Source organism: Ornithodoros turicata, chromosome 2 (genome assembly GCF_037126465.1).
Source record: "Ornithodoros turicata isolate Travis chromosome 2, ASM3712646v1, whole genome shotgun sequence".
NCBI lineage: Eukaryota > Metazoa > Arthropoda > Arachnida > Ixodida > Argasidae > Ornithodoros > Ornithodoros turicata.
This window is the reverse complement of record NC_088202.1, coordinates 123961123-124105301: the sequence shown is the minus strand read 5'-3', so window position 1 is coordinate 124105301 and position 144179 is coordinate 123961123. Positions and strand designations below refer to the sequence as shown.

General features: G+C 47.6%; 3 protein-coding genes, 3 long non-coding RNA genes and 1 pseudogene across 8 annotated transcripts; 2 read left to right on the top strand and 5 right to left on the bottom strand.

The window, feature by feature from the left end:
- The first annotated feature begins 16739 nt into the window (after window positions 1–16739).
- LOC135386047 (uncharacterized) lies at window positions 16740–18426 on the top strand. Its single transcript, XR_010420570.1, has 2 exons — window positions 16740–17010; window positions 17216–18426. It is a non-coding gene; the product is annotated as an uncharacterized LOC135386047 (long non-coding RNA).
- A 2716-nt stretch (window positions 18427–21142) lies between these two features.
- On the bottom strand, window positions 21143–21797 carry LOC135386051 (uncharacterized). The gene is made up of 2 exons (XR_010420573.1): window positions 21554–21797; window positions 21143–21495 (listed from the first exon to the last, which is right to left on the bottom strand). It is a non-coding gene; the product is annotated as an uncharacterized LOC135386051 (long non-coding RNA).
- Window positions 21798–23119: 1322 nt separating this feature from the next.
- On the bottom strand, window positions 23120–35894 carry LOC135386042 (cytochrome P450 3A24-like). The gene is made up of 14 exons (XM_064615758.1): window positions 35602–35894; window positions 28291–28387; window positions 28118–28170; window positions 27936–28032; window positions 27354–27470; window positions 27177–27265; window positions 26958–27103; window positions 26717–26832; window positions 26410–26551; window positions 26130–26290; window positions 25771–25862; window positions 23858–24001; window positions 23585–23747; window positions 23120–23433 (listed from the first exon to the last, which is right to left on the bottom strand). The coding sequence occupies exons 1-14, from the start codon at window positions 35673–35675 to the stop codon at window positions 23344–23346; spliced, it is 1581 nt and encodes a 526-aa protein (XP_064471828.1). The 5' UTR covers window positions 35676–35894; the 3' UTR covers window positions 23120–23343.
- Window positions 35895–47388: 11494 nt separating this feature from the next.
- LOC135385012 (uncharacterized) lies at window positions 47389–78009 on the bottom strand (annotated as a pseudogene).
- An 8813-nt stretch (window positions 78010–86822) lies between these two features.
- LOC135386038 (cytochrome P450 3A24-like) lies at window positions 86823–98321 on the bottom strand. The gene is made up of 14 exons (XM_064615755.1): window positions 98030–98321; window positions 92042–92138; window positions 91862–91914; window positions 91677–91773; window positions 91090–91206; window positions 90906–90994; window positions 90687–90832; window positions 90457–90572; window positions 90148–90289; window positions 89868–90028; window positions 89503–89594; window positions 87562–87705; window positions 87289–87451; window positions 86823–87134 (listed from the first exon to the last, which is right to left on the bottom strand). Exons 1-14 carry the CDS (start codon window positions 98101–98103, stop codon window positions 87045–87047), a joined length of 1581 nt encoding a protein of 526 aa, XP_064471825.1. The 5' UTR covers window positions 98104–98321; the 3' UTR covers window positions 86823–87044.
- Window positions 98197–130901, top strand: LOC135386050 (uncharacterized). The gene is made up of 4 exons (XR_010420572.1): window positions 98197–98355; window positions 128821–128871; window positions 129956–130010; window positions 130595–130901. It is a non-coding gene; the product is annotated as an uncharacterized LOC135386050 (long non-coding RNA).
- LOC135386045 (transmembrane protein 192-like) lies at window positions 113199–141461 on the bottom strand. 3 transcript variants are annotated; one of them, XM_064615766.1, is made up of 6 exons: window positions 141217–141437; window positions 137656–137793; window positions 130031–130262; window positions 117983–118138; window positions 113589–113697; window positions 113199–113479 (listed from the first exon to the last, which is right to left on the bottom strand). In XM_064615766.1, exons 1-6 carry the CDS (start codon window positions 141247–141249, stop codon window positions 113332–113334), a joined length of 816 nt encoding a protein of 271 aa, XP_064471836.1. In that variant the 5' UTR covers window positions 141250–141437; the 3' UTR covers window positions 113199–113331. The 3 variants fall into 3 exon arrangements, with proteins under 3 accessions (XP_064471836.1, XP_064471838.1, XP_064471837.1); XM_064615768.1 differs by lacking the exon at window positions 117983–118138 and having other exon boundaries at window positions 141217–141461; XM_064615767.1 differs by lacking the exons at window positions 137656–137793; window positions 141217–141437 and adding an exon at window positions 137555–137649.
- Between the last annotated feature and the right edge of the window lie 2718 nt (window positions 141462–144179).

Here is a 144179-nt window from a genome sequence, read left to right as displayed (position 1 = left end):
CCTGCTCCATTGCCAGCTTTGCGTAACCGCAGCACACTCCGAGATGACAACGAAAAATAGAAGAACACAGAAAAAAAAAAAAGAAAAGAAGGAGAAAAAAAAGACCGTCACCGTCATATGTCTTATAGTTTGTGTGCGGAATTCATTGCTCACATTTCATTATTGAGTCGAGTCTGGTTCAGGAGAACAAAGAGAGGCTTTGATTGCGGGGGCTGTCCCAGTGACCCAAGAGCTGGGCGAGAGAACCTGTCATGCGCGAAACACCAGTCAGAAGCGATTCTCTTTCCGGCGTAAATCGTCTACACTCAAGCAATACGTGGTTGGCGTCATCCACTACACCATTCACGAGACACATTGGAGAGTCCACGAGCCCCATTCTGTACAGCGCACGCCAGCAAAACGGGACACCTGGGGGTGGAGCGAAGACGACGGATGAGCGTCTCTGCCGAACGAGAGGTGCGGTTGGGGATGCAGAATCGTAAGTTGGGATCCAGCTGCTGCAGCTGAGTCAGGTCAGTCCAATTGTCAGAGAACCATAGTCGACAGGAAACGTCTTGTGCAACGCTGCGCAGTAACGGACGAGCATCTGATGCTGGGAAAGGAATGGGATGTGATCTTCGCATACAATGCCCCTCTGCAGCGAAGGAGTCCGCCTTTTCGTTTCCCGAGATGCCACAGTGACCAGGTAACCACTGGAACACAATCTCGTAATAACCCTGGACAACAGCGTCAAGGATAGGGCATACACCAGTGAAGCGCACGACGAGTAGGGGACATGTGCACGAAGCGCAGTCAGAGCGACTTTCCTGTCGCAGTAGAGGACCCAACTATTGGGCTTTGCTGTCTGTATTTACCTAAGAACCTAGATAATTGCATAGAGTTCTGCTGCAGCGGATGACGATACATGGGATAACCGGAAACGCCTTTCAATGCTGATGTCATGAATCGCAAAGGCGGAAGAGGAAGTGTCATGTGTGCAGGATCAATCCGTGTAGACATGGATATGACAGCAATGGAACTCTGCCATCATGCTCAGGACACACTGGTTAATCACAGAAGGATGGATTCGTAGCTCGCTTACTTGTAACGCCAGGCACATAAAGAAAGAAACACAGGTGAACGTAATGTCTATGACGCAAACCGCAGGGGGTGCAGATGGCATGAAATGTACAGGGAGCTTGTTCTTCAAATTCAGTGATGTCACGGAAACCTGGTGCGTTCCCGGGATGCTATACCACTGGGACCTACTCGCGATCGCACCAGGTGAAATAGTCTCCGTCCTTAACCTCTGGATAAAAGTGAGACGAATTCACCGGCGAAAGTTTTCCGGCCGCACAGCGGATACTTAGCAACACCGTTCCGAACAAATAAATGAAGAAGAGTGGTCGGGCTGCCCTATGTCAATCGACACACGTCCCCATGCGCCACACAATTAGACAAAGGAGAAATGCTAGTAACGTTAACAACAACTAATTTAATTAACGCAACAATTTCTAACTAAAATTACGAGAACACTATCAACAGCATGATAACGTTTGTTCAAAGGGAAAAACAGACAACGGTAATATCGAAATCACAGGTCGGTTAGAGTCCTGGTACGTATAAGGAAGGAAATGGAATCAAAGTTTTAGCGGATTGGTGATTGATGATGGCAGTTTTCAGATGGTCCTCCTGGTGTGGCTGGCAGACAAAGTCCCAATCGATGATCACAACACACACTTCACTTCACCAAACGATATTGACGAACCATCGCAGAGGGAATAAATGTTTAGAAACTGAATTTTGGGGGGCTGGTGCTGAGACGTCCGACTTCTGGTCACATGTTTCCCGACTGCCCCGAAACAGGGGTCCTCAAGAGTTTTATTCGGTGTCGCATGGCTTTGACGTCTTTGTCAGTCGCCGACGTCGCATACCTCTGGCGCTTAACACACACTCGCTACAATGCACTTTAATTGATCACAGAAGTGGAGGGACACAACTGGTAAACAACGGAGGAGGAGGAAACCCCTAAGGTCCACGCAAGACACCGCGATTGGGTCTTTACTAGTTGCGGGTGTCCAAAGGGACGCCGCTACATGTGTTTCTCATACAGCTATGAGACTTCCGCAATCTCTTGTCACACAGGTAGAGGCCCATCAAAACCCTGTAATAGGTGGCGACGGCATAAGTCGTCAGTAACGGCTGGTACCAATTTACCCCGTCTACGTGCCTGCCTAAGTGCTTGTCCCATCAAGACTGAGAATAATACTTCTATTGTACACAACCCTTCTCCGAGCAAACGGACCCATGTGTAGGCGACAATTTTAGCCACTTTGGCTCTGGCCACGCGGGTCCGGCTCCCCGGGTGTCGTTAGAACATGAGAGAAATGCCGCCGAAAAAGGACAAAATTGCCCGATTCCGCAACAAGTGACGAGCTTATAAAATTAGCAATGACGCCGGCTGCTAATCCTCCGAACCAGTGGATGTTTCCTATGACGGGTCCCCATATCATCGTCATCATGTATTTCTCTCTCTCTCCCTCTCTATGACGGGTCACAAGGCGCGGGTAGTGGCGCAGTGTTTCTTGCATCCGCAATGCTTGTACGAGAAGTTCCTTTCCTTCCACAAACACACAACTGTCGGAAGCTGCTCGAGGTAAACCCAGCACAACACGTAAGCTTCGGGCAAGTGCTCTTTGAAACACGAGTTCTGATGCCTTCGAGAGCCCATGAAGGACAGGCAGAGAGTATAGCACCGTCTGCCGCACCAAGGACCTATGTAGTCGTAAGGGAGACTAACAGGAACTTCCCCATCTCATGCCGCGCAAGGAACGCACGATGATGCAGTAAACCTCTGCCTTCAAAGTGATTTTCTTGATGTGTGGCGTCCAAGTCGAGCCAGCGTCCAGAATTACGCCCAGAAAGCGGTGCTCCTTTACTATGTCCGGAGTACAGGTCCCCAAGCCTACGGGAACCGCTTTAGACTTTTACATGTAGAGGGCAGGACGACTGTCTTCTCCGGCGAGACATCCATACCTCGTTCCGCCAGGTATAGTCGACTACAGTGTCAAGTTTTTTTCTGAAGTCGCTGTTGTATTCGCGGTCGAGCTTTGCCTGACGTCCATATGCAAACATCATCTGCATACCAGGGAGGTGCTTCGAGAGGTCACCTAGTACAATATTAAATGGCACAGGGCTGAGGAAACTTCCCTGTGGAACACCTAGTGTCATAGTGTGCTTCTGGCTCGAAAAACCAAAAGGGCTGCCAGGCGCACGTACACAGAGAGAATCGTCCCCTAGCGGGCTGGGCGATATATACAACATGTTTCCCGATGTCCTCCACATCCGTCCATCTAGTCTGAAGAAGGGCCTTCGCTCGAAACGTCACCCCCATTTCTTTGCTCCCCTCTTCGGTACACCAGTTCCCCCCTGTTTTCTGCTTCTGGCTCGAACCGTTCTCTGTCCGCATGAAGATCCTCCTGTTCTCCAGGAAGTCTCCTATCCATGATACCATGCGCCCATCAACACCTCTGCTTTGCAATGCTGTGATAAGATGGCCCTGGATTAAGGTATCGAACACACGTTTAACGTCCAGGAATACAGGTACTGGGCCGGGTACGGGCTTGACAACGCCGACCATGGTCGGTGTACGCGGACATATTTGGCGAGACTGGACAGCTGAATTTTAACGTAACTTTTTTTTTTTTTTCATTGGGTACACTCTAAGAAAAAAAGTTTTTTTTTTTTTTACCTTTTGGGGTAGAAGTGCGTTCTAGAAGTGCCACTTCTACCCCATAGTGGGGTGGCAGCTCCACCCTCTTCGTCGAAGAGGTCTACTTGTCCACGATTGAGTATTATGCCCCTTAAGGCATATGTGTTATACCTCATGGGAGAGCTACCTCTACCTCGAGGAGGCGAAATTCGCCTTCGCGTTGGAGATAAATGCTATACCTTTTGCGGTGGGACGTTCTGCCCTTGGTAAAAGTGATCTGCCCTACAGGGCTATAAATTTCCACTCCTGAATCAAGCAGTTCTACCCAAGTGGTTCGAATCTTAACACTGTAACGGAGGGATGTTTTCTACCAGAGCAGTGATATACGTCTGCCGGTGGGGAGGTGTATTTCACACATTTCGAGAGAAGCATTTGCCACCGTATGCATAGAACTCTTCTGCTCTTGTAATTAGAACTGTTCCCTCTTGTTGGGGTGCATGTGAAGTTAACAGTAACGACATGCAGTTAATGAACACTGTTCCGAAGGAATGGAAGCACACAGAAAAGGCTGTTACAAATTACAAATCTTTATTTTGCACAATCTATTCCAATAAAGACACAGCAGCTTTATCACGTGGGCTCACCAATGCGAGGGGTACATTCATTAATTTGTAGAGCACTTGCAGTGTAGAAGGGGACTTCGGCATGAATTCGATGTCCATTCGAACCGGGCCTGTTGAGATCACCTCACGAATACTTGACTAGCACCAGCGTCGTTGGGAGGAGAGGGGTGAGGAGAACGAGGAATTCTTGAGCAAGTGTACGGCAAAGGCATCTCGAGCATGTCGTATACAGCCGGCCGCAACCACAAACGAACAAATGGGGGTGGGGATTTATTGGCAGAAAAATAAAAAAAAAGGAACGATAAAAGCGGAAAGGTCAGCCTCGCAGCGTTGGGGCATGTGGATACCGAGTAGAACTAACTACAGGAGACAGTCACTACAGTACGCATGTCGGCGTCTTTGTCTAATCAGTTTATAGGTGCTGCAGTAGATCATTTTGTGTTCTCTAAACAGGAATTGTGCCATTTCTTCATACCCATGGATTAAGTGAATTTCTATTGTTGGTTGGTTGGGTTATGCGCTGCTTTTGTATAATTATCTGTAACGCTGCTGTGCGATGTATTCTTGGGAGCAGAATCTTCGTCAAACCTTCTGGCTTTTTACTTTCTCCCATCCGAAATGAATATGGGTGATTACAGGTGGTTACAGGGGGAGGTGCTCACCCTTCCCATTGAAATGCGCGCGCACTGACGAATGTACACAACAACAACTATATGAATAACGATGGGATGAGGTGATTCACCGTAACAATGACAAACAGAAACTGCCTTTTATGATACATACACCTACAATGTTTTTTGTCGTAGTAGCTAACTTATAAGTATTTAACGCGAAATTATGGCACATATTGCATAAATTTGCACCTGAATCACAATTAGTCGACAGCTGTGGTAGAACGCAATTACGACACAGCTAAATGCATTCTAACATCGCGTATGTGATCTCACATGTACAGGAGGACAAGGGTTGTCGCGAATAAAATCACCCATTCCGACAGAGCGAAGAATCCGAGCCAGCGGCATCCTCCCTCCACGCACAGACGGTCAATGTCAAACTAATGGATCCCCCAAGGCTACTGCGGAGAGATAAGCACGTGGAGTTGTTGTACAGTTACCATTGTGGTGTAATACGCTCTTTTGAGCTAAGCATTATCCGCAGACAGTTCCCTTCTTTTTTTTTTTTTTTTTTTTTTTTTATTCTACGGCTCTTTTTGCGGTAGCAGGGGCGTCAAACTCAAATCGAGTCGCGGGCCGCGTTGACCATAGACAATATTATGGAGGGCAGCACTCAACAGAAATTACCGCAACTATCACGAAATACCACAAGGAAAAAATACACACAAAGAACGGGTCCCTTCGGTCCCCATATGGTCTTTGCAAGTGATGACGTAGGGCAACGTGTAGCCTCCGCACAATAGTTTGTTTGTGTCTTTCAGGTGAAAATGGGCTCACTCCCGCATAATCAGTTTGACATTACTCAGTGCAGCGTTTATTATCAGAATGTACTGGGTCTTAGGACAAAAGATGTAGTGCGTTTTAATGAAGTGATTGAATGCTGTTTTGATGTCATATGCTTCAATGAAACATGGTTGTGGTCAGGTATACCCAGTTCCTCTTTTTTTCCTTCGTCTTATACTGTTCATAGGTCCGATCGCTGTCAAACTCAAAATGAGGGTGGTGGTGGTTCACTTATTGCTGTTGGGTCTCATTTCAATGTATCTCGTCACTCTGATCTGGAACTTGTACCGGAATGTGTTTGGCTTGAATGTTGCATTCATGATAACGACAGAATATTAATAGGTGTGCATTATTTTTCTCTATGTTCTAGTGTCACTGTTATTGAAAACTATTCACTCACAATAGGGCAGAAGCTTATGAATGTGAATTCCAAAGTTGTAATTCTTGGTGACTTTAATGCTCCAGGTGTTGACTTCATTAATGACACAGTGTCATGTAATTGTTCTGCGTTTCATCTGGGTAATGATGTTCTTTATTTGCGCGCTTTCATCAACTAGCTCAGTTGAACAACATACCTGGCAAGGATGGTAATTTTCTAGACTTGTGTTTTTCAAACTTTGATGTTTCTTCGGAGTGTTCAGTTTTGCCCATTCTTCTGGTTGGCACTTACCATACTCCCCTCTCTCTTCGGTTCTTGTGCGCGCGCGTACATTCATTGTCATCTACCCCTCGACTGGATCGATTCCGTGCCACTGCATCCAACGCGCCGTTTCGTCCATCGTGCACTTACATCCAAAAACGAGTCGTTACATCCACCCTGCTGTTACATAAAAACGACCGTTTACATCCAACGAGACTTTACGGCCCTTTCTGGCCGATACATCCATACCATAAGTCCGTACATACAACGAGCCGTCACATCCAACGGAAAACCACACACAACGAGCTGTTACGTCGATTGCGCCGTTACATCCACAGAAATGGGAAAGTGTGGAACAGTGGTTCCAATGGTAGCGCAAAGAACACAGGTGCCGCTCAATATAGACGCCTGTGTAAACCTAGATGCTAACGCGGTATCTCACAGGCATTTCTTTGAATAGGAGAAAACTAAATAAAAAGAAGTGACCTGTAATACGGATTGGCATCGATTGGTTCATGACAGCTGCAGAGTCTTATGCAACGTACATTTGTGGTGCAACGCGCGTATTAATAAAATGTTAGGTGTACAGCAGATGGCTTTTTGTATTGTTAACGGGAGGCAATTTGAAAATAGAGAAAATTGCAACGCTGCGTCTGCATTCCGGGAAGTTATCTGTGTCGCTGCTTTGTTTTACCTTTATCGTTCGCTGTATTCGCGCCATTCTTTGTCGTAAAGCTGTGTTGGTGCTTGCTTATGCTTACTTACGCACAGTCCGTCCGTGCTGCCAGGATGTTTTGCCTGGGTTTCCCCCACGATAGCACACGCCGGTACGGCTTCCTTGGAAGTCGACCTATAGGACGCGCGCTGCCCACTCCCATTAAATGACGCGTTACGTTGGTCGTGACGAGCGGCCCGCCTTCAGCGAGGCCAACTTTCGGCGAGCAGAATATGACACAGACCGCCAGCAGGTTTTTTACCTAATGGGTGTATTACTTCGTGAATATTTTGAGATTTGGGGATTTCAACTTCTGCACCAACCTCGTAATTTAGAACCTGGCCTAATTTATTATCTCACGACAGCAATTCTGTCCGTTACTTGTGAACATATCAAATCATAAAACAACGCAATTTGACGGACTCTCACGAAAATGAACATACGAACAAAAACATTCCGAGGATACGCCGCGATTATGTGTTACGGTGTGGCTGATTCCAAAACTGCATCGATGTCATATTAGTTAGGACACGACATATCATGAAGCCGCTTGTCCAACGAGCAGTTACATCCAAATGGTAACCAAGTCCCCCGTGCGGTTACGTCTAACGTGTCGGTACATTGATATCGTGACGTCATAGCCAACCATCCGTTGCATTCAATGTGCCGTTACGTCCACCGATGGATGTGACGGCACGTTGGATGTAGCGTCTCGTTGGACGTAGCGACCCCAGACGGACTGGATCTGCGTAAGGGAGATTATGTTGGTATGTATCACCATTTTGCGGCGTGCGATTTCTCCTCTGTGTATACACGGTATTGATCCTGATGATGCAGTGTTGAATTTCACCAACATTATCAGAAATGCTATTTCTGAGTTTGTCCCATATACCATACCACGTCGGCGCAAATACCCAATCTGGTTTTCTGCTCTCACACGCAGTTATCTTAGCAAAAAGAGACATTTTCATAGAAGATTTAAGAAATTTGGAATTGCGTTTGACTACGAACAATTCGTTGTTTCTCGGAGGCTCTTCAAGAAGTCTTTTGACTCAGACCGTAATGCGTGTTTGGAAGGGATTCAAGATGGACGTAAAAAGCAATCCTCGTAATTTTTGGACATGGCATAAACAATGTAAGCGTGAGAATGTTAGCACTATGCCTCTGTTTGACGGCAATGTGATGCAATGCAATCCGCCTGTCGCGGCAAATATCTTTGCGTCACACTTTTCATCTGTGCTTGATGACTCGGCCAGCACAGATTCTGCCTTTTCTTTTACGCAAATGCACGGTGATCATCTGTCCTCGTTTGTTATTACTGGGAATGATGTCCACAATTCAATTCGTAAACTAAGGCCCACAACGACACCGGGACCCGACGGTATCCTCGTTATTTTCCTTAAAGTTTATCGTGACATCCTTTCGTCTGTGCTCGTATTCATATTTAATCTTTCTCTAAAACGAAATGCTCTTCCACAACCGTGGAAGTCTTCCCTGGTCATTCCTGTCCATAAATCGGGCAGCCATAACATTGTTACTAATTATAGACCTATAAGTATTTTATGCGCCTGCTCCAAAGTCTTCGAACACATTATTTATATCAATCCGTCCTCGTTCTTTATGCGCAAAATTGCAGACAGTCAGCATGGCTTTATGCCTGGGGGATCAACAGTCACAAATCTTGTATCATTCATGTCAGTCTGTTCCCCTGCGGTTCTTTCTCGTGGTCAAATGGATGTAATCTATTTTGACGTCTCGAAAGCATTTGACTTAATGAACCATGATCTGCCCCTTCGTAAGCTTGGTTTATATGGTTGGTTGGTTGGTTGGTTGGTTGGTTGGTTGGTGGTTTATATGGTGTTTCTGACTCTCTTGTATGTTTCGTTTGCCTCGTACTTACGGCATCGCTTATACTCTGTGTGTGTGTCCGAATCCTACTCTGATACCAATGTTTCTACGTCTGGTGTACCCCAAGGGTCAACACTCGGACCTCTACTGTTTAATAGTTTTATTAATGATCTTGTATCTTGTGTTAAACATTCCACCATGCTACAGTATGCTAATGACTTCAAAATAATGAAAAGCATAACCTCGCCTTCTGATTGCTTACTGCTTCAGGAGAATGTTTACAGTGTTATTTCTTGGTGTACTTCTAATTTCCTCGAAATCAACACGTCAAAAACTAAAGTTATGTCATTCACGCGCAAGTCTCAAGTAACCCGATTTCAGTACTTTTCTGATGGCGAAATAGCCCGAGTCGACGGCATTTGTGATCTTGGTGTTGTCTTTGATGCGAAGCTTCAATTTCATGAGCATGTGAGAGCAATTCGTTCTGCTGCTCTGCGTATGCTTGGTTTCCTCACCTATAGCTGTAAAATGTTTTCTTCTCACACGGTATTTCTAACTCTCTACAAAGCTTGCACCCTTCCCCGACTTAAATATGCGCCAGTAGTATGGAATGCTTTATGTGCCACCGATATCAAACGTCTTGAAGCTGTGCAAAAGAGGGCACTTCATATTATTCATTCGCGTTTCTTGCGGAATGTCCCCGCATTTTTACCGTATGACTATGACAAGTTTTGAAATTACTTGCACTTGCTTCCTCTTGTTAACCGCCGCCACATTCATGACATGATGTTTCTTTAGAAATGTGTGCACTCAATATTTGATTCCCCCTTTCTGTTAGGCCAACTAAATTTTTGTCTCCCATCATGCGTCCGATACTTGTGTGCAACATCACCGCCCCCATGTGTCTGAGGGCCCCGCTACGTCACCGCGGCCTTCTCGAATTGGACAGAAGCCCCCTCGTCAGCTTGATGGCGACGCAGCTCGCGTCTCCCACAGTAGTAATGGGAAAAAGACGCTAATGCCACCTACACCTGACGCCGATACACCCCAGCTTTCACGGGCAACTTATGCTGAGGCTATACGAAGGCCTTGGAAATGCGCTACGCCGAAGCCAGTGGTTTCCCGACGATCGAAGCACGCACACACCGCAGTACCGAGTGACAGTACCACAATTTCTGTCTTCCTCCCTCTAGTTCTGGCCGCACTCAAAGCGATTTTGTCCTCTTTCCCTGCTGCTGCGTCCTTACCCGAAGTTCAGCACCTTCTTGCTGCGGAAGGAGTGCTAACATCCCTGCATGGACAGTCTTTATAGGAGAGCCGCAGTGCTGCAGTGGAACGCGATGGGCATTCGCAATAAGCTCCCCGACCTCAAGTTGTTTCTTCTAAAATATCCCATTCCCATACTTGCCATAAGCGAAGCGTACATTAAGGACGACTTTAGACTCAGCGGGTACAACGTATTTACATCTGGCAGTCAAGGCGTATCAAGGACTGTGCTTTGTGTTCGGAAGGACCTAACGGCTGCCCAATTACAGGAGCCGCATATTTCTTCCGCTGAGTGAGATGCAAGTGATGATGATGAAGATGAAGTGAGATGCAAGGTTCGACTGGGCAACATTGTACTTACTGTTGTAAGTTTGTATCTCCCGCCCTCTATTACCTTGCCGCAGCAGATCATACGGGACATATTTCTTGGGCTACCAACGCCGTTCCCGGTTGTGGGGGACATCAATGCCCACCATCCACGGTGGGGAAGTGCACGTACAGGCAGGAGGGGAATAAGATGGGTTGACGTCATCGACGAAATGGACCTGTGTCTGCTCAATGATGGTTCGCCAACGTTCCTGCGTAGAGATTTCTCAACTAACGTCCTGGATGTGTCCATCTGCTCAAAAGATGTTTCCAGGAGTCTCTCGTGGTCGACTGATGTCGATGGGAAAGGAAGTGACCATTTGCCCATCTACATTTCATGCGACAGGTATACTGGCCAACCCAGGACCAAATTTGTTAGGTTAATTAACTGGAAGGACTTTCGAACGTCTTGTACAGAATTGGCGCAGCCGAACATGTCAGCAGAGCAGCTAACCGAAACGCTGACTACTTCTCTTCGATACTGTTCGCGAACCGTAAAGGTCGCGACAGGACACATGGGAACAAATCCTCGCGTGGAACAACTACAAGCGCAAAGGCGGAGAGCTGAACGAAAGGCTAGACGACCGGGGCTGTTTCAAGACATTATAGAAGCCCGGCATGCTGCCAGGGTAGTACAGAAGGAACTAAAGAATGTTGACAGAGAGCGCTGGCGTCAATTCTGCACAACGCTGTCGCCTTTTACTCGCGCTGCTAGAGTGTGGAGCGTGGCCCAGAGTCTGAGAGGGACCCTCCCGCCCAAAAATCCTTTGGGTGTGCTAGCGCTGTCTCTGATGCGGTCCGAGAACTCTGTTGCGCTGGACTTCTGCAAGATTGTATCCGCAAATTCGCAAGCTTCAAACACTGACGTATTCCGCGCCTCCACTTCCGAGATACAGGAGGCGATCTCACGAAGAGAGCCAGTGGTGAACGAACAGATGGATATGGACTTCACATTTGGTGAATTCAGAGCCGCGGTGTGCCTGTCACGAGTACAATCGACGCCAGGTGGATATGGAATCTCCTATCGAGCCATCCGAAACCTTAGCGACGGCTGTGTTTGCTGTGTGATCCATGTCTTCAATACATCATGGAGAAGCGATGAAGTGCCGCAGTCTTGGAAAGATGCCGTAGTAGTCCCGTTGTTAAAGCCTGGAAAGCGTCCATCTGACCTGTCATCCTTTCGTCCAGTTAGCCTGACGAGTTGTCTTGGTAAAGTCTTGGAGCGAATGGTCTTGCATAGACTGGAGTGGTGGCTTGAGGGTCATCGTACCTTCCCCGAAGAGATGGCAGGCTTCCGTCGGAATCGTAGCTCCATAGACTCTGTTCTCGATCTCGTCACCACCGTCGAGCAAGCGAGGAGCCAGAAGAAAATAGTCATGGCAGTGTTCCTGGACGTCAAGAGAGCCTACGACACCGTCAGTCATGCCAACGTTCTGCACCTATTGTTGCAAGCTGCGTTCCCGACAGAATGTTCTTGTGGCTGGCTGATCTTTTGCGCCACAGAACACCCTCTGTTCGCACAAAAGAAGGAGTCACTTCGAAAGTTGTCTTGACTCAGGGCGTACCACAAGGCAGCGTTTTAAGTCCTATCCTTTTCAACCTTGTAATGGCAGGCCTAAAGTCCTGTATCGCCCCTAAAGTCAATATATCTATCTATGCTGATGACGTCTACATTTGGACTGTTGGGAAATCGAGGCCTGCAATCCTACGCGGTCTTCAGCATTCCCTGGATAACATCTTGCGGTACCTAACGGAGGCAGGCATGGATATATCAACTGAGAAAACAGCAGTCATGGCTTTTACTCGGAAGCATATGCATCGATATCAGCTGTTCCTTGGCGATACGCCTCTTAGGCAGGTAGCACACCATAGATTCCTGGGTGTCATCCTAGACTCCAACTTGTCCTGGAAGAAACACATCGATCACCTGGACACAAAGGCACACCGGTGGATTTCCGTCATTCTCCACTTTGCTGGGCCGAAGTGGGGAATGAATGAGAAGTCTCTTCTGGCCATCCACAAAGCCCGAGTCCGAGGGACTCTGCTATATAGCCCACCAGTCTTGCACGGAATTTCACAGACGCAAGAAGAACGACTGCGGTGTATTCTAGCACGGAGCTTAAGGGTATGTCTTGGCGTCCCGAGAGCTGCGGAAACGCGGATGGTGATAGCAGAAGCCCGCGAAATACCCATTGAAGTCTTACGGCAGAGGGAGACCATTCGCCATTACTTGCGCCTCACAGCACACCACCGCCGCCATCCACTAATAGCAAAAGTTTGTTGCCGGAAGCAATGTAACGCATACAACTGTTTCATTGAAGTGAAACCCAAGGTTCCCCCGTTTTCTGCAAGATCAGTGGTGTCCACGACGCCTCCGTGGTCGCTTCCAGTACCATCGATCGCATTGTCAATTCCTGGTCTTAATGTCAAACGAAACCAAGTGCCTACATCAGTTCTGAAACAGCTTGCAGCGGATATGATGCACAGTCGATATTCTGACCACACTGCAGTTTTCACTGACGGATCCTCCAGTCATGAATGTTCATCGTCTGCATTTGTTATTCCAACTGACGGTGTGTCACGTGGATACCGTCTCTCACACCGCACATCATCAACGTCGGCTGAGTTATATGCTATCCTGTTGTTTCTACGTAAGACGTCCTGTGACGATCCGCGGGCCTGGGTCATCTACTCAGATTCAAAGGCTGCTCTTCAATGTATAGCCAACATGGGAATACGTTGGTCGCTCGCCCCAGTTGTCACTGATATCCTCCATCAGGTTCAGCGTCTAAGCGATCACGGTCATCATATATCCTTGCAGTGGGTCCCGGGTCACTGTGGTTTGAGCGGAAACGAAGAAGCCGACAAAGCGGCGACGGCTGCCCAACAGTCTCGGACTGTTGTACCAACGGTGTTATCAAGAGGAGACAGGAGATCACTTCTGAATGAGCTCATTCAGCCACTAGCTCGCCATAAGTGGAGTCGGGACATCACTGACAGGTCTCTCATGTATTCGGTGGATCCCACTATGTCCTTCTCAGTTCCTGACCGTTTACCACGTGATTTTACGTCCCTCCTGCACAGGCTTCGTCTCAACGTAGCCTTCACTCCCCAATTCAAGTGCCGAATCGGATACTGTGACAGCTGCCTATGCTCCAAATGTGGCGTCGTAGCGAACATTGAGCACGTCCTAATAGAATGTAAGCTCTACGAAACGGAGAGGCGGCAACTCTGTGCTCAGCTGAGTGGTGCTAGCCGACAGACGTTCAACCTGGCTGCAATTCTTGGCTATGTCAGAGCCATGTCCAACACCGTCGAGGACTTCTGATGTTCTTGGAGTTCCTCTTGGCTACCGGCTTGCCCCAGATGCTGTAGGGTCCTCCCCTGCATCTCAAGGACCATTGGCGCTTCTTTCATGTGCTTCTTCCTTTTGCGTGACGCAGCGTTGCGCAACCAGAGGACGGGAGTTCAAGAGTTGTTAAATGCATCCGCAGAGTCGCCTTCTGGCACTGGGTGTCCCTCAGAGTCAACAAATTGGAGTTGTGAATTAGAACGTGGGTTTATGATATTCCAGAACTTGCTAGGGTTATTTGACACAATCTTGGGGAGTTCAGTGTTGTAGTACTTTTCCCTTGCATTACGTAAGGAACGTCTGTATTTCTGAGCGATCAGCCTGTAGCTGTTCGACAGGACGGGATTACCCAGAGTGCGAGCCTGACGGAAAAGGCGTTGTTTTTTCTTTCGCAGCAAGTGTAGTGTGCGAGTGAACCAAGGAGCATCGGCTCGGTTACGTATAGTTACGTACGTTACGGTTACGTTTAAGAGATGTTTCATTTCATTTCATTTCATTTATTTCTGTTTGTGTCAAACACAAAACAAGGTGGTACGCCAAAAAGCAGCAGAAGCCGCTTGACTAGGGCGGTACCACCCTACATTTGGTGCAAACAACAGCGGAGTCAAACAAAAGAAAATACAGGAAAATATTTGAAAGCCATGATACAACATGCGCAGTAGAGATAACCGATACAAGGCTATCAATGAAATTCACTTAGAAAAAGGAAAAGGAATAATATTACACACATGCAGAACGACAAAATGCAAGTTTATCAATTCAGTTGACTTGAAAACATATTTCTCAGATTTCTTGAGGACATCTGTGAAACATCAATACTAGAATTCAAGAAGAACAATGGTAAGTCTGTAAGTTAAGGATTGTTTGGCGTAATTTGTTCTTATTGGCGGTACCTCCCACAGATGTGCTTGGCGTGTCTGCCGACTGGTAGTTCTGTCAAGGTTGCACAGCGACAACCATCTGCTATTGTTTAAGCGAAGGGCCCTTAGGTACGACCTAACGAGAGTGTAATTACAGAGGATGTCAATTTTCATAATCCTTAGCTTCTCAAATAGGGGCTCAGCGTGTGTGTAAACGGAGACACCTTCTATGATCCTAACGGCTCTCTTTTGTAATATGAGAATCTTTTTTAAGTTAACCAAACCAGTAGAACACCACACCAGGTTACAGTAACAGAGACCGGAGTGAATAAGCGACTGATATATCAAAAGTTTCACCTGTACAGGGAAAAGAAGTCGATTCCTAGACAAGATACCGCAAACTTTTGAAATTTTGCTACAAACTAAGTCAACCTGTTTAGTCCAGGATAGGTCAGCAGAGAAAACAACACCCAAGACTTTTACGGAATCCACAACATCTATTTGCTGATTTCCCAGTACTACATCTACCGTGCAGTGCATGGGTTTGTTTTTTGCTTTATATAATACCGCTTTTGATTTATCAGTATTTATTAGAAGACGGTTGTTTAGTGCCCACTCATTTATAGCACAGAGAGCAACATTTGCACTATCCACTACCGTAGCTAAATTCGTCCCTGAAAAATATATCGTTGACCTATTGGTTCTCGGTATCGTCATCCTAGCGGTGATGATGCAGTGATCGCTAAGGCCATCGTCTATCGACAGGTTATTAATAATTTCGGGTTGTGACGTCAGCAGAAGGTCTAGAGTGTGAGGCGCAAAAGGTGGATTCCTTGTAGTGGAAAGGATCATCTGTGTTAAGTTCAGGGTAAGGCACAGTTCGACGAAATTCTTGTCATCGATGCTAGTACCGTGTGGTTCACTTGACGTCCAGTTAATGTTAGGATAGTTGAAATCCCCGAGTATGAGAAGATGATGACGTGGGAAACGACTGATGAGCGAAGCGGTTTCGTTGTGGAAGATGGTGGCAAATTAACGGTTAGCTTGGGGGGGTAACACACACCAAGAAGAACAGGTGGATGAGTGCATTCTAGTGATACCCAGCACGTCTCTAAGTTACTGTCGACATGAATCATATGCGAAAGTAGATTAGACTTCACGGCCAGAAGTACGCCGCCTCCCCTCCCTGACACACGATCAGTACGATAAATAGTATATGCGGAAGATTGACGGAATATTTCGTGATCTCTAATATTCTGTGACAGCCACGTTTTTGTGATGGCAATGAGGTCAGGCGGTCGTCGATAGCAGAGGATAGAGCATCTACTTTTGACATCACACTACGTATGTTTGTGTAGAAACGCGAGAAACCAACGTCTTGTGGCCGTGAAGTCAGGACTGGACAGCTCGAAACTAGTTATGGAGCACGTTTCCCAGCATTTATTGCTTTGACGGAATTCGTGGAACAATCGTACTCGTACTGCTTGTTGTCGACATGCAGTGTGTTGAGACGCAATTTATATGGTGATGACAAAGTCTTTGCAAAAGCGAGGAGGCGTACGTATGGCTGCTGGATAGTCGATGCTGACCGCCATTCCTGTACCTTTGAGATTAGGTGCAGCAGATATGTCATATGATACGTTCTTTTTTTTTTTTCTTTTAATGAAGAAATTTGACAATGATTGGTCGTGTTTTTGTTCGGCTGATAACGACCCAATCTGTGTGCACGTTCAATTTCATTGTCTGTGACCGGGATGTTGAGCCTATCAAGGCATACTTTAACAATGTTCTGCTCTGACTCGGCCCATGACTCCGTTTCGTTATCAGGGATTCCGAAAAAGAGAAGGTTGGAGCGTCGCTGTCTTGATTCGAGGTCGTCTATGCGACAGCGTAGTCGAGTGTTTTCGCTCACTAGGTTTGTTATCGTGCTTCTCATTTCGCTAATTTCTTTCAATGCCGCTGTTACGGAGGCTACATCAGTCTCGATTTTGTCTATGCGGCTAGTTATGTCAAGCAAAGCAGTCTCAGTTGTTTCTTGTTTTGTTTTAATGGCTGCAGTGTCATTAAAGAGTTTGGCTTGACCTGCGCTTAGGGCGGGCAAAATGGATACCACTTCAAGTAATTGCTGAAGTTTGGCGTCAGTCGAGGGGCCTCGGTTAAGCTCAACATCACCGGCACTCACAAGCAGAATTGTAAGTACATTGTAACATTCGGATACAATCGTGACTAACGCCTGTGGGCTCGGCAGCACGAAAAGACAAAGGTTGTTGTTTTTCCTAGAAAACATACAAGATGTGCTACTAACCTGTATAACGAAAACAAGAGGACTGTAAGATGTCATTGTCCTCGTGCCGTGGAGCCCACTGACGATTCCGTGTTCACAGCCGGCTTTTGTAGGTGTCGAGGCTATCCATGACGTTCCCGAGCGATGGTGCAGTTCGTTTTCACCGAGGGCGTTCATGTGGACGAGCAGTATCCAAGGGCAGCAGGCAGTCGTCGTTTCCGTTCCAGAGAAAGTCAATGCCTGCGTCTCCTGCCGCTGATGCACACGCGAACAGCTGTATAACGAAAACAAGAGGTCTGTAAGATGTCATTGTCCTCGTGCCCACTGCCGGAGGCCACAAACTGGCCGCTCAGTTTCTCATTTGCATGCGCTCTTTAATTAAATAAACATCCTGACTATTTTGTTTTACTTCGCCGGGCTTTGGTACCTGTGTCGTAGCAATGGTCACTCTGAGACAGTGCGAAACCAGTAAAAATATAGCTTCGACTTTTAGTGATTTTTTCGAGTAATTAACTGGTTTCGGTTTAGAAATTTCTTGCACGGAACAGTGCAGGAATGCGCTCAAATTCGTGTTCATCCGCTTGCATTGGTGGCGGGGAGCCGCAACGCAAGGAACAGCCGCGAGCGAGGGTTTGATATGCCTTCTCGTTTTCCACTAAACTCGTAAACAGGATTGCGGTCGTGTTACTGGATGAGGCAGACAGTGCGCCATTACCGCTATAATGACAAGCATGTCACAAAGCGAAATGGGCCGGCGAGTCGTCGAATAACCAGCAAACGGTTTATTAAACTACTTGGTAGCAAAAACACAAGAGTGATAGCTCTCTGAACACAACTGAGTCCAAAGAATGAATGGTGCGCGCCCGGATATGCATTTAAGCATATGCATAAGCATTTAAGCATATTTAGCGCATATGCATTTAAGCGTCACGCCGAAAACCCCAGAAACAGCACGCGCGTTTGCCAGAGAGCAGGCGATGTGTAGCCCGCCATACGATGTGTCTGGAATCTTCTTGCTTCTTCTTCAGCACGCGCCGGGATTAGATGTACCATTTCGTTCCTGCCCTGGAAGTTTCTCGAAGACGATTAGCGAGCGATGCTTCCCAGAAGCCTTCGCTCGCACCAATCTCATTGACGGATCGACGACCTTGGAGAAGCTTCTCTACTTCCTCTTCTTCGCCGACGCACGCTTTCTACAATGTTCGCCGCTGTGTATAAAAGCTTGTGAGCTCCCAGTCGGAGCATTCTTTACCTTTGTTCTGTCTAAGAGCTACCGCTCTTGTGTTAGACAGCTAAGCAGCTAGAATAAAGCGTTCGCCGATGATTCGTCGTCTCGCTCGTCTGTTTTCATCCGTGACATTTCTGGTGGAGGTGTAGAGGAGGTGGTGTCCCTCTACATGAGTCCTGACCGGCGATGATGGAATGTCCCAGCGGGCAGATGGTCGTGGCCTCACGCTAGGACGGTGCCGGTAGAACTGCCGTGCCAGCGCCGTAGCACGTGGCAGCACAGGCACGTCTTAGTCATCACACACGGGCCGCCACGTCACTCCCCCCCTCAGACGCGGAGCGGTGTAGAGCTGGCGGTTGAGGGCCGCGTCGATGCATGAAGAGGAGGAAGATGGGCGACACGTAGTACAGGGACTGCTGGTCTTGCGTCTTGTGTTGAGTGGGCAGAGGAGCTGGTCGGGAGGGTTCCAGGGGCGGGCTGAAGCGGAGAGCAGAGTAGGCAGGTAGGCAGAACGTAATGCAGGATGGAGCGACAGAACCGCGACCGGTTCGTGAGCGGTGAGCTCGTAGTGTCGCCAAGAAGAGTGCCGGGGAGGACCATCGCGAAGCACGGGGAGACCGGGAGTAGAACTCGGTGGCCTCCGTGCGTGTCCCCGGTGGAACGTTGGTCCCGGCGCCTCTTGAGCGCCATTGGATGGGCTGCCAGCACTCTGTATCGAAGGCTGGTGGGAAGGCAAGGCGGGCAGGGTTCTTGGGACTGGCATGACGGTGAGGATGGGGCCATGCAGCCGCCAGCGGCGTACCGCGACCGGTATGGGAGCGTGATGCTCGTGAAGGTGCCGCTGGTGAAAGCCCGAGGAGTGCCATCACGAAGCATGTGGCGACGTGACGCATAGTGAGAGACCATGGCGATGTGAGCTGAGTAGATGAGCGAGCTGGGTAGAACCATGGTGTTGCGCGGCCGGGCGTTGCGATGAGTGGAGCCGCGGTGAATTGACGCCTAGCGGTTCCTCGGTAGAACGATGCACCGTACCTTCGGAGGTGGGCTTGCAGTAATTTGGGATGGTGCTTGGCCGAATTATGCCGAACATGGTGTTCGTTGTTCGGGTCACCAAATGTAGAGGAGGTGGTGTCCCTCTACATGAGTCCTGACCGGCGATGATGGAATGTCCCAGCGGGCAGATGGTCGTGGCCTCACGCTAGGACGGTGCCGGTAGAACTGCCGTGCCAGCGCCGTAGCACGTGGCAGCAGAGGCACGTCTTAGTCATCACACACGGGCCGCCACAGAGGTACGGGGCAATCCCGGCTCAACGTCCTGGAAGAACGGCAACGACTGAGTCGAATTCGGCCCATTGGGACCCCCAACCCGCAAGATGACGACTGCGGACAGCACCACCCAAACGGTGCAGCAGGTCACCGCGCCTGTCGCCCCTGCACGATCGCCGAAAACATTTACCGGATAACTTTACGACGACGTTGACGAACAGGTGGAACGACGAACGGAACTCGCTGAACAACTACTCCAGAGTCGGGTACAGCTAACAAACGAAAGCGTCACCAGCTTCGTCGAAGATGTCCTGCAGCTTTTCAAACGAGCTGACCCGAACGCCTCCAAAGAAAAGAAGGTTCAGCGGCTCATAAGAGGTGTAGAAGAGATTTTTCGTGGAGCGCTTCCCATGTGCTAAAGCTCCCAAATGTGATGTATACTTCTTTCTTATTCCGTGTCAGCGCCACGAGGCAACTGTGGTGTAGAGACATGGACAGGAGAGAGGAATGAAGGAAGGAGAGGGGGACGGGAGGTTGGTGTGGCGTCGTTGACCGATTTCAGGGGGTCCTGCGCCAACATTCGTCTGGGATGCCTGCCGGAACAGAGAAAACTTTAGGCAGTACAGACAGCGGTAGGATTCGAACCCGCCACCTCCTAATCTTCCGCACGACCTTGGCCACCACCAACGTGCGGACTCAGCCATGCCGCTGGTCGCTCAGTGCTTGCACAGCGCGTCTCACGTTGTGCACGTCGTCTGGCAACACGGACGCTGCGGAGCTACAGCGTAGGTGCTATGCTTCAGCGTACCCGCAGCCGCACCACACCCGCGGGGCACGACCCGCATCCGCAGCAATGTCATTGGCTCAACCCGCACCCGCACATCAAGGCGCTTATCCACATATTTCCCCATGTTTCAGTTATGCCACATGATCGTCACAGCACGAAATGATTTATTGATGCACGGGACAATGTCCGTTAGCGAGCCACTTTTTCAACGCGTACGCTGTGGACACTCTGGTTGCCAGCTAAGTGATGCGAAGCGTACCAGTCGTGATGTGGAAAGGTTGCCAAAATTAACCCTATGTGGCAAACATCAACAACTTTATTTTGACATGATGAATTGGACATGGAACGTCTTGGAAAGTATTTTGGGCCAAATGCTCGCAACTAATCGGGTCATGCACCAAAATCCCACGGGTTGGTTTCGCGCCTGTGGGTATGCCCGCGTAATCCGCGGAGGCAGTGCGGGTCTGCCGCTTCTTACCCGCAACCCGCGATGACACGGAAATGTGTACCCGCGAAGACCAAACTTGCGCGGGTATCCGCGGGTATACCCGCACCACACTCATCTTTACTTCGGAGCATTCGCGCACGAATAGAGTTCGCATATGTGCAGCCATTGCTGCGGGAGATGCAGACGCAGTGGCCGAAAATGAAGAACGTAAGCAGCGTGCGGCCGATTGCCAGGAAGCGTGCCGCCATTACACTCGGCCAGATGTCCAGAAATACGCAGCAAGGAGTACAGTGACTTCAACAAGACAAACAGCAACAACAACAACATCTTTATTTTAAAGGAGTTCTGCACAGAGAGGCCGAAACTTTTCTAATGTTGGGTGTATAATGCTTGCGTAAGTTCAAATCTCATAGCCCGCTACTATTGTTTTTTGTGTAGTTGGGTTTGTTACAGTACACTGGTAATTAATTGCGACTAACCGTTCGGTTTCGGTTTCGCCGTTTCAAAAGAAGCGCCATTTTCGTGTGTAATACGACGTCACACCTTCATGCCAGCCGTCAGGTGTGCGCCGTTCCGAACTGGGGGTAGCCGCTTTCGCACCAGGCAATTTTGACAGAGTGAGAGAGTATAGTCCAGCTGATTTAGAGACGCTGTAAGCGTGATCCTGAAAGGTTGGTGGTGTGAGCAATGAAGAAGGATTTGCTCTAGATCTTCCAGCTTACCGCAGTGACGGCATCTGGGAGAGACAACTTGTCGCAAGCGGTAACGCCACTGAGCTGTGAAAGCCGCATTGAGTCGCATCCGATGAATTAAGAGTCTCGACGAGTGGCGTTTCGTAGCACCCGGAGACCGAGCGTTGGATCAACTTTTGCATGCATAGATGGAGGCATATCTCAATTGTCCATTGGCGGGAAGCCCACAAGAAGTGAACGTGTTGGTAGGCGTGCCCATGGCAACCTACGGTCAGATTTGTCGTTGCACTGCACGGAAATCACCCTCTGCTGTTATCGCACGCCTTTGGCAGTGCGCCAACGAGGATAGTGAATTTTTAGTTTTCTTTTGTCTGAGGGAGCGACAAAAATGGCGTCCAAGTTTGCTGTTTTCTCTCGATCGTTTTTCTGAAACGGCCACGACATGGAGCACCGAAGGGAACAGGTGTTGTCATAGAGACCGTTCTTCAAGTTTTCGTAGGTTCATTGGTAAAAATTCATTGGGGCAACTCTCCAGGAGGCCACTCGTGCGTAACTGTACTGAACTGAAAGAAGGCATCTCCCTATATTTAAAAAAATTCTGACCACAGTTAGTGCGGGCTCCCTGTACATAAGGTATATGCCTGGGGTTGTAATTGTGGTAGCGCCTTTCGAGGAAAGCACCCTTACTTCCTTTATACCGATATACACGGTGTTCTTTTTTTTTTTAATTTGTTACAGAATTTTAACAAAAAAGCTAGCAAAGCAAAATAGATGCCGTTTCAGCAGGTGTATTATACAACCAGGCAGACATCCTGTAGGACAGCGTATGCAACTGCTGGCTGACTAATTAGCTACAATTCCATTCATTAAGTAACTTATTAATTAGACGTTTTCTGGGAAATGCCGGATAGCAGAACTGGAACGAGCCATTATTCAAATCCACCGTCCTTACTAAACACCCTGAGAAGCGAGAGTACCTTGAGATATAAATTGCCAAATTTCGCTATGCAAATGAGCTGAAACCAGAACTATGAAGTACTCGAGCGCAGAAAGAGCGAAATGCAATCCCGGTGAGAGCGCACGTGCTTTGGAGCGATGGAGCTGATTGGAGTAGGCGCTAAGCTCAGACCGCTCTCCGACCCAGATAAGGTGGAGGCTGCGTCGTTGCTGAGGTCGAAAAGCGCCTAGTTCTATAGTTTCGACTCATTTGCATAGCGAAATTTGACATTTTATATCCAAAAGTACGTTCGCTTCACAGGGTGTTTAATAAGCGCGGGGGATTTGAATAATGACTGGCTCCAATTCTGCCATGTCGCATACTCCACATAACATTTAATTAATAAGTTAATGAATGAATTCTGGCTAATTCGTCGTCCAGCAGTTGCAAACGGAACGCTGTCCTACAGGATGTTCGGAAGTTCCTGCTAAAACGGCATCTAAACCAGTGTTCTTGTGTGATACCTACCTCAAGGTAGAGTGCCGTGAGCTCCCAAACGTCACATACTTTTGCATGAACTGTGTTGTGCTCTAGTTAGATTTGTGTGCCTTCAGAAAACGCACATGCAGGACGAAAAAATATTTATAACGAACACAAAATACGTGCTTGATATTTTTTTACTATTCAGCTGACGGTAACCCTTATATATGTACAAGACCCCAAGATCTTTAGGAGTAGTGTGAAATACAGATGCCGTCACGCGGTTCAGGTGGGTGCTCCTGTAGGAGGTCGTGTATAGAGACTCCCATATTGCGCCTTGCGGTTCAAGAATGCTGAAGCTGCAATGAACGCAAGCAAATCTGTCGCTTCAAGGACCAGAACCTCAGTTCGGTGGAGAGTCGAGTGGACGAACTCCAAGAGTTATGTCTCTGGCGTTCATAAGCCCAGATCCGTTGTAGAAGCTCAGTGGAACCTGTTCAGAACAAGAAACATAGGCTACGATTACCTTTCACAGTGCTATTGAAGTATGATTTGGATCAGCTGGTACTGACCAAAATTGACAGAACAGCATCGTTGCGTCTACAACAAACCAAGTTTGTCACATATGAGACCCGTAAGATTACCTGAGTTTTTGGCGTTCGGACAAATCTGGCGCAGTGGATGGCGTTCATAAGGCATAGTTTGACAGCGTGCAGGGCGAACCTCATACCAACGCAGTTCCTCGGGCCCGCACCGAATGGTAGATACGTGTAAGGCCGGATAGATGATAGGTTCTCGTCGCTGAATCTGAAAAGCACCTAATTTCCCTATAGGATGACACCTATGCAAGCCATGGATGGGTCATATATCCATACCATGTGAGCGCTCATGCGACTATCTGAATGCCTCACTCATACCTTTCAGGATCGAACTTCTCTGGCTCAGGGAAATACTGTGCGTCATGGTGCATGGCATAGACTGGTATGGCCACGACGCATTCCTCAGGAGCGACGATATTTGTACCATCAATTCTGTATGGCTCGGTTGTCGATCGTTCAATCCTAGAATAAAATTACTTGCTATTCTTTATGTTTTTAGTTATCCTAACTGATGTTCCAGCAACAAGTGCAGTTACTTCAGTGATAGTAGCTCGTTCACTGAGCTATATGTTTGTGTGTTTTTGAAAAAGTTCGCCAGCAATAGACTTAATAGCGGTGGCGGTGCGACAAGCTGTTTACGACAACAACATTCTGTTTACATAATTACCACCATGGTGGTAATGATGTAAGCAGCTTGTCGTCGTTGACCCCACTAATTGTCACCAGCGACAAGACTGTAGCAGTAGCGCCACATTGACTTGGTTCTGGGGTTCTTGGTCTGTCTCCAAGGTATACACAGTGCTCAATAGTTACGTCATCTCACAGTACGCTTAAGAATCCCCTTGAAAAACTGAAGGAGGTCATCTACATGCTCTTTGAACGAATGGAGGCTTCCTATTAAGTTGTAGAAAGACGTTAGCCTAATGTAGAATTATGGGAACGTATTTTCTTTTATCTAGCGCCGCCAATACTTTAGAGAAAAGTCTTGGATCACGATGCGCATCGCTCACATCATAAGGCGAACCATATACCCACGGGATTAGCTCTCAGCACACGTTCCCGGTTCGCTCTCAACTCCTCAAATCAGGTGCTCCTTCCAAAACGCCCATTTACATTTAGGACATTTACATTCTGGTTTTATACGGTATCCAATATGCAATCTGTTAGTTGTTAGTGCCATTTCCCTGGGTCTGTCCCTTGTACATATCTCCCCAGACTCAGGGAAATGTACACCAGCTTGCATGCAGTTTTGTCTTTGCTTTGCGATCGTTTAATTCGTCTGCAGCATGCCTTCTTCTTGCTGCCGAACTGTTGTAATGCGTGCCAGCAGCGCATTGTTTATGGGGAGCATTCCAATTTATTGAGGTGACCACTTAATGGTGGGGACGCCCTGTGCACCCGTGAAGCAAAGGAAGCAAACATGAGGAAGTCGTCACACGTGATGGGTTCTAGTTGACGCACGAGGAGGTGTCGTTCGATTAGCGTTGGCAGATTATGAAGAGTGCCCAATAGCCGATGGCACATTGCAGGATGTGCAGAGTATTGTGTTGCTGAGGCCCAGTTACCGAAACGAAGTCGTAAAGGAGACGTTCGACCCCTGCTATGCCTTCTCCTGCTGAAGGAGGATAGTATGGGATCCACTGCGTGGAGGAATGGGCACTGAGTGATGTCATGACGCCACTGTTCAGGAGCCAGGGCTGACATTTTGACTGGAAAATTGGGTCTTCTGTCGCCTTTTGAAAGTATGAAGAACGGTGGGTCGTTGCAGTCATCAATTCCACTTCGTCGCCTCGTATTCCGATGTAGCCAAAGATCCACTGCAAAGCAAGCTGGCCTTCTAGTGCCTTATGTGCACCTTTAGGATATCGACAACTGCAGGAGCAAAAGATCAAAAGACCCACGCTCTCCTTGCACTGCAGTGCTGCTTTGGAGTCATGCATACCAGCCACGAACGAGGTTGCTATTCCAACACCTTCCTCAGGAATAGCGGCATGGCGTATAAGCTATACATGGAGGTCGACGGGTGCGATACAATAGTCGGTACCCTCGACATATGGACTCGGCTTGTAAGGCCTTCTTTTTCATGTACTTAATGAGCAACTTGTGTTACGATGATGCCAACAAAGGCAAGCCACCACCACCTTTCTGTAAGGCACTTGATCAGTTGAGTATAGGTCGACAAACAGGAGGGACACTATGCATATAAGTAAATTTAGAAACTATATGCGCACCTGACAGAAGGGGGAAATATCCTCATCGATTCGGAAATAACTGCATTCAGGTACTTCTGCTTCGATATCACATCAAAGGGTGGTCGGTTGTCCTGGAAATACACAAGACACTCGAATTAAATCGAACGTAGCAACCGAGAGCAATGAACCCACAATGAAAGTAACGATGCTGCACCTCTAAAAGTGCGGATAGAATTGAGCTCTCATAGCTTGAAAACTGCTCTTATTGACTGATGCACGCGTTTACAGGGTATGACTTTGGTGTGTAACTACCTCAGAAGTAATGTGACCTCTGGTAGAAAATAACCAACAGACTACGCGTCCCCAAAAAGCTTTGCGAAAGTTACCAAGCGACTTACGTGTTTGGCAAAGCACTCGTTCACCTCCTCCCTCAGTTTGTCTTGTATTTCTGGGTGCAAAGCCAATAGGTAAAGAGTAAATGAAATAACAGACGAAGTTGTGTCTTGGCCAGCGAGGAAGAACAGCACGCACTGTGCCATAGCTTCATCCTCTGTGACAGCTGACATGAACGAAGACCCACAAACGAATACATTATAGGTTTCTGTCCGTCCGTATTGGCAGTACAACTTCATTTGTGCAAATGAAGAGCAAGACTCGAGATTCCGAGCGAGCACATACTTTTGTCTGAAGAAAACTGGACGGTCTTCTCATCGTCACCCAAGTTGTAAAGTTCGTCGTCACGGGTTTTTGTGTTTTCTATTGGGGCTGCAAGGTTCCCTTCTTGAGCATCCATCATTAGTTGCAGAAAATCTTCGTTGCGCTGTAAGAATTGCGAGGCAGTCATGGGCCAAGTAATGCCAAGTGCACTGTGCAATTTAGTTCCCACAGCATGCCAATCCAGATACTCAAACAAGAAGAGTAGAATACTCATGAGGCTAGCGCCTCGAAATTAAATGAAAGCCAGTTCGTGGATAGGTGTGCTTACATTGTCCTTTTCCTGCCTCTGTTTTATAATATTCACTGAAAGTGATTTGAAGTACTGGAACACATCCGAATTGGCTGGTTTAATTTTCAGAAGTTTAAATAGCCCAGGGAACATAACTGTAAGGAGAGTTAATAAAAAAAGAAAAGTGAAGCGTTTATGAGAAGAGTAAACATCACAACAACAATTGCAATTCGAAACTGGAAGGTCACTTTCATCGAGCGAAAAATTGGATGTGACTTACAGAACAATATAATTTTCAGGTTCAGATCTTGTCCAAAGGCTTCTCTTGCCTTTGACACGAACAAGTTCGTCTGATCGGAATAGGAATCCAGGGTCGTTCCAAATGCGCATCTGGCAATGGTATCTAAGGAAAAATGCCCGAAAAACCTGAAAAGTTTCGTAGTAGCTTCAGACTAAATTCGTCAGCATGACTGGTCAGCAGTTAATATAAGATGCTAACTGCTTTGCGTCAATATTATCGTTCTTCTCCGCTGCCTTTTGCAAATGCTCCCTCGTGATTTTTGCGCAGTCTTCAATGAGTGCAGTCATCTGTAAGGCAATATATATGTATTCGAAGAAAGTGAGTTTTTGGAAATACTGGGACAGTCAGCATTGCATTCGTCGTGGCAATACCTACCCTCTTCAGCTTTCCCGTAGAGAAGGCAGGGCTCACTGCAGGACGAATTTTGCGCCATCGTTCCGCTGGAGCAGTGCTCATCATGTTGTCCAATAAAGAGTCCTGGAAGGTCACGCGCTGTGGGAGATTAACAGAATGAAAGGAAAGCACAAAGGTGAGTACCGTGTATTCTGAAGGTCAGATCAAATTAAGCGCCTAAATAAACAGTGCCATTGATCACATTGTGCTGAAAAACTCCAACATACGCCTGTTTTGTCATCCTATACGGTAGCGAGACGCGATTCAACAGAGTTGTATAATCTTATCGTCAACCCTGGCTGGTAGCATTTGTCCTACACATGTAATTAATAGCCGGCTAGTTTGGTGCCTTTGGTGGATCTCCTTTCCACTGCTAAAAGTGTTTATTGCGGAATAAATGTTAAACTTTGCTGTTGTTGCGTCTGCCCTTTGGTGTCTCTGATCTTCGTGTCTTCTCATGCTCAGGGAAGCGAAACGCCACCTACATGTTAATTACACCAGCGCTGTTGCATGTTACTTTGCTAAACATATACATTTTATATGTGGGTGTGACATTATAGTTACCCTTCTATTTGGAAGCGAGGCAAAATCTTTCACCAGAACCTTCTTAATGATCTCGGGCTCGGCGACGAACAGTGTTGGCTTTCCACCTTCGTATGCTCTGTGGAGGTGTATCGAAGATTTGTGGGTAACATAAATCTAGTGTATTTGCATGTATATGCTCAGGTCACTTCCATATCACTTACCCGAACACTTTTCCATATTTCTGATATCTTTCTTGGTCAAGTGCAAAAAACGGCTGCAAAGAAGATTCGAGAGTAATACCATCAACGTGCATCACACAATCAATGTCTCTCGCGGTAACATAATCTGCATGGGCGTGTTGCAGACGCTAGTTACTGGGTAGTACGAAACCTACCATGTAAAGTAGCTTAAGAAACGGCCCGAAAATGAGAGCGAACGGCTCCTGTGTGACATTTTGGTTCTTCCAGTAGTTCCGGTGTCTCGCAGCGTACCTGCACACAAATGAACATAGCTTTCTTCATACACGTAACGGTTGGCTGTGTGAAAGAGACATTATATCAATTAAAGAAAACGAAATAGAACAGTAAAACTCGTTTATGTGCTGAACTAGCTTTGTTTTGTCAAATCAAGACCCTTTCGATTTCGTCATAAGCAAACAATTCTAGGGCAACGGTGATGTTGCAGTGCCAACAAGGATTCTCATTAGGTTCCATAGAGCATCGCCTCGTAGTTGCGTCACCCACGCGTATGGATCGTAAAACCCTTGTCGAGATGTTGCCCCATTCACCAGAAGACTCGCTGTTGGCCTCTTGGAAGTTTTAGCTTCGGATGATCCACGGCGACCCTTCTAAAATTTTGCGATCCGCGACGGACTTACGCACCATCCACTTGTCTCCACCCGTCATCCTCCATCCGTCCTTTTTGTGTGTGCATGTGTGTGTGCGCGCTATAGTCGCAACGACGCCTACTTGTGTGCGGCATACAACGGCGAGCTGATCATGCCATTACCTCCCCCCCCCCCCATCACCCTGCTCCACGGCGATAAACTTGACTACGGTCAAAGCATAGTGAATGAAACGACAGGACCGTTCAAAACCTCCTGCCCACCACTGGGAGTTTTTATATGTTTTTAATTGAAACAAGTACCATCCAACCCAAACACTCGCTCTGTTACATGCGCTGTTCAAAACCCTGCGCCGTACAGCCTAGCCTAGTCATCTCTCTTTTTTTTCTTTTGTTTTGTTTTCTCGGAGTAGCAGAACCTGTCAGGTGACAAGTTCAACCTCTCCGTATTATTTTTAGTCCGTCCAACTCCAACTCAAAACCGTGCTGAATTCATCAAACCGGCAATAGTTCAAAAAACGTATAGTGAGTCTATTATATCAAAATGACCATGGTATCTTCTCTAGAACGTGTCTTGCGGCTGTACGATTAAACTGGAGAAAACACATCGAAAAATCAGCAAAACTGAGAGGGCGTTGCCCGATCACGATGCAGTGCTGGTTGAGACAGGACGACCTCGTAACGGCCTGGGGGCGACGACGACGCGCCACTATTGCTTCGCGCAAAGACGGCAGCTGTAAGTGCTATCGACGCAGTCCTGGAGTGACACAACGAGCTGGGAAGCCCAGAACGTCAGGCCCTCAGGTGGGTTCCCCGTCATCATCATCATCAGGGCTCATGCAGAGAGACCATCACTTCTACATTTGGTGAACCGTGCGGCGAGCACCACCGTTCTGCCGGGGACCCGCAGGGAAACCACAGTCAGCCCACTTCCCGGCCACCATATGCATGCTCCGCGATGGTTCTCCCGAGGTAGTCCTCCTACACCCCAGCGTCCCATTCTCCTTGAAGCAATCGGCCTCGATTACGTTGTGTCTCGCCTGTCATTGCTCGTTACGTGAAAAAGGCTTGAAGAGCAGCGACGATTGTCACGTGCCCTAAACCAATAGTCGACCACTTGACTCTGGTCTCTTCATGATTCATCTACTTTATCACGAAGATTGCAGGATCAAGCGCTCGACTGGATGAGGGCGCGTATCATTCATTTCTGTTCTTCACCCATTCTTTACGTAACGGCCAATGACAGACTAGACACAAAGCAATCGGGGTCGAATACTTTCACGATTATAAGATCCCTGGTGACAATGCTTGGAGCTCACTGTTCTCGCACTCGGATCGCCTTGGGCCGACACTGCTTCAGCTCTTCATTGAAACCCGCCTGGATCAGAGCATACTTGTCCACGCCATCATTCTGCTGCATCCGCTGCCACAACCGCAAACCGTGTGCCATGCCTTATCCACGTGACGTCCTCAGTCTCCTATTAAAATGAATGCTGGCAGTTGGCACCAGCAATGGGGTTCGAACTCACGGCCTCTGATTGCCGGTTAGGGATGCTACCAACTACGCCATGCCTGCTACCCTCTCTTCCCATATACCGAGCCACGCCAGAATCTTACATACTTCCACGTTCACACAGACGAACACACTCATGACAGGCGGCATCCTTCTCCATTAACGAAAGAGCTTCTTCCGAACACGAAAGTGTGCAACTAGACGTTGTGAGGCTTGTGTTGTCTCTGTCCTTCCATGTTTAATTGCCTCGTTCACTACAACGTCTCATTCTCCTCGCCATGCTATCGACGCGAATCTTAACCGCAAGCACCGGTCCACGTATGAGGGGGCGGGGGATGATATAACGGCCTGTGGACGACGGCAATGCACCACTACCTTTGTGTGCCAAGGCAGCAGCTAGCCAGTTCTATCCAGGCAGTCCTGGAATGAGGCCAGGGGTTAAGGGCACATCCGGGGCTCCGGGACATTCCGTCATCATCGATCCGGCCCCACGTAGATAGGTACCATCATCTTTACAAGCTTACAGCTACAATAGAAAACTTGTTTGTGACAGATGAGGAGCGGCGCTCTGACCGCAGACGCTCGAACCGTTTAGTAGATGATTGGTCGGGGGGGGGGGGGTATGTTTAATGATAACAAAGAAGAGGAACGAGGGAAAGGTCAGCCAGACAGGGTGTCGGCTTGCTATTCAAAAAAAAAAGATCAGAGAGAGAGTACCCAGGCGGGTACAGTCCGGTTCACAGGGCGACCAGTAGGTCGTTTGCAGCGAGGTAACGGAGGAGCAGTCTGGTGACTGCGCACTGTCGGGCGTGCTGCACGGGGCCGAGTAAGGTCCGCAGCGTGAGGTGCAGGCCCAGGTGTGTGAGCTGTTGCTGAAGTGCGGCTCTGGCTGAGGAGTAAAGGCGGCAGTGCAGGAGGAGGTGGGTAGTGTCCGCCACCACACCACATTTCGTGTATAGTGGGGAACCTATGTTGCCCATGAGGAACTGGCGCGATGGGGTCTTAGCGACGTTGAGTCGTAGGCGGTGAAGGAGTGAGCTCTCCCTTCGAGAGAGGCTCAGTGGGATGGTGAGCTCAATCTTGGGATCGATGGAATGAAGGAAAGTGCGGGCTGGGACGGCGCTCTCAGTGAAGAGGCGAGTGTGCTGGGCGCACATGCGGCGTATGTGGAGTCGGCATGACAAGGGTGATGAGTGGTCGGTTGGTGGCGAGTTATTACGGAGAAGTCTGCCTGCCAGGTGGGATGGCGACATGATGTTCACCGGGATTGTGCGTCCTGGACTGGCTCTGCAGGGAGCCGTAAAAAAAGAAGGAGAAAAAGGAAAACATCCAGACGGCACAGCCGATGCCGGGATTCGACCTCTGAACCGGCCGGTTGACATCACCTCACGAAGCACTTGACTAGCACCAGCGCCATTGGGAGGAGAGGAGTGAGGAGAACGAGGAATTATTGAGCACGTGTACGGGAAAGGCATCTCGATCATGTCGTATACAATCGGCCACAACCGCAAACGAACAAATGGGGGCCGGGAATTTATTGACAGAAAATTAAAAACGGAAAAGGAAGGATAAAAGGGGAAAGGTCAGCAAGGCAGCACTGGGGCATGTAGATACCGATATGTAGAACTACAGGAAACACACTACAGTACGCATGTCGGCGTCTTTGTTTATTCAGTTTATAGGTGCTGCGGTAGACCATTTCGTGTTCTCTAAACAGGAATTGTGCCATTTCTTTATATCCATGGATTAAGTGAATTTCTATTGTTCTTGTGTATAATTCTCTGTAACGCTGCTGTACGATGTATTCTTGGGAGCAGAATCTTCGTCAAGCGTTCTGCTTTTTACTCTCACCCAACCGAAAGGAATATTTAAAAAATGATTTGAATTGAATGCACTGCACCTCTAAAGTGTCGTTCGCGACAGTCACCTTGCAGAGATTACAGGTTTCCAGAGCGTTGTTTACCCTACAATTGTTCGCACACATGCTTACACATAATTAAAATGCTACACCCACCGCAGGCTATTTTGCATATATCTAAGTGTTCGACCCTGTGCTGGTTACAGGTAGTTACAGGGGTACGGGGCCCACCCTTCCCATTGAAATGCGCGCTCATTGACGTATGTACACAACAACAACAACTACATGAATGCCGATGGGATGCGGTAATTCACCGCAACAATGACAAACAGAAACCACCTTTTATGATACATACACCTACAACGTTTTTGTCGTAGTAGCTGGCTCAAAAGTATCTAATGCGAAATTACGGCACATATTGCATAAATTTGCACCTGAATCACAATTAGGCGACAGCTGTGTCAGAATGCAATTACAACACAGCTAAATGCATTCTAACATCACGTATGTGATCTCACATGTACAGGAGGACAAGGGTTGTCGCGAATAAAATCAACCATTCCGGCAGAGCGAAGAATCCGAGCAAGCGGCATCCTGCCTCCCTCAATGTCAAATTAATGGATCCCCCAAGGCTATACTGTGGAGAGATCATAGATTGAGAAGTTACCCGTCAAAAAGAACTCGTTAGAAGTTAAGTTACCGCGTGCTAAATGTAACTAAGTTAATAACGAAGTTCTTCAGCATGAAATCTAACTCGCAGTTACTGAGTTACTTAACAAAAAGAACGAGTTACTTCCAAGTTACTCCGGACACAAAATAGCATTACGCAGGTGCAGCGCGCGAGCAGTTGAGTTAGACCTTGAGTTGCCTGCGGAGGAGTGCAACACGCTTAGATCGTTTTCCTTTATGCCCAACAATAGACCTCTCACTGTTTGTAAATAAATGACGTCATAGTGTTCGACGGCGCCAAAATTTGGTAGAATTGAACTACGCTTGAAGCTAGAGGTGAACAAGGTCGCGACCGAAAGTCACAGTCTTGAGGGGATTACGACATGACCCCTTCAATGGACGAGAACCTCTGTCCTACTTTTCTTTCAATGGGAGACAGCGAACAAGTGCCCGTTCATGGAACCCAGCCGTCCCTCCGCTTTGTTTCGGTTTCAGTCTGTCTACCAATATGTCATGATGACGTTTTTCTGGTAGAGGCCTATTCGAACGCTTTGCATCTTACCCCCTGTGGGCGCACAATGGTTCAGCTTTATTTCAATGGCAGCAGTTCTTATTTCCTGAATAAAATACTGTCACCCATTGAATATCACGTTCTATGGCAAAATATGCCATGAAGGAACCGGAGAGAAAGCAAGAAAATGTGTGGACGTGGGTGAAAAGCGAGTGAAAAGCGAGTTGAAAGTAACTTGGAACTTAACTTAAGTTACTTTGGCAAAGTTACCAAAAAAGGGAACTAGTTCCTCTGAAAGTTACCACGGCGCAAAAGTACCGAGTTACGTCACAAGTTACCAAAAAAAGGAACTTAGTTACAGTAACGAGTTACTTGTAACGAGTTACCTCGAACTCTGGGAGAGATACGCACGTGGAGTTGTTGTACATTTAGCGTTGTGGTGTAATACGCTCTTTTGAGCTAAGCATTATCCGCAGACAGTTCCCTTCTTTTTCTATTTTTTTTTATTCTACGTCTCTTTTTGCGGTACCAGGGGCGTCAAACTCAAATCGAGTCGCGGGCTGCGTTGACCATAGACAATATTATGAAGGGCAGCACTGAACAGAAATTACCGCAACTATCATGAAATACCATAAAGTAAAAATACATACAACGAACGGGAGCGATGTAGTCATTGCGTGACCGGACGGTACGTGTAGAATTCCATATTTAAATACTCCGCCTGACTTGTCAAAAGGGGTGCGAGAAGGTGTAGAGCGTGTTGGTTGGGAACATGATTAAGAACGCGGAGGGACAGGGACGACGAAGAAGAAGAAGCACACACTCGGAGGCGAACGCCTGTGTGTGTTCGTCCCTGTCCCTCCGCGTTCTTAATCATGTTTTGTCAAAAGGAACAGATAAGCTGCCTTTCCAAATCTGGTACCGAAAATATGAAAAACGCTTCGAGAAAATATGTTATCCGTCACAACCATACGGTGGGGAGTAACGCGTTACAAAGTAGTGCGTTAGAGGTAACGCGTTACATTCGAGTAGCGAAATATGCTAATGCATTACATTTGGGAGAGAAGTAATGAGTAACGTAACGACATTACATTTTTACTAACTGACGCGTAACGGCGTTATGCGTTACTGCGTGTTCGGGAACGTTGCTTCATCGTCTAAACTTGAAAGCATGAGCGAGGACCGTGCCTGCAGAAGCCGGGAAAATCCCCGATTTTTTCTATTCATCTTCAACAATGACAAGACTGTCACGTCGGCACCCACGAAGAACGCAAAAGAATGATCATTGACCTACCGTGGTTGAGATGCCACCTTTGTTTACTACCTCTGTTTTTCACTCCCTCTGGTATTTTTCGGACGAATGGGACAAAAGCGACAGAAAAATATCCTCTACCCTCTGAACAAGTAACAAAGTACCAAGTGATTGCCTGTTTGGATTTGTACTGTGTGCACTCACTGGTCATTAGGCGTCCTCTCAGCCAAACAAGCGAAGATGAAAATTACATCAACTACTTCTGCGTTGCAATAAATCGTACATGTATGTTGTGGTCATGCGTGAACCTTGTTTGTGCTCAACGTTGCTTGTATTTATTTGCGGAATGCACTTATGTGACTCAACAACAAATGGTACATATTATGAGGACAACTGGTGAAGTAATGCAAAAGTAACGGCGTTAGTACAGCGTTACCTACTACCACAATAGTAACGAATAACGTAACGCGTTACTTCTTGAAAACGTAGTGAGTAACGGTAGTGCAGTACAAAATATAAGTAACTTCCCCACCTATGGTCACAAACGATTTGAACATTGCAGTGTTCAGGACCACTGAAATTATCTCTGATTTACACACTGTACTGTCGCCCTCGCCTAGAGTTTAAACTCCCAAAAAGAAATGGAAAAATCAGAGAGAAACAACAAGCTGACTTTATTGACACTGGATAGTTTCGGAATCGTTACCTTTAACCGTGTAACTTGTGACTTACAACAGAACAGATAACAAGGCGTTCTAAAAAATCAGTGTTTCAATGTACTAGACACAGAAATCTTTGCGACTTCTAACAATTAAAACAGAATGGCCGTTGCACGTAACAGTTCTTTGCTCCATTTCTTTCTTTTCTAACTCCCTCTGTTCCATTCTAATTTCCCGGATGACAGTATACATGGAAAGTATTTTTTATTACAAAGTATGAGTACTGCAGTGCGTGGAAGGTGGAAATAGACTGTACGAAGCGAGTTCAAAAGCACTTAGTTGCGGTGATACATCGCTGCAAGCATTGACAAGAAAAAGGATCATAGCCATTCCTACTTACAGGTACAGCAGTACAGTTGCAGTAACACCCAAAACTACCCAGTCCGGCACGGTGAACAAACCCGGCAGCTGCATCTCGAAGTAAGTGCGCGCTACCTGACGCACTTCGTCAACACTGTGGAAACACAATCGCGAACCGTCCGCCTGAAAGCGCGATTGGAAGCACTCGTATTCTGCTCGCAAAAGCCACTATCCGATATAGATAAACGATGTTTTCTGCAGAACGGCAACAGGTACCGGAGTAATGCTTTAAGCGGCGCAACCGCTGACGCGAACGGAAAATCCTCGGCACGTGTCGCGTTCTCCGGAGCCCTATACCACACTGAGAGAGAGAGAATGATTGCCTGGTGGCTGCAGTAGAAATCGCATTTCATTCGACATCGTCGAGACGCACTACCGCTGCACGAATTTATTTCGTCATATTATTCGCATCGCTGTTGCTGCCTCTTTGTTCGTCGGGATTGTAATGGTTAAACATTATTTGAGGGGTCAGGCTACCGTGATGTAAAATAAGGTATCGAAAAGCCGTATCTGTGTTGCGTCGTCGACATTGTGGCATTTTTTCTAGTTCGGTTACGTGCCGTCAGAAAACGTTAGATTAGATTACATATAGATTAGAAAGAAAGAAAATGAAAAGGGGGTAAAGGTTAGAACTTTCAGCAGCCATTAAAGGCGCTACCTGCTAGAAGAACACAGAAAAAAAAAAAACAATAGAAGAACACAGAAAAAAAAAGAAGAAGAAAAAAAAGAAAAAAAAAAAAAAAAGACCGTCACCATCAGATGTCTTATACTTTGTGTGCGGAAGTCATCGCTCGCATTTCAATATTGAGTCCAGTCTGGTCCAGGAGAACAAAGGGAGGCTTTGATTGCGGGGGCTGTCCCAGTGACCCAAGAGCAGGGCGAGAAAACCGGGGTATCTGTCATGCGCGAAACACCAGTCAGAAGCGATTCTCTTTCCGGCGTAAATCGTCTACACTCGAGTCTCCAGCAATACGTGGTTGACGTCATCCACTACACCATTCACGAGACACATTGGAGAGTCCACCAGCCCCATTCTGTAAAGCACACACCGGCAAAACGGGACACCTGGGGCGAAGACGACGGATGAGCGTCTCTGCCGAACGAGAGATGCGGTTGGGGATGCAGAATCGTAAGTTGGGATCCAGCTGCTGCAGCTGAGTCAGGTCAGTCCCATTGTCAGAGAACCATAGTCGACGGGAAACGTCTTGTGCAACGCTGCGCAGTAACGGACGTGCATCTGATGCTGGGAAAGGAATGGGATGTGATCTTCGTATACAATGCGCAGCGAAGGAGTCCGCCTTTTCGTTTCCCGAGATGCCACAGTGACCAGGTAACCACTGGAACACAACCTCGTAATAACGCTGGACAACAGCGTCAAGGATAGGGCGTCATACACCAGTGAAGCGCACGACGAGTGCAGGTCATGTGCACGATGTGACTTTGCTGTCGCAGTAGAGGATCCAAATATTGGGCTTTGCTGTCTCTATGTACCTAAGGACCTAGATAATTGCATAGAGTTCTGCTGCAGCGGATGACGATACATGGGATAACCGGAAATGCCTTTCAATGCTGATGTCATGAATCGCAAAGGCGGAAGAGGAAGTGTCATGTGTGCAGGATCAATCCGTGTAGACATGGATATGACAGCTATGGAACTCTGCCATCATGCTCAGGACACACTGGTTAATCACAGAAGGATGGATTCGTAGCTCGCTTACTTGTAACGCCAGGCACATAAAGAAAAACCACAGGTGAGCGTAATGTCTATGATGCAAACCGCATGGGGTGCAGATGGCATGAAATGTACAGGGAGCTTGTTCTTCATATTCAGTGACGAGCTGATAAAACTAGCAATGACGCAGGCTGCTAATCCTCCGAACCAGTGGATGTTACCTATGACGGGTCCCATATCATCGTCATCATGTATTTCTCTCTCTCTCTATGACGGGTCACAAGCCGCGGGTAGTGGCGCAGTGTTTCTTGCATCCGCAATACTTGTACGACAAGTTCCTTTCCTTCCACAAACACACAACTTTCGGAAGCTGCTCGAGGTAAACCCAGCACAACACGCAAGCTTCGGGCAAGTGCTCTTTGAAACACGAGTTCTGATGCCTTCGAGAGCCCATGAAGGACAGGCACAGAGTATAGCACCGTCTGCCGCACCAAGGACCTATGTAGTCGTAAGAGAGACTAACAGGAACTTCCCCATCTCATGCCGCGCAAGGAACGCACGATGATGCAGTAAACCTCTGCCTTCAAAGTGATTTTCTTGATGTGTGGCGTCCAAATCGAGCCAGCGTCCAGAATTACGCCCAGAAAGCGGTGCTCCTTTACTATATCCAGAGTACAGGTTCGCAAGCCTACGGGAACCGATTTAGACTTTCACATGTAGAGGGCAGGACGACTGTCTTCTCCGGCGACACATCCATACCTCGTTCCGCCAGGTATAGTCGACTACAGTGTCAAGTTTTTTTCTGAAGTCGCTGTTGTATTCGCGGTCGAGCTTTGCCTGACGTCCATATGCAAACATCATCTGCATACCAGGGAGGAGCTTCGAGAGATCATTTAGTACAATATTAAATGGCACAGGGCTGAGGAAACTTCCCTGTGGAACACCTAGTGTCATTGTGTGCTTCTGGTTCGAACCATTCTCTGTCCGCATGAAGATCCTCCTGTTCTCCAGGAAGTCTCCTATCCATGATACCATGCGCCCATCAACACTTCTGCTTTGCAATGCTGTGATAAGATGACCCTAGTTTAAGGTATCGAACACACGTTTAACGTCCAGGAATACAGGTACTGGGCCGTGCCTGGGCTTGACAACGCCGACCATGGTCAGGCATGTCCGCGAACATATTTGGCGAGACTGGACAGCTGAATTTTAATGTCACTTTTTTTTTCATTGGGTACAATCTAAGAGAAAAAAAAAGGTTTGTTTTTTTACCTTTTGGGGTAGAAGTGCGTTGTCCCAAATTTTCAACCCTTTTGGGGTAGACAATGAGGCGTAGAAGCAGTTCTACCCAGCCACTTCTACCGGGGTAGAACAGACCTACCCCATAGTAATGTGGCAGCTCTACCCTCTTCGTTGAAGAGGTCTACCCGTCCACGGTTGAGTATTATGCCCCTTAAGGCATATGTGTTATACCTCATGGGAGAGCTATGTGGTATGGATGACTGTCTGGAACAAACTGACGGCCTAAAGTGACGCCGTTTCTCCCCTTCGTCTGCACAGTCATGCACGGATTGAACGATAAGTGAATTGATATATTTATCTGAACGTTTTTCGAACATACAAAGTAGCTCACCGTTGGTCTCTTCTTCTTAAGTTCTTTCTCTGGTATGCTCAGTAGCGCGGCAGCGGTACCAATTGTGTCTTCCACTGTGGTGATGTCAGCTCCCCCCGACGCTACTGCTTTTCGCCCACCATAACTTAGGGTACATTTATGCTGCAGCATCGCTGCTCGCTGCAGCTTCAAGCACATCGCTGCTCGCATAACCGCTAGGGTGCGTTTACCCTGCAGATTGCTCAAGATGCTGCTCGCTTTCGCTATATCAGTCGCCTAGCAGCGTTCACTGTGGAAGGATGGAAACGAGAAAAAGTGGGAAGGAGGAAACCGACTTCATCACAACCAATCGCAGGTCGGATTTCAAGACGCCAGTCATCAATGATACCAGGAAGACAAACATGTTTACATTCCTAGGTGCAGCGAGCAGAGCGGCAAGCAGCGGCGAGGATAAGCGAGCAGCCAGGCTGCAGGGTAAATGCACCAACAGAAAGCTCTGTGTTTGACCTGTCATCGCCAGAAGTCAGGTAGTCCCCGGGCATGTTCAAACATGTTTGGCAGCATTGTTGTGGCGATGATCATGGCGTGCATCTTTGGCAAGCAGCGATGCTGCAGCATGAACGCGCCCACAGAGATACATGTGTTTGTTTCGTCATCGCCAAACAGCGATGTGCCATGTGCCAGCAGCGATGCTGCAGCATAAATGTACCCTAACTAGCACCTTCATGGCAGAGTTCGCCGTCGGTCAGGAACGCGCCGTCGAGTCTGAGCACGAGATCACGTCTGTTCCCACTCTCTTCCACCCCCTTTTGCACGCAGGCGCAGGATGTTACGGTGACAATATGCCTTGACAGTTGTGAGCTGTTCACGCGCAAAGAATCACAGCCTACGTCTACTGCATTTTCACCAGGCACAGAGCTTTTTTTTTAGTAAACACATCAGAGTTTGGAAAAGGAGAAAGAAAAAGAAACGTGGCCCGCAGGCACGGTGCCAGCAGGCTCGAACGTCGACACACGTCCTTATCGGCGTCCTTGGTAACTCTGTGAGTGTGCTGAGGAAGACAGAGGCTAACTTGGTTATCGCGGTGACGTAAGGCTCTTCGCAATATGCTTCGGCCTTTCATTTCTACCCCACACATGGCAATCCACCGACATATCTTTTACCGCTGAGAAGAGATAGCCCGAGTGAGGGGTAGAAACGCCGCACTCATGCCTCCAGTAGGCTGAAAAAAAGTTGTCTGGGAAGAAGTGCGCCATTTCAACCCCATTTCAACCTTCTTTTCTCCGAGTGTATGGTGTATCATGGTATTCTCATCTGAGAATTATCACTTTTTTATATGGGATCATGCTTATTTCCTGTAATGGGTCTTGATTTCACACGTGCACTCACACACATGTGGGGATGTTTGATGTGGAGGGCGCGCTGAGCAAGTCCGGCACGAGGGTCACTTAGGTTAGGTGTTCTGACATATTTCGTTCGCGTGAGAGTTCGAGAAGGGGGAATAACACCGGTGCATGCGCAATAGAGCGGAAATGAGTCGCTCTTGATCCGAAAGGTACATACATATCGGCCACGCGCCACTGTGCGCTGCCTCCCCAAGCAAGTAGAGTCACTAAATAAGTGACTCTACAAGCAAGCAAGCACCAAGCAAACAGCGGCTTGCAGGCAGAGAAACACAGCCTGTAAAACACAGAGCGTACCTCCTCACTCTCCACCAATTTGCTGCGTCTTTTTCCTCGCTGCGCTGTGCTCTTTCAATACGCGGATTTAAAGGGAGACCAGAGCAGAGACCAGAGCATAGCGCACGTCAAAGGAACCCCAGGTGGCCCAAATTACCCGCATTCCTACCCTGCGGCATTTGCAACATGTCACCGCACTGCGCAGACAAACCTTACGTGTTACATCACAGTACCACTGCACTATTTGTGCTCTTCAGTAAATCTAAATACGCCTCCGAGCCTCGAGAACACATAGAGCAGAGGCGGGCTAGGACCGGGCCTGAGCATGGAAACAGTCGGGTACGAGCTGGGCTTGGGCCAGCGGAGTCGGACTGGCCCGGGCTGGAAATCTATAGAAGACGTCGGGCCCGGGCCGGGTCGTAGCAGCCGGGCCTGGGCCAGGCCTGGAAATTAGGCCCGTGCAGTGCTCTAAAGCGGAGTTCTTTCCAGTTAGTAAGCGGAACTTTCTCGTCCCAGATGTCCTCAGGCGGGAGTGAGATATCAGTATCAGGAGGTGGTCGCTTCCCCACGTCTCCATATCTACGGACCAAGTTAGGTAGTCGAAAATATCCAGTGGGCAAAATGTTAAGTCCAAGCATGAGCTAGAGGAATTGCGGAAAAAAATAGGCGATTCATCGTTAAGTATGCACAGCCTTAGGTCCTCCATGATGCGAGCCAGCAGTCTACCCTTGGAGTCAGTTACAGCACTGCCCCATAAAGAATTGTGTGCATTAAAGTCACCACACAGTACAAAAGGATGGACTAGCCCGACAAATATCCCACTGAAGTCCCCCTCAGTAACTGTGGTAGCTGGGGGAAATATACACCCACTATAGTCATCGGCACACCACTTCCGCAACACACTTTGCATTGCACAAACTCGCAGATGTCTGTGACTGAGTGCTGTAGTAAAATCGCTGGGAGGTCCTGCCGTCCGCAAAACATTGCGCGGCTAAAGCCTAACGGCTGTTTAGAGGTGTAGATAAAATCAGGGTGTCGAACCGAACCCCAACCTTTATTTTTGCCGGAACCGAACCCGAACAGAAATTTTCATGACACTGTTGAACCCGAACCGGAGCAGAACCATAAAACATAATAGCGGTAACCGGTTCGCAACAAAACGGTTCGGACATAGAAGAAGTCAGCATAAGAGTTCCTCTCTATCCCCGAACGAAGACACATTGGTATCATCATCACGCGCCTATATATCCATCATGGATTTCAGAAATTTTCACCTAGCAGTCAGACGACGACGTATAGTAAGTATTCTTTCAGCGTCTTTTTAACACGTTGAAGCGCAGTTGTCCTTGTAAGTGCACGGAAGACGCCTTTCACATCCAACCTCCTCCACAGCTGCGGAACTCTATGCCATCCTTTTCTTTCTACAACACGTCGCTGATTTTACACCGCGGGAATGGGCAGCCTTCACAGACTCCAAATCTGCACTTCAAGCAATTGAAAATTCCGGCATACGAGGCCCATCCGCACCCCTAGTCACAGATGTGTTAATGGCTTACCACACCATCTACGCAGCAGGCCACAGGCTAGTTCTCCAGTGGGTTCCAGCCCATTGTGGTGTCGTGGGCCACCGTTGTTGGACTCATGGACCAAAGGGGTTTATCTGGGCTAGCGGCGCGGAACAGCACCGGAATGCCATACGTCCTGTTTTTCTTGTAACACACCATTGTGAATAGAGTCTTATCCTCTTCAAGTGTCACCATGGGATCGCCGTGATTGAGATTGTAGACTATATACTGTCTGAGATGAGTCCAGTAGTGTAGGGTCTTCAATGGATAAATCGTCACCATCTCTAGGTCGCTTGTGCGGGGGCTTGGGAGGTCCTGCATCGCCTGAAATGACTCCACAGCCAGTTGATGGGGATAGCATCTTGGAACAACGCAAAAGTCTGCGTATCCCAGGCACAAAAACAGCTTGCGCAATAGATGCAGCGTGCTAGTTGAAAAACCGTACCTTTCTTATGTGTCACTGGAGGACGAGGAATGATACAGATATAATGGAAGCTGTTTATCACTGTAGTGTACGCGGATTTACAGTAAATCTACAGAGCGGAGGATCGGTGTGGCCACTCCACCGAACACTCCGTCGTCGTCGTCAAAGTGGATCCCATGATGCACTTGCAAGATACGTGAAGCCTTGAGCAACCTGACAAGTAATCTGAGGTAACCTGAAGTAACTTGAAGTAACCTGACAAGTCATCTGAAAGTAAACACCGCAGCGTCCCATAGCTGGATTGCAGTTTCTTTTTGAGCACCAGACATCATTGAGCAAAAATTCTACGTATGTGTCTGCTCTCTGGTACAAAACCATTCCTTGCTAGCTAGAGTCATCCAAGGAACGTGCGCTCAGTTATATCAAGAAGGTGATGAGAACAGAAAAAAAAAGAGAGAGAGAGAGAGAGAATCGCTGAATGTGCCAGACTATGATAGTCCTGTCTATATACAACCGTCGTAGGAATTAATTAGGGATGTGCCAATAGAATCCGCGAATCCTCGAATCCTATGCAGGGATTCGAGATTCGCGAATCCGAATCCCACTGCCCAAAACAGCGAATCGAATCTTTCGAATCCACGAACCACGTTTGTTTGTTTCTTTTTAAAATGGTCACCCTCCAAGCCTGCTTGGCCGGCGGCCGCAGGGCGCGCCAAACCACAACATGCAGCTTCGATATTTAGAACTTTAAAAGTAACATGATTTTTCCTTTATTGTTTCTTAGTTTTGTGGTGGGAATTCAGACTCTTGAGTTTATGTATTTCCTGTAGTCGATGAACAACGTGTTAAATAAGTTACAGTTAGGAAGAAGTATATGCCCAGACAGCACAACATGTTGCAAATGTGTCGCATCAATACTAATTCAACATTGAAGTGTTGCAGCGAAGTTTCATGCCCACATTCGTCGTTGTAGCAATATGCTTGTTTCAATGTTCATGCTATGTCTCAAAGATTGCGTAAAGCAAACATTGCGATGATGTTAGAGAAGCAATGTTGAATATGTTACACTCAGGTAACGTGGCGTTTATATTGTTGATGCAAAGGTTTCGCAAGCAATGACAATGCTATGTCGCAATTGCATTTCTTCCAAAACGCTTAATCAACAACGTAAATTCAACGTTTGTGCAATATGTTTATTTCAGTGTTTTTGCCGTATTTGAAAAGATGCATAGAGCTAACAGTTTATTGTGTTTCCGAAGCAATGGCGTGTACTACACTGAAGAAACGTCACAGTTACACTGCTGATGTGGTGTTTGGCAATCAATTTTAATGTAACGTCTCAATAGCATTTCTCACAAAACAGTGCATCGCAACCTATTCTTAGCGTTGCAGCACTATTATCATATCAATGCGCCTGCTGTATTTCAAAGGATGCGTAGAGAACTCGTCATTTATCAGTTTGATGACGTGTTCAAATGTTGCGGCAACGCTTCATGAACAAATGGAATGTTACCACTACGCCTCTAGTTTAATGTTGGTGCAGCATTTTGAGATGATGCATTTTAGAAACATTACGACTATGTTGCTCAGGCAATCTCGTCATTTATCAGTTTGATGACGTGTTCAAATGTTGCGGCAACGCTTCATGAACAAATGGAATGTTACCACTACGCCTCTAGTTTAATGTTGGTGCAGCATTTTGAGATGATGCATTTTAGAAACATTACGACTATGTTGCTCAGGCAATCTTTCACGTGCTGCAGTGAGGGAACATTACAGTTAGTGTGACCATTATGGGGAGAATAGACCTCTGTCCCAGAAACGTCATCATGACGTTGGTAGACAAACTGAAACCGAAACAAATCGGAAGGGGAGGGCTGGGTTCCACTAGAGTCACTAAATAGGGGTACAGAATATCGTATTCCTTTTCCGCGCCGAAGCCGCCGTTCGGTGTCCCTGATTGGGCGGATCGTGTCACGTGGTTTCTCCTTCCAAGAACTCGCCGTCCATGTTGAGTCACCTCCATCCAAAACCGGTTTCCTGGGGTGCGAGCTGTCTGGACTGCGCGTTGTTCTCCACCGGAGAAGGGGGAGTTGGCGTCTCATTGCTAGGCGACGCAGCCGCGCCTGACTCAAAATGGGGGGACTCGCTCGCCGGCGTGGCTCAGTGTCGCTACTCTGCTCCCTATTTAGTGACTCTAGGTTCCACGAATGGGCACTTGTTCGCTGCCTCCTATTGAAAGAAAAGTAAGGCAGAAGGTCGCGTCCCTTTCAGGGACCATCGCAATCCCCTCAAGACCGTGGCTTTCGGGCGAGACCTTATTTGCCCTCTAGCTTCGAGCGTAGTTCATCTCTACCAAGTTGGTGGCGCTGTCGAACACTATGACGTCATTTGTTTACAAACAGGGAGAAGTCTATGAATTAAGACTGTGAGAGACATATTCTGCGACAACACTGCGGACGCATTATGCATGGGAGATGACTATGGACAAAAGGATCGAGACAAGGACAACATAATCTCAAAGAAAATTGATCTGTATGTAAACTGATTGTACAGTGAATTTCTAGTTTCGTTTCGTCTGAGGGAGCGACAAAAATGGCGTCCAAATTTGCTGTTTTCTCTCGATCGTTTTTCTGAAACAGCCACGACATGGAGCACCGAAGGGAACAGGTGTTGTCATAGGGACCGTTCTTCAATTTTTCGTAGGTTTATTGGTGAAAATTCATCAGGGCAACCAGTGATTTTCCCAGCACCCCTCCATAGACCCCTACCACCACCACCCCAAAAAAATTTGTCGAACATCCCCCCAGGAATTGCTCATGAGACAGCCCCCCAGGGGAGTGTTATCCTGCCTGCCCTGTCGAGTATTCAAATCAAGCCTTGATATTTACGATGCCTACTGGTTTTGAACGCTGTGAGTAAAGCATAAAAAAAGTAACAGCGGTTTAACGTGGTTACACCGGATCATCGTGCGAGAGTACGGTGCATTGGTGGATCACGTGTGTTCACGTGGTTCACGCTAAATGTGTGGTAACTGTATGGGAACGAGATATACAGGAACGAGACCGAGTCTTTTGCTCTCGCACTAAAATATTGATTTCATGAATGGTTCTATGAATCAAATACTCTGCTCAGAATGTTCGCAATTGCTTCCTCCGCATGTTGACGCTCTGGTGAAGATATACATCGAAGAACCACAGATTCCGCGACAGCAGGTGACGCCTAATGGCAGCACCGACAAGTACCACGAGTTAATAGATGAAGCTTTTGAAAAATGGGTCCGGAAACCAAGGAGGCTATGAAGGGGAAACTTATCGCTTCACATGAGGAGAACTGCTCTGCGTCATGTGTGCGTTTTTTTTTTTTCGTTTTTTTTTTTTTTTTGCGTTTTTCGTGACCTGTCCGCTTTTCCTGTTTTGAACGTCACACAACGTTTTTACTAGAAAAGAAGATGCTCGCAACCCTGAACTACCTAGGTGGTATTTTGAGAGCAGTAAAACAATATTCACCGTAATAAAGCGTTACTGTTTGAAAACTGAATGTCGCTACATTTAGTCAGAAACACAGTTGTTAATGGGCAAGCCTTCTAAAGCGCATTTGTACCCCCCATTCCACTCCTTCAAATCCCGATTCCCCCAACACGGAAATCCTGGGAAAAGCCACTGGGTCACATCATACGTGACATCATGCGAGACCGTCACATATTATGTCTCACCTCCCCCCCCCCCCCCTGAAGAAAATCCTGGGAAAATCACTGAGGGCAACGCTCCAGGAGGCCACTCGTGCGTAACTGTAACCGTACTGAACTGAAAGAAGGCATTTCCCTATTTTAAAAGTCTGACCACTGTTAGCACGAGCTCTCTGTACATAAGATATATGCCTGGGGTTGTAATTGTGGTAGTGCCCTTCGAGGAAAACACCCCTATTCCCTTTATAGCGATATACACGGTGTTTTTGTTTTATTTGTTACAGAATTTTTACAAAAACGCTAGCAAAGCACAATAGGTGCCGTTTCAGCAGGTGGGTTATACGGCCATGCAGACATCCTGTAGGACAGCATATGCAACTGCTGGCTGACTAATTAGCGACAATTCCATTCATTAAGTAACTTATTAATTAGACGTTTTCAGGGAAATGCCGGATAGCAGAACTGGAGTCAGCCATTATTCAAGTCCATCGTCCTTATTAAACACCCTGAGAAGCGAATATACATCGAGATATAAACTGCCAAATTTCGCTATGCAAATGAGCCGAAACCAGAACTATGGAATGCTCGAGCGCAGAAAGAGCGAAAGGCAATCCCGGTGAAAGAGCACGTGCTTTGGAGCGATGGAGCCGATTGGAGTAGGCGCTAATCTGAGACCGCTCTCCGACCCAGGTAAGGTGGACGAGGCTGAGTCGTTGCTGAGGTCGAAAAGCGCCTAGTTCTAGTTTCGGCTCATTTGCATAGCGAAATTTGACATTTTATATCTAAAAGTACGTTCGCTTCACAGGGTGTTTAATAAGGGCGGTGGATTTGAATAATGACTGGCTCCAATTCTGCCATCTCGCATACTCCAGATAACATTTAATTAATAAGGTAACGAATGAATTCTGGCTAATTTGTCGTCCAGCAGTTGCAAACGCTGTCCTACAGGATGTTCGGATGTTCCTGCTAAAACGGCATCTAAACCCGTATTCTACCTCAAGGTAGAGTGCCGTGAGCATCCAAGCGTCACATACTTTTGCATGAACTCTGTTGTGCTCTAGTTAGATTTGTGTGCCTTCAGAAAACGTACATGCAGGATCAAAAAAATATTTATAACGAACACAAAATACGTGCTTGATATTTTTTTACTATTCAGTTGACGGTAACCCTTATATATGTACAAGTCCCCAATCTTTAGGAGTAGTGTGAAATACAGATGCCGTCACGCGGTTCAGGTGGGTGCTCCTGTAGGAGGTCGTGTATAGAGACTCCCATATTGCGCCTTGCGGTTCAGGAATGCTGAAGCTGCAATGAACGCAAGCAAATCTGTCGCCTCAAGGACCACAACCTCAGTTCGGTGGAGAGTCGAGTGGACGAACTCCAAGAGTTACGTCTTTGGCGTTCAGAAGCCCAAATCCGTTGTAGAAGCTCAGTGGAACCTGTTCAGAACAAGAAACATAGGCTACGATTATCTTTCACAGTGCTATTTGAAGTATGATTTGGATCAGATTGTATGCTGAACAAAATTGACAGAACAGCATCGTTGCGTCTACAACAAACCAAGTTTGTCACATATGAGACCCGTAAGATTACCTGAGTTTCTGGTGTTCGGACAAATCTGGCGCAGTGGATGGCGTTCATAAGGCATAGTTTGACAGCGTGCAGGGCGAACCTCATACCAACGCAGTTCCTCGGGCCCGCACCGAATGGTAGATACGTGTAAGGGCGGATAGATGATAGGTTCTCGTCGCTGAATCTGAAAAACGCATAATTTCCCTATAGGATGACACCTATGCAAGCCATGGATGGATCATATACATCCATACCATGTGAGCACTCATGTGACCATCTGAATGCCTCACTCATACCTTTCAGGATCGAACTTCTCTGGCTCAGGGAAATACTGTGCGTCATGGTGCATGGCATAGACTGGTATGGCCACGACACATTCCTCAGGAACGACGATATTTGTACCATCAATTCTGTATGGCTCGGTTGTCGATCGTTCAAGCCTATAGAATAAAATTACTTGCTATTCTTTATGTTTTCAGTTACCCTAACTGATGTTCCAGCAACAAGTGCAGTTACTTCAGTGATAGTTGCTCGTTCACTGAGCTATATGTTTGTGTGTTTTTGAAAAAGTTCGCCAGCAATAGACTTAATAGCGGTGCGACAAGCTGTTTACGACAACAACCTCCTGTTTACATCATTACCACCATGGTGGTAATGATGTAAGCAGCTTGTCGTCATTGACCTCACTAATTGTCACCAGCGACAAGACTGTAGCGGTAATGTCACACATAATTATGTTTGTCTCCAAGGTATGCACAGTGCTCAATAGTTACGTCATCTCACAGTACGCTTAGGAATCCCCTTGAAAAACTCAAGGAGGTCATCTACATGCTCTTTGAACGAATGGAGGCTTCCTATTAAGTTGTAGAAAGACGTTAGCCTAATGTAGAATTATTGGCAACGTATTTTTTATTTTTTTTATCTAGCGCCGCCAATACTTTAGAGAAAAGTCTTGGATCACGACGCGCATCGCTTACATCATGAGGCGAACCATATACCCACGGGATTAGCTCCCAGCACACGTTCCCGGTTCGCTCTCAACTCCTCGAATCAGGTGCTCCTTCCAAAACGACGATTTACATTTAGGACATTTACATTCTGGTTTTATACGGCATCCAATATGCAATCTGTTAGTTGTTAGTGCCATTTCCCTGGGTCTGTCCCTTGTACATATCTCCCCAGACTCAGGGAAATGTACACCAGCTTGCATGCAGTTTTGTCTTTGCTTTGCGATCGTTTAATTCGCCTGCAGCATGCCTTCTTGTTGCTGCCGAACTGTTGTAATGCGTGCCAGGAGCGCATTGTTTATGAGGAGCATTCCAATTTATTGAGGTGACGCCCTGTGCACCCGTGAAGCAAAGGAAGCAAACATGAGGAAGCATCACACGTGATGGGTTCTAGTTGACGCACGAGGAGGTGTCGTCGATTAGCGTTGGCAGATTATGAAGAGTGCCCAATAGTCGATGGCACATTGCAGGATGTGCAGAGTATTGTGTTGCTGATGCCCAGTTACCGAAACGAAGTCGTAAAGGAGACGTTCGACCCCTGTTATGTCTTATTATGCTGAAGAAGGATAGTGTCCACTTCGTGGAGGAATGGGCACTGAGTGATGTCATGACGCCACTGTTCAGAAGCCAGGGCTGACATTTTGACTGAAAAATTGGATCTTCTGTCGCCTTTTGAAAGTATGAAGAACGGTGGGTCGTTGCAGTCATCAATTCCACTTCGTCGCCTCGTATTCCGATGTAGCCAGAGATCCACTGCAAAGCAAACTCGCCTTCTAGTGCCTTATGTGCACCTTTAGAATATCGACAACTACAGGTATAAAAGATCAAAAGACACACCCTCTCCTTGCACTGCAGTGCTGCTTTGGAGTCATGCATACTAGCCACAAATAGGTTTGCTATTCCAACACCTTCCTCAGGAATAGCGGCATGGCGTATAAGCTATACCTGGAGGTCGACGGGTGCGATACAATAGTCGGTACCCTCGACATATGGACTCGACATATGGACGTAAGGCCTTCTGTAAGGCCTTGTATGTAAGGCCTTCTGTTTCATGTACTTAATGAGCAACTTGTGCTACGATGATGCCAACAAAGGCAAGTCACCACCATGCACCTTTCTGTAAGGCACTCCGGAAGGACTTGATCAGTTGAGTAGGTCAACATACAACAGGGATACTATGCATATAAGTAAATTTAGAAACTATATGCGCACCTGACAGCAGGGGGAAATATCCTCATCGATTCGGAAATAACTGCATTCAGGTACTTCTGTTTCGATATCACATCAAAGGGTGGTCGGTTGTCCTGGAAATACACAAGATACCCGAATTAAATCGAACGTAGCAACCGAGTGCAATGAACCCACAATGAAAGTAACGATGCTGCACCTCTAAAAGTGCGGATAGAATTGAGCTCTCATAGCTTTAACACTGCTCTTATTGACGGATGCACGCGTTTACAGGATATGACTTTGGTGTGCATAATTACCTCAGAAGTAATGTGACCTCTGGTAGAAAACAACGAACAGACTACGCGTCCCCAAAAAGCTTTACGAAAGGTACCAAGCGACTTACGTGTTTGGCAAAGCACTCGTTCACCTCCTCCCTCAGTTTGTCTTGTATTTCTGGGTGCAAAGCCAATAGGTAAACAGTGAATGAAAGAACAGACGAAGTTGTGTCTTGGCCAGCGAGGAAGAACAGCACGCACTGTGCCATAGCTTCATCCTCTGTGACAGCTGACATGAAGGAAGACCCACAAACGAATACATTATAGGTTTCTGTCCGTCCGTATTGGCAGTACAACTTCATTTGTGCGAATGAAGAGCAAGACGCGAGATTCCGAGCGAGCACATACTTTTGTCTGAAGAAAACTGGACGGTCTTCTCATCGTCACCCAAGTTGTAAAGTTCGTCTTCACGGGTTTTTGTGTTTTCTATTGGGGCTGCAAGGTTCCCTTCTTGAGCATCCATCATTAGTTGCAGAAAATCTTCCTTGCGCTGTAAGAATGGCGAGGCAGTCATGGGTAATGCCAAGTGCACTGTGCAATTTAGTTCCCACAGCAAGCCAATCCAGAAACTCGAACAAGAAAAGTAGAATACAGGGTAACTCATGAGGCTAACGCCTTGAAATTAAATGAAAGTCAGTTCGCGGATAGGTGGCTTACATTGTCCTTTTCCTGCCTCTGTTTTATAATATTCACTGAAAGTGACTTGAAGAACTGGAACACATCCGAATTGAATGGTTTAATTTTCAGAAGTTTAAATAGTCCAGGAAACAGAACTGTAAGGAGAGTGAATAAAAAAAACATTTATGGGATGAGTAAACATCACAACAACAATTACAATTCGAAACTGGAACGTCACTTACATCAAGAGAAGAATTGGAGGTGACTTACAGAACAATATAAACCTCAGGTTCAGATCTTGTCCAAAGGCTTCTCTTGCCTTTGACACGAACGCGTTCGTCTGATCGGAATAAGAATCCAGGTTCGTTCCAAATGCACATCTTGCAATGGTGTCTAACGAAAAATTTCCGAAAAACCTAGAAAGTTTCGTAGTAGCTCAAAGCTAAATTCGTCAGCATGGCTCGTCGGCAATTAATATAAGATACTAACTGCTTTGCGTCAATATTATCGTTCTTCTCCGCTGCCTTTTGCAAATGCTCCCGCGTGACTCTTGCGCAGTCTTCAATGAGTGCGGTCATCTGTAACACAATATATGTATTCGAAGAAAGTAAGTTTTTGTAAATACTGGGACAGTCAGCATTGCATTGGTCATGGCTTTGAAACAGACGCGTACCCTTTTCAGCTTTCCAGTTGAGAAGGCAGGGCTCACTGCAGGACGAATTCTGCGCCATCGTTCCACTGAAACAATGCTCATCATGCTGTCCAATAAAGAGTCCTGGAAGGTCACGAGCTGTGGGAGATTAACAGAATGGAGCCGTGTGAGAAAGGGAAGCACTAAGGTGAGTAGCGTGTATTCTGAAGGTAAGCGCAAATTACGCGCATAAATAAATAGCGCCATTGATCACATTGTGCTGAAAAACTCCAACATACGCATATTTTGTCATCCTATATGCTAGGGAGACCCACTCCATCGAGCACTCTTATCGTCACCCATGGCTGGCTGCATTTGACCAACACATATAATTACAAGCCGTTCAATTTGACGCGTTTGGTTAATCTCCTTTTCTGCGCTAAAAGTGTTTCTTGTCGAATAAATACTTAATTATGCTGGTTTTGAGTCTGCCCTTTCGTGTGTCTGGTCCTCGTGTGTTCTGATGCTCAAGGAAAGGAAATGTCGCCTAGAAGTTAATTACTAACATGTTACTAACATTACTAACACGTTATTAACATGTTACTTTACTAAACATATACATTTTATATGCGAGTGTAACGTTACCCTTACCCTCCTGTTTGGAAGCGATGCAAAATCTTTCACCAGGACCTTCTTAATGATCTCGGGGTCGGCGACGAACAGTGTTGGCTTTCCACCTTCGTAGATTCTGTGGAGGTATATCGAAGATTTGTCGCCAACAGAAATCCAATGCACTTGGACATATATAGTGCTGAGGTCACTTGCACATCACGTACCCGAACACTTTTCCATATTTCTGATATCGTTCTTGGTCAAGTGCAAAAAACGTCTGCAAAGGAGATTCAAGAGTAATAGCGTCAATGTACATCACACAACCCATTTGTCGCACGGTAATACAATCTGCATGTGCGTGTTGCAGACTCGAGTTTCTCTGGAGTTGGTACTATGAAACTTACTGTGTAAAATAGCTTAAGAAATGGCCCGAAAATGAGAGCGAACGGCTCGTGTGTGAGGTTTTGGTTTTTCCAGTAGTTTCGGTGTCTCGCAGCATACCTGCACAGGAATTAAGATAGCTGTGTTCATATACGGTTACAGGAGCGAAACAGACAGTACAAAAAAGGAAACAGAACAGTAAAACTCGCCTAAGTGCTGAACTACCTTAGTTTTGTCTCATCCTGCACTTTCGATTTCGTCATAAGGAAATAATTCTATGGGGCAAAAACGATGCTGCAGTGCCAATAGGGGTCCCACGAGTGTAGACTGTCGAGATGTTGCCCCAAAACCGGCTATTCGCCTCTTGGAAGCTGTAACACCGAATCCTTCGCGGGATAAAGGTGACTACCAAACGATAATGAATGAAATGACATTTAGGACTATTAAAAACCCTGCTGAATTCATCGAGCCGTCTAGAATGCAAACAACGTGCAACGAGCCTATGGAATCGATAAAGATATTTTCCCTGGATTTTGCCTTGTGACTGTGTAATTAAACTTGAGAAAATACATCTAAAAATCGGCAAAAACTGAGAGGGCGTTGCGCGATCCTGCTGCAACGCCGTCGAGACGCGATGAGCTCGTAGCGGCCGGGGGGCGACGAAAATGAGCCACTATTGCTTCGCGCCAAGGCAACAACTGTAAGTCTTATCGACGCAGTCCTGGAGTGAGACAGCGGACTGAGAAGCTCCTCACTACATCCGGTCCTCAAGAGGGCTCTGCATCATCGTCAATCGGGACTCATTCAAAGAGAGACTACAGCACTTCTATATTTGGTTAGCCGGACGGCGGGCACCACAGTCCGGTACAGAATTCGGCCTTACTCCTCCCCAAACTTCCAGAGACTACCCACGAACCAATTCGAATCCACTGCTGGAAGTACGGTCCCTATTCCTCGAAGGACAAGCTAGGTGACCAAGCCCTACGCTATAGGCATTCACGATACGGCGTCTCATGGGGCCCACCAACCCACCTCGTACCGGTTGCAGCTCCACGCCCCGCCTAGGCCAGGGGTTCAGAAATCCAGCCCGCTCTACCTTCCGGCTTGGTCATCTCAATCAGCAGCCAATCACCCCCTGATGAACAGGTTGCACCGGCACCACCGATCTACCGGGGAACCCGCAGGGAGACCATAGTGATCCCTCTTGCCGGCCGCTATACGCATGCTCCGAGATGGTCCTCCCTGTCCCAGGGGTCTATTCTCACCGATCACGTACTGTTCTCCAACTCGATCGCCCTTCGCCGACACTGTTTCTCCTCTTCACTGGAACCCACCTGGATCAGAGCATATGTGTCCATGCCATCATGCTGCTGCATTCACTACCACAACTGCAAGCGGTGTGCCATGCCTTATCCCCGTGACGTCCTCAGTCACCTCTTGCACTGAATGTTGGCAGTTGAAAAAAAAGGCACCAGCAGTGGGGTTCGAACTCACGGCCTCTGACTGCCGGTCAGAAATGCTACCAACTTCGCCATGCTAGCTACCCTCTCTTCCCATATACCGCGCCACGCTAGAATCTTATATACTTGCCAGTCACTTCCACATTCACACAGACGAACACACTCATGACAGACGGCATCCTTCTCCCGTAGCGAAAGAGCTTCTTCCGAAAACGAAAGTATGCAACTAGACGTTGTGAGGCTTGTGTTGTCTCTGTCCTTCCATGTTTAATTGCCTCGTTCACTACAACGTCTCATTCTCCTCTCCGTGGTGTCGACGCAGACCTCAACCGCAAGCACCGGTCCTCGTATGGGGAGGGGGGGGGGGATACAACGGCCCGTGGACGATGGTGATGCGTACCAAGGCAGCAGCGAGTTCTATGCACACAGTCCCTGGAACGAAGCCACGGGCTACGAAAGCTCCCGAGCACATCCGGTGCTCCTGGACATACCGTCATCGTCGATTGACCCACGTAGAGGAGTACCACCATCTTTACAAGCTTTCACATACAATTGAAATTGAAAATGTTTGTTACAGATGGAGAAGCGGCGCTGACCGCAGACGCACGGGCCACCTAGAAGATGATTGGTCGGTTGTTGGCGAGCAGAGGTGGGCGTTTGTCCTCACGAGCCTCGCCCTCACCTCAATTTTCTGGGAGAAAAATTTTCCTCACCTCACCTCACCTCAAAAATGTTTTGAAATTTTTTCCTTATTTCACCTCAAAACTGTTTTGCAAATTTTTCCTCACCTCACCTCACCTCAAAAATTTTTTGAAATTTTTTTTCACCTCACCTCAAAAAATGGTTTGAAATTTTCCCTCACCTCACCTCCAAGGAGTTTTTGATACTTTTCCTCACCTCACCTCAATTTTCTCAAGCTATTTGTGTATTCGATGGGACGTTCGCAGGGATTGAAGAATCTTCATCAGTAAAGTCGCGTTGGCTTTGAGTGACTGCCAATGAACTCGTGAAATTGCTTAATCAATATAACGTTTTTTTTTTTAGGTGGCAGATTTTGCCTAATCAATCACAGAGAACGCTTCCTGGAATGATTGTTATTACACGTAACAGTTGCACGTATCACCGGTGAGAGAGGAGGACAGTCCCCGCCCAGGTGAGAGACGCAAGCTGCAAAAAGAAGGAAATATATCCCGTGTACGCGCGGAAAAAGTTTTCATAAAGTGCGCGTTCATAAAGTTTTCCTCACCTCACCTCACCTCAAAAATTTTAAAAAAAGATTTTCCTCACCTCATCTCAAACATCACCAGAAAAACTGGCCCTCACCTCACCTCAAATATCGTGAGGTGAGGAAACCCTCACCCTCGCACGCCCTCGTGAGGGTGCCCACCTCTGTTGGCGAGTTATTACGGAGAAGTTTGCCTGGCGGGTGGTGTAGCGGCATGTTCTTCACGGGGATTGTTCGTCCTGCGCCGATTTAGAGCCACTAAATAGGGAGCGGGGTAGCGACACTGAGCCACGCCGGCAAGCGAGCCCGCTATCTTGAGTCATGCGCGGCTGCGTCGCCTAGCAATGGGACGCCAATCTCCCCCTTCTCCGGTGTAGAACAACGCACAGTCGAGCCATATCGGAACCAAGGAAACCGGTTTTGGATGGAGGTGACGCAATATGGACGGCAAGTTCTTGTAAGGAGAAACCACGTGACACGCTCGGCCCAATCGCGGACACCGATCGGCGGATGCGGCGCGGAAAAGGAATGCAATACTCTGTACCCCTATTTAGTGGTTCTGACGTGCGCTTTCCTGCTCCGTAATTTTTCTGTCAATTCTTTCGCTTCTCTCTTTTTCTGTTCCTGCTTGATCTCATCCAGGCCTGGCTTTCAGCAGGCCCTGCCTCGCTGCAAGGCGCGGGACGGCCTGTGCATCTCCCCCGGGAATGGAGAGTGTTCGCAGCAACTGCAGCGGCGGTAGTGACACTGACTGTTCCAGTAGCAGCACGATCATCCTCCGAAAGCGACTAAGCGACAACGCCATGGTCACGTCTTCGGACGACGATGATGACCAACCGTTCGAGGAAGTCCGCAAAAGGGCGCGGAAGACCGCCCGTCTGAACTCGGCGCGGCTTGCCCCGCCTGAGGGAAGTACGGTGATCTTTGCTCCACGGGACCCGACTGTGAGCCTTGCCAGGCTGAATCACCTGAGGCTCTCCGAGTTCCTTACGTCTGAGCAACCGGGAAAAATTAAAGAAATACGACCGAACTATGCGAAGAACATCATCGCGGTGGAAGCCGTTTCCCCGCTTGCCAAAGGCTCTCTCTTGGGACTCGAGAGGATCTGCTCGATCCCTGTCCGTGCGTATGAACCGCGCCCGGCTGATTCGTGCTATGGCGTTATCACCGGTGTCGACACCTCACTGTCCGACGACCAGATAAGGCTGGCGATCCGGTCTGACGCCCCGGTCATTGCGGCGAGGCGAATAAAGAGGGATGCCGGTGCTGTGAGGCTCACATTCCTCGGGACTCTCAAGCCGCGAGAGATCAGTCTTCATCTCCTCACGATGAGAGTTAAGCACTACCTACCGTACGCACCGCAATGCCACAACTGCCTGAGACATGGGCATGTTGCTGCGTGCTGCCTCCGGAAGAAGGTCTGCGCAAACTGTGGAACGTCTCATGACGGTTCTACATGCCCGCAAGACGACCCCCTATGCGCGAATTGCCAGGGCAATCATCTAGCAACATCCACCGACTGCCCCAAGCGGAAACAGCAGCGGCGATTTGCAAGGGAGCGTTCGCGCTCCAATAGCAGTTACCAGGAGGCAAAGGTGAAGGTCCAGAAAGAGGAACGCCGCGAGCACCGCAGACGGCGGCGGCGGCGAAGACTGCAGTCACGACACCGTGCTGCCTCTAGCAATGAGGCTGGTGGGCCCCCTCCATTGAGCGACAGTGACTTCCCCCCCCCCCTGCCCCACCCTCGCGATGCTCTGCCAACGCATGTTGAGGCCAGTGGCGACCCGCTGCCGACCCACTCTCAGAAGGCCCGCCGGCCATCACCGATCCGAGCGAACGACGACCCTGGAGACATGCAGGTCGTGGTGATCAGGCTACTCTTCGCGGCATTAAAAGCCATCGTCGCCGCTTGTCCTGAGTGGAAGGCACTTGCTGAAATTAGATCCATCCTACAGCTCGAGAACGCCATCGCTCCCACCTTATTATCCGGCCCTAAGCGTAGCAGCCGCTAAGATCAGCTGGGCGCCCTTACCGCTCCGCCACTGGCAGCATGGCAGTGCAGTACCAAACGACAACGATTTTTCAGTGGAACGCGAGAAGCCTGCAGTCGAAGCTATCTGATTTCCGTCAATTTTCCTGGAGGCACAAATTCCCTCTCATGTGCATATCGGAGTGCGGAATCCGTGATGACTTCCGCCTCTCCAACTATATCACCTTCGCCTCCAAGCCCAGAGGTGCCAAGAGTCGAGCAGCTGTTCTTGTTAGGTCGGACACACCCTCTCTGAGCAGGGACATTGGGCTAACCGATGGAGGGGAATACGCCTGCTGCTCGGTTCGGATGGGCACTACCGACCTCACCGTTGTTTCTGTGTATCTGCCCCCAGCCGTCTCCTATGATGTGAACGACTTAGGGTGCATTCTAGACCGCCTCCCGCCTCCATATGTACTGTGTGGGGACTTTAACGCGCACCATGTCACCTGGGGTAGTACACGCTCTGACTCGCGAGGGGAACGCCTTGCAGCGCTGTTTGAAGAACGAGACCTCCATCTCCTTAACGACGGTTCTCCAACGTTTGTACCGTCGTCTTCTGTCTCGTCATGCCTGGACCTCACGGTTGTATCCGCCTCGATTGCCCGGCAGTTCACATGGCAAGTTGATGCTGACACGCTGGGGAGTGATCACTTGCCGCTGTTGATCAACATCCGTGGAGCTCCTGGGACCCAACTCAGGCGTACCGCCAGGTCGACGAACTGGCACCGTTATAGGGCTGCTGTTGAATCCGCCCTCACGGACTCCGTGCTCCAGCGCGCCAACCATCAAGACTTCTGCCGTGCTGTGGTCGGCGCCACGCGCGCTTGCACAAGCGTCGTTCGCCTCCCGACGAAGTTCGCGGCCGTTGATGCGGAGTACGCGCGCCTGCGTGCGACAAGCCGGAGAGCGGAAAGGCGCGCTCGTCGAACCCGCCTCCCTGATGACAAACGTGAAGCTCAACGGGTGCAGAAAGCCGTCGATAGGCACCTTCGCAAACTACCCAGGAACCACTGGAGAAGCTTTGCATCGTCGCTGTCGCCACGCACACCTCTCTCCCGAGTATGGGCGGTGATGAAGGGTCTAACCGAGCCGGTTACTCAGCGTGATCCGTTCCGGTCGCTATCCTTAGCCACAGGTCGTTCGGAGATGGAGCTTGCGGAAGACTATTGCAGTAGGCTGACCTCATCACCCACTGTCGACCTTACGTCAGCCTGCGATATCCCAGTTGTTCCTGATCCGCCAATGGAGCCTTCCTTAAGCCACCCATTCTCTTCCATGGAGCTAGAGTCGGCCTTAAGACAGTCACCAGTGCACACCTCTCCTGGGGCAGACCTAGTGACATACAAGACCCTTCGCAACCTACCCCTCCGCGGACGCCAGCTGCTCTTGCGGCTCATTAATGAGTCGTGGCGCGCCGGTGTTGTTCCCGCAGAATGGAAGTCGGCAATGGTGGTCCCCATTTTAAAACCTGGAAAATCGCCCCATGACATCGATTCCTTTCGGCCGATTGCACTCACCAGCTGCGTGGCGAAGACAATGGAGCGCATGGTACACTCGCGGCTAACCTGGTGCTTTGAAACTGTGAGGTACTTCCTCGAGGCCATGGCAGGGTTCAGACAAGGGAGGTCGTCCATCGACAACGTGATCGACCTGGTATCCAGTGTCCAAAAAGAACAGTCGGAAGCACGTTTTACTGTTGCCGTCTTTTTGGATGTCACGAAGGCGTATGATAGCGTTCTCCATAGTGCCGTTATTGCTACCCTGCAAGAGTCGGGAGTAGGAGCTCGAATGGTTTCTTGGGTCCGTGACTTTCTGTCCGGCCGGACGCTGTTCGTCCGTACTGCATCAGGAGATACGCCAGCTTTTCCCGTCTCCCGTGGAGTGCCACAAGGTAGTGTACTGAGTCCGCTGCTGTTCAATCTGATTATGGCATCACTCCCGGCGTGCCTCTCTGAGCATATCCGCATCACAATCTATGCCGACGACATCTGCATATGGACATCCGGAGTCCGACGGGACGCCATTCAACAACGCTTACAAGGCGCTCTCAACACCACCACGTCTACCTTGCCGACCGAGGACTCCGTGTATCCTCTAGCAGGACAGCCGCCATGGCGTTTACTCGGCGGCCCTTCACCAGCTACCCTCTCCATGTTGCCGGAACCCCGCTTCAATTTGTGACGCACTGCAAGTACCTTGGCGTGATTATTGACAGACAGCTCTCGTGGTCTAAGCACATAAAGAACCTCTCCGTCAAGACGAGCAGATCAGTGAACGTCCTACGCCGCATCTCCGGAGCGTCTTGGGGCCCCACCTGTCGCGATCTTCGCCAAATTCACAGCTCCCTCGTGCTAGGCTTCCTGCGGTACAGCATCCCAGTGCTGCACGGCCTGCGGACGACTCACGAGCGGGAACTCCTGAACATTCAGTCTCGCAGCCTTCGCGCATGCCTGGGCTTACCCAAGATAACGGAAACTTATTCGGTACTTGCAGAGGTACCTACAGGACACCCAACTGAGTGTTACGTTGTGAACTGAGAACCGTGGCCCTGGGCACTCGCCCCCACTGCAAAGAAACCGGCCGGTTTTTTTCTTCTTCTTTTTTTTTTTGCTCCACCAGGGCGTAGCAAGCCGACATAGGTCTGGCTGACCTCTCCTTGCGTGGACGCCACCTCCTGTTTATTAAACTTATATATACCCCCCCCCCCCTATTTAGTGACTCTAAACCGATTCTGTCGCTTCTGCCGTAAAAGAAGAAGAGAAAGGAAAACACCAAGACGGATGCCGGGCTTCGACCTCCGAGCCGAACTTCAGTCGGAGCAGCTCTACACCCAGGCGACTCTTTACCGAATGAGAAGATCAGCATCGCCAACATGTAAGACGCGGGAAGATACACTCCACGTGATCATCCCATGCCCCGCCTTCAAATAGCACCGAGAAAGGCTGGAAGCTGTCCTGAGCAAGCTCGACTCACGCCCCTTCAGTTTTTGTAAGCTGCTAGGTAAATGGCCATGCTCAAAATTGCAAAAGAAAGCGGAGAAAGCCCTCTTCGTTTTTCTTAAAGAAGCGTCATCGCAGACCGCTTCTAAACCTGGACTCAAAAACATGAGACCCAAAGCAAAAATGTCACGTGTCATTCACTCAAGAGTGACACATGCTAAAGACTTTTTTGTGGATATCACCTATACCACATACAAAAAATGGAGCTGCAGGCGACATATGAAGTCACCACATAGCTCCAGCAAACATCTCGTTAAAAGAAGAAGTCGGACCTGTTGACATCACCTCAAGAAGCATTTGACTAGCACCAGCGCCATTGGGATGAGAGGAGTCAGGACAACGTTGGTCTGGAGAACGAGGAATTATAGAGCCCGTGCACGTCAAAGGCATTTCGCGCATGTCGTATACAATCTGCCGCAACTGAAAACGAACAAATGCGGCATGCACTGTGCCTTTAAAGTACCATTCGCGACAGTCACGTTGCAAAGATAACACGTATGCAGGTTTCCAAAGCGTTGTTTACCCTACTTTGTTATTTCACATGCCAACCACGTCATTAAAACTCCACACCCACCAGAAGCTATTTTGCAGATATCGAAGTGTTCGTCCCTGTGCTGGTTACAGGTGGTTGCTGGGTGTGGGCCCACGCCTTCCCATTGAAATGCTCGTGCAACGACGAACGTTCATGAATGACAAACAGAAAATCAACCGAAGACGAACCAGTGGGAAACCACCTTTTATGGTACGTACACCTACGATGTTTTTGCCGTACTAGCTCACTTCACGCGATATTACGGCACACATCGCATAAATTTGCACCTGAATCACAATCTGTTGACAGCTGTTGTAGAATGCAGTTACAACACAAGGTAAATATGTTCTAAACCGGGTATGTTATCTCACATGTACACGAGGACGACGGTGTTGCGAATAAAGTCACCCATTCCGGCAGAGCGAAGAATCCGAGCAGCTGCATCGTCTCTCCACACACACACACCGTCAATGTCAAACTAATGGATCCCCCAAGGCTACCGTGGACAGCTAAGCACGAGGTGTTGTTGTGCATTTACCGCTGTGATGTAATACGCTCTTTCGGAGCGAAGCATTATTCGCTTTTTTTTTTCTTTTTAACTCTACGACTCTCCGAGGGGGGAGGGGGGGTGATGTTGAGGGAAAATGCGGTCAGCCTGCTCTGAAGTGGCGGCTCGATGCACCCATTGCGGTAGCTGGGGTAGGGGAGTCAAACTGAAACGGAGTCGCGGACCGCTTTGACCATATGGGCAACATCACGGAGGGCCGCACAGAAAAAAAAAAAAAAAATTACCGCAACTATAAAAAATTACCATGACGTAAAAATACACACAAAGAACAGGAGTGATTGTGTAGCCGGACGGTGCGTGACACATACACATGGAATTCCTTGACACGCTAAAAAGAAATAAGCTGCATTTCCAAATGGGGTACCGCCGAAAATATGAAAAACGATTCGAGGAAAATGCGTTGTTCTTCACGAATGATTTTATCATGTTCAGGACCATCGCCATTGTCTCCTGTCCATCTGCACACTGTACTGTGGCTATCGCTGAGAGTTTCAGGTTGGAAAGAGAAATGGAAAAAGCAGAGAGAAACAGCAAGCTGACTTTATTGACACTACATCGTTTCGGAATCGTTACTTTTAACCGTGTAACTTGTGACTCACAACAGAAGAGATAGCGCTGTCGCGATAATGAGAAGATGGCTAGGAGCTCCCTAAAAATTAAAACAGAATGGCCGTAACAGCTAATTCCTTGCTCCATTTTTTATTTTCGATCTCCCTGCGCTCCTTTATAATTTCCCGGATGACAGTACATTGACAAGTAGTTTTTAGTGCATTTGTATCGAGTAGTGTTGTATTATAATACAAAGTCAGTATACTTCCGTGCGTGGAAGGTGAAAACAAACTGCATGAAACGAATTCAAAAGCACTTAGTTGAGGTGATACATCGCTGCAAGCATTGACAAGAAAAATGATCATAGCTATTCCTACTTACATGTACAGTAGTACACCTGCAGTCACACCCAGAATTACCCAGTCCGGCACGGTAAACAAACCTGGCAGCTGCATCTCGAAGTAAACGTGCGCTGTCTGACGCACTTCGCCAGCACTGTGGAAATGCAATCGCGAATTGTCCACCTGAAAGCGCGATCGGGAGCACGCCGTACTGTGCTCGCTCCACAATCTGACTCAGATAAACGGTGTCTTTCCAAAACCGCCGACGCGAACGAGAACGTCCTCGGCACGTGTGGCCGTTTTCCGGATGCTCTATTATACCACACGGAGAGAGAGAGTGTGTGAGTGGTTGCAGTAGAAATCACGTTTCATTCGACATCGTCGAGGCGGACTGCTACTGCCTCTTTGTTCGTCGGGATTGTAATGGTTAAAGATTATTCGAGGGTTCACGTTACCACGATGTAAAAAAAGTATCAAAAAGCCGTATCTGTGGTAGTTAGCCACTAAAATTAACTCACTTGGGTAGTCGAGATTATGGCATCACAGGTTAAGTTATGCGCCACTAGAAAACGTTGTTCCGTGGTATGGTATGCAATTTAATGTGAATGCGTGGATCCCGTGGCTCACCTGCAAGATACGTGAAGCCTTAAACAACGTCAAGTTACTTGACAGGTCATCTGAAAATAAATACCAGCAGCGTCCTATAGCTGGATTGCAGTTTCTTCTTGGGTAGGAGAGGTCACAGAGCAAGAATTGTTCGCATGTGTATGCTCTCTGGTACAAAACGATTGTTTGCTAGCAAGAGTCATCCAAGGAACGTGCGCTCAGTTATATCAAGAAGGGGATGAGCACAACAACAATAAGAGCAACAAAACAAAAAATCGCTTAATGCGTCAGCCTATGATTGTCCTGTCTACAACTGTACTATACAGGAATTAATCTTTCGAGTCAATATTAATCCGGTCACCAATTTGCGGATGTGTAAACGTATTGGCGGCACCGCTGTGACACAGCTTGCCCTCTGTTTAGTCTGATCTGGTTCACTATAGGAGACGGCTCATTTTCGGTGGGACATATCGGACAAGAATGCTGCCACAATAATGCCAGAGATTTTCCCAGCACCCGCTGTGAAAGATCGTACAACCCCCACCCCTGTAGATAGCACCAAAGCTGAGCTGACTTCGCAGATGAAAAGCGACAACCTAATTGTGTTGTCTTGGTGCCTGGGCTGCGAAACAACATATACGCAGGATTCAATGTACGACGTAGAACAACAAACAGACGTGTCTTCCCCTTTCGCACAGTCCCTTATAGCCGATTATCTCCCCTTCCCTGAGCATGTTCGCCAACATCGAACTGCACAGGGTTCCATCTAATCTATGCGACAGGCAGTTCCGTTCAGGGTCGCGGAGTTGCCACTCCTTAGTTGGAGATCCAACTTTATTACAACCTGGAATGGAATGCAAATGGCGGCAACCTTCTTATAGATGGAATGGGAATGGAATGAGCCCCTCTTTCAACTGGAATTTCGGAATGGGAACGGAATGACCGCGTTGTCGTTGTCCCTATAGTAGTTTCTGCTTCAATCCAATGGTTTTTGCCCTTGCGCCACTTGACCCTACGACCGCAAACGATGAAGAGGATAATAATATTGTGGGATGTTTCCCGTATCGTTAAGACTTCACAAACATGAAGAGAAGCCCTCCGCGGTCATTCAAAACATGTCATGCAAGAATTCATGGAACGACGAAAAATGCAAAAACGGGAAAATGGGGAACAGAAACAGACGTGCAATTTGCCGTGTGAGCAAGAGGTAATCATAGCAAAATAATGGGCGCATGGAGAAACCGCCTGTGCACGAGAAACTGGCCTCTGGAAGAGCTTACAGGACTGATAGCCAATTCTAAATCAATGATTACAAAGAAGCCTGCCTCACTGCACTCAAGCATTCAAGCACGTTCACAGCGGCGCAACGCAGATGCGAAGCGAAAGGTCTTTCAGTTCAGGTAGGCATTTCAGCAAGGGCACACCTTTCAGTTCGTATCTGCGTTCCGCCACTGCCAACGTTATCCCGCTATCTATCGCCGATATAGAATCTTTTTGCCTGCACTAGACAGTTCAAGGGCAATACGAGTGCGGACTATCTATTGTCTATATATTTGATGTCTGTGTGTGAAGCAAGGGATCTGCGCAAGATTTTCATATCAGGGTGCTGCCCGGAATTGCGTATTGACGGACGACCCAGTATGCCATCTGTTCACCTTGCCTTCTTTTCGAGTTATTTTCGTTGCTAAAGGCGAAGAAAATTAGTACTGTCTAATTAAAGAAATCGTGACATGCTTGTCCTACATGAAGTATAATCACTTCCTCCATGCGGGACTTCACCGTACTACACCACATGCGGTCGGCTGGATAATAAACTACTACTAACCCTGCCAGTTGCGACACCCCCGCATGTGTATTATGTCCAAGCTTTTCGCCATCCCGCTTTATACGTAATAGCCCACATGCATCACCACAAGATCACCAAATTGCTTGGCCCCTGGTCGCATCCAGCTCACCAACGCTCTGTCCTCAAGGCTCTCTTCGCCTTTTTGGACGCCACAGGACATCGATCCTCATTGTAACGGGACCCATTCCTTCATTTCCTGCTTCACTTCCAGCAAGGTCTGGGGTCGCTACGTCCAACGAGATGTTACATTGAACGCGCCGTTACATCCATCGGTGGACGTATCGGCGCATTGCATGCAACGGCTCGTTGGCTATAACGCCACGGTATGGACGTACCGACACGTTGGATGTAACCAGACGGTAGACTTGGTGACCTTTTGGACGTAACTGCTCGTTGGATAAGCGGCTTCAGGATATGTCGTGTCCTAACTAATATGGCACCGATGCAGTTCTGGAATCAGCCAGTCCGTAACAGATATTTCGTGGCGTATCCTCGGAATGTTTTTGTTTGTTTGTTTGTTTCCGTGAGAGTCCGTCAAATTGCGGTGTTTTATGATTTGATATGTTCACAAGTATCGGACAGAGTTGCTGTCTTAAGAGAATAAATTAGGTCAGGTTCTAAATTACGAGGTTGGTGCACAAGTTGAAATCCCCAAATCTCAAAATATTCACGAAATAATATAGTTGCGCAGGTAAAAAAAACTGCTGGTGTCATATTCCGCTTGCAGTAGTTGGCCTCGCTGAGGGCGGGCCGCTCGTCACGACCAACGCAACGCGTCATTTAATGGGAGCAGCGCGTGTCCTAGGCCGACTTCCAAGGAAACCGTACCGCCATGTACTATCGTCGGGGGAAACCCAGGCAAAACCTCCTGGAAGCACGGCCGGACTGGGCATAAGTAAGAAAGCTCCAACACGGCTTTACGACAACGAATGGCGCGAAGGCAGCGAACGATAAAAGTGACAACAAAGCGGAGACCGCTCTCCGACCCAGATAAGGTGGAGGCTGCGTCGTTGCTGAGGTCGAAAAGCGCCTAGTTCTAGTTTCGGCTCATTAGCGAAATTTGACATTTTATATCTAAACGTACGTTCGCTTCACAGGGTGTTTAATAAGCGCGGGGGATATGAATAATGACTGGCTCTAATTCTGCCATCTCGCATACTCTAGATAACATTTAATTAATAAGTTAATGAATGAATTCTGGCTAATTTGTCGTCCAGCAGTTGCAAACGGAACGCTGTCCTACAGGATGTTCGGATGTTCCTGCTAAAACGGCATCTAAACCCGTATTCTTGTGTGATACCTACCACAAGGTAGAGTGCCGTGAGCTCCCAAACGTCACATACTTTTGCATGAACTGTGTTGTGCTCTAGTTAGATTTGTGTGCCTTCAGAAAACGCACATGCAGGACGAAAAAATATTTATAACGAACACAAAATACGTGCTTGATATTTTTTTACTATTCAGCTGACGGTAACCCTTATATATGTACAAGACCCCAAGATCTTTAGGAGTAGTGTGAAATACAGATGCCGTAAACGCGGTTCAGGTGGGTGCTCCTGTAGGAGGTCGTGTATCCCATATTGCGCCTTGCGGTTCAGGAATGCTGAAGCTGAAATGAACGCAAGCAAATCTGTCGCTTCAAGGACCACAACCTCAGTTCGGTGGAGAGTCGAGTGGACGAACTCCAAGAGTTATGTCTTTGGCGTTCATAAGCCCAGATCCGTTGTAGAAGCTCAGTGGAACCTGTTCAGAACAAGAAACATAGGCTACGATTACCTTTCACAGTGCTAAAGAAGTATGATTTGGATCAGCTGGTACTGACCAAAATTGACAGAACAGCATCGTTGCGTCTACAACAAATCAAGTTTGTCACATATGAGACCCGTAAGATTACCTGAGTTTTTGGCGTTCGGACAAATCTGGCGCAGTGGATGGCGTACGTAAGGCATAGTTTGACAGCGTGCAGGGCGAACCTCATACCAACGCAGTTCCTCGGGCCCGCACCGAATGGTAGATACGTGTAAGGCCGGATAGATGATAGGTTCTCGTCGCTGAATCTGAAAAGCACCTAATTTCCCTATAGGATGACACCTATGCAAGCCATGGATGGATCATACATCCATACCATGTGAGCGCTCATGCGACTATCTGAATGCCTCACTCATACCTTTCAGGATCGAACTTCTCTGGCTCAGGGAAATACTGGGAGTCATGGTGCATGGCATAGACTGGTATAGCCACGACGCATTCCTCAGGAACGACGATATTTGTACCATCAATTCTGTATGGCTCGGTTGTCGATCGTTCAATCCTAGAATAAAATTACTTGCTATTCTTTATGTTTTTAGTTACTCTAATTGATGTTCAAGCAACAAGTGCAGTGACTTCAGTGATAGTAGCTCGTTCTCTGAGCTCTATGTTTGTGTTTTTGAAAAAGTTCGCCAGCAATAGACTTAATAGCGGTGGCGGTGCGACAAGCTGTTTACGACAACAACATTCTGTTTACATCATTACCACCATGGTGGTAATGATGTAAGCAGCTTGTCGTCGTTGACCTCACTAATTGTCACCAGCGACAAGACTGTAGCAGTAACGCCACATTGACTTAGTTCCGGGGTTCTTGGTCTGTCTCCAAGGTATACACAGTGCTCAATAGTTACGTCATCTCACAGTACGCTTAAGAATCCCCTTGAAAAACTGAAGGAGGTCATCTACACGCTTTTTGAACGAATGGAGGCTTCCTATTAAGTTGTAGAAAGAGATTAAAGAGAAAGAGGATTAAATGTAGAATTATTGGGAACGTATTTTCTTTTATCTAGCGCCGCCAATACTTTAGAGAAAAGTCTTGGATCACGATGCGCATCGCTTACATCATAAGGCGAACCATATACCCACGGAATTAGCTCTCAGCAGACGTTCCCGGTTCGCTCTCAACTCCTCAAATCAGGTGCTCCTTCCAAAACGCCCATTTACATTTAGGACATTTACATTCTGGTTTTATACGGTATCCAATATGCAATCTGTTAGTTGTTAGTGCCATTTCCCTGGGTCTGTCCCTTGTACATATCTCCCCAGACTCAGGGAAATGTACACCAGCTTGCATGCAGTTTTGTCTTTGCTTTGCGATTGTTTAATTCGCCTGCAGCATGCCTTCTTGTTGCTGCCGAATGCGTGCCAGCAGCGCATTGTTTATGGGGAGCATTCCAATTTATTGAGGTGACCACTTAATGGTGGGGACGCCCTGTGCACCCGTGAAGCAAAGGAAGCAAATATGAGGAAGTCGTCACACGTGATGGGTTCTAGTTGACGCACGAGGAGGTGTCGTTCGATTAGCGTTGGCGGATTATGAAGAGTGCCCAATAGCCGATGGCACATTGCAGGATGTGCAGAGTATTGTGTTGCTGAGGCCCAGTTACCGAAACGAAGTCGTAAAGGAGACGTTCGACCCCTGCTATGCCTTCTCCTGCTGAAGGAGGATAGTATGGGATCCACTGCGTGGAGGAATGGGCACTGAGTGATGTCATGACGCCACTGTTCAGGAGCCAGGGCTGACATTTTGACTGGAAAATTGGATCTTCTGTCGCCTTTTGAAAGTATGAAGAACGGTGGGTCGTTGCAGTCATCAATTCCACTTCGTCGCCTCGTATTCCGATGTAGCCAGAGATCCACTGCAAAGCAAGCTGGCCTTCTAGTGCCTTATGTGCACCTTTAGGATATCGACAACTACAGGAGCAAAAGATCAAAAGACCCACGCTCTCCTTGCACTGCAGTGCTGCTTTGGAGTCATGCATACCAGCCACGAACGAGGTTGCTATTCCAACACCTTCCTCAGGAATACCGGCGTGGCGTATAAGCTATACATGGAGTTGGACGGGTGCGATACAATAGTCGGTACCCTCGACATATGGACTCGGCTTGTAAGGCCTTCTTTTTCATGTACTTAATGAGCAACTTTTGTTACGATGATGCCAACAAAGGCAAGCCACCACCACCTTTCTGTAAGGCACTTGATCAGTTGAGTATAGGTCGACAAACAGCAGGGACACTATGCATATAAGTAAATTTAGAAAATATATGCGCACCTGACAGAAGGGGGAAGTATCCTCATCGATTCGGAAATAACTGCATTCAGGTACTTCTGCTTCGATATCACATCAAAGGGTGGTCGGTTGTCCTGGAAATACACAAGACACTCGAATTAAATCGAACGTAGCAACCGAGAGCAATGAACCCACAATGAAAGTAACAATGCTGCACCTCTAAAAGTGCGGATAGAATTGAGCTCTCATAGCTTGAAAACTGCTCTTATTGACTGATGCACGCGTTTACAGGGTATGACTTTGGTGTGTAACTACCTCAGAAGTAATGTGACCTCTGGTAGAAAATAACGAACAGACTACGCGTCCCCAAAAAGCTTTGCGAAAGTTACCAAGAGACTTACGTATTTGGCAAAGCACTCGTTCACCTCCTCCCTCAGTTTGTCTTGTATTTCTGGGTGCAAAGCCAATAGGTAAAGAGTAAATGAAATAACAGACGAAGTTGTGTCTTAGCCAGCGAGGAAGAACAGCACGCACTGTGCCATAGCTTCATCCTCTGTGACAGCTGACATGAAGGAAGACCCACAAACGAATACATTATAGGTTTCTGTCCGTCCGTATTGGCAGTACAACTTCATTTGTGCAAATGAAGAGCAAGACGCGAGATTCCGAGCGAGCACATACTTTCGTCTGAAGAAAACTGGACGGTCTTCTCATCGTCACCCAAGTTGTAAAGTTCGTCGTCACGGGTTTTTGTGTTTTCTATTGGGGCTGCAAGGTTCCCTTCTTGAGCATCCATCATTAGTTGCAGAAAATCTTCGTTGCGCTGTAAGAATTGCGAGGCAGTCATGGGCCAAGTAATGCCAAGTGCACTGTGCAATTTAGTTCCCACAGCATGCCAATCCAGATACTCAAACAAGAAGAGTAGAATACTCATGAGGCTAGCGCCTCGAAATTAAATGAAAGCCAGTTCGTTGATAGGCGTGCTTACATTGTCCTTTTCCTGCCTCTGTTTTATAATATTCACTGAAAGTGATTTGAAGTACTGGAACACATCCGAATTGGCTGGTTTAATTTTCAGAAGTTTAAATAGCCCAGGGAACATAACTGTAAGGAGAGTTAATAAAAAAAGAAAAGTGAAGCGTTTATGAGAAGAGTAAACATCACAACAACAATTGCAATTCGAAACTGGAAGGTCACTTTCATCGAGCGAAAAATTGGATGTGACTTACAGAACAATATAATTTTCAGGTTCAGATCTTGTCCAAAGGCTTCTCTTGCCTTTGACACGAACAAGTTCGTCTGATCGGAATAGGAATCCAGAGTCGTTCCAAATGCGCATCTGGCAATGGTGTTTAAGGAAAAATGCCCGAAAAACCTGAAAAGTTTCGTAGTAGCTTCAGACTAAATTCGTCAGCATGACTGGTCGGCAGTTAATGTAAGATGCTAACTGCTTTGCGTCAATATTATCGTTCTTCTCCGCTGCCTTTTGCAAATGCTCCCTCGTGATTCTTGCGCAGTCTTCAATGAGTGCAGTCATCTGTAAGACAATATATGTATTCGAAGAAAGTGAGTTTTTGGAAATACTGGGACAGTCAGCATTGCATTCGTCGTGGCAACACCTACCCTCTTCAGCTTTCCCGTAGAGAAGGCAGGGCTCACTGCAGGACGAATTTTGCGCCATCGTTCCACTGGAGCAGTGCTCATCATGTTGTCCAATAAAGAGTCCTGGAAGGTCACGCGCTGTGGGAGATTAACAGAATGAAAGGAAAGCACTAAGGTGAGTAGCGTGTATTCTGAAGGTCAGATCAAATTAAGCGCCTAAATAAACAGTGCCATTGATCACATTGTGCTGAAAAACTCCAACATACGCCTGTTTTGTCATCCTATACGGTAGCGAGACCCGATTCGACAGAGTATAATCTTATCGTCAACCCTGGCTGGCTGCATTTGTCCTACACATATTTAATTAATAGCCGGCTAACTTGGTGCCTTTGGTGAATCTCGTTTCCACTGCTAAAAGTGTTTATTGCGAGTAAATGTTAAATTTTGCTGTTGCTGCGTCTGCCCTTTGGTGCCTCTGATCTTCGTGTCTTCTCATGCTCAGGGAAGCGAAACGCCACCTACGTGTTAATTACACCAGCGCTGTTGCATGTTACTTTGCTAAACATATACATTTTATATGTGGGTGTGACATCATAGTTACCCTTCTATTTGGAAGCGAGGCAAAATCTTTCACCAGAACCTTCTTAATGATCTCCGGCTCGGCGACGAACAGTGTTGGCTTTCCACCTTCGTAGGCTCTGTGGAGGTGTATCGAAGATTTGTGGCTAACATAAATCTAGTGTATTTGCATGTATATGCTCAGGTCACTTCCATGTCACTTACCCGAACACTTTTCCATATTTCTGATATCTTTCTTGGTCAAGCGCAAAAAACGGCTGCAAAGAAGATTCGAGAGTAATACCATCAACGTGCATCACACAATCAATGTCTCTCACGGTAACATAATCTCCATGGGCGTGTTGCAGACGCTAGTTACTGGGTAGTACGAAACCTACCATGTAAAGTAGCTTAAGAAACGGCCCGAAAATGAGAGCGAACGGCTCCTGTGTGAAATTTTGGTTCTTCCAGTAGTTCCGGTGTCTCGCAGCATACCTGCACACAAATGAACATAGCTTTCTTCATACACGTAACGGTTGGCTGTGTGAAAGAGACATTATATCAATTAAAGAAAACGAAATAGAACAGTAAAACTCGTTTATGTGCTGAACTAGCTTTGTTTTGTCAAATAAAGACCCTTTCGATTTCGTCATTAGCAAACAATTCTAGGGCAACGGTGATGTTGCAGTGCCAACGAGGATTCTCATTAGGTTCCATAGAGCATCGCCTCGTAGTTGCGTCACCCACGCGTATGGATCGTAAAACCCTTGTCGAGATGTTGCCCCATTCACCAGAAGACTCGCTGTTGGCCTCTTGGAAGTTTTAGCTTCGGATGATCCACGGCGACCCTTCTAAAATTTTGCGATCCGCGACGGACTTACGCACCATCCACTTGTCTCCACCCGTCATCCTCCATCCGTCCTTTTTGTGTGTGCATGTGTGTGTGTGCGCTATAGTCGCAACGACGCCTACTTGTGTGCGAGCTGATCATGCCATTACCTCCCCCCCCCCCATCACCCTGCTCCACGGCGATAAACTTGACTACGGTCAAAGCATAGTGAATGAAACGACAGGACCGTTCAAAACCTCCTGCCCACCACTGGGAGTTTTTATATGTTTTTAATTGAAACAAGTACCATCCAACCCAAACACTCGCTCTGTTACATGCGCTGTTCAAAACCCTGCGCCGTACAGCCTAGCCTAGTCATCTCTCTTTTTTTCTTTTGTTTTCTTTTGTTTTGTTTTCTCGGAGTAGCAGAACCTGTCAGGTGACAAGTTCAACCTCTCCGTATTATTTTTAGTCCGTCCAACTCCAACTCAAAACCGTGCTGAATTCGTCAAACCGGCAATAGTTCAAAAAACGTATAGTGAGTCTATTATATCAAAATGACCATGGTATCTTCTCTAGAACGTGTCTTGCGGCAGTACGATTAAACTGGAGAAAACACATCGAAAAATCGGCAAAACTGAGAGGGCGTTGCCCGATCACGATGCAGTGCTGTTGAGACAGGACGACCTCGTAACGGCCTGGGGGCGACGACGACGCGCCACTATTGCTTCGCGCAAAGACGGCAGCTGTAAGTGCTATCGACGCAGTCCTGGAGTGACACAACGAGCTGAGAAGCCCAGAACGTCAGGCCCTCAGGTGGGTTCCCCGTCATCATCATCATCAGGGCTCATGCAGAGAGACCATCACTTCTACACTTGGTGAACCGTGCGGCGAGCACCACCGTTCTGCCGGGGACCCGCAGGGAAACCACAGTCAGCCCACTTCCCGGCCACCATATGCATGCTCCGCGATGGTTCTCCCGAGGTAGTCATCCTACACCCCAGCGTCCCATTCTCCTTGAAGCAATCGGCCTCGATTACGTTGTGTCTCGCCTGTCATTGCTCGTTACGTGAAAAAGGCTTGAAGAGCAGCGACGATTGTCACGTGCCCTAAACCAATAGTCGACCACTTGACTCTTGTCTCTTCATGATTCATCTACTTTATCATGAAGATTGCAGGATCAAGTGCTCGACTGGATGAGGGCGCGTGTCATTCATTTCTGTTCTTCACCCATTCTTTACGTAACGGCCAATGACAGACAAAGCAATCGGGGTCGAATACTTTGACGATAATAAGATCCCTGGTGACAATGCTTGGAGCTCACTGTTCTCGCACTCGGATTGCCTTGGGCCGACACTGCTTCAGCTCTTCATTGAAACCCGCCTGGATCAGAGCATACTTGTCCACGCCATCATTCTGCTGCATCCGCTGCCACAACCGCAAACCGTGTGCCATGCCTTATCCACGTGACGTCCTCAGTCTCCTATTAAAATGAATGCTGGCAGTTGAAGAAAAGGCACCAGCAATGGGGTTCGAACTCACGGCCTCTGATTGCCGGTTAGGGATGCTACCAACTACGCCATGCATGCTACCCTCTCTTACCATATACCGAGCCACGCCAGAATCTTACATACTTCCACATTCACACAGACGAACACACTCATTACAGGCGGCATCCTTCTCCATTAACGAAAGAGCTTCTTCCGAAAACGAAAGTGTGCAACTAGACGTTGTGAGGCTTGTGTTGTCTCTGTCCTTCCATGTTTAATTGCCTCGTTCACTAAAAAGTCTCATTCTCCTCGCCAAGGTATCGACGCGAATCGTAACCGCAAGCACCGGTCCACGTATGAGGGGGCGGGGGATAATATAACGGCCTGTGGACGACGGCAATGCACCACTACCTTTGGGTGCCAAGGCAGCAGCTAGCCAGTTCTATCCAGGCAGTCCTGGAATGAGGCCAGGGGTTAAGAGCGCATCCGGGGCTCCGGGACATTCCGTCATCATCGATCCGACCCCACGTAGATAGGTACCATCATCTTTACAAGCTTACAGCTACAGTAGAAAACTTGTTTGTGACAGATGAGGAGCGGCGCTCTGACCGCAGACGCTCGAACCGTTTAGTAGATGATTGGTCGGGGGGGGGGGGGTATGTTTAATGATAACAAAGAAGAGGAACGAGGGAAAGGTCAGCCAGACAGGGTGTCGGCTTGCTATTCAAAAAAAAAAGATCAGAGAGAGAGTACCCAGGCGGGTACAGTCCGGTTCACAGGGCGACCAGTAGGTCGTTTGCAGCGAGGTAACGGAGGAGCAGTCTGGTGACTGCGCACTGTCGGGCGTGCTGCACGGGGCCGAGTAAGGTCCGCAGCGTGAGGTGCAGGCCCAGGTGTGTGAGCTGTTGCTGAAGTGCGGCTCTGGCTGAGGAGTAAAGGCGGCAGTGCAGGAGGAGGTGGGTAGTGTCCGCCACCACACCACATTTCGTGCATAGTGGGGAACCTATGTTGCCCATGAGGAACTGGCGCGATGGGGTCTTAGCGACGTTGAGTCGTAGGCGGTGAAGGAGTGAGCTCTCCCTTCGAGAGAGGCTCAGTGGGATGGTGAGCTCAATGTTGGGATCGATGGAATGAAGGAAAGTGCGGGCTGGGACGGCGCTCTCAGTGAAGAGGCGAGTGTGCTGGGCGCACATGCGGCGTATGTGGAGTCGGCATGACAAGGGTGATGAGTGGTCGGTTGGTGGCGAGTTATTACGGAGAAGTCTGCCTGCCAGGTGGGGTGGCGACATGATGTTCACCGGGATTGTGCGTCCTGGACTGGCTCTGCAGGGAGCCGTAAAAAAAGAAGGAGAAAAAGGAAAACATCCAGACGGCACAGCCGATGCCGGGATTCGACCTCTAAACCGGGCCGGTTGACATCACCTCACGAAGCACTTGACTAGCACCAGCGCCATTGGGAGGAGAGGAGTGAGGAGAACGAGGAATTATTGAGCACGTGTACGGGAATGGCATCTCGATCATGTCGTATACAATCGGCCACAACCGCAAACGAACAAATGGGGGCCGGGAATTTATTGACAGAAAATTAAAAACGGAAAAGGAAGGATAAAAGGGGAAAGGTCAGCAAGGCAGCACTGGGGCATGTAGATACCGATATGTAGAACTACAGGAAACACGCACTACAGTACGCATGTCGGCGTCTTTGTTTATTCAGTTTATAGGTGCTGCGGTAGACCATTTCGTGTTCTCTAAACAGGAATTGTGCCATTTCTTTATATCCATGGATTAAGTGAATTTCTATTGTTCTTGTGTATCATTCTCTGTAACGCTGCTGCACGATGTATTCTTGGGAGCAGAATCTTCGTCAAGCGTTCTGCTTTTTACTCTCACCCAACCGAAAGGATTATTTAAAAAATGATTTGAATTGAATGCACTGCACCTCTAAAGTGTCGTTCGCGACAGTCACCTTGCAGAGATTACAGGTTTCCAGAGCGTTGTTTACCCTACAATTGTTCGCACACATGCTTACACATAATTAAAATGCTACACCCACCGCAGGCTATTTTGCATATATCTAAGTGTTCGACCCTGTGCTGGTTACAGGTAGTTACAGGGGTACGGGGCCCACCCTTCCCATTGAAATGCGCGCTCACTGACGTATGTACACAACAACAACAACTACATGAATGCCGATGGGATGCGGTAATTCACCGCAACAATGACAAACAGAAACCACCTTTTATGACACATACACCTACAACGTTTTTGTCGTAGTACCTGACTCAAAAGTATCTAATGCGAAATTACGGCACATATTGCATAAATTTGCACCTGAATCACAATTAGGCGACAGCTGTGTCAGAATGCAATTACAACACAGCTAAATGCATTCTAACATCACGTATGTGATCTCACATGTACAGGAGGACAAGGGTTGTCGCGAATAAAATCACCCATTCCGGCAGAGCGAAGAATCCGAGCAAGCGGCATCCTGCCTCCCTCAATGTCAAATTAATGGATCCCCCAAGGCTATACTGTGGAGAGATACGCACGTGGAGTTGTTGTACAGTTACCTTTGTGGTGTAATACGCTCTTTTGAGCTAAGCATTATCCGCAGACAGTTCCCTTCTTTTTCTATTTTTTTTTATTCTACGTCTCTTTTTGCGGTACCAGGGGCGTCAAACTCAAATCGAGTCGCGGGCTGCGTTGACCATAGACAATATTATGAAGGGCAGCACTGAACAGAAATTACCGCAACTATCATGAAATACCATAAAGTAAAAATACACACAACGAACGGGAGCGATGTAGTCATTGCGTGACCGGACGGTACGTGTAGAATTCCATATTTAAATACTCCGCCTGACTTGTCAAAAGGGGTGCGAGAAGGTGTAGAGCGTGTTGGTTGGGAACATGATTAAGAACGCGGAGGGACAGGGACGAAGAAGAAGAAGCACACACTCGGAGGCGAACGCCTGTGTGTGTTCGTCCCTGTCCCTCCGCGTTCTTAATCATGTTTTGTCAAAAGGAACAGATAAGCTGCCTTTCCAAGTCTGGTACCGAAAATATGAAAAACGCTTCGAGAAAATATGTTATCCGTCACAACCATACGGTGGGGAGTAACGCGTTACAAAGTAGTGCGTTAGAGGTAACGCGTTACATTCGAGTAGCGAAATATGCTAATGCATTACATTTGGGAGAGAAGTAATGAGTAACGTAACGACATTACATTTTTACTAACTGACGCGTAACGGCGTTATGCGTTACTGCGTGTTCGGGAACGTTGCTTCATCGTCTAAACTTGAAAGCATGAGCGAGGACCGTGCCTGCAGAAGCCGGGAAAATCCCCGATTTTTTCTATTCATCTTCAACAATGACAAGACTGTCACGTCGGCACCCACGAAGAACGCAAAAGAATGATCATTAACCTACCGTGGTTGAGATGTCACCTTTGTTTACTACCTCTGTTTTTCACTCCCTCTGGTATTTTTCGGACGAATGGGACAAAAGCGACAGAAAAATATCCTCTACCCTCTGAACAAGTAACAAAGTACCAAGTGATTGGCTGTTTGGATTTGTACTGTGTGCACTCACTGGTCATTAGGCGTCCTCTCAGCCAAACTAGCGAAGATGAAAATTACATCAACTACTTCTGCGTTGCAATAAATCGTACATATATGTTGTGGTCATGCGTGACCCTTGTTTGTGCTCAACGTTGCTTGTATTTATTTGCGGAATGCACTTATGTGACTCAACAACAAATGGTACATATTATGAGGACAACTGGTGAAGTAATGCAAAAGTAACGGCGTTAGTACAGCGTTACCTATTACCACAATAGTAACGAATAACGTAACGCGTTACTTCTTGAAAACGTAGTGAGTAACGGTAGTGCAGTACAAAATAAAAGTAACTTCCCCACCTATGGTCACAAACGATTTGAACATTGCAGTGTTCAGGACCACTGAAATTATCTCTGATTTACACACTGTACTGTCGCCCTCGCCTAGAGTTTAAACTCCCAAAAAGAAATGGAAAAATCAGAGAGAAACAACAAGCTGACTTTATTGACACTGGATAGTTTCGGAATCGTTACCTTTAACCGTGTAACTTGTGACTCACAACAGAACAGATAACAAGGCGTTCTAAAAAAACAGTGTTTCAATGTACTAGACACAGAAATCTTTGCGACTTCTAACAATTAAAACAGAATGGCCGTTGCACGTAACAGTTCTTTGCTCCATTTCTTTCTTTTCTAACTCCCTCTGTTCCATTCTAATTTCCCGGATGACAGTATACATGGAAAGTAATTTTTATTATAAAGTATGAGTACTGCAGTGCGTGGAAGGTGGAAATAGACTGTACGAAGCGAGTTCAAAAGCACTTAGTTGCGGTGATACATCGCTGCAAGCATTGACAAGAAAAAAGGATCATAGCCATTCCTACTTACAGGTACAGCAGTACAGTTGCAGTAACACTGAAAACTACCCAGTCCGGCACGGTGAACAAACCCGGCAGCTGCATCTCGAAGAAGGTGTGCGCTACCTGACGCACTTCGTCAACACTGTGGAAACACAATCGCGAACCGTCCGCCTGAAAGCGCGATTGGAAGCACCGTATTCTGCTCGCAAAAGCCACTATCCGATATAGATAAACGATGTTTTCTGCAGAACGGCAACAGGTACTGGAGTAATGCTTTAAGCGGCGCAACCGCTAACGCGAACGGAAAATCCTCGGCACGTGTCGCGTTCTCCGGAGCCCTATACCACACTGAGAGAGAGAGAATGATTGCCTGGTGGTTGCAGTAGAAATAGCATTTCATTCGACATCGTCGAGACGCACTACCGCTGCACGAATTTATTTCGTCATATTATTCGCATCGCTGTTGCTGCCGCTTTGTTCGTCGGGATTGTAATGGTTAAACATTATTTGAGGGGTCAGGCTACCGTGATGTAAAATAAGGTGTCGAAAAGCCGTATCTGTGTTGCGTCGTCGACATCGTGGCATTTTTTCTAGTTCGGTTACGTGCCATTAGAAAACGTTAGATTAGATTACATATAGATTAGAAAGAAAGAAAATGAAAAGGGGGTAAAGGTTAGAACTTTCAGCAGCCACCCAAGCAGCACAATGTACTGAAAGTCGAGTGCAATAGGGGTGGACGGTATGTGTCTTATCATTGTTCTTTAGTTTCACGAGTCTGTTCAAGGCCTTCCACCTACCCGTCCACCCTGATTGCACTCGACTTTCAGTACATTTTGCTGCTTGGGCATTAAAGGCGCTACCTGCTCCATCGCCAGCTTTGCGTAACCGCAGCACACTCCGAGATTACAACAAAAAATAGAAGAACACAGAAAAAAAAAAGAAAAGAAAAAGACCGTCACCGTCAGATGTCTTATAGTTTGTGTGCGGAATTCATCGCTCGCATTTCAATATTGAGTCCAGTCCGGTCCAGGAGAACAAAGGGAGGCTTTGATTGCGGGGGCTGTCCCAGTGACCCAAGAGCAGGGCGAGAAAACCGGGGTATCTGTCATGCGCGAAACACCAGTCAGAAGCGATTCTCTTCGGCGTAAATCGTCTACACTCGAGCAATACGTGGTTGACGTCATCCACTACACCATTCACGAGACACATTGGAGAGTCCACCAGCCCATTTTGTAAAGCACACGCCGGCAAAACGGGACACCTGTGGCGAAGACGACGGATGAGCGTCTCTGCCGAACGAGAGATGCGGTTGGGGATGCAGAATCGTAAGTTGGGATCCAGCTGCTGCAGCTGAGTCAGGTCAGTCCCATTGTCAGAGAACCATAGTCGACGGGAAACGTCTTGTGCAACGCTGCGCAGTAACGGACGTGCATCTGATGCTGGGAAAGGAATGGGATGTGATCTTCGTATACAATGCCCCTCTGCAGCGAAGGAGTCCGCCTTTTCGTTTCCCGAGATGCCACAGTGACCAGGTAACCACTGGAACACAATCTCGTAATAACCCTGGACAACAGCGTCAAGGAATACACCAGTGAAGCGCACGACGAGTGCGGGTCATGTGCACGAAGCGCAGACAGGGCGACTTTGCTGTCGCAGTAGAGGATCCAAATATTGGGATTTGCTGTCTTTATGTACCTAAGGACCCAGATAATTGCATAGAGTCCTGCCGCAGCGGATGACGATACATGGGATAACCGGAAATGCCTTTCAATGCTGATGTCATGAATCGCAAAGGCGGAAGAGGAAGTGTCATGTGTGCAGGATCAATCCGTGTAGACATGGATATGACAGCTATGGAACTCTGCCATCATGCTCAGGACACACTGGTTAATCACAGAAGGATGGATTCGTAGCTCGCTTACTTATAACGCAAGGCACATAAAGAAAAAACCACATGTGAACGTAATGTCTATGACGCAAACCGCAGGGGGTGCAGATGGCATGAAATGTACAGGGAGCTTGTTCTTCATATTCAGCGACGAGCTTATAAAACTAGCAATGACGCCGGCTCCTAATCCTCCGAACCAGTGGATGTTTCCTATGACGGGTCCCATATCATCGTCGTCATGTATCTCTCTCTCTCTCTCTATGACAGGTCACAAGGCGCGGATAGTGGCGCAGTGTTTCTTGCATCCGCAAAGCTTGTACGAGAAGTTCCTTTCCTTCCACAAACACACAACTGTCGGAAGCTGCTCGAGGTAAACCCAGCACAACACGTAAGCTTCGGGCAAGTGCTCTTTGAAACACGAGTTCTGATGCCTTCGAGAGCCCATGAAGGACAGGCAGAGAGTATAGCACCGTCTGCCGCACCAAGGACCTATGTAGTCGTAAGAGAGACTAACAGGAACTTCCCCATCTCATGCCGCGCAAGGAACGCACGATGATGCAGTAAACCTCTGCCTTCAAAGTGATTTTCTTGATGTGTGGCGTCCAAATCGAGCCGGCGTCCAGAATTACGCCCAGAAAGTGGTGCTCCTTTACTATGTCTGGAGTACAGGTTCCCAAGCCTACGGGAACCGTTTTTGACTTTCACGTGTAGAGGGCAGGACGACTGTCTTCTCCGGCGACACATCCATACCTCGTTCCGCCAGGTATAGTCGACTACAGTGTCAAGTTTTTTTCTGAAGTCGCTGTTGTATTCGCGGTCGAGCTTTGCCTGACGTCCATATGCAAACATCATCTACATACCAGGGAGGAGCTTCGAGAGATCACTTAGTGCAATATTAAATGGCACAGGGCTGAGGGAACTTCACTGTGGAACACCTAGTGTCATAGTGTGCTTCTGGCTCGAACCATTCTCTGTCCGCATGAAGATCCTCCTGTTCTCCAGGAAGTCTCCTATCCATGATACCATGCGCCCATCAACACTTCTGCTTTGCAATGCTGTGATAAGATGACCCTAGATTAAGGTATCGAACACACGTTTAACGTCCAGGAATACAGGTACTGGGCCGTGCCTGGGCTTGACAACGCCGACCATGGTCCGCGAACATATTGGCGAGACTGGACAGCTGAATTTTAATGTCACTTTTTTTTTTCATTGGGTACAATCTAAGAAAGAAAGAAAAAAGGTTTTTTTTTTACCTTTTGGGGTAGAAGTGCGTTGTCCCAAATTTTCAACCCTTTTGGGGTAGACAATGAGGGGTAGAAGCAGTTCTACCCAGCCACTTCTACCGGGGTAGAACAGACCTACCCCATAGTAGGGTGGCAGCTCTACCCTCTTCGTTGAAGAGGTCTACCCGTCCACGGTTGAGTATTATGCCCCTTAAGGCATATGTGTTATACCTCATGGGAGAGCTATGTGGTATGCATGACTGTCTGGAACGAACTGACAGCCTAAAGTGACGCAGTTTCTTCCCTTCGTCTGCACAGTCATGCACGGATTGAACGATAAGTGAATTGATATACAGGGTGTGTGCAGAAAAACATGACCCGCATTTTTACATGTAACTCGTTGTCTACTTAGCCGAGGAACTTTTGGTGGCGCACGACGGCGTATTTATGCGTGCGAAAGCTACAAAAAAATCCTGGAAGGCCGGCTCAGTGTAAAAAAATAAACAGAGCACGAAAACATGGGCTTCCATGCATTAGAATAGGGCGGTCATGACAGTGCATGCTAGTGCATTTCGGTCTCAGGAGAGTTATGTGCAGGCACCGCTAGGGGTACTGTCGATGAGCATCCATGTGGGACATCGTTTCGATTTATGCACCGATAGCTCCCCTAGCGGTACTTGAACACCTACGTCAACCTCTCCTACGTCAACCGTGTTGCCCTTTCATATACACCCTGTTGTCCACCATGTTGCCCTATTCTGATGCACGGAAGCCGACGTTTTCGTTGTTCCGTTTATTTTTTAAGCTGAGTATGGCTTCCACAATTTTTCTGCATATTTCGCACGCATAAATGCGCCATCGTGCGCCACCGGGAGTTCGTTAGTTAGGTAGGCAACAAGCTATGTGCCTAAATGCGGGTCATGTTTTTCTGCACACACCCTGTATTTATCTGAACGTTTTTCGAACTTACAAAGTAGCTCCTTTTGGTCTCTTCTTCTTTAGTTCTTTCTCTGGTATGCTCAGTAGCGCGGCAGCGGCACCAATTGTGTCTTCCACTGTGGTGATGTCAGCTCCCCCCGACACTACTGCTTTTCGCCCATCATAACTAACTAGCACCTTCATGGCAGTGTTCGCCGTCGGTCAGGAACGCGCCGTCGAGTCTGAGCACGAGATCACGTCTGTTCCCACTCTCTTCCACCCCTTTTTGCACGCAGGCGCAGGATGTTACGGTGACAGTATGCCATGACAGTTGTGAGCTGTTCACGCGCAAAGAATCACAGCCTACGCCTACTGCATTTTCACCAGGCACAGAGCTTTTTTTAGTAAACACATCATAGTTTGGAAAAGGAGAAAGAAAAAGAAACGTGTCCCGCAGGCTCGAACGTCGACACACGTCCTTATCGGCGTCCTTGGTAGCTCTGTGAGTGTGCTGAGGAAGACGGAGGCTAACTTGGTTATCGCGGTGACGTAAGGCTCTTCGCAGTATGCTTCGGCCTTTCATTTCTACCCCACACATGGCAATCCACCGACATATCTTTTACCGCTGAGAAGAGATAGCCGGAGTGAGGGGTAGAAACGCCGCACTCGTGCCTACAGTAGGCTAAAACCCAAGCAGCAAAATGTACTGAAAGTCGGGTGCAATAGGGGTGGACGGGTAGGTGGAAAGTCTTGAACAGACTCGTGAAACTAAGGAACATCGATAAGACACATTTGGGGATGTTTGATGTGGAGGGCGCGCTGAGCAAGTCCGGCACGAGGGTCAGTTAGGTTAGGTGTTCTGCCATATTTCGTTCGCGTGAGAGTTCGAGACGGGGGAATAACACCAGTGCATGCGCAATAGAGCGGAAATGAGTCGCTCTTGATCCGAAAGGTACATACATATCGCCCACGCGCCACTGCGCGCTGCCTTCCCAAGCAAGCAAGCACCAAGCAAACAGCGGCTTGCCGTCAGAGAAACACAGCCTGTAAAACACAGAGCGTACCTCCTCACTCTCCACCAATTTGCTGCGTCTTTTTCCTCGCTGCGCTGTGCTCTTTCAATACGCGGATTTAAAGGAAGACCAGAGCAGAGACCAGAGCATAGCGCACGTCAAAGGAACCCTAGGTGGCCCAAATTATCCGCATTCCTACCCTGCGGCATTTGCAACATGTCACCACACTGCGCAGACAAACCTTACGTGTAACGTCACAGTACCACAGTACCATTTGTGCTCTTCAGTAAATCTAAATACGCCTCCGAGCCTCGAGAACACATAGAGCAGAGGCGGGCCGGGTGCGGGCCGCCCAGTCCGGCCTGGGCCGGGCCTGGAAATTAGGCCCGTGCAGTGCTCTAAAGCGGAGTTCTTTCCAGTTAGTAAGCGGAACTTTCTCGTCCCAGATGTCCTCAGGCGGGAGTGAGATATCAGTATCAGGAGGTGGTCGCTTCCCCACGTCTCCACATCTACTGACCATGTTAGGTAGTCGAAAATATCCAGTGGGCAATATGTTAAGTCCAAGCATGAGCTAGAGGAATTGCGGAAAAAAGTAGGCGATTCATCGTTAAGTATGCACAGCCTTAGGTCCTCCATGATGCGAGCCAACAGTCTACCCTTGGAGTCAGTTGCAGCACTGCCCCATAAAGAATTGTGTGCATTAAAGTCACCACACACTACAAAAGGAGGGACAAGCCCGACAAATATCCCACTGAAGTCCCCTCAGTAACTGTGGTAGCTGGGGGTAAATATACACTCACTATATAGTCATCGGCACACCACTTCCGAAACACACTTTGCATTGCACAAACTCGCAGATGTCTGTGACTGAGTGCTATAGTAAAATCGCTGGGAGGTCCTGCCGTCCGCAAAGCATTGCGCGGCTAAAGCCTAACGGCCGTTTAGAGGTGTAGTTTAGAGGTGTAGAGGTGTAGATGTTGGTGCAGCATTTTGAGATGATGCATTTTAGAAATATTACGATTATGTTGCTCAGGCAATGTTTCACGTGCTGCAGTGAGGGAACATTACAGTTAGTGTGACCTATGGGGAGAATAGACCTCTGCCTGAGGAACGTCATCATGACGTTGGTAGACAAACTGAAACCGAAACAAATCCGAAAGGGAGGGCTGGGTTCCACTAGAGTCACTAAATAGGGGCACAGAGTATCGTATTCCTTTTCCGCGCCGAAGCGGCCGTTCGGTGTCCGCGATTGGGCCGATCGTGTCACGTGGTTTCTCCTTCCAAGAACATGTTGAGTCACCTCCATCGAAAACCGGTTTCCTTGGTTGCGAGCTGGCTGGGCTGCGCGTTGTTCTCCACCGGAGAAGGGGGAGTTGGCGTCTCATTGCTAGGCGACGCAGCCCCGCCTGGCTCAAAATGGAGGGCTCGCTCGCCGGCGTGGCTCAGTGTCGCTGCTCTGCTCCCTATTTAATGACTCTAGGTTCCACGAATGGACACCTGTTCGCTGCCTCGTCCTATTGAAAGAAAAGTAAGACCGAAGGTCGCGTCCCTTTCAGGGACCATCGCAATCCCCTCAAGACCGTGGCTTTCGGGCGCGACCTTGTTCGCCCTCTAGCTTCGAGCGTAGTTCATCTCTACCAAGTTGGTGGCGCTGTCGAACACTATGACGTCATTTGTTTACAAACAGGGAGAAGTCTATTAATTCAGACTGTGAGAGACATATTCTACGACAACACTGCGGACGCATTATGCATGGGAGATGACTATGGATAAAAGGATCGAGACAAGGACAACATAATCTCAAAGAAAATTGATCTGTATGTAAACTGATTGTACAGGGAATTTTTAGTTTCGTTTCGTCTGAGGGAGCGACAAAAATGGCGTCCAAATTTGCTGTTTTCTCTCGATCGTTTTTCTGAAACGGCCACGACATGAAGCACCGAAGGGAACAGGTGTTGTCATAGGGACCCGGTTCTTCAATTTTTCGTAGGTTTATTGGTGAAAATTCATCAGGGCAACCAGTGATTTTCCCAGCACCCCTCCGTAGACCCCTACCACCACCACCCCAAAAAAATTTGTCGAACATCCCCCCAGGAATTGCTCATGAGACAGCCCCCCAGGGGAGTGTTATCCTGCCTGCCCTGTCGAGTATTCAAATCAAGCCTTGATATTTACGATGCCTACTGGTTTTGAACGCTGTGAGTAAAGCATAAAAAAAGTAACAGCGGTTTAACGTGGTTACACCGGATCATCGTGCGAGAGTACGGTGCATTGGTGGATCACGTGTGTTCACGTGGTTCACGCTAAATGTGTGGTAACTGTATGGGAACGAGATATACAGGAACGAGACCGAGTCTTTTGCTCTCGCACTAAAATATTGATTTCATGAATGGTTCTATGAATCAAATACTCTGCTCAGAATGTTCGCAATTGCCTCCTCCGCATGTTGACGCTCTGGTGAAGATATACATCGAAGAACCACAGATTCCGCGACAGCAGGTGACGCCTAATGGCAGCACCGACAAGTACCACGAGTTAATAGATGAAGCTTTTGAAAAATGGGTCCGGAAACCAAGGAGGCTATGAAGGGGAAACTTACCGCTTCACATGAGGAGAACTGCTCTGCGTCATGTGTGCGTTTTTTTTTTTCGTTTTTTTTTTTGCGTTTTTCGTGACCTGTCCGCTTTTCCTGTTTTGAACGTCACACAACGTTTTTACCAGAAAAGAAGATGCTCGCAACCCTGAACTACCTAGGTGGTGTTTTGAGAGCAGTAAAACAATATTCACCGTAATAAAGCGTTACTGTTTGAAAACTGAATGTCGCTACATTTAGTCAGAAACACAGTTGTTAATGGGCAAGCCTTCTAAAGCGCATTTGTACCCCCCATTCCACTCCTTCAAATCCCGATTCCCCCAACACGGAAATCCTGGGAAAAGCCACTGGGTCACATCATACGTGACGTCATGCGAGACCGTCACATATTATGTCTCACCTCCCCCCCCCCCCTGAAGAAAATCCTGGGAAAATCACTGAGGGCAACGCTCCAGGAGGCCACTCGTGCGTAACTGTAACCGTACTGAACTGAAAGAAGGCATTTCCCTATTTTAAAAGTCTGACCACTGTTAGCACGAGCTCTCTGTAGATAAGGTATATGCCTGGGGTTGTAATTGTGGTAGTGCCCTTCGAGGAAAACATCCCTATTCCCTTTATAGCGATATACACGGTGTTTTTGTTTTATTTGTTACAGAATTTTTACAAAAACGCTAGCAAAGCACAATAGGTGCCGTTTCAGCAGGTGGGTTATACGGCCATGCAGACATCCTGTAGGACAGCATATGCAACTGCTGGCTGACTAATTAGCGACAATTCCATTCATTAAGTAACTTATTAATTAGACGTTTTCAGGGAAATGCCGGATAGCAGAACTGGAGTCAGCCATTATTCAAATCCATCGTCCTTATTAAACACCCTGAGAAGCGAATATACATCGAGATATAAACTGCCAAATTTCGCTATGCAAATGAGCCGAAACCAGAACTATGGAATGCTCGAGCGCAGAAAGAGCGAAAGGCAATCCCGGTGAAAGAGCACGTGCTTTGGAGCGATGGAGCTGATTGGAGTAGGCGCTAATCTGAGACCGCTCTCCGACCCAGGTAAGGTGGACGAGGCTGAGTCGTTGCTGAGGTCGAAAAGCGCCTAGTTCTAGTTTCGGCTCATTTGCATAGCGAAATTTGACATTTTATATCTAAAAGTACGTTCGCTTCACAGGGTGTTTAATAAGGGCGGTGAATTTGAATAATGACTGGCTCCAATTCTGCCATCTCGCATACTCCAGATAACATTTAATTAATAAGGTAATGAATGAATTCTGGCTAATTTGTCGTCCAGCAGTTGCAAACGCTGTCCTACAGGATGTTCGGATGTTCCTGCTAAAACGGCATCTAAACCCGTATTCTACCTCAAGGTAGAGTGCCGTGAGCATCCAAACGTCACATACTTTTGCATGAACTGTGTTGTGCTCTAGTTAGATTTGTGTGCCTTCAGAAAACGTACATGCAGGATCAAAAAAATATTTATAACGAACACAAAATACGTGCTTGATATTTTTTTACTATTCAGTTGACGGTAACCCTTATATATGTACAAGTCCCCAATCTTTAGGAGTAGTGTGAAATACAGATGCCGTCACGCGGTTCAGGTGGGTGCTCCTGTAGGAGGTCGTGTATAGAGACTCCCATATTGCGCCTTGCGGTTCAGGAATGCTGAAGCTGCAATGAACGCAAGCAAATCTGTCGCCTCAAGGACCACAACCTCAGTTCGGTGGAGAGTCGAGTGGACGAACTCCAAGAGTTATGTCTTTGGCGTTCAGAAGCCCAAATCCGTTGTAGAAGCTCAGTGGAACCTGTTCAGAACAAGAAACATAGGCTACGATTATCTTTCACAGTGCTATTTGAAGTATGATTTGGATCAGCTGGTATGCTGAACAAAATTGACAGAACAGCATCGTTGCGTCTACAACAAACCAAGTTCGTCACATATGAGACCCGTAAGATTACCTGAGTTTCTGGTGTTCGGACAAATCTGGCGCAGTGGATGGCGTTCATAAGGCATAGTTTGACAGCGTGCAGGGCGAACCTCATACCAACGCAGTTCCTCGGGCCCGCACCGAATGGTAGATACGTGTAAGGCCGGATAGATGATAGGTTCTCGTCGCTGAATCTGAAAAACGCATAATTTCCCTATAGGATGACACCTATGCAAGCCATGGATGGGTCATATATCCATACCATGTGAGCGCTCATGCGACTATCTGAATGCCTCACTCATACCTTTCAGGATCGAACTTCTCTGGCTCAGGGAAATACTGTGCGTCATGGTGCATGGCATAGACCGGTATGGCCACGACGCATTCCTCAGGAACGACGATATTTGTACCATCAATTCTGTATGGCTGGGTTGTCGATCGTTCAATCCTAGAATAAAATTACTTGCTATTCTTTATGTTTTTAGTTACCCTAATTGATGTTCCAGCAACAAGTGCAGTTACTTCAGTGATAGTAGCTCGTTCACTGAGCTATATGTTTGTGTGTTTTTGAAAAAGCTCGCCAGCAATAGACTTAATAGCGGTGCGACAAGCTGGGTTTACGACAACAACCTCCTGTTTACATCATTACCACCATGGTGGTAATGATGTAAGCAGCTTGTCGTCATTGACCTCACTAATTGTCACCAGCGACAAGACTGTAGCAGTAACGTCACACTTAATTATGTTTGTCTCCAAGGTATACACAGTGCTCAATAGTTACGTCATCTCACAGTACGCTTAGGAATCCCCTTGAAAAACTGAAGGAGGTCATCTACACGCTCTTTGAACGAATGGAGGCTTCCTATTAAGTTGTAGAAAGACGTTAGCCTAATGTAGAATTATTGGCAACGTATTTTTTATTTTATTTTTATCTAGCGCCGCCAATACTTTAGAGAAAAGTCTTGGATCACGACGCGCATCGCTTACATCATGTGGCGAACCATATACCCACGGGATTAGCTCCCAGCACACGTTCCCGGTTCGCTCTCAACTCCTCAAACCAGGTGCTCCTTCCAAAACGACGATTTACATTTAGGACATTTACATTCTGGTTTTATACGGTATCCAATATGCAATCTGTTAGTTGTTAGTACCATTTCCCTGGGTCTGTCCCTTGTACATATCTCCCCAGACTCAGGGAAATGTACACCAGCTTGCATGCAGTTTTGTCTTTGCTTTGCGATCGTTTAATTCGCCTGCAGCATGCCTTCTTGTTGCTGCCGAACTGTTGTAATGCGTGCCAGTAGCGCATTGTTTAGGATGAGCATTCCAATTTATTGAGGTGACCACTTAATGGTGGGGACGCCTTGTGCACCCGTGAAGCAAAGGAAGCAAACATGAGGAAGCATCACACGTGATGGGTTCTAGTTGACGCACGAGGAGGTGTCGTTCGATTAGCGTTGGCAGATTATGAAGAGTGTCCAATAATCGATGGAACATTGCAGGATGTGCAGAGTATTGTGTTGCTGAGGCAAGTTACCGAAACGAAGTCGTAAAGGAGACGTTCGACCCCTGTTATGCCTTATTATGCTGAAGAAGGATAGTGTCCACTTCGTGGAGGAATGGGCACTGAGTGATGTCATGACGGCACTGTTCAGGAGCCAGGGCTGACATTTTGAAAGAAAAATTGGATCTTCTGTCGCCTTTTGAAAGTATGAAGAACGGTGGGTCGTTGCAGTCATCAATTCCACTTCGTCGCCTCGTATTCCGATGTAGCCAGAGATCCACTGCAAAGCAAGCTCGCCTTCTAGTGCCTTATGTGCACCTTTAGAATATCGACAACTACAGGTACAAAAGATCAAAAGACACACCCTCTCCTTGCACTGCAGTGCTGCTTTGGAGTCATGCATACTAGCCACAAATAGGTTTGCTATTCCAACACCTTCCTCAGGAATAGCGGCATGGCGTATAAGCTATACCTGGAGGTCGACGGTGCGATACAATAGTCGGTACCCTCGACGTATGGACTCGACATATGGACGTAAGGCCTTCTGTAAGGCCTTGTATGTAAAGCCTTCTGTTTCATGTACTTAATGAGCAACTTGTGCTACGATGATGCCAACAAAGGCAAGTCACCACCATGCACCTTTCTGTAAGGCACTCCGGAAGGACCTGATCAGTTGAGTAGGTCAACATACAACAGGGATACTATGCATATAAGTAAATTTAGAAACTATATGCGCACCTGACAGCAGGGGGAAATATCCTCATCGATTCAGAAATAACTGCATTCAGGTACTTCTGTTTCGATATCACATCAAAGGGTGGTCGGTTGTCCTGGAAATACACAAGATACCCGAATTAAATCGAACGTAGCAACCGAGAGCAATGAACCCACAATGAAAGTAACGATGCTGCACCTATAAAAGTGCGGATAGAATTGAGCTCTCATAGCTTGAACACTGCTCTTATTGACGGATGCACGCGTTTACAGGATATGACTTTGGTGTGCATAATTACCTCAGAAGTAATGTGACCTCTGCATGGTAGAAAACAACGAACAGACTACGCGTCCCCAAAAAGCTTTGCGAAAGGTACCAAGCGACTTACGTGTTTGGCAAAGCACTCGTTCACCTCCTCCCTCAGTTTGTCTTGTATTTCTGGGTGCAAAGCCAATAGGTAAAGAGTAAAGGAAAGTACAGACGAAGTTGTGTCTTGGCCAGCGAGGAAGAACAGCACGCACTGTGCCATAGCTTCATCCTCTGTGACAGCTGACATGAAGGAAGACCCACAAACGAATACATTATAGGTTTCTGTCTGTCCGTATTGGCAGTACAACTTCATTTGTGCGAATGAAGAGCAAGACGCGAGATTCCGAGCGAGCACATACTTTTGTCTGAAGAAAACTGTACGGTCTTCTCATCGTCACCCAAGTTGTAAAGTTCGTCTTCACGGGTTTTTGTGTTTTCTATTGGGGCTGCAAGGTTCCCCTCTTGAGCATCCATCATTAGTTGCAGAAAATCTTCCTTACGCTGTAAGAATGGCGAGGCAGTCATGGGTAATGCCAAGTGCACTGTGCAATTTAGTTCCCACAGCAAGCCAATCCAGAAACTCAAACAAGAAAAGTAGAATACAGGGTAACTCATGAGGCTAACGCCTTGAAATTAAATGAAAGTCAGTTCGCGGATAGGTGGCTTACATTGTCCTTTTCCTGCCTCTGTTTTATAATATTCACTGAAAGTGACTTGAAGAACTGGAACACATCCGAATTGAATGGTTTAATTTTCAGAAGTTTAAATAGTCCAGGAAACAGAACTGTAAGGAGAGTGAATAAAAAAACATTTATGGGATGAGTAAACATCACAACAACAATTACAATTCGAAACTGGAACGTCACTTACATCAAGAGAAGAATTAGAGGTGACTTACAGAACAATATAAACCTCAGGTTCAGATCTTGTCCGAAGGCTTCTCTTGCCTTTGACACGAACGCGTTCGTCTGATCGGAATAAGAATCCAGGTTCGTTCCAAATGCACATCTTGCAATGGTGTCTAACGAAAAATTTCCGAAAAACCTAGAAAGTTTCGTAGTAGCTCAAAGCTAAATTCGTCAGCATGGCTCGTCGGCAATTAATATAAGATACTAACTGCTTTGCGTCAATATTATCGTTCTTCTCCGCTGCCTTTTGCAAATGCTCCCTCGTGACTCTTGCGCAGTCTTCAATGAGTGCGGTCATCTGTTAGACAATATATATATTCGAAGAAAGTGAGTTTTTGGAAATACTGTGACAGTCAGCATTGCATTCGTCGTGGCTTTGAGAGCAACACGTACCCTCTTCAGCTTTCCCGTAGAGAAGGCAGGGCTCACTGCGGGACGAATTTTGCGCCATCGTTCCACTGGAACAATGCTCATCATGCTGTCCAATAAAGAGTCCTGGAAGGTCATGCGCTGTGGGAGATTAACAGAATGGAGCCGCGTGAGAAAGGAAAGCACTAAGGTGAGTAGCGTGTATTCTGAAGGTAAGCACAAATTAAGCGCATAATAAACAGACCCATTGATCACATGGTGCTGAAAAACTCCAACGTACGCATATTTTGTCATCCTATATGCTAGGGAGACCCGCTCCAACGAGCACTTTTATCGTCACCCATGGCTGGCTGCACTTGACCAACACATATAGTTACAAGCCGTTCAATTTGACGCCTTTGGTTAATCTCCTTTTCTGTGCTAAAAGTGTTTCTTGTGGAATAAATACTTAATTATGCTGGTTTTGAGTCTGCCCTTTGGTGTGTCAGATCTTCGTGTGTTCTGATACTCAAGGAAAGGAAATGTCGCCTACATGTTAATTACACCAGCGCTCTTGCCTGTTACTTTACTAAACATATCCATTTTATATGTGAGTGTAACGTTACCCTTACCCTCCTGTTTGGAAGAGATGCAAAATCTTTCACCAGGACCTTCTTAATGATTTCGGGGTCGGCGACGAACAGTGTTGGCTTTCCACCTTCGTAGATTCTGTGGAGGTATATCGAAGATTTGTCGCCAACAGAAATCCGATGTACTTGGACATATAAAGTGCTGAGGTAACTTGCACATCACTTACCCGAACACTTTTCCATATTTCTGATATCGTTCTTGGTCAATCCCGAAAACCGTCTGGAAAGAAGATTCAAGAGTAATAGCGTCAATGTACACCACACAGCCAATTTGTCTCACGGTAATACAATCTGCATGTGCGTGTTGCAGACGCGAGTTACTCGGGAGTTCGTACTATGAAACTTACCATGTAAAATAGCTTAAGAAATGGCCCGAAAATGAGAGCGAACGGCTCGTGTGTGAGGTTTTGGTTTTTCCAGTAGTTTCGGTGTCTGGCAACATACCTGCACAGGAATTAAGATAGCTGTGTTCATATACGGTTAGAGGAGCGAAACAGACAGTACAGAAAAAGAAACAGAACAGTAAAACTCGCCTAAGTGCTGAACTAGCTTAGTTTTGTCTCATCCTGCACATTATATAGTCTGGTCTCTTTCGATTTCGTCATAAGGAAATAATTCTATAGGGCAACAGCGATGCTGCTGTGCCAACAGGGGTCCCACGAGTGTAGACTGTAATCTCCTGTCGAGATATGTTGCCCCATTCACCCCAAACCCGGCTATTGGCCTCTTGGAAGCTGTAACACCGAATCCTCCATGGGATAAAGGTGACTACGGCCAAAGGATAATGAATGAAATGACATTTAGGACTATTCAAAACCCTGCTCAATTCATCGAGCCTCTAGAATGCAAACAACGTGCATTTTTCAACAAGATATTTTCCCTGGATTGTGTCTTGTGACTGTGTGATTAGACTTGAGAAAATACGTATATCGAAAAATCGGCAAAAACTGAGAGGGCGTCGCGCGATCCTGCTGCAACGCCGTCGAGACGCGATGAGCTCGTAGCGGCCGGGGGCGACGAAGATGAGCCACTATTGCTTCGCGCCAAGGCAATAGCTGTAAGCAAGTCTAATCGACGCAGTCCTGGAGTGAGACAGCGGACTGAGAAGCTCCTCAGTACATCCGGTCCTCAGGAGGGCTCTGCATCATCGTCAATCGGGACTCACTCAGAGAGAGACCACCACTTCTATATTTGGTTAGCCGGACGGCAAGCACCACAGTCCGGTACAGAATTCGGCCTTACTCCTCCCCGAACTTCCAGACTACCCACGAACCAATTCGAAATCCACTGCTGGAAGTACGGTCTCTATTCCTCGGCGGACAAGCTAGGTGACCACGCCCCACGCTATAGGCATTCACGATACGGCGTCTCATGGGGGCCCACCAACCCACCTCGCACCGGTTGCAGCTCCACACGCCCCGCCTAGGCCAGGGGTTCAGAAATCCAGCCCGCTCTATACCTTCCGGCTTGGCCATCTCAATCAGCAGCCAATCACCCCCTGATGAACAGGTTGCACCGGCACCACCGATCTACCGGGGAACCCGCAGGGAGACCATAGTGAGCTCTCTTGCCGGCCGCCATATGCATGCTCCGAGATTGTCCTCCCTGTCCCAGGGGTCTATTCTCACCGCTCACGTACTGTTCTCCAACTCGATCGCCCTGGGCCGACACTGTTTCTCCTCTTCACTGGAACCCGCCTGGATCAGAGCATGTGTGTCCATGCCATCATGCTGCTGCATTCACTACCACAACTGCAAGCGGTGTGCCATGCCTTATCCACGTGACGTCCTCAGTCACCTCTTGCACTGAATGTTGGCAGTTGAAGAAAAGGCACCAGCAGTGGGGTTCAAACTCACGGCCTCTAATTGCCAGTCAGGGATGCTACCAACTACGCCATGCTAGCTACCCTCTCTTCCCATATACCGAGCCACGCTAGAATCTTATATACTTGCCAGTCACTTCCACATTCACACAGACGAACACACTCATGACAGACGGCATCCTTCTCCCGTAACGAAAGAGCTTCTTCCGAAAACGAAAGTATGCAACTAGACGTTGTGTCTCTGTCCTTCCATGTTTAACTGCCTCGTTCACTACAATGTCTCATTCTCCTCTCCCTGGTATCGACGCAGACCTCAACCGCAAGCACCGGTCCTCGTATGGGGGGGGGGGATACAACGGTCCGTGGACGATGGCGATGCCTACCAAGGCAGCAGCCAGTTCTATGCACACACTCCTGGAACGAAGCCACGGGCTACGAAAGCTCCCGCGAGCACATCCGGTGCTCCTGGAGATACCGTCATCGTCGATTAGGACCCACATAGAGGAGTACCACAATCTTTACAAGCTTTCACATACAATTGAAACTGAAAATGTTTGTTACAGATGAGAAGCGGCGCTGACCGCAGACGCACGGGCCACCTATAGGAGATGGTTGGTCGGTTGTTGGCGAGTTATTACGGAGAAGTTTGCCTGGCGGGTGGTGTAGCGGCATGTTCTTCACAGGGATTGTTCGTCCTGCGCCGATTTAGAGCCACTAAATAGGGAGCGGAGTAGCGACACTGAGCCACGCCGGCGAGCAAGCCCGCCATCTTGAGTCATGCGCGGCTGCGTCGCCTAGCAATGGGACACCAATCTCCCCCTTCTCCGGTGTAGAACAAGGCACAGTCGAGCCATATCGGAACCCAGGAAACCGGTTTTGGATGGAGGTGACTCAATATGGGCGGCAAGTTCTTGGAAGGAAAAACCACGTGACACGCTCGGCCCAATCGCGGACACCGATCGGCGGATGCGGCGCGGAAAAGGAATGCGATACTCTGTACCCCTATTTAGTGACTCTAAGCCGATTCTGTCGCTTCTGCCGTAGAAGAAGAAGAAAAAGGAAAACACCAAGACGGATGCCGGGATTCGACCTCCGAGCCGAACTTCAGTCGGGACAGCTCTACACTCAGGCGACTCTTTACCGAATGAGAAGATCAGCATCGCCAACATGTAAGACGCGGGAAGACACGCTCCACGTGATCATCCAATGCCCCGCCTTCAAACAGCACCGAGAGAGGCTGGAAGCTGTCCTAAGCAAGCTCGACTCATGCCCCTTCAGTTTTTGTAAGCTGCTAGGTAAATGGCCATGCTCAAAATTGCAAAAGAAAGCGGAGAAAGCCCTCTTCGTTTTTCTTAAAGAAAGGAGGAGGTCACTCGAAAAGCTCAGCAAGCACACCGTAAGTCCACTAAATAACTTTATCCTCGTCAGTATAGCAATCTTCCACGCGGCGTATAGTGCACAGATCGCCGTCCTCGTCTTCTACGAATGTAATGCTAAAGTAAAATACGCATTTAATCCTCAACACATGTTTCGCGTGAAAAGAAAAAGAGACCGCTCCGAGCACCGAAGGATTATCTTCGAGCCGATGACGGCAGCAGACGACACTGCACTGCATTCGCATTGGCTGATTCGTGTCTTACGTGCTCATCTAGCGAAGTATGTGCAAGAAGGGTTGTTTCCACGCGTTAACAAAATTGATATTTCTTAGAGGTAAATACAACGTAGGTTAATGTCGTCAAATTTAGGTTTTTTGCTTGACAGACTTGCGTCTGCCATCGAGAGTAGCGTCATTGCTCCTCGCGCTACCCAGCGGACGACGGTGGCCTTACTGAGCACTTCAGACCGTGCGTCGGCAGCACGCGCTTGCCCGACGGTGGGCGTTGCCACGCTATAGGCCGACGCACCGATGCAATGGCCAGTAATCCGCCCCTGGACTCAAAACATGAGACCCAAAGCAAAAGTGTCACGTGTCATTCACTCAAGAGTGACACATGCTAAAGACTGTTCTGTGGACATCACCTATACCACCTACAAGAAATGGAGCTGCAGGCGACATATGAAGTCACCACATAGCTCCAGCAAACACCTCGTTAAAAGAAGAAGTCGGGCCTGTTGACATCACCTCAAGAAGCATTTGACTAGCACCAGCGCCATTGGGAGGAGAGGAGTCAGGAGAACGAGGAATTATTGAGCCTGTGAACGTCAAAGGCACTTCCGCGCATGTCGTATACAATCTGCCACAACTGAAAACGAACAAATGGGGCATGCACTGCGCCTTTAAAGTACCATTCGCGACAGTCACGTTGCAAAGATAACACGTATGCAGGTTTCCAAAGCGTTGTTTACCCTACTTTGTTATTTCACATGCCAACACGCCATTAAAACTCCACACCCACCAGAAGCTATTTTGCAGATATCGAAGTGTTCGTCCCTGTGCTGGTTACAGGTAGTTGCTGGGTGTGGGCCCACGCCTTCCCATTGAAATGCTCGTGCAACGACGAACATTCATGAATGACAAACAGAAAATCAACCGAAGACGAACCAGTGGGAAACCACATTTTATGGTACGTACACCTACGATGTTTTTGCCGTACTAGCTGACTTCGCGCGATATTACGGCACACATCGCATAAATCTGCACCTGAATCACAATCTGTTGACAGCTGTTGTAGAATGTAGTTACAACACAAGGTAAGTGCGTTCTAAACCGGGTATGTGATCTCACATGTACACGAGGACGACGGTTGTTGCGAAGAAAATCACCCATTCCGGCAGAGCGAAGAATCCGAGCAGCTGCATCCTCCCTCCGCACACACACACCCGTCAATGTCAAACTAATGGATCCCCCAAGGCTACCGTGGACATCTAAGCACGAGGTGTTGTTGTGCATTGTGATGTAATACGCTCTTTCGGAGTGAAGCATTATTCGCGGTTTTTCTTTTTAACTCTACGACTCTCCTTGCGGCAGCAGGGGCAGGGGAGTCGAACTGAAACGGAGTCACGGACCGCTTTGACCATATGGGCAACATCACGGAGGGACGCACAGAAAAAAAAAAAAAAGAAGGACCGCAACTATAAAAAAATACCGTGAAGTAAAAATACACACAAAGAACAGGAGTGATTGTGTAGCCGGACGGTGCGTGACACATACACATGGAATTCCTTGATACGCTAAAAAGAAATAAACTGCATTTCCAAATGGGGTACCAAAAATATGAAAAACGATTCGAGGAAAATACGTTGTTCTTCACGAATGATTTTATCAGTGTTCAGGACCACTGCCATTATCTCCTGTCCAGTGATTTCCCCAGAAATTCACTGCTGAGGGGGTGCCGAGCTTTCAAAGGGGGGGGGGGGGGGTATGCTTGGTGAAGGTTCCACTTACGAAATTTTTCTTAGACACGGAAAGAATCGTGGCACAATGGTGACATATCTGCGGAGCTTTCCCGTTTTATTTGTGCATGTTATTACGTTACAACACAGTACAGTAGAATACAGATTCATTATGAGCGGCATTTAAACATTAAGATGCATAATCGCACGACAGACGAAGAAAAAAGACTTTCACCTTGGCTCACGAAACTCAATGAATACCTAGCAACCAACGGTGAAAACCTCAGGCGAAAAAAGCAGAATACCTCGCTTGATTGAGTTGGGCGCAAATGATTCCTTGTGATCCACATTGAGCTTGCATGCCCAAACGCATTTTTTCTCGTATGCGCGTACTATATGAATGGAACAGTGATTTTCAGATGAATTTGGACAAATGCATGGTAGGATCTTCTGCATCACTGTGGTCCTACAGCCCAAGTTTGATAGTACAGGATGTAATTCGCTGCGCCGGACTCACTACTAGAATGTGTTGGTGGCCGAGTTGGGTAGTGTCACCTGAGAAATTTCAGGGGGGGGGGGGGGTGTTCCAAAAATGCAGGGAGGGTGTACACCCCCGCTGAGGGGGGTGTAGGGAAATCCCTGCTCCTGTCCATCTGCACACTGTAATGTGGCTATCGCTGAGAGTTTCAGGTTGGAAAGAGAAATGGAAAAATCAGAGAGAAACAGCAAGCTGGCTTTATTGACACTACATCGTTTCGGAATCGTTGCTTTTAACCGTGTAACTTGTGACTCACAACCGAACAGATAAGGCGCTGTCAAAAATCAGCTTTTCTATACGACAATAATGAGAAGACAGCTAGGAGCTCCCAACCGTCTTCGCATTATTGTTGTAACCTGCGACTCCTAAAAATTAAAACAGAATGGCCGTAACAGCTAATTCCTTGCTCCATTTTTTTATTTTCTATCTCCCTGCGCTCCTTTATAATTTCCCGGATGACAGTACATTGGCAAGTAGTTTTTAGTGTATTTGTATCGAGTAGTGTTGTATTATTAATACAAAGTCAGTATACTGCCGTGCGTGGAAGGTGAAAACAAACTGCATGAAACGTGTTCAAAACCACTTAGTTGAGGTGATACATCGCTGCAAGCATTGACAAGAAAAAAGATCATAGCTACTTACATGTACAGTAGTACACCTGCAGTCAAACCCAAAATTACCCAGTCCGGCACGGTAAACAAACCCGGCAGCTGCATCTCTAAGTAGACGTGCGCTGTCTGACGCACTTCGCCAACACTGTGGAAATGCAATCGCGAACTGTCCACCTGAAAGCGCGATCGGAAGCACGCCGTACTGTGCTCGCAATATCCACAATCTGACTCAGATACACGATGTCTGTCCAAAACGGTGACAGGTACTGGAGCAGTGGCGCAGCCGCCGACGCGAACGAGAAGGTCCTCGGCACGTGTGGCCGTTTTCCGGAAGCCCTATTATACCACGTGGAGAGAGTGAGTGTGTGTGTGTGTGTGTGTGGTTGCCTGGTGGTTGCAGTAGAAATCCCGTTTCATTCGACATCGTCGAGGCGGCCTACCGCTGCACGAAGTTGCTCAATTGAGGGAGCTATTTCGTCATATTATTCGCATCGCTGTTTCCAGTTGCTGCCTCATTTCTTCGTCGGGATTGTAATGGTTAAAGATTATTCGAGGGTTCACGTTACCACGATGTAAAAAAAAAAGAATCAAAAAGCCGTATCTGTGGTAGTTAGCCACTGAAATTAACTCACTTGGGTAGTCGATATTATGGCATCACAGGTTAAGTTATGCGCCACTAGAAAACGTTGTTCCGTGGTATATGCAATTTAATGTGAATGCGCCCGTGAATGATCCTGTGGCGCACCTGCAAGATACGTGAAGCCTCAAACAACATCAAGTTACTTGACAGGTCATCTGAAAATAAATACCAGCAGCGTCCTATAGCTGGATTGCAGTTTCTTCTTGGGTAGGAGAGGTCACAGAGCAAGAATTGTTCGCGTGTGTATGCTCTCTGGTACAAAACCATTGCTTGCTAGCAAGAGTCATCCAAGGAACGTGCGCTCAGTTATATCAAGAAGGGGATGAGCACAAGAACAATAAGAGCAACAAAACAAAAAATCACTTAATGCGTCAGCCTATGATTGTCCTGTCTACAACTGTACTACAGGAATTAATCTTTCGAGTCAATATTAATCCGGTCACCAATTTGCGGATGTGTAAACGTATTGGCGGCACCGCTGTGACACAGCTTGCCCTCTGTTTAGTCTGATCTGGTTCACTATAGGAGACGGCTCATTTTCGGTGGGACATATCGGACAAGAATGCTGCCACAATAATGCCAGAGATTTTCCCAGCACCCGCTGTGAAAGATCGTACAACCCCCATCCCTGTAGATAGCACCAAAGCTGAGCTGACTTCGCAGATGAAAAGCGACAACCTAATTGTGTTGTCTTGGTGCCTGGGCTGCATGACGAGACAACATATATACGCAGGATTCAATGTACGACGTAGAACAACAAACAGCCGTGTCTTCCCCTTTCGCATAGTCCCTTAGTTATAACCGATTATCTCCCCATCCCTTAGCATGTTCGCCAACATCGAACTGCACAGGGTTCCATCTAATCTATGCAACAGGCAGTTCCGTTCAGGGTCGCGGAGTTGCCACTCCTTAGTTGGAGCTCCAACTTTATTACAACCTGGAATGGAATGCAAATGGCGGCAACCTTCTTATGGATGGAATGGGAATGGAACGAGCCCCTCTTTCAACTGGAATTTCGGAATGCGAACGGAATGACCGCGTTGTCGTTGTCCCTATGGTAGTTTCTGCTTCAATCCAATGGTTTTTGCCCTTGCGCCACTTGAACCTACGACCGCACGCGACGAAGAGCATAATAATATTGTGGGATGTTTCCCGTATCGTTAAGACTTCACAAACATGAAGAGAAGCCCTCCGCGATCATTCAAAACATGTCATGCAAGAATTCATGGAACGACGAAAAATGCAAAAACGGGAAAATGGGGAACAGGAACAGACGTGCAATTTGCCGTGTGAGCAAGAGGTAATCATAGCAAAATAATGGGCGCATGGCGAAACCGCCTGTGCACGAGAAACTGGCCTCTGGAAGAGCTTACAGGACTGATAGCCAATTCTAAATGAATGATTACAAAGAAACCTGCCTCACTGTACTCAAGCATTCAAGCACGTTCACAGCGGCGCAACGCAGATGCGAAGCGAAATGTCTTTCAGTTCAGGTAGGCATTTCCGCAAAGGAACACCTTTCAGTTCGCATCTGCGTTCCGCCACTGCGAACGTTATCCCGCTATCTATCGCCGATATAGAATGTTTTTCCCTGCACTAGACAGTTCAAGGGCAATACGAGTGCGGACTATCTATTGTCTATATATTTGATGTCTGTCTGTGAAGCAAGGGATTTGCGTTAGATTTTCATATCAGGGTGCTGCCGGAATTGCGCATTGACGGACGACCCAGTATGCCATCTGTTCACCTTGCCTTCTTTTCGAGTTATTTTCGTTGTTAAAGGCGAAGAAAATTAGTACTGTCTAATGAAAGAAATCGTGACATGCTTGTCCTACATGAAGTATAATCACTTCCTTCATGCGGGACTTCATCGTACTACACCACATGCGGTCGGCTGGATAAACTACTACTAACCCTGCCAGTTGCGACACCCCCGCATGTGTAGTATGTCCAAGCTTTTCGCCATCCCACTATATACGTAATAGCTCACATGCATCACCACAAGATCACCAAATTGCTTGGCCCCTGGCCGCCTCCAGCTCATCAACGCTCTGTCCTCAATGCTCTCTTCGCATTTTTGGACGCCACAGGACATCGATCCTCATTGTAACGGGACCCATTCCTTCATTCCCTGCTTCACTTCCAGCAAGGTCTGGGGTCGCTACGTCCAACGAGACGTTACATTCAACGCGCCGTTACATCCATCGGTGGACGTATCGGCGCATTGGATGCAACGGCTCGTTGGCTATAACGGCACGGTATGGACGTACTGACACGTTGGATGTAACCAGACGGTAGACTTGGTGGCCTTTTGGACGTAACTACTCGTTGGATAAGCGGCTTCAGGATATGTCGTGTCCTAACTAATATGGCATCGATGCAGTTTTGGAATCAGCCACTCCGTAACAGATATTTCGTGGCGTATCCTCGGAATGTTTTTGTTTGTTTGTTTCCGTGAGAGTCCGTCAAATTGCGTTGTTTTATGATTTGGTATGTTCACAAGTATCGGACAGAGTTGCTGTCGTAAGAGAATAAATTAGGTCAGGTTCTAAATTACGAGGTTGGTGCACAAGTTGAAATCCCCAAATCTCAAAATATTCACGAAATAATATAGTTGCGCAGGTAAGAAAGCTGCTGGTGTCATATTCTGCTTGCCGTAGTTGGCCTCGCTGAGGGCGCGCCGCTCGTCACAACCAACGCAACGCGTCATTTAATGGGAGCAGCTCGCGTCCTAGGCCGTACTTCCAAGGAAACCGTACCGCCATGTGCTATCGTCGGGGGAAACCCAGGCAAACGGCCGGACTGGGCATAAGTAAGAAAGCTCCAACACGCTTTACGACAACGAATGACGCGAAGGCAGCGAACGATAAAAGTGACAACAAAGCAGCGACAAAGATAACTTCCCGGAATGCAGACGCAGCATTGCGATTTTCTCTATTTTCAAAGTGCTGGCCGTTGACAATACAAAAAGCCATCTGCTGTAGACCTAACATTTTCTTAATATGCGCGTTGCTCAGAACTCAGTAACCTGCCTCATACTCTTATACCTTCGTTTTGTAGTTGTACCAATATAGCAGCTGTCGATGAACCAATCAATGTCAATCCGTATTACAGGTCACTTCTTTTTATTTATTTAGTTAGTTTTTTCCTATTCAAAGACGTACCCGTGAGGTACCGCGTTAGCATCTAGGTTTGACACAGGCGTCTATAATCAGCGAGGTACGGGGCCAGTGCATCCAACGAGCTGTTACATCCATCGTGTCGTTACATCCATCGATGGACGTAATGGCACGATGGATGTAACAGCTCGTTGGATGTAATAGCACGGTATGGATGTAACGACGCTTGCGGGGAACGACATGCGGGGATTTTCCGAGCTCCTTTGAAGCTCGCTTGAAAGTGAGGAAGTTGTAAGAGTATGTTTTGGCCCTGCAGTCTCTTTTGGCCCAGGACAGTCAACAGTCAAGGATTAATAAGTATTACTTCGTTCCTTCGTGACCCTGAACGGGGGGGGAGGGGGGGCTGTAGAGTAACGACGATATACGAGGGGCGTTCAAGTCAAACCGGGACTTTCTGTCTCCTGGGTGTACAAATGGCTCGCACTACTTCTTTTTCATCATTTTCACATGCGACAGGACTCCACGTTCACCACGTAGTGGTCGAAAGTTTGTTCAAAACAGAAGACACGTGCTACACAAGATGGCCGACAACGAGGTGAGCGCGCACATCGAACAGCGAATTGTCATGATGTTTCTCGTGAATGAAGGCGTAAAGTCATCTGAAATTCACAGAAGACTTCAGGCTCAGTATGGCCATGGCACACTTAGCCGCAGCAAAGCGTTTGAGTGGTGCGTACGGTTCCGAGACGGCCGTACATCAGTGCAGGATGATCCCGGCCGGGGCGGCTCAGAGCCCAGTGTCAGAGTTCCTGAGAACATCCAACTTGTGGAGCGCCTGATCCTCAAGTACCGACGGATAACATGTCTCGAACTGGCTCGAAAGACGGACCATTCTGTGGGAACGTTTAACACTATCATTCATGAACACCTCCAGTTTCGGTAAGCCGGGCCTCATCACCAAAGGAGTCCTCCTCCTCCAGGACAATGCACGCCCGCATACCGGGCATCTCACGACACGCACCTTACAGGAACTTGGCTGGGAGTTGCTGCCACATCCCCCTTACAGTCCAGACCTCGCCCCAAGCGATTTCCATCTCTCCGGGCCACTGAAGGCGTTCCTTGGGGGCCGCCACTTCAGCTGCGACGACGAGGTCAAGAATGCGGTCCGATCATGGCTGCTACGCGCCGGTAAGGATTTCTACGCTGCTGGCATCCAAGCCCTCGTGAAACGCTGGGACAAGTGCATTAGTGCCAGCTGGAGATTACGTTCAAAAATAAAACTAATTTCTCGCCTGTAAGCTCATTTTACTTTTGCGAAAAATGAAAAGTCCCGGCTTGACTTGAACGCCTCTCATAGGTACTCCAGGTGGCGTCGCCGACGCACCACGCCTCGGCGCGCGAATAAACCTCCGTTCTTTTGTTCATTGCCTCCATGGCCAGACTCGTCTCTACGTAGTCCTAGTTGGGATAATCCAGCCATGCAAATGCCTGAAAGTTAGCACTAGTCTTCAACGAGTTTACAGTTTTAGAGCTCTTTACACTGACTCAGTGTTTCTTTTGCCAGCGTTCCGGACAACGTAACCGCCGCGGACCAAAGAGGTGTCACGCGTGCGCAGGTCCAGACCCAGTCGAGGCGTGCACGTTTAGAAACGAAGCAAAAATTTCCTCGTATATCCCCACAAGCTTCGACCAGTAACGAGGCACAGAATGACAGCCCCAAGACAGCCACCTCAACGACCCAGGGCCAACCCCCTATTCAACCAAGTGTGTGGGACAAAGAAACCACGGTTGCCCTCCAATCTCCACAGCCCTAGCCACGCAACAGGAGAACGGTTAGGCTTTACCTACTCCCCCCATAGCCTGCACCCACGAGGAAATCAGCTCCAGTCCCCAAGTTATACAGTCCGTGCTGTCCATGGTCCCCCTGCTCTTGGCTGCACTTCGAGCCAGCCCGAACTTCCTTGACCTTCCCGAGGTCCGGCAAGTCCTCGCACTCGAACCCGAAAATGTTGACACTCTCTAGTATAGTGACCACCTATACTCCCCCGTCACTATCAGGACAATTACCACAAAATCCTATAATAAAGTTTCATTCATTAATACAATGGAACTGTAATGGGCTCCGGTGCAAACTCGCAGAACTCAAGTAACGCCTCATCAAACATGGTAGAAAGTATACTCTTCCGAGGCTGATGCACACAGAAAGGCAAACACAACACAAGCCTCAATGCCTTAGAACATGAACAGTAGAAACGCCTCATCTAAACGCGCTTCAGTGTCATCGTCCTCCAGGAATTCAATTTACCGGACAATCCCTGCACCCGCGGCTTCGTGAAGTACAGGGCTCCTTCCATCCCATATTACAGCCATAGCAGTGCCGCGACCTTCGTTGTGGGAGACCTGCCTCAAAGCAGCTTCAAACCCTCGAAGAAATCCTTCCACCCTCTTCACATGACAGGGTTCGAGCAACACCTCAGTGCGCAGGAACGTATACTCGATTTTGTCATCAACGTCGACGCCGTCAAGTGCAACACGGCAGATGTCATCTTCGACATCGAGGTCGCGTTCGATAACGTGGCCGTCCAAGCCGTCATGAAAGCCCTCATCTCCGCTGACAACGGAGCTAAAGTGGCTTCCTTTATCCAGAGTTCGAGGTAACTCGTTACTGTAACTAAATTCCTTTTCTTGGTAACTTGTAACTTAACTCGGTACTTTTTCAGGTAACTTTGCCAAAGTAACTTCAGTTAAGTTCCAAGTTACTTTGAACTCGCTTTTCACTCGCGTGCACATATTTTCTTGCTTTCTCTCCTGTTCCTTCATGGCATTTTTTGCCATAGCACGTGATATTCAATCAATGACAGTATTTTATTCAGGAAGTAAGAACCGCTGCCATTGAAATGAAGGTGAACCATTGAGCGCCCACAAGGAGTAAGATGCAAAGCGTTCGAATAGACCTCTACCAGAGGAACGTCATCATGACGTTGGTAGACAGACTGAAACCGTAACAAATAGGAAGGAGAGGGCTGGGTTCCACGAACGGCCACTTGTTCTCTACCTCCCAATGAAAGAAAGGTACGACCGAAGGTCGCGTCCCTCTCAGGGACCATCGTAATCCCCTCAAGACCGTGGCTTTCGGGCGCGACCTTGTTCACCTCTAACTTCGAGCGTAGTCCAATTCTACCAAATTTGTGGCGCTGTCAAACACTATGACGTCATTTGTTTACAAACAGGGAGGTCTATTGTTGGACATAAACGAAAACGATCTAAGCGTGTTGCACTCCTCCGCAGGCAACTCAAGGTCTAACTCAACTACTCAAGCGCGCTGCATCCTGCGTAATGCTTTTTTGTGTCCTAAGTAACTTGGAAGTAACTCGTTATTTTTTTAAGTAACTCAGTAACCCCGAGTTACATTTCATGCTGAAGAACTTCGTTATTAACTTAGTTACATTTTGCACACGGTAACTTAACTTGTAACGATTCTTTCTGACGGGTAACTTCTCAATCTATGCTTTTATCTATACGGACCTGTACTAAACCTGTACAAAAAACAAAAAAAAAACAAAAAAGAAAAACGTTATTTTGGGGGGAACCGAAACGGAACGAATACCGAAACAAAATTCTATGTTCCGGATGAAAATCGAACATATGTTTTCGGTTCAAATGGAAAATTCAACTATTTGGCACTGAAGGGTACGCAACGCAAGACTTCAAGTGCACAATAGTTGGCATCCATCGTTGTTTGAGTAGGAGACTCAACCTCACATTACAACAATATGCCAGAGCGCAAGACGGGCTCCTTATTTGTGTCTATAAGTCACGTGGTAGGACCTTCTAAACTCTCTGTTGGGCAGAATAAAGGGGATTATTTTCGCTGTAATCAGTTCTCCTTACCCCATGTGAAACTGAACCGGTTCCAACCGTTCGTTTTTTTTTGTGTGTTTTTTTTTTTTACTCCAGAGCTGAACCGGAACTTTGAACCGAAACGAAAACCATTTCGCTTCGACACCCCTGCTATCTGACCAAACCTTGAGTCCGCCTCAGATATCCAAGTTGTCAAAACCACGGGCTCCCGCAAGGAAGCGTAGTCAGCCTTCTCCTCTTTAACCTCGTTCTAGACGAACTGCATGAGGCCTTGCATGCCCTGAACCCGCGATGTACGCGGATGACCTCTGCATCTAGGTGCACGGGAAACAGCCAGGAAAACTCGGATGAGAGGGAAGAATAACGCAAGGTACGACATTGGCTGACCTCATTTACCCCCTACGAAGAAGTCACTTCAGTCTAAGCTTTCATAAGCAAGGGGCTCACACTCTCCAGTGTCAAAACCATAGATATTTTACACGACCATAGATGTTATACGGATGTCCAGCAGACGTCAATGAAAGGATAGTAGGACGTCGTCGGGATATCCTGTATATAGAAAAAGACGTCCAGGGTCATTATTGGGCCTGCAAAGCACGCACCACAGGACATCTTGTTCGAGTCTTGTTCTGATTCGCACAATTCTTGAAAGAGCCTCGAATGGGGCATCCTGAAGACGCACGACTGGGGACGTCCATTTACGAAGCTCCCAGAGACGTCGGACGGACATTTCTGGATATAGAAATGTGGCGCGTGTCCCTGAAACGTCCTCAGGACATCTTGTGAGACCAACGACGCTTGGACTTTTTCTGGACGTCCCTCGGGCATTTGTCGTCGTCAGCGAAACGACGCCGCTCCACCCCGTTGATCTTCGAAAAACTGGATCCTGCTCTACCAAATATCCCAAAAATACCCCCTTGGGAGCTCACAACCCCCAAAATCGCCACCAGACTTCCCAGAATCGTCAGTAAGTCGGCAAGAACAATATACCCGACATAATGGCTCAAGCTCTTGCCGCAGACTCCCTCCTAGAGGCGTACACGGACAATCTGTGTCAGACACTTCCATTAGACAGAGCAAATCTACGCTGACGGCACTGTTAACATCACCTGACACGTCAGCGCCATTGCGTTCCACTTCTCTTTCCTCTAGCTGTCGTCGGTCGATATAGATGTCATCTCGACCGAAGCCAAGCTTCTAGCCGTCGCCAATGTCATACAGGCCATAGCCCGCAACAGTCATGTCACCCTAACAGATTCGAGAGGGGATCCGTCACACATCATGAGCTGCTACAACGTGTGCAGCGTCGCATGCAACGCCCGGACCAAATTACAGGGCTACACTATCGCCCTACACTGGCTGACATCCCACAAAGGCATCCCGAGGTCACAACGAGGTCGCAGACAAGCCCTGCAGGGAAGGCACGTTGAACACCGACCTACAAAGCCCCTCTCACGTCTTCTGCGATCACCAATGCAATTAAGCACCACGTAAGGAAGTTCCGTCTGGAAGGACCAACTGCCCGAGGAACCACTTCTCCTCTCTGCTCAACTGCCAGACTATCCCGCCTGGACGCATCTTGTCGTCGCCATCCTGTTCGAGAAACGGGCTATGGACCTCTCAAACGATAAAACGGCCTGCATACCTTTCACCAGGGAGCAGCTTAAGGCCTTCAAGCTCACTCTACGAGGAGAAGTTAAGCATGCACCCAACCACATGTTTCTGGGTGCCACCATAGACCAAAGGCTGTCCTTGAAATCGATTAATCAAAAAGTTTCAGCAGGCTAATGAAACCTACATGAACATCATGAAGACCATAGCCGACATGAAATGGTGTAGCAGAAAGACCATTCACAACATTCATCAGACAGTTTTTCGACAGACACTATCCCACAGCATCCTTCACCTGAACATTACTCCAGACCAGGAAAACGAGATGGACAATACTGGGTGTGCCACGGACCACCCACCGTTCTTGCGGAAGCCCGCGCCGCAGCGCTGAGAAATCACGAGCTGGAAATGCATCTCATACGGATCACTATACGCAACACTCCAGTCACCACCCGATCAAGAAAATCACGAGCCAGTACAGTACACATGCAACACGGATACTTGGTCTTCTCTTTGGTCTTCCTAGGGAAACCCACTACAGCAATCCACACCCCCCGAGACCAAAGGCTGTCCTCCAAATCGATTAATCAAAAAGTTTCAGCAGGCTAATGAAACTGTCGCGTGTTGAGTGAGGCCAGGAGACAAAAGGCGTCAAGTCGGACCAAACTATTTTATTGACCGTCCTAGCCGGTCGCTCGAGTAGAAGAAGAAGTAACTAGCTCGCGTCTCGTGAGCGCGAGATGGCAGGGCACAAACAGGGTCATGTGGCCAAAGGCGATGTTGGTGCAGCTAGTGCTGCTACATCATCCTCCCTCCCCTGGAGAAAGATGATGCTGAAGCTGCAGGCTGTACAGTGCGGTGCAGATCCCACGATACGTGCTTGCTTGAAACTGGGCGCAGTGGGAAAGATCGAGATGCGGCTGAGGGGGCGGCTCGATTGTCATTCTGTGCGTCAGGCTCGTTCGAAGAGTCTGAAGAAACTTCCAGCTGGGTGAAATGCGCCAGAGATGAGGGGTCTAGGTGAGCGGGCTGCAGCCTATCGATGGAAATGTTGTCCTCGCGGCCATTAAGCTGTACACGGTAGAACTTGGCGTATCGGTGCAGAACTTGAAAGGGGCCGTCGAAATGAGGTTGAAGGGGCTTACGAACGGCATCCCGGCGAATAAAAACATGTGTACAGCTTTCAAGCTCTGGGCTGATGAAGGGATGGCTACGAAGGTTTCGTCGGGTTGGGGAAGGGCAGAGCTGGGACATTGTCAAACGGAGTTGGTGAAGGAATGACGATGGCTCGGCTGCTTCGGGGCGCACAGGATGGAAGAATTCTGACGGCAAACGTAGTGACGTCCCGTAGACGAGTTCTGCGCTGGAGGCGCCGATGTCTTGCTTGAGGGCCGTCCGAATACCGAGCAGCACTGTAGGAAGAGCGGCGAACCACTGGGTACGCTCACGCGCGCAGGAGAGGGAGGCCTTAAGGTGACGGTGAAAACGCTCAACGAGCCCGTTTGCTTGGGGGTGGTATGAGGTGGTTCGTATCCGATGTGTGCCGAGGGTCTCCAAGAGCTGGGTGAACAGCCTGGCTTCAAATTGGCGGCCGCGATCTGTGGTAAGGGTAGCAGGCACACCAAAACGGGCTATCCAGCCGTGCAAAAAGGCTTCGGCAACGGTCTCGGCGGTGGAATCGGCGATGGGAATTGCTTCTGGCCACCTCGTAAATCTGTCAACGCACGTTAACAGGTATGAATGACCATGCGACGGGGGTAGCGGGCCCACCAGATCGATGTGCACGTGGGAAAATCGGGCGTCAGGGAGCGGGAATGCTGCTAAAGGTGCCTTGTTGTGCTGGTTGACTTTCACACGTTGGCAGACGAGGCAAGCGCGGGTCCATGCCCGAACGTCGGCGTTCATCGATGGCCATAGAAAGCGGGTGGTGAGCAGCTTCTGCGTGGCGCGGATACCAAGGTGGGCTAGGGCATGCACGCTATCAAAGACAAGGCGACGGAAAACCTGCGGAATGAACGGCCTGGGTCTGCCCGTGGAGATGTCGCAAGTTAACTTGAGGAGCGATCCGGGCAGAGGCACCTCTTCGAAAGAAAGAGTGGTGGCAGAATCTCGCAATTTCCGAAGCTCTTCGTCTGACTGCTGCGCCTCGGCGATCTTGGAATAGTCCATCGTCAACTTCGGAAAGGTGACAGCATCGACGTGCATCCTGGACAGAGCATCCGCTACAGGGTTGTCGGTTCCGTTCACGTGGCGAATGTCGACGGTGAACTCACTTATGAAGGCCAGCTGCCGGGCTTCACGGGGAGTGTAACTGTCGGCAGCCTTGGACAGGAACGCGTAAGTCAAAGGCTTGTGGTCTGACAGGATGTAGAACGTTCTTCCTTCGACGAAATACCTGAAGTGGCGGATGGCTAAATAGGCAGCGAGCAGCTCACGGCCAAACGCGCTGTAGCGGGACTGCGCTGGAGAGAGCTTCTGCGAGAAGAAAGACAAAGGTCTCCACTGCCCGTCGATGTACTGCTGTAAGACACCGCCAACAGCATGGTCAGAGGCGTCAACCATGATGTTAGTTGGCGCGCCGTGTTTCGGGTAGACGAGGACAGTAGCGTCTGCAAGGGCTTGTCTGGCAGCGAGGAAAGCGGTGTTCGCTTCTTCCGTCCACGAAAACGGCGTTGAAGATGGCGTGCCGCGCAGCATGTCTGTCAGAGGTCGCAAAATGCGCGCACAGCAGGGAATAAATCGTCGATAAAAGTTCACCATTCCCAAAAACTCTCGCAGCTTACGCAGTGACGTTGGCGTTGGGAAGTTGCGTATGGCAAGAACTTTGTGGTCGAGAGGGCGGATGCCGTCGCTGCTGATTAGGTGCCCGAGGAACTCCAGCGATGGCTTGCCGAACTCGCATTTTTCGGCGTTCACAATAATGCCGAACTCTTGGAGACGCTGGAAAAGCGCGCGAAGGTGGTCTTCGTGCTCCTCGGGGGACCCGCTGGCAACGATGATGTCATCTATGTAGGCAAACGCAAAGGGAAGGCCGCGCAGCACTTGATCCATAAAACGTTGGAAGGTCTGGGCGGCGTTTCGCAGACCAAAGGGCATCCTGAGATATTCGAACATGCCGAGTCCTAGCCGGTCGCTCGAGTAGAAGAAGAAGTAACTAGCTCGCGTCTCGTGAGCGCGAGATGGCAGGGCACAAACAGGGTCATGTGGCCAAAGGCGATGTTGGTGCAGCTAGTGCTGCTACAAAACCTACATGAACGTCATGAAGACCATAGCCGACATGAGATGGGGCAGCAGAAAGACCATTCACAACGTTCATCAGACAGTTTTTCGACAGACACTATCCCACAGCATCCTTCACCTGAACATTACTCCAGACCAGGAAAACGAGATGGACAATACTGGGTGTGCCACGGACCACGCGAACACCCACCGTTCTTGCGGAAGCCCGCGCCGCAGCGCTGAGAAATCACGAGCTGGAAATGTATCTCATACGGATCACTATACGCAACACTCCAGTCACCACCCGATCAAGAAAATCGAGAGCCAGTACAGTACACATGCAACACGGATACTTGATCTTCTCTTTGGTCTTCGTAGGGAAACCCACTACAGCAATCCACACCCCCCGAGACCAAAGGCTGTCCTCGAAATCGATTAATCAAAAAGTTTCAGCAAGCTACTGAAACCTACACGAACATCATGAAGACCATAGCCGACGTGAGATGGAGCAGCGGAAGGACCACCCACAAGGTTCATCAGACAGTTTTTCGACAGACACTATCCCACAGCATCCTTCAACTGAACATTACTCCAGACCAGGAAAACAAGATGGACAATATTGGGTGTGCCACAGACCACGCGAACACCCATCGTTCTTGCGGAAGGCCGCGCCACAGCGCTGAGAAATCACAAGCTAGAAATGCACCTCATACGGATCACTACGCAGCACTCCAGTCAGCACCTGATCAAGAAAATCGAGAGCCAGTACAGTACACATGCAACGCGGATACTTGATCTTCTCTTTGGTCTTCCTAGGGAAACCCACTACAGCAATCCACAACCCCCGAGACCAAAGGCTGTCCTCGAAATCGATTAATCAAAAAGTTTCAGCAAGCTACTGAAACCTACACGAACATCATGAAGACCATAGCCGACGTGAGATGGAGCAGCGGAAGGACCACCCACAACGTTCATCAGACAGTTTTTCAACAGACACTATCCCACAGCATCCTTCAACTGAACATTACTCCAAACCAGGAAAACAAGATGGACAATATTGGGTGTGCCACAGACCACGCGAACACCCATCGTTCTTGCGGAAGGCCGCGCCACAGCGTTGAGAAATCACGAGCTGGAAATGCGTCTCATACGGATCACTATGCAACACTCCAGTCAGCACCTGATCAAGAAAATCGAGAGCCAGTACAGTACACATGCAACACCGAGACTTTGTCTTCTCTTTGGTCTTCGAAGGGAAACCCGCTACAGGACTCTACAGCCACCGACGCGAGCAACCAAACTGATGGTTGCCCCAACTGTAACCATACACAGAAATTCTTGGAATACAGAGTACCTTAGACACAGGTACATCTGTATTAAAGACATTAGCCCGTTCTCACCTCCAGGATAATTCCTCGTCAAGGATAGAAGGTTCCTGCACAAATGACAAAGCTGCTGCACTTTTGTGACAGATGACACTAAACAGAGATACATTTTGTCCCATAACTGCATGACGTCCTTGATGACCCTCTACCACATCATCAAGAACTCTCCTAAATAAAAATGACTCATCTGCACTGGCACGAAATATTCAATTCAAGCAACCAGTAAAGGACAGACACCACTGAAGCAATGAGACAAAAGTCATCAACACATCAGCATTCGTGCGAACTACCATGAAAATTATCAGTATAGTATTTGTCAATCAGCATAAGCGTCAATCCATATACACTCCCTCCTGTGCAAGTAGAGAACAAACCATGCCACAATCACACCATTTCCCTTTATCGACATCTCGGTCGTCTGCCACCAACCACTGAAATTGCAGCTTGCGTGACAACGCCCTCGATTAGAATAAAAGTGTGTCGCTCTTTCCACTTCGCTTCGATAAAAGTCAAGAGTTCCGCAAAAGCAAATTTCATTGAGCATTCTTCACACAGCAACTGATTCCCTGCTGAATTTTTGTAGAAATCCTGTGAAAAAAACAGATTTTGATAGAAATAATGTGTTACGGCAATAGGATTCTGAATTTATGAAGGAAAATGCTACCTTTGCTTGGCTATGGCTAATTTTCCAGTTCAATTTCCAGAATTAGCCAATGAATGTGTGACATGAATGCAAACGGCCTCAATCTGTGGCAAGTCTATATGCATGTATTCCAAGTAGTTCCATAATTTTCTGAAGTAAAACTTATTTTTGAGGAATTTAATGATGTCCTCTTCTGGAACACCATGTACACAAGCAGCAGGAGTGAGCTCATACGTGCACCTTAGTTGTATGTCATTCTGGTTCATTCTAGTGACTATAGTCAATGTTCCATTTTACATTTTGAACATTCTCAACGAAAAATCAGGTTTAACCCAGACACATCTAGTCAGGACTGGGGGATTGAGCACCAACGAAATATCAGGACATAAAGGTATGAAGATTTTGAGCAAGCAGGGGCTTATGACTACCGACGTAACACGTCACACATGTCACATAGCAGACTCTTATTTGGAACTCCTGAAATTTCCTTAAAACCATTTAAAACTTGACGATTCCAGGCTCTCCAACATGAAACTGTGTATTTTGCTCGAGTTCACTGCAGCTCCTCAACAGCAACATTCTAACATGTCCCGTGGGTCAATGACAAGTCATATCAAATATGCCTGACCTATCTTGGACCCAAGGACACAGACACTCAATGGCACACACGACCAACGACACAGATACTCAATGGCACACATGACAGAATGAATGACACACCATAAATACATTAATATATTATGACTAAAATCAAACTGTACAGGTTACAGAGAGCCTAGTTGAGCGCACCTTGTAGAGTTCACCTCAAAGTACGAAACATAATGCCCATGTAAGTTCTCAGTTTACAAACTGCATTCAATCTTGTGAAGGTGGTGGTTGTCGAAGTCTACTAAGCTCAATGCTCAAATTAAGAATTTTCTTCCCCAAGAAGGCATTGTACTTCTTGAGATATTTAATCATATCGGACTGCTTTTCAATGATGTCTTCCAAAACAGTGCCGTCCCTGTAACAGAACAGATAACTGTGAAAAAAAACACTGAGTGCAAACTTAGGAGCTCAGCATTTTCTTTTCAAAGCTGAAGGTAATGCAGCATTTCTTTAAACTGATGTACCTGAATCCGATGTCCGCAACAGAAGACTGCGAATGCAGAAAACTCAGCAGCACTTCATCGTGCTGTGTATCTTGTTTGAATTTGTTCCTGTGGAAGTTGAGGGTCATTGCTAAAAAGGAAAGACGAACGTCAACTGAGTATGTTGCTCTTAAGGCTACACAAACATCTGAATGTCGCACCAGAAAAATTATTGGCAAACAAGGCACTCCGGAAATAATAATGCAATAACGCAAACCAAGTTAGAACACCCTCTCGTAGTACTGGCAAACGTTGTGTGGTTTGTTGTCATCCGTCCTGCTATTGGCTCTGTATGTGTATTAAGCTCGTAATGGTAACACGATCGTGTGTCCTATAGGTGGCGGTCCCAGGGTGGCGGTCTGTGCTGTTCGCGAAGCGATGCAATAAACGCGGCTCACCTCGTATTCGTTCCTGGAAAACAAGACAAACAGAGAGCGTTCTTTCTGTGTGCAACTTATTGAACTAGTTCAACGATCGCAACTTCTAATCGCGCTGCACCTGCATGTCCCCATTCCCTTTTGGAGGAGTGCTGACCTCAATCCACACGCGAGTTCCCGATTGTGTTGCACTGCGTGTCTTTGCCGTGCAAAAAAAGAAAAAAGTTCACTGGCGGCAAACTGATCAGGCGACCAATGTCCCAACGCCATGTCCTGTAAAAAAAAAAAAAGAAAGGAAAAGCTTTTCTGATGCGCATGCGCCTCTCGGCAGAACAACGCTCGCGCGAAAGGCGCCCGCCGTCACCTTGACAGTTGTCGGTGTCAGATCTCAGCCGAGGTCACCTGCGAGCCCTAGGAGTGGACGCAACGTACGACGTCATCTCGTGACGGAGGTGCCTGTCATTTCTCACGTGTCTTCCAGAAGAGTAGGAGAGAGAGCTCTCCGCTCTCGTGAGAATCAATCGGCTGCTGCGCGCGATATTTTTCTGCTACGCTTATATTTGTTGCGTGAAAACTATTTTCCAACGATCAAAAACTAATTTTTTTTTCTCGGTCTGAGACTGCTCCTTTAAGGGACCATATCGTAATCCCCTCAAGACCATGGCTTTCGGGCGCGGCCTTGTTCACCTCTAGCTTCGAGCGTAGTTCAATTCTACCAAATTTTGGCGCTGTTGAACACTATGACGTCGTTTGTTTACAGACAGGGACAGGTCTATTGTTGGGCATAAACGAAAACGATCTAAGCGTGTTGCACTCCTCCGCAGGCAGCTCAAGGTCTTACTCAACTGCTCACGCGCGCTGCACCTGCGTAATGCGATTTTGTGTCCGAAGTAACTTGGAAGTAACTCGTTCTTTTTTTTTAAAGTAACTCAGTAACTGCGAGATACATTTCTAGCTGAAGAACTTCGTTATTAACTTAGTTACATTTTGCACACGGTAACTTAACTTCAAACGAGTTCTTTTTGACGTCTAGCTTCTCAATCTATGAGTCCAAGTCGTCGAACCTCGTTCCTTTGCAATTTGGGAAATGAAACACAGTAGTTGCTGAGGGCCCCCAGCAACTATTTCTGTTTCCCAAATTGAAAGAGACCTCAAGGGAATGGGGTTCAACAACTTGGACTCCGTGAACGGTGCCACAGAACAGTGGTTTGACGACCAAGAGTAAAGGTCTTTTTACAAGGGCATCTCAACTCTGTAGGACAGATGGAGAAACTGTATTCAGTTAAGGGGTAATTATGTTGAAAAGCAACAATCAACTTTCTTTATACCCAAGCTGCAAAACTTTTTGACTGCCCCTTGTACATTGCTAAAGGCAGGCAGCGTCAATATACGTATTGCCCGCAGTAATTTTATCAAGCGTTATAGTAAATGGTGGTTTTCATAGTAAATTGTGCTCACATTTCTCACTCTCACATGTGTTTGGCTTTGTAGATATAGGATTACTTTGTTCACTGGCATTGCATATACGGTCGCCGACCGATTTTTCGGACATGCTCGATTATTCGGACTCCTTCGCGGAACGGCCTCGGGTCCCATAGAGTTTATGTATAAGAACGTCCAAAATTTCGGACGCCGTGCAGCTCTGTCGCTCGATATTTCGGACTCTGTTTGCCCAACCAGCGATTTTCTTCATGGGGTGACGGAAAATATTGGTATCATCCGAAATTCGTATCATAGGAATCAACAAACTAAAATATTGAGCCAAAAAAATAGGCAGTGTTGATTGTTCATTTTCCATTCCTCTGAGTAGAAGAGGTCTGTCGTAACCACTGTGGTCGTAACGCTTTTGAGTCTTCGTTTTTGGCCAACAGCCCAGCACGTGCTGTCCGCCCGCGAGTCTCGCGACAGCGCTGTAAAGCGAGCTTCACCTACAGCACGCATGTGTTAGGTGAAGCCGACTTGCGGACTTGATGACGGCGGTGCCTCCGACAGTGTACATTGACGAAATGTCGCCTCGGGAAATAGAAGCTGATGTCATCAGGCAGAGCTGGAAGCGCGTTAGGAAAGCATCGACAAATTTTCCGGCCTATTAGGGCTTAGTAAAGTTTATTTTGAAGCGAAATTCGTTTTTTCGGACTGCTCGATTATTCAGACTTTTGCGCGATCCCCGCAGAGTCCGAAAAATCGGACGGCGACTGTAGTAAATCTTGAGGTACAGCAAACACTGACACGCGAAGTGAACAATCCACTACAAACAATCGGCGCTGTATCTGCGGCTAACGAAGGGCATCCTGACTCATAACAATTCCTATGCAATTGATGCACAAGAGCTACAAGTTCGAAGCTAATACTGGAATATCACATCGTAGTTCTGTCGTGTTATCATAGATGGGCAGAGGTTCCCATGAAGTTCGCCAAGTGCATGTATGAAGAATGTTTTAGACGAATTCAAGGAGAATGGAGGGCACATTGAACTTAAATTTTTTACTATGGGAAGTGCCTGCATTTCCCGAGAAAATTAGTTCACAAGAGCGTGAACAGTGGCAGTGAACTCTCAGAGCTGCTTCCGGAGTGTTGTGACATCTCGTCTGAGCACCTGTGTTTTGTTGTGAGAAGTGCCTGCTACAGCGCAGGAGCAAGACTCAGTCGAGTGCTGATGAGGGATGCACAGCACCAAATACAACAACAAAAGGAAAGAAACAAGGCACATTCCTCACTATTGGTCGGATGAAACGACATCACAGACGGGGAGCAAAGGAAAATTCATTCCTGACCCGCGAGATTGAAAGCTCCCATGCGCACTGTTATTGCGTGCTACCTCCATACTTTCTGTGTGAATATTAGGGTTGTGTGAATCCGAATATTTGAAGTCAAATCGAATCTAATGGAAGAAAAAATGTCGAATACTGAATCAAATATCGAATAGTCGCACAAAGTATACAATACATGCTTTTTTGCACTACAGGTTTGCAATCTCTAGCCCATGGCTTTAGCGTAATTTTACTGGCATTAACTGTCAAGAGAGACACATGTAATTCTTTAATGTTACGTTAAAGTGTTTCCTGCTTTTCAGGTGAGAACATGCTGGGGTAATTATTAATGATTTCAAAATGCGATGGCACGCAGTGGCATGGTACACCGATGAGGCTGCAATTGTTTCTATACATCCATAGGCCACTTATGAAACAAACAAACTGTCGTCCTGGCTCAGCCTTGTCCTGAACGTCTTTTAGCTTCTTTGCTGGAGTGTGTATATCTCGCCTCGGGAAGTATGCACAATAAACTTGGGCTATGTTATCATACAGCCAAACTACAATCCGTCTGTGTTGGTCTTACAGCAGTGGCAGTTTCGTACAGCAGGCTTCACCCCCGGTAGGGAACCATCAGGTGAAGCCCACTTTCGAGAGGTGTCGTTCATATTCGGTGAACAGTCGAATATTCGGAATACCGAATATTGGGTATTCAATTCACGAGTCGCATACTTCAAGTGGTTGCTTTCCGGTTCGAATTCGAGAGCTCAAATATTCGCACAGCCCTACTGAATAGGTATTTCAAAGCATGTAATCTCTGCAAGGGCTTGTAATATTTACTCCTCCAGACATGTCTTTTTTTTTGTGAATGTCAATGGATGGTAACTTGTGTGCACATATGAACAACTCACGGCTTCACATTATGAGTTAACTATGACATGAATGATGACAGTGATTAGACTGTAGATTAATTTTGTAGAAGTTTTTTTATAGAGTATTCAAACCTCAACATTGTGACCAATCAAATTGTACCATTCCACCAAACTGATGCCGTCAGCCAATTTTGAATCAATCGAGTGCATTACAGGCTTCAAGGTGTATGCTCGTCACGGCTTTGATGGAACAACTGGTGCCGTGTTCTTAATTATCTGAAGGCTGAGAGTTCAAAATTAACTGCTGCTGGTAACCCATACATTTACTCACGTCAATGAAGTACAAGGTGATGCCAAGCAAGAATGTTCATACTAACCAAGGTACACGACTATAATCGGCACTGCAGAAACTGCTTCCAATGCGAACACAATGTGAAGGTAATTGACTGGCCGCAATGAAAGTGGAGAACAGGTGTCTCTTTTAGGACAGTAGTTGTCAATGACTACTGCTGCGATTAAAAGGAGCACGCAACCTGGAAGAAAACAGAACGAACAAGAACTTATAACGAGAAAAAATTGTCACTACACTTCGGGACAAATCTATATTTGTAGGTTAGCCCACAAATCAAAAGAAATCTGTGATTGGCTTTGGTAGGCACAGTCAATCAATCAATCTATTGAGCTCCCAAAAGTCCCATACGGACGTTACATGGGAGGAGTGGGTTACAGGAAGTGAGGAAAAAGATAATACATAGAAAAAAAAAGGCAGTAAAACAGCAACAACAAATGGAAACAACAACGTTATACAAGTAGGTTACACAAGGTATCATAAATGACGCAAGATTTATTAACTTGAGATAGAATTACGAAATTGAGACGGTTCAGTTAAGGTAGCAATGTGGGGCGGGAGGTTATTCCAATCAATGGCAGTCTTGGAGGGAAAAGGAATTTGAAAATGATTGAGTGTTACATTTTAAGCGAGCGACTGAGTTTGTGGTCGATGCGAGATGATATTCTGTGAGGAGGATTGATATAGGATGACCTGATGGCAGGAGAATGGTAGAACTTGTGAAACAGTGATAAGCGTGCGGCCCTCCTACGGACGTGCAGTTCAGCCAGGTTGATGTATCTCAAGATGATGTATCGCAAGACTGTATCTCAACTTATATACAATTGTACACAATCTATGCATAAGCAAAACGCTTACACACGCATAAGCAAACGCTTATAAACACCTATACGTGCTTTGTACCTTTAACTGATCCTTTTTTCCCGGCTCCAAGGACTAACTTTCGGGTTCGCAAAAAAACACAGCGGGAACTGTCACAAACGCGGGGGGAGCGCCGGACCACAGCGCTCTCGAGCGTGCTCTTATTAAACGAAGACTAGTCACGGTGCTCATTGACGTTTTGGCTTGACATTGATTCCTCGCGTGTCTGGAACAGGTCCTGTGTTAGTTTCTTGCAAAACCGAAGGTTAGTCTTTGGAGCCGAGGAAAAAAAAGGATCCGTTACAGGTACAAAGTTGCAATCAATGAGTTCCGTGTTGTTGTATCGCCTGCTACAACAACTTTCTCAGTGACATTTTTGCTCTAATCCTTATAACTAAAACTGACTAATTAATTTCACTTACTGAAATTAATTACAAAACAAAAAAGTCTGAGTATCCTCACACCACTGGTAACCCTATGCAGTCTGCCTGTTTGGTGTGCGACGAATCATTTTTTAGAAATCTTTGGCTCAGTTTTCGTGAAACACCCTGTACAGTCAAGGTCCTTTGCAACAAACTCCAAGGGCCGTTTCTCAAGATGATTTCGTTAAAAAGGAATGTGCAGCGATATTATAGCGTAGACTGACCGTACTAATCGCGATGCAATTACCGTATTTTCACGCGTATTAGCCGCGGCTCATGCGCCAATTTTTTTTTTCGCGGACGCTCTGCGGCTTATCCACGGGTGCGGCTTATCTGATGGCTATTTTTCCCTGGTATTTTCCCCATACCTCGGATTAAACGAAAGGGCCGACAGTGCCTCATGTTTTTCGGAACAGGACCGCCCTGCCAGTGCACGAACAATACCGAACAGGGGCGGTTGTACATTCAAGTGGACTGACCTTCCGAATACGTTCCCCGACGCAGCTTTAACAAAAGGGGTGACAGGGAACACCACTAACTCGTCAATCCACAAAAAACACGCAACAAGGGCACAATCCGATCTTAGTAGAACACTAGAACTGACCTCCTTTGTTATACATCATGCCGATACCGGAATGTGGACCACATTGTTTATGGCCTTCCCTACGGTCTCCTTTGTCGGCAGACCCACAGGAAGGGTTCAATACACCTGACATCGGGATAAAACGTGGTCAGCTAAGCGTCAGTCCTCATTTGACCTGAGCAGCAGCATTCGTGGACACGGCAGTTATAGGTAAGGCATGGCTCCATCGCGGAGGCACAGCTACGACAGCGGCTTCAAACTAAAAGTCGTCGATGGACCAGTACGGGAACAGGGCAGCTGGCAGGGAGTATGGCGTCGACGAGCTTCGAGAGTCTCTATTGATTTTGTTTGTGCATCACTGGTTTAGCGCGCAAAGCGGTCGCGTCATATTACCCGCGGCTTATCTGCGAGTGCGGCTTATCTGCAAAAATATTTTCAAAATGTATCGAAAAACGAGTCCTGCGGCTTATCTGCGGTGCGGCTAATACGCGTGAAAATATGGTACATATGTTATGGGAAACACGGGCAAATATGGGAAATACGGGTTAAAGCCTCCCGGTCAACTTCAACCCTTCCGTGGGTGCTCTAATAGCCAAAAGCCGTTCCCTATTGTCAAACAAGAATGACTCGGACACAAGAGATGTGACTTACATGGTTTAATCTCTGCCGCCAAAGCACACAACTATCTACAACCACCGTCACAGCCCGATTGTCTCTGTCCCGTTGTTTTCCCCCGCGTCCCTTCTCCTCCTGGGGTCCTCCCTTGATCTTGGGGACTTGCGGTCGCCCAAGGCCAATACGGAGTGCTAGCCTCCTACGAGGGTGCCAGGGAGGACCCCACACCTCCCCCCACCTAAGGCCCGGTCTTGTGGTCTAGGAACTTGAGGAGATCTTCATCCAGGGACGCAGGGCTCGGCGACGAGTCGACCGCCATACGGTCATGGCCCGTGGTCACAGGCACAACTGCGGGATCAGCCGGCTGTGGCGCTAGGATGGGCGCTGTCCCTCTGGGGTCCGTCCCGGCGATAAGGTCCGGGCGGAAGGCCCGGAGGCTGGGGCTGCGAATTTCGATTGGGGCTGCGATGGCCAGGTCCTCGGTGACCGCAGCAGGTGCCACAGGCCCCTCACGTGCGGGTGCTGCTGGCGTGGCGTCCGGGGTACCCTGCGTGGCTCCAGCGAGGGCCGCGACGGCGCTAGCGTGGCGGGGACCTCTGACGTGTGTAGGCTGGTCGATCACCAGGCCCCCGCACATGGTGCACAGACGCGCAGCCTCCTCGTCGCTGTAGATCGCAGCTGGCTCGCTGGGGTAGCGGTCTTGAAGAGTCATCCCCCGGAAGGTGGCAGCCACGCTGTCCGGATCTGCACCCCTTAGTGGCCTGGGCTGGTGGCGCCACCGCGTGTGGGACACGAAGCTGGCCGTAGTGTCCCCAACCTGCGTCATCCAAGTTGCTGCCGACCGGCGTTGAGGAGGAGCGGGCTGGACTGGTCGCTCCAGCACCCGTCGGTCCCATGCGCTGCCCCTTCTACTCCCGGAACGGGAGCGGGGGGCACCATCCTTTGGTCGTGCTCTGCTGCCAAGAAACCTGCAAGCGGTTATGCGGAAGCACAGCATGGTTAACGAACACGCAAATTGTATGCATGCGACCGCTGTCCCGCTTCTCGTGCTCCGCCGCGGGTGGAACAAACCGTCCTAGCACGCCGCCTCGGGTGTGAACTCCCCGAGTTCTGTTTCGGCTCTCTGGACACATCGTCGCCCTCAGAGTCAGCCCCCTGATCGCGTTCATGGTAGCGCTTTAAATCACCAACATGAACGGGACCAGCCTCCTCCCCCGTTTCCACACGGCAGATTCGATATGTCAGGCGGGATACCCGGGATGCTACCCGAAATGGCCTGTGTTACCAGTCTCTCTTTCACCCTCCTCGCTTACCGCAAGAGAGTCTGCTCGGCCCCCATGTACGAACTGTACGACCGGGCCAGCATCATACTCATCTCTGCGCATAGATCTGCCCTCCCACTCGGATTCCTTCTGTGCATCAGAACAGCGGGAACCCAGTGGCGCACAAGACAATACATCAGCCACCTTGTTCGTGCTACCCTTCAGGTACTGTACCTGATACGAATAACCCTGGAGCGCTAACGCTCAGCGTGCTAACCTGCCAGCCGGTTTCTTCAACCGCTGCAGCCATGCGAGTGCCTGGTGGTCCTCTGAATGGTGAAAGTCGTCCCATCCAGATACATGTCAAACTTTTTCAATCCGAACATCACCGCCAAGCACTCCTTCTCCGTAACGGAATAATTCCCTTCGGCCGGGGCGAGTGTACGACTTGCAAAAGCAACAGGGCATAAGTCTCCCTCATGCTCTTGCAGCAACACTGCTCCAACCCCGTAATCACTCGCGTCCGTCTGCATCACGAACGGCTTGTTCAAGTCCGGCAACCACAATCTAGCTGTATCCGCTATTGCTTGTGTTAAAGGGAAAAATGCCTCCTCCTGCCTAGGACCCCAAGACCACTGCATATTCTTCCGCAGCAGCTCGTAAAGTGGCTTGGCCAGAGTCGCACATCGCGGAATGAACTGGCGATAAAAGCCAACCATTCCTAAGAACCTCTGCAAGCTCTTGATGTCATGCGGACGAGGATAATCGATTATAGCTCTCAACTTTTCCTCGTTCGGACTCAGTGTGCCACGATCCACTACAAACCATAGGAGATCCACCTTAGGGGATGCAATCTGAACCTTCCCCACATTAATTGTCAACCCGGCGTCCCTCATTCTACTCAGAACAGTACGCAAGTGAATGAGGTGCTCCCTGAACGACCTAGAAAATACCACCACATCGTCCATGTAAGCCATGGCATAATTGAACTTCGCGTCACCCAGCACGACGTCCATTAGCCTCTGAAAACTAGCGGGCGAATTGGATAATCCAAACGGGAGCCTCGTAAATTCAAACAAGCCTCTATGACAAGTGAATGCTGTCTTTTGGACATCCTCCGCCGCTACCGGTATCTGTAGGAAACCCCGACTACAGTCCAAGATCGTGAACACGCTGGCATTCCCCAGCGCGTACATGATTGACTCGATAGACGGAAACGGATATGCATCCCTCACCGTTAGGGCGTTCAGCTGGCGATAATCCACACACAGCCTTGCCGTCCCATCCTTTTTCGGAGCTAACACCACCGGAAAAGCCCAGGGGCTCTGCGACCGCCTAACCGCACCTGTCGCAACCATCTCCTCTAGGCCCGCGTCAAGAATCTCCCTCTTACGCGCGCTAAGAGGCCTCGGATTACACATCCAGGGCCTCGACGTACCAGTATCAATCCGATGCTCTAAAACATCAGTCGTCCCTGGTTTCTCAGTGAACATCTCGGAAAACGGGAGCAAAACGTCAGCAAGCATGGCGCTCTCTGCCCCCCCCCCCCCCGCAAGATGCAACCACCCTCTCGATTACCTGTGGCGCATTCCCCACAGTGAGCACAGCCTCTCCGCTGTTCGGCTCATACGATTGGGTGCCCACGCGACTGGTTAAGTTACCAGCCGGCGGCGGAATCAACGGACCTCCGCACCGATACCCATTCGCTTTTAAATCGAGAATCAGTCCTTCTCGAACAATGAAATCCCGCCCCAAAATAATTGGAGTGGACAAACCCGACAGATAAACAAACCGCTGTCGGCATCGCCTTCCGCTGAACCACAGTGAAAGTCTCACAGCGCCTCCAGCATTCGTCACACCCGAAGCTAACCGCATGGGAATGTTGACCTTCCTGACTCGAACATTTCGTCCGCGGCAATCTGCGTATACGGCGTCTCCGATTAGCGAGAGCGTGGCGCCGGTATCCACCAAGCCTATGTACTCTTTACCAGCTATCGTTACGCCTATGTACGGCGCAGAAACGGGGACGGATACCTGTACTCTGCAAGCTAATGGGGCCAACGCTAACCCGTCCTCGGCAAAATCTTGCGGCGAGGTACGAGACATACACCCCAAGCTTTCACCTGTCGCCGACGACGGATCAGGGCTAACCCCAACTCCCGCCGCCGGCTCTACTCGTTTCCCTGCGCTAAGCGAGAACTCCGCTGGCGGTGGGGACAGTTGCGCTTGTAATGACCCAACTCATTACACCCATAACACCTGGGCTGCGCGTGCCCGTGGTCCGCCGGTGGCAATCTGCTACTGGGGACATCCCTAACCGGCTGTGTCTGCCGACTCTGTACCCTCCGGGCAAGAAGACAATTCCTCTCCGTCGTGAGAGTTTTCACAAAATCCCGCACGACGCCCCTGCTCGAAGGAAAAGGGATCCAGCGCCCGAGGCAAAACGAAATCGTCGCTCTCCCTCTCGTACGCCCGGCATCCGCCAACATGGATGCCACCTCCCTTCCCCTCGGAGCAGAATCCCGTACTCCACCCCACGCACATCCCGGTTCAACCGACTCTTCGGGTCGCGGCGGTGGACTGTACTGCAACTCAGACAAAAGATCTGCCTGAATTACACGAGCCTCTCGTGCAAGCACATCGAGAGAGTCAAACATCCTTCCCCGGAGATAAGGGCGAAAACTAGGGTGGCTCTGCCGTATGACACGAGAGACCTTTTCCTGCTCACTAGCCCTGGGGTCGGCCCTACTATAGAGCTCCTGAATCGCCCTCACGAACTCTATTAGGCTTTCATCGGCATGCTGGGTACGACGAACTAATTCCTCGCGCACCCGCGTCGCGTAATCGGGGGGCAAAAACTCCTCCTCGAATCGCTGCCTGAAGTCTGCCACCGAACTGAACGGCTTCTGCAGCCTTCTCCAGCACGCGGCATCCCCCACCAGTGCTACCGGCACTACCTGCCATAACACTATCATCGGGCGCTTTGGACGCTGTCTGATAGGTCTCCAGTTCCAACAGGAAATCTGTGACCGACTTCCCGTCAGAATAGCCCGAGTATGTAGGGACCACGACCTACTTAATAAGAGAGCGACCAGGTCACTTTCCCAAATCCCTATGGAGCGGCTGTCCGCGGAACCTCCTCGCAATTTCCTCCTCTCACAGGTGAAACGCCCGCTTCGCGCGCTGCCCACATTCCCTAAAATAGGGGGACTCCGCATGGGACATGTGACGAGATGGTGTTCGTATTGACTCGTGTACATCTTTTCGACGTCCATATTGATTTGTAGTGTACAACATCGACTCCTGTGCTCGTTTTGTCGGGGTATACTTTACATGGACGCCGTTTATTTTGTTTTCTCGTGCGATGACATATTGGTACACAGCACAAGGTACTTCATTTGATACCACGCCGTCCTTGAAAAGCAAGTTCCCCCATACCTGGGAGAACTTGGGAGGTACCCGGGTTCGAGTCCCGGAGCTGGATGTGTAGTGTGGATTTTTTCGTGGGTTTTCATCAGACACTTTCAGATATATCTCCGCACAATTCCCTTGAAGTTGCCCCAGGACGCGTTTTCCTCCAGGGCTTTAGTCGTGACGTTGCCCACATCTGTGAGGCAGACAACAGTGAGCCCTTTCACCACCCCCATATCGCTGTAAAAAAACTATCAACTCATTGGCGATCCAGCAGTGCAGACAATCATGCTCTGGCACGTGGAAGTGCGCGCAGGGACTGAAACCGGGGCGAAACCGAAGACGACTTGGAACCCAAATTTCTTCCATATCCACATCTGCAATCCACCATTCGCAACTAACCAAAGCTGCAACCTGAACCGAATTATGTGATTTCGGTTACCGGTTCATAAGAATATGCTCACGCGTGAACGCGATCAGCTTGGGATGCGATATATATTTCTTTACAACTCTGATTAGTGGCGTTGAACGTGCATCTGCGACATCCACGCAGCCAGCAGATACACCCTAGAGAAATCCGAAAAAGTGCCGGTTCAACTGCTTGGTTACCGGTAACCACAAGCATTAAAACGGCGAGCCTCCTACCTGTTACCGCTTTCAGAGTTCTGACACTGAACCGTAACCAAACGGATATCCGCTTCGGTTCCAGTCCTTCAGTGATAGACTAAGTCCCGGTTTCACCATCACCAATTAGCATTTGAACCGAGAACAACTTTCCCTTAACTTCAATTTAACGCTTAACTATGCTACACTAAAGAAGTTACTGTCACTGGAATATTCATCAGATCACGCAACGCTGGATCTTAGTCCAAAGTTAACCACTGTTGGTAAAAAAGGGCCATAGGTTAAGAGCAGTTCCTGCTGCTCTTCCTGTGGCGATACGCTCCTGTATGCCGTTATTTAAATTTAAGATTAATTTAAAGTTGGTGCCATCACGCACTGAACAAGTGCGTCTGTATGTACACACTCGGTATCTCCAAAGTGAATTGTTGTAGGAAATCTCTTCTACATGCTCAAAAAGAAAAGGAAGAAATGTTAGTAATATGTTAAGGGGCAAAGTAAAAGTGACCGCAGCTGAAGTGCAAGGTTTTGGAGAAATATCTCAGATGGATGACAGCACACTTTTTCGCTTTTCACGCGAGGAAGGATCTTGCCTTGCAAAAAGGCACTACAGAATAAACCATGCTCATGTGAACTGAGGTCTTCGTGGCGGTTTGGTGCGTAAAAATTACGATATGTTTGGCAAAAAAAAAAAAAAAAGAAGGCACAAATATCTGACGCGGATGCGAAGAAGTCCGTAGAAAGCTACCGCATAAGCACTACAACCCCCATTGAAGTAGGGAATGTCGGCAGCGCCACCAATGCTCCTGCGGCAAACATGTGAAACAAAAAAGCCGGCGCTGGAAGGGGGGTCAAGTGAACTGGTCGTTATCTTATTAAGTAGGTCGTGGTAGGGACAGCCATACTCGGATGGAGCCTCGGGGGAAAAGAGGAATGCGAGCTCGTTTGCACCACATTCATCTGTTGTGTCAGCGCGGCAACAAGGTTTGTCACCTGCAGCAAGACATTAGCGGTATCTGCCGCCATCGTCTGGGGAGGAAGAGGCTGCGAATTTTCAACAGCTCCCGCGCTAGTTCCGGCGATGGCGCCGTCCCCGCTTTGTTCTCCCGCGACCTCGGGGTCAACCCGATTATCGCCTGCCGCTGCATCGTCACGGTCACCGGTGGACCGTGTAAATACCATCTCGCAAGTGATTAACACCCGTGAACCCCCAAAAGGTGCGATCGGAGCCACTCCTGGATGACAAACAAAGGAACGGCCAAAACGTTGGGCGCCAAATATGGGAAATATGGGTTAAAGCCTCCCGGTCAACTTCAACCCTTCCGTGGGTGCTCTAATAGCCAAAAGCCGTTCGCTATTGTCAAACAAGAATGACTCGGACACAAGAGATGTGACTGACTTACATGGTTTAATCTTTGCCGCCAAAGCACACAACTATCTACAACGACCGTCACAGCCCGATTCTCCCAGTCCCGTTGTTTTCCCCCGCGTCCCTTCTCCTCCTGGGGTCCTCCCTTGACCTTGGGGACTTGCGGTCGCCCAAGGCCAATACGGAGTGCTAGCCTCCTACGGGGGTGCCAGGGAGGACACCACAATGTGGAGTCGGAACGTGACAGGTATCAAGTACATGCGAAAGCATCTGTTGCTCCAGCGGCATCAACAAACAAGGGGCCACAGTCCCAATATGCTTTAGCATCAGCTGCCGCCATCAAAACGTATCTGTGTACCAACAGAACTTCTGGAGACTAGCTTTACCAGCAGCACAGGGGATAACAAACCACGCGGACATGCTGCGATACCCTTCGCTGAGCCAATGAGCACTGTTGCCACTGTCGCGGGCGATGCGGTTCTGGTTTTGGAATGTACCCCTTGTCTACCCTACGTTTTGTGCCCCATTCAGCCCACTCATCAGGTCACCATTACTGAGGGTGCACTGACTTTGGATCAGTACACTATAAGTCACAATACCAAAGAGACATGAGCCCTTTGTGGGCTTTCTTCTTTTTTCTACTCATATACAGTCATCTCCAGTAGTGACGCAGAAGACATTGGACACATGACCTGCGCCATGTGAGGCAGTTGCTTCTAAACCTTCATTGTACGAGTCGTATGCCTTGTCAATTGGACCAAAAAATACAGAAAAACATAAGGCCGTTGTAAAGGAATTCATGATAAAGGACTGAAATATACATTGCGCCCAATGGGGCACTGACCAGACCTCGAAAACTTTCGTTATAAGGGTCTTTTTATAAAAAAGGCATTAATTGTAAAGCAGTTTGACTGTATACCATCCTAAGAAGTATAATAATGGGAAAAGATGTCTTAGTTCGACAATCACGTATATACCTGCATATACTTTTTGACAAACGTGCAAAATATGGTCATGCCGTAGGAGATGTTTATCACATACTAGGCCTACAGTCGAGTAGAAGAAACCCAGTCTGTCAACTATGTACGCCCATTATGCCGTTGTATGCCACATGTACACAACGTTGGACGATGGTGTGCGAAGAGAAATACTGCAGCGCCACCATGCACCACAAGTAGGGGAGCGCGCTTTCTAGTGTGGCGTAGTGTCATGTGGCTAGTCTTAACAGCCAATACGGAAGCAGAGTGAACATGATGAATTACATGATCCGGCGCAGGAGGGCAGTGTGACATCTCTATGTCCAGCCACCGTATCTGCGGCACAGCAGTATTTTGAGAGCTGACGGACTAGACTTATTTTCCTTCCTAAATTGAACCTGACTATAGTAGTTTTACCACTGAACATTTCACGACAGTGCGTCCCCCAAGGACTGGAGGTGTGCTATGTGAAGAAATGTATGTTTGCGGTGACCTAAATATGACATGGGAAGATTTGGCTGGACTGACGACAAGTTGATTGTGGTTGACCAGGTGCTTAACCTTGAAAGAATGCTGTTGGCTTTTCTATACAAGTCCACGATATCATGATTCTGTACAAATATGACAAAATTACTTGTGTATCTAAATACGAAACCAGATCATTTATATAATGAAGAATTAAAGCGGACCCAGAATTGATCTCTGTGGGACACTGGATGAGTTGACGCCAAGGTATTTATTTCAGATATGAAGTCGTTTCCCACCCAAGTTGTACAAATTGCCTTCGATCCTGGAGGTAACTATTTATTTATTTATTTATTAGTGCCCACCAACTGAAAGACTCCTTATGAGTGGTGCACTTCAAATGAGAGAAAGAAAGAAAATAAACGTAGTGAACGTAATGTATGTATGAAGCTAAAAAGAGTGACATTGCGAATTCCATAGCGCTCCAACTCCATAACATCAGTTGTGATAGCGTGAAATGCCTTCCGGAGATCCACAAAAAAGCCCATAGTTAAGAATTTTGATTCTATATTATGTTTAATCAGTCCAGTAATAGAAAGGGCAGCTAGTTCTGTAGAATTCATTTTTACGGCATCCAAACTGATACGCTGATAACAATTGACGCTTTTGAAAAAAATCCTCAAGACTAGTAAGTGGTAGTCATTCTATTATTTTGCTGAGTGTGGGCAAAATAGATATTTGCCTATAGTTCTCCAGTTGCACCCTGCTACCTTTTTTTGTAAATGGGACAGACCTTGGCAATTTTTAGTTAGGCGGGAAGGCGTCCTTCATTTATTAACTCGTTAAAGATACACGAGAAAAGTGCAGATATGAAATGAACAATATTTTTTAGAAAGAAAATGGATATCTTATCATATCCCACAGCCTAAGTTCTGGATGACGAATTCTACCTCACCAGGACAGCAAAGTGGAAGAAAACATGTGTATACATTGTGGGGTAGCAAAATATTATCACGCCTTTCATTATTGGCAGGTGCTGTCGGCGAACTAACCCCTAAGAAGTACGTACTTAATGCATTACATACAAGTTTTTGGTTACTGGTTTGGGTACTGGTATTGTCAATCATGTACAGGACAGCACTAGTTGGTTTCACTTTTCCTACTGCACAGTTGACAAGATTTCACGGCTGTCGCGGATTTCCAAAAGCCTCATGGAATTTTTGCTGAAAATAGTTTCTCTTTGATACGCGTAATAAGTTTGTCATCATGTTCCAATATATTTTTGGTACCGTTCCCCGAATCTTAAGTTATAAGGACTATTGCCACACCTTTTGATACATGTTAGCACAATGTTTAATAGATCACAACAAACCAGTGCAAACCAGGTGAGCTGACATTCAATACACGTTTTGCAGAAAGCACTGATTCTGCACCTCCATGCAACAGCAAGTCAAATCAAGCCACACCCAGGTAATCTGAAGTTTGCTTACCAGATGAAAAGATGAACATGGTGGCCTTTCTCATCTTTTTCGTCTTTTGGTAGAAACGGATGTAGCCGCTGCAGTTTAGGATGTTGTGTTCTCTATGGAGATACTGGTTAGTGATGATCATTATGGCCCATATGCAAACATGGCAATACTGTAATATGGAGTACGCATCGTCGGGGCTACGGTCAGGAGCGGTCACATATGGAAGAGTTCCAGCTGCCACAAGAAGTGCTACCTGGAATAAATAAAAAACAAACAACTTTATTTCATGATGATGATGACTGGGGAATAAATAAAAAAATGCAGCATAGGTATGAGGTGAAATTATTACAATATGTGTGCAGGGCACAAAGAAGATACAAAATATGCTGTATGCCAGCCTCTGCAAAACTCCCTCATGAGCATGCTTATTAATGCTCACGCATGACCAATAGAGTGAGTGTGTGAAATGAACACGAGTGAGCAAATGAGGAGCTGAGCTGGACACTGGTGATTATGAGAGAGTGAGATGCAGAAGTGTCAGCCTTTGGATGTATGGCACTAAGTGGCGGTTTCTTTTTGGAATAGGTTTGCAAAGAGCTTCGTGGTCAACACTATAACAACCTGCCTACTGGGGAGAACTCACCAAGTATATGATACCATCAAAGTTTATCACTCCATCAAACATCTTCTCAGATGCTTCTTACACAAAGTTGGCAACATGAATAGCCACCTTCTGGTGTTAAGTCAGGGTTGCAGTTGTAGATTGGTTTCCCAATAACCCAATGAAGTAATAGGGCGAGTGAATGCCCCCCCTGCACCTCGTTTGCACCTACCCAAGACTTCTATTTTTACACCAGCTTGAAGAGAAGATATTCTCCCCGAAATTCTTGAAATAAATATGTCTGGAGCTGCATTTGACTCCAAACAACTCTCCTGCGAGCCCTTTAACTCACAATCATCATATTTGCAGAGTTCTTCATATACCGATGTGACAGTCGGCAGTGGACCTGCACTGGCAGGGAAGAGCAACGAGAGAATCAGTTCACGTGATGTTTCGTTGACATGTGACCGTCCTCTCTCACACCTGCCCCTCATGTATTCTTAGAGCCCTGTGTTTTAAGGTAAAACCAGTCGTTACTTTTTTACTTTATTAAGACGCCAGGTTTTACCCTAAAACACAGAGCCCTAAGAATATGTGAGGGGGAGTGGCGAGAGAGGACGGTCACACGTCAGCGAAACATCACGTGAAATGATTCTCTGGTTGCTCTTCCCTGCCGCGCAGGTCCACTGCCGACTGTCACATCAATATACCAGACTTTTACTCAAACACCTCGTATGAGAAGCCCTCATGTGGCCGGAAGAATCGAAGCAGGGGAGAGGCAACAACAGTAACAAAGCACGAGCAAGCATTATTCCGTTCGTTTGATCTTTTTACCACCCTGCTGCTACTTACTGGAAACTCTATGACCAGTCTCTTCGCTTATTATTATTATTTTATTATTTTTTTTATTATTAGAAAGTGCACATAACAGCTAAAAGCCTTAAAATGTTGCACTTAAAATAAAACACCAATCACCATGGAAGACAATATTCTAAATAGTCAACAGAATTCTTATACAAGGTAACACTACCAAAAAGGTCAACATCGTACGGTAAAGAGTTAAATCATACTTGTAGCCTGGACGACGCGGACATAATGGACGGCATCAACGGATAAAAGAGCAGTAACAGTCGAGAACGCCTAAGCGGAGCCTTGAACGACAAAGAAGATAAAAATTCCTGACAAGACAACATACCATTGATAACTTTAAATAGGAAAATAGCGTCATGCACACACCTCCTACCCTGCAGCCTGCCCACACCGATCCTAGACAATATTGACAAATAGTCAAAATAACAACTTCTCCTAAAATATCTATTGTACACGACCCGCACAAGACGCCGCTGCACACATTCAAGTTGACCAGAAGAACTGTTCGATAATCCATTCCATACTACGGAGGCGAACTCAAGTTTCATGCGTACAATAGTACAGTATAAATACACAAGACAATGAAAGTCATGGAAGTGACTCGTTACACGGCAAAGTGTAATGTTATGATGGCAGTTGCGCCACTTGACCACAGGGTTAACTGATCAATCCGCCGACAGTAAGCAGATGGAAAAGTTAGAGATTGGGACTCACGGATATCTTGAACAAAGTACAGTTATTGCGGAAAAACAGTCTTTTGTTCGAAATATCACGACAGGAAAATTATAAAATGCACATATGCGCTATGTGCATTAAAGGGGTACTAAAATGCAAAAACAACTTGCTCTCAAAGGAAAGTCCGTGTTTCAACTAGTATAATATAAGTAAAATTAGTTCACACAGCGCTACGTTTAGAAGCAAAACGCAATGAAAACAGAGCCGTCTTTGGCGGCATCCAATGAGACAGCAGGAGAAGCACGCGCTTACCTATCGTGGCCGTGTGAATTCAATTTGGAACGGGTCCGATCGTAGGACTTTTGGAGCTACAATTGGAGCAGCAAAAATCTGCTTCTGGAGCAGATATGGAGCAGGAAAAATGACATTTTGGAGCATATATGCCGGAATTTGGAGCAGAAACGTCTGGTACGCAGATTAGTTCCTTGAAGATTTCAGATCCGCACATTGTCAAATACTGCCAGATATACCATGAATCATGAGAAGCTAACCATTTTCTTAATGTAAACATAAAAATATCAGTGTACAAAATTTTACAGACTAGCTAGCACGACCAGTTAAAACATACACACACTGGTGAAAAGTAGTGAACATTTTGCTGACCAGCTGTCTTGCTTAGTTCAAATGTACCCACACACCTGGTGAAAACTAGTACAGAATGAAACTTTCAGCACTGCAGGAATGCAGTCACAATACACAATCAGAAGGACGTTGTACTTTTCTTGTTGACTGAGGAGTGCCATGTGCAGTGCTTACATTGGTACAATTATCCATAGTTTGATGTTCCTCGTGCAGCGCTGAGAGTATAACGTTCGTCTGATCCCCTCCTTTTCTTGTTCCGCGGGTTACTCTCAATCTCTTGAATGCGTTGGAGAAACTTTAGAAATTTTGCGTTTGCATCGTTCAGTATAGAACGCTTGCACTCTCCACCTTCACCATGTCCTTTGACTTGCCACCTTGGCTGACCAGTGACTGGACATTCAATGGACATTTTGGGCAGCCTCAGAAGTCCGCGTTCTCTGTTCTGTTTCTCTTTCTTCTCGTTCCATGCGTTCTTTGTAGGCCTTGTAGTAGTTTGGGAAACAATGTACGAAAGTTACTTCCTTCCGCACTGAATGGGGAAACATGGCTGAGAAAATCTCCGTTGCGACGTCTCCCCATGTGTAAGGGGCGGAGTTCGCAATCACCTAAAGTACGAAAATACTGTCTGCTTTTAAAGTAACTTTCCTGTACGTTAGCTCTGGCCTCAAAAGCGTTCAGGTCCATGCTTCGGCACTTGAAGAACGCCACTCTCGTGTCTGTGATTCTTTGCTTTGTCCACGTGTTTCTTTGATGCTGCATGACGCGTGACAGCCGAACCACCAACGTGTACGATATGACCACGCTGCATAAAGTGCAGTAAGCATCGGTTTATTATACACTAGGTTGGCACCACAACGAAATGAGGTCACCATTTGAGTCGATCCGTTTGAAGATGTCATCGTTGAATTTCGTGTTTCTTTCTGAAATGTACATGGGACCCCGTCCCGTGATTCTAACAAAAGACTAGAAAAAAAAAACAAAAAAAAACAAGTCAGCAGTCACTTTTGCCTATCGTTACTTTTGCTCACCGTTGCACAGTGTGCCTGCACCACCTAAAAGATGACAAAGGCAAAAGGAACCGCAAAAGCGGCAAGTGCCGTTGCCGCGCACCCCATCAAAGATAAGCCTAACCAGCCTGACGGGCGGCCTAACCGACGTGAAATTAAACCAAATTGTCTCGGATTGGCTGGCTTTGGACTTTGTTGGATATGAAGAGAGCTTCGTGGACGGGTTGATCGTGGGGCGGGTATGGATGCTTGTGACTCCCTTTTGGCTTTTGGCAGTGTTACGGACCTCGGGGGTAGTTTGGCGCAACTTTGATGTTGCGGCTCAAGTTGGCGCATGAAAAGCAGCGGGGCGCAGAATGGCGCAAATGGCGCAGCACTTCCACCCCTGGTATATGCGCAGCATGATGCGCACTGGGTCATTTTTCAATAAAGATTCACTGAATTGTAGCCCACAACCGTTCTCGCGAATGTTCCACTGACAACAATTATATCTTCACATCCTTCCGACAGCTACGCCAGTCCACATTGCAACACGCAGCATGGAATGCAAACACTGATGCATGAGCTGAAACGACGTTCACTGAAGCAAGAAAGAGCCCGGTAGTAAAACTTGACAAGTGTTTGGTTCGTTGTTTACTTCTTTCTGCTGATCCCACTGCCTGCCGTTCCCAGTTGTCTCAGTGGTGTTCGACGATGATGTTGGGTCACTCCACGACAGGTTTATTGACACGATGATACTTATACTAAGTCAGTCAAGACGTTCGTCTCGAGACGTCCATTCACCCTGGAATCCGTTAGCAAAGTCCCCTTTGTTCCCACTTTCCCGCTCATGGCGTTGTTTTTCAGTTCCCAATGATGCCCTTCCTTTCGCACGGCTTAGGTTACACACTTGACAAAAATAAGACAAAAATAATACACCCGTACAAACGTTACCTCGGCTGACCAAACCATCCCACAAAGCTGAGATTTATAGCCTCCTGTTTGCTATACAGAACCACTGGGAGAACCCCTCATGGTAACCCGATCTCCCGTGTTTTCGCTCCAGACCCCAGGCATGCAAGGAACGAGGGTGGAATCTTCAAAGTGTCCGGCCGTGTTCTGTGAAAGCGCAGGAACACACAGAAGTAAAAACATTTAAGAAAACCCGCCATTTCCGTCGCACGGCAAGTTTCAACTTTACACCGGTGCAATTTCGGTTATAGCTTCGTGACGGAATCGAAGTTTTGAATTATGATAACAAGCTCGAAAGTAACATAGCGTGCCCCTTTAAATTGTGTCTTAAATGTGCATCATCTGAAGGTCAGGATCAATGTGAAATAATATATCTTGGCTGTAAGTAGTGGTGGTATACTTTTATGCAGCACGCTGGCTATGTGAGGGAACATAAATATAGTGCACAGTCTTTAGACACATTCAGCAACGAGATGCCTGGTGTAGAGATGCGAAGATCACTTTTTTCGGTTTGTTTCCTTGTCTCCGGAAAAATAGCCCAAAAATTCCAGGCGACAAAATTCAAAACTGTAAATTTTCGTGCCTTTGATGCGTTCCAACCCGCCAACAGTGCCTTAGGTGCCTCTGCTCCGTCAACAACCACCAACTGAGAGCTCCGTCTGCCTGCTCCAAGCGATCGCCATCGTATTCACATAATGTCAGAGTTCGGGTCGGAGTGGACGGGTTGTTCCAATTACCTATCGCTGAGTAGACAGCAGTCTCATGGGATGCTCTGCTCTGCATTTATGCCTAGAGGGTGAACACTACTAAAGTTTCTAGCTCATTGTACGCTGTGGCTTGGCCGGCATGCTTCGACTCAGCAGTAACCGCATTTGTTTCCATTTTTTCCAATTTTTCGAAAAAAAAAGACCCAAAAGAAAACCATTTTTTTCGAGCGATTCAAAACTTCCAGAAATTTTGCATCTCTAGCCTGGAGTTGCCTATAAAGAAGGGTACGGTAGCAGAAAAGTAGCATCATAGTATTTTATTTACTTTTATTTGGTAGCGGTATGGAGTTACTTTTTCAAATTTGTAGCGACGCTAGTATTGCACTGCCCTTTCCTGGAGTAGCAGGTAGCAGTATTCAGTTAGTTCGCTTTGGTAGAGGGTACAACACTGATAGGGATACACCAAAGGGTTGCCAACCTAATCATGGGAACAAGTCTGTGGAGCGTCATACCAGCGTAGCGTACAACACGTGTCACAAAAGCGTGGTACAGCATACTTCGGCCAGACTTTAAGGTGTAGAACACAGTAGGAGGACACAAGCTAGCTGGTGTAGACTAGTTATAGAAGAAATTACCGGAGTTTGGGGTAAACAACACGGACGGAATACAAGTGGATGGGATGGGGCTCAAACCAGCAATGCAGTTTATTCAACAAAACAACTGCAGAGACAAGAGTAAGCGGAACAAAAGGTACAAGGTGTATTAATACGCGGCCAGAAGACCACTCTTCTAATGCTTCAAACATATACCATATTTTCTCAAACCTAAGACGACCCCCCGAGTTCAGGGTACACGATTTTGGAAAAACATATTAAACAAAGATTGGGAGGAAGTGTGACAGTTGGAGATGGTGCACGATACCATTTATTCATCACCACTGTTTCCGCTTTCACTTTCTGCCCATAGCTCATTGTGTTCTGTTCCGTTCAGAGCGTTACACAAACCATAAGAGAGAAACTGATGTTCTGAGGCTGGAACAACATAGAAGGGAGCGCACACGTCATCGTCGTCAGGCACATCGCACCAAGCGTTCAAAATCCACTGCGCCGGCGCAATTCTCGATCTCTCCCTGTTGCTACAGCCACCTTTTAACATTTCCTTCCGATACCTGAAACTGCCTTGCCACCGCTAAATTTCTGGCGCATTCAGTGGCGAAAGCGATAGCTTTGCGTTCGAACACAGCAGTGACGACGCAATGACAGTCAGTCCCCATTGTTCCCATTTGCACTGCTTTGTTTGTTGCGCACTGACATCCACAACACGTGGTATCGGTCGCGCCACGCTGTTTGCCCGCTCCCGCCTCTCCCCCGAGCTTGTTGTGGCGCGAATATCCGAATCTAAGACGACCCTCGACTTTGGAACACGAGAGGTTGGAAGGGGTTGTCTTAGATTCGGGAAAATATGGTACAGCACACTGGGGGACCACTTGATTACTTGATTGCCACATACTGATGTAGGATTGTGAGCCAAATTTCAATGAAACAATTATTCTGTTCAGATGTAATAAACAGGGCAGTCCTCTTTTCCGTGAGGCAAGCGAAGTCAGAAAATCGGGCGATTGTTTTATCAGTAACCATTCTATTTATCTATCACAAAAAAATAAATATATTTATGTCGGCAAGATAGAGATAAACCAGGTAACGGTCTGTCATGCATATTCGTATCATTCAATTTCGAATGATTCCGGGACGGACACAACGGATCAGAAGCTCGTGAAACCAGATATTGTTTCATTTACGTGTTGTCAAAGAGCTACAGACTGAAAGCATCCAGTGTGCATGTGTGGTTTGTGCAGTTGATCGTTTTCATCGATCTCTTCTACTACTGTGGTGACAGGTCCACGTGCGCTCTATGTTAAAATAATGTGATAATAAATATGTGATACACAAAATATTGTGAAATAAATATAACACACAGTAGCTGTGGCAACAGCATTTTTAAGCTTTCATTAGAATGACAAAGGGTGCGTGCAGCACCAGTTCACGAATCCAATTCTCTCACGACCTATGGATTGGTAGGGTAAGGGTCTCACCACAAGGGCTGCCGGAAGAAAATTGCAAACCTCCCGCACGAGATTGTGCACGGGCACAATGGTCATCACCAAAATGAAGTTCTTGTTAGACCTGGGCTTACTATGCATAGTAGCTGAAAGATGATCACAGCAGCCGTTGCTGCAGATTTAAATGGCGGTTCCGTATCAAATATGACGTCCGGAGATACCAAAGTTGTCGCGTCTCTGCCGTTGATGTTGATGTCATCACCATTAGCAACCTTCAAAGAAAGATGAGAAAGACATATAAAAGTTTGATGCCAGAAAATCACAAAGCACCCTCGTTGCATATTGTAGCAAAACATTAGCATTGCAAAGGATAATGCACTGAATGCAACAGTGTCTGTCTTCTGCCTATGTTCAGTAGCTTCCCAATTGCCGACGTGTGGTAACTTCGTATGGTATCCATCCACCCAACTCAAAAAAGAATACTCGCACACTTCTGTATTTGGAGAACAGCTCCGGTGAGAAATAGTGCACGAATCATAGTGCCACATAAATCACGAGCTGGGAAAAAAACTTATCCTTTTCAAAATATGCAGCAAAATTCATGAAATTTAATCATAAAAATGATGCCCACCAACAAAGTTGTTGTATAGACCCACATCCTAACCAAAGATGAGGAACCCTGGGGCTCCAACACATCACGTGACATCTCGTTGTTTGCACAGTGATGGGAAGGAGTGCAATGTTGATCGCTGCTTTTCTATTTATTTTATTTTTTCTATATCACGAGTTACGAACTCCCTCAAGGCATCTGACCTTTGATTGCACTCAGAACGTTCATAATTACCGTATTTTAACACGTATAATCCACGGCTTGTCTGTTAAAAAAAAGTTCTCAGTGGGTCCACTGCCGCTTATCTGAGGAAAGTTTCTCCTGGAGCTTCTCACCCGGCGTAAAGAAGCCTCTCGTATGTGACCCACATTCATTTGAGGGTGACTGACTAGGGGCTCTCGTCTAGGGTTGCCACCAGGCCGGTATTATACCGGCACGGCCGGTTATTTGTTCGCTCTGCCGGTTGCCGGTAGGAAGGTGATACCTGCAGCCTTTTGCCGGTATTTGTCGCCCAAGACCTTTCATATAGGCTTTTGCGGGGTTTTCCCTTCAACATTCCACTACAGCTTGAATAAATCTGGAGCATAGATCCAACTCCGCAGTCATCAGTTCTTTCCTTAGTTATTCATTATTATTATTATTACACACAGGAACATATGCTTCCTCGTATTATCTCTCTCTCTCTCTCGTTTTCTGTGTGTTCTCTTCCATCCCTCACCCACTTCCCTTTCCCGCGAGCCTTTCCTCCTTTTCCTCTATTCCACCTCCTCTCCCTCAGCCGGTATTTTTCACTACGAAAGGTTGCAACCCTATTCTCGTCCCTCTTCTTTCTCCCACGAGGTCAGCGGCCTATTGAATGACTAAACATGCACGTGGAATGCCTACGGGCTTTCCCCCTCTTCTTCCTCCGAGCCCTCATGAACCTTCTAGAGTTAGTGCTCTTGTATTTGGGGCCTCAGTTGTTGATGGGGATCCTGTAGAACACTGGCGACAGAAGCGTGCACATGATTCCTGCACACCGGCAGAACGCTAGAACGCTAAACTTGACTGCGAAGAATACTCGTGCCCTCTCAGAACAGTACGACGTTGAATGCAACGTACATTTGTGAATGTTGAGAATTCCCTCAGATGCGCAAATAGTAAATCGTTGGCCAATTTTTGTACCGTATGCGTGCCTATCTCATTGCATTCAGTGGGATATCTTTCCGACGTACAAGCCGCGGCTTCTCTGACCGTGTGGAGTGAAAATACGGTGCATGACGGCTGTGCATTGAAAATCAGCTTCACTCACTGTCCGCTCTAAGTGACGTGCACATATCCTACTTTCTTCATCCAACAAAAAAGCACCTTCATGACAGTGATTTGTCCTACCATAATCAGAAACAGCAACAATGATGTCGGTGGTGGACAGATGTTTGTGATTGTTTTGGATTTGATAATGATGACAGGAACAAAGAATAAAGCAGGTGGAGAAGGTGCAGAGGCAAGTACCATTGTGTTTGTTTTGTTAAACCAAGTACGTCAGTCAGCATTTCAGGTGGAGAAGGTGCAGAGGCAAGTACCATTGTGTTTGTTTTGTTAAACCAAGTACGTCAGTCAGCATTTCAGGTAAAGAAGGAAGGAAACTAGTACAGTCGACCCGCGTTTATCCGGACTTCATTTATCCGGATCCTGCACTATCCGGACGAAAAAGCATGGGGACGGATTTTCGTCCATGTATTTTGTTCTCGTTTATCCGGACTTCAGCTTCCGGACTCGGACAAGAATTCCACGGAACGAAAGCCGAAAATTCTTGTAATCCAGCTTCAGTTATCCGGACTACAGTGAGTAAGAGGAGACGCTGACCCCGCTTCGTCACCCTTTTCCCTGTGTTGGGGTTATTCCCGTCACACGTCAGGGACCTACATTCCTCCGTAGGGGAGACAACCGTGCACGATGACCCCCTTTTCTATTTGTGTGCGTTGGGTCATGTTGACCAGTCGAGCCATTTGGAAATATCTCGAGCAACTGTCCGGTTCTAGAGGGGAAAACTCCAACCCGAGGGCCTGCTGCTTACGGCCCGTTGGCCGATGAAGACATTCCCCTAGCTGAGCTGCGGTCCCTGATGCAGAGGCTCACTGCGACTGCCGAGGATGATGCTGCGGTTTCTGACTACGTTGACGTTGATAAGGATGATGACGCGTGTGCAGCTATGACTGATGACGGTGTGATTGCTGCTGTTGCCTCCGATGATGTGCAGCAAGACGGTGCAGATGTCGCCAGTGAGAAACAAGGCTCCGACATTGACACTTCGCGTCCGCACTGACATTCTTCGAGCAGCGCAACAGCGTGGCTCAACTCTATCCAATTAGCAAAAGTTTGCAGGAATCGAGTGCCTACACTATCATTGACGAGATTTCTGTGTTTTAATTAAACCGTGCTCTGTAGGACGTTTCTATTCGGTCGTTTCATTTATCCGGATGCCCCGGTATCCGGACGATTTCGCCGGGAACGGCACCGTCCGGATAAACGGGGGTCGACTGTACTACATCGAAGGAACAGAGCAGAGCAGAGAAGGTGTGTTGAATCACAGAAGTTGGAACGATCATGACTCCTATGTGCCCTGCCTGCTCTGGTTCAACAGGAATCTGAAGTAATGTTTCTGATGTCATGCTACCGGAGACGTCATATTTGTTTGTTCGTTTCTGTGGCATTTATTTCCAGGGCACGGGTATTCGGTGCGTGTCGACAGTTTTCGCTCGAAATTTGGAAAGGAAAACGAATTTTCCTATGTTGGCTTCCGGCATTCGCAAACTGCGGTCGTGTCAAATATCAGGAATTTCACGGGAAGTGTTTTCCAACCTAACAGATAATAACATTTACGAGGAGCTAGAATGACCTACGCGTGCATACTTTAGCATGCAACCGCTCTACAGCTGCAAATTATGGGTTCAGAACAGGATGGACATAAACAATCAGGCGCATGGAACGACGGTCGGTGACACACCGGCACGTAGTCGTGAATGACCTAATGAAGTTGACATCAAAACATGTTCATGCAACTTGCAAAATTAGTTGCTAGAATATTTCAAGCAAACATTCATACCTCCAACATATCGTGATCCATTAGGCTAACCATTTCTGCTTGACAAGCCTGACAGCAACCAGTTTTAAATGAGTCCACACTTAACTGCGATGCAACCCCCACATCCTCCACATGAGAATTGAAATGAGATTCTGTGATTACATGTTACCCATATCTGTTTCGAAATATCTATCACGTGACTCCCATTGTTGACGTCCTTATACGCTTGTTCACGTCGTTCCTTTGCTCATCCGTGTTGAGAAGTGGCGTCGTACTTGTCATTCTACGAGCTTGTGGCAACAGAATTATTCTGTACTGTCTGTCCCGTCAGTAGCGATCACTGGTAAGACTGGGGTAGCGATGTAATGTAACGATACACGATACTGCGACTCCTGCAAACCGTGAAATGTGTAAACGGCCATAGACGGCGCTTCAAGGGATAGGCGTTGAGTTTACTGGTATCGGATTAGATTGGATTGGAATGGATTGCAAGCGGTCATCCTACTGCCATAGCAACGGACTGCTGCCATAGCAACGGAAACGCCGATTGCCTTCATCTTCGGGAAGTGCCGATGTGGTGCAAGAGTGTGCGTCGCAGACTGAGGCAGTACAGTACATACGAGAGTGCAAAGGGCGCGAGCAGCACTGACAAAACGAAAACAGAAGTGCTGCTCCGCCAGAACTAGTTCAGCGAGTGCAGCCAAATCGAAGAGACCTTTAGGCTTGGGTGCACCGAGTCGCCACGAGCAGGCAGCGAACCGCACCTTCCCCAAAACATCGTCTTCCTACCCCCCCCCCCCCTTTCCGCTAGACACACTACTTCAGCTTCGACTTGTTCTGTGGTGGCTTGCATACTCGTTCAATGCGACGTTTGCTACAAGGTCGTTGTTTGTCATCTAGACTAGAGATGCAAAAATATAAGATTTTGGGTGTCGATCAATGTCGACATATAAAAACAAAATATCGATAAATATGGACTAAAATGCCAGTTCAAAATTTAAGGGAGGAGCCTTGGGTCCAAATTTAAGCCGGCGATATATCCAACACAGACTCTTCCTGATGCTGTGCGCATTGGATTTTCTTTATCGTTATCGATATCTGTCGGCCTTCGCGTTACCAGACATTCATGCCATATCGATATTTATCACGGTAATTCAGACAGAGATATCAATATTTTTCTTTATGTATTTATTTCTATTTACATGACGAAATGTCGATGGTTATGGAAGCATGCAGTAGTATACAGGGTGCTTTTTTTTCTATCCTTTACAAATTAAAAACAAAGCTCTGAGAGCAGCACTGATGCCATTTTTATAGATGGGTATGGAGCCAGGCGGACATCCTCTGGGAAAGCGCCTGTCACTAACTACTGGATGACTAATTACCTAAAATTCAATAACTAACTTTCTAATTAGACGTTTTCGGAAAAATGTGATGCAGCAGAATTGGATGCAATATATTTCAATCAACCCTCTTTATTTCCTTTTTTTTTTAATCCAGAAACGAGCACGTACTTTGAGATATAAATCGCGACAAATTTTATTAGCAAATGAACCGAAACCACAACTACGCACTTCTCGAGCGCAAAAACTGCATTATCTTAAACATACCTGGAAACTGTCTATCTGGAAAACGGTCTATCCCTCCTTCAGATCAGTGCATACTCCAATCAGCTTCATCGCTACAAAACACGTGGTCCTCCACGCGAACGCCCGTCGCTCCTTTAGCGCTCGAGAAATGCGTTGTTTCGGTTGCGACTCATTCGCGTAGCAAAATTTATAGCGATTTATATTTCAAGGTACATGCTGGTTTCAGGATATCTGAAAAAGAAGGCGGATTAAAAGAATGAATGGCTCCACTCCTGCTATCTCGCCCGAAGACATAGCAAGTTAATTAAAGGGGCAATAAACAGGTATACGAGGCGCACTTTTTTTAAATACATTGTGATACGTTGCCGACGGTGAACGTTTTAAAAAAAATGTTGTCCCAAAAAAGTAAATAATGGCTCCAAACCGAATGAATATTCACTGCACTCTTTCGCCCTCATGCCCCGCCTTGCGATGTCCTGGCGACAATAGCGACACGTCACTTTGACGTCGCGCATCTTCAGCCATTTAGAATACGGGACGCTTATACATTAATTTTTTTGGAATATCGAGAAGTGAGGTCAACTCTAAACGTATTCCCACTTGCGCAATCCAAGGTAGCCAGTTCAAACTGTACCAAAAACCCTCAATATTCTATTTCACATGCGCACTATGTTCTCTGTGCTGTATTGCTCCTCGAGGTCACCGCGATGTTCCCGTAACCGGTTCCCTCGCGAGCTGCAGCTTGTCTCAGTGGGGTCCGTCATTGGCTAGGAGAGCGAAATCTCCCCCACCTCCAGCGACTAGAATTCGGTGTTGCTATTCGCTGGAATATAGTGACGTGACCCGGCTCCAAGGATAAGGAGAGGCTCGCGCGGATTATGCTCTTTGAATGGCATTGTTTCGTGTTAAAGACAATCGCTGGAAGCAAAAAAAATTCATATTTAGATATCGTGAGCTACATTCTTTCATTGGGCATAATAATTGGAGAATGTTTGTCGACCTGTTTTGTGCCCCTTTAACGAATTTTAGGAACATGTTTGTCCACATAGTTTCACATTTTATTTAAAGGAGTACAGAAGTCCATCCAAACATATTTCAGATTAAGACGTCTGATGAAAGCGTGTGTGTTATTTTACCGAATAACGCGAAAGGGTTTGATATGTGCAATTTTTTCCCCCCCCTCAAAAAAAAAAAATAAAACGAAAAAACTCGCATAAACATGACTCCGCGCGTTAACCCTCTCCGGATATAACGTGGAGGAGAAGGTATGATTCTACGTCACCGATGACGTTACAGGAGCAGCTCGTTCTGGTTCGCTGGTCAGTGGGGATCCGCGCCATATCCCTTTGCCGCCGTAAACCAGTTTTGCCGGTTCCCCCGGAGAATTGGGGATAG

Excerpts from the sequence above, each read along its gene's own strand:
- LOC135386042 (XM_064615758.1), bottom strand. The coding sequence starts at position 35,675 with ATGCAGCTGCCGGGTTTGTTCACCGTGCCGGACTGGGTAGTTTTGGGT. Across the intron at positions 27,471-27,935 it reads CCTCGCTTCCAAATAGAAGG|CGCGTGACCTTCCAGGACTC; the intron begins GTAACTATAATG and ends AATCTCCCACAG. Across the intron at positions 25,863-26,129 it reads ACGAGTGCTTTGCCAAACAC|GACAACCGACCACCCTTTGA; the intron begins GTAAGTCGCTTG and ends GTGTATTTCCAG.
- LOC135386038 (XM_064615755.1), bottom strand. The coding sequence starts at position 98,103 with ATGCAGCTGCCGGGTTTGTTTACCGTGCCGGACTGGGTAATTTTGGGT. Across the intron at positions 91,207-91,676 it reads CATCTCTTCCAAACAGGAGG|CGCATGACCTTCCAGGACTC; the intron begins GTAAGGGTAACG and ends AATCTCCCACAG. Across the intron at positions 87,135-87,288 it reads TCCGAACACCAGAAACTCAG|GTTCCACTGAGCTTCTACAA; the intron begins GTAATCTTACGG and ends TGTTCTGAACAG.
- LOC135386045 (XM_064615766.1), bottom strand. The coding sequence starts at position 141,249 with ATGGTTAGCCTAATGGATCACGATATGTTGGAG. Across the intron at positions 137,794-141,216 it reads TGGATCACGATATGTTGGAG|GTTGCTAATGGTGATGACAT; the intron begins GTATGAATGTTT and ends CTTTCTTTGAAG. Across the intron at positions 113,698-117,982 it reads GATTATAGTCGTGTACCTTG|CAATGACCCTCAACTTCCAC; the intron begins GTTAGTATGAAC and ends TTTCCTTTTTAG.